Below are 144,179 nucleotides of genomic sequence, written 5' to 3' on the forward strand. Positions count from 1 at the left end.
CTGAATGATACCCAATTCTGGATATCATCAGGCTGTGTTTCTGAAAGAACTGCATGCTTAGTTGCTGTTATTGTTCCCAGCTGGAGCTCTCACACCAACTTCTTTTGAAATCTGACCATTAGAGCTTATTTTGATCCATCCTTGACTGCGAACATAAAAGCTGAAGTAAATTGTTTCATCAATACTAGCTTATAATTTTAGCCCAAAGATGTCTAGGGTGCTGGCACACAGGGAGTAGCTCTGAATAGAAGGTAATTGTGTCTCTCATTCAATGCATCTATCTGGTATATGCTGGTTAGAACTGATATTTGGGGAAGGAACAGCAAATGGAGAGGATGTTGTGTGGAAGCCTTACCTGCTTTAAAAAAATTGGTTATATTTTAACTTGGTTCATTTGGACTGAGTTAAAATGGGACAGATAGGTTTATTCTCACTTTACTGTGATTAAAACAGACCTTGATTCAGGTGTCACTTTCTGTGCTAATCTGCTGCCTTTACCTTTGTTCTTGGTTTGCAGCAAAGAGAATCAGTGTTTGTGTCAGCTGGGAACATGGGCTTATAGCCAAAAAATCCTTTTACTGGTCAGCCAAAGCATTTGTCAATAAATTGTCAAATGCACAGTTCTTTTGAACCTGAAACTAGTTATTCACCTGCTGCAGGAAGAGCTATGGAGCAATGAAAGAGCAAAATGTTCTTTCCTTTTGCTACCCTATATGATTAAGCAAAAAATAACTGGTTTCTGCTTTGAGCACATCATAGGAAATAATAAACTGAAACTGAAATAAAACTCCCCAGTAGGGCTAAGGATACAGCACCAATGTGATAATAAAAATACACTAACCATGTTAAACAAAAGCAAGCTCTGCTTTGGCAGGAGCCCTAGAAAGTAGTGAACTGTGCTAGATCAGCCTTGGCTAAAAGACCAAACGGAGTAAGCAACATTTAGCATAAATAAACTTCAGCCTTGGAGCTTTTAAAACTCTGCCTGTCCTTTGAGCATCTTCCTGCTCACAGGATGAATTTCAGCAGGAAACATGAAGCTTTTAAAACAAAGAACAGAAAGGCAAATAAAGCCCAGTGCATTAAAAGCATTTTAACCTGGTGAATTTTAGTTGAATATAAGTGGAGGGAAATGAAGGAGGGAACCACTGGCATTCTCAAATGGCAGTGTTGTGCATAAAAGGAAAATAAGTCACAATAAAGAGGCAATCTTCATTATAGTTCTACATGTAGTCCCTTGTATAACACTAAGCATAAGAGGCTGAAGCTCAGACTGGCATCCTTAGGACAAGCTGTTTGGATAGGCTGAATCCCAGTGTTTCATTCATTAAAGATAACCCAGAAATAGAAGTGCAGCTCTGTGTGCAAATGTGCATGATTTGCACTAATGCCTTCATGGCTGCAGAGTACTAAGGAAGGGGCCAGGCAACACACCAGCTGACTTTCCAGGTAACACAGCCCAGGCATTTCAGAGCAGCTCCTTGGAAGTTTCCATCACTTCCACAGAGCCATTGGTGATGCATAAGGAAACTCCAGGATGGTGTGATTTTGTTCTCTAACAGTTTTGCCCTTGGCAGAGGATGAAGAGATAAGGATTGCTAGTGGGAAGGGATGACTTTTTCTCAGTGATGTGTGAATTGGTCACCAAGGCTGGCAGGGTATGGAGGGGAGCCTTGTGCATGTCTGATTGTGCTTGGTGGAATGGGATTGGTGCCCACAGAAAAGAAATTGGAAATATGCTGAATTGAGTAGAACCTTGATTGAGGAGAAATAACAGCTGGATTTGTGAAAGAGCACTATGGAAGTAAAGGGGTTTGTGTGTAGAGCTACATAACTGGTAATATTTTATATCTGAAAGTGTGTACAGTTGGCTTTGAAAACAGAGAAGAAATGTTAGTGAAGTCAAAGCTACTCTTTGGGCTGCAATAGCTGCAAGGGTGAGATGGGGTCCTATGAGTGGGACAAGTGAAGAAAGAATTAGCAGACCAGCCAGAAACAATTTAGGCTGCTGTCTCATCCCTTCCTCTGCAGTAAGTCATGCAGGGACTATTGCTTCCCTTATTTTCAACTGCAAAATCTCAATAGGCAGCAAAATTTCACTGAAGAAATGATGACAGCTCAAGAAACAGAGTTCATAATGGAACCAACAAAGCAACCTTATATTCAGCATATATTTGTGCTCCCATTATATATATCTCTGCTACTTTATTCACCTACATTAGAGAAAAATAGTGTCTCAAATTTATTTTTAAGCTAGTTTCTGAAAGAAACAATAGATATGTGATTGTTGGGTCTTTTTCCTCTCCAATTACCATCTGGAAACTTTTGAAATAGAAAGTAAATTATATTCGTGCTACTTATTTTTAAAATTGGCATCAAATTGAGGAGAGACCCACATTAGACCCCAAGCAAAGGCAGGCTTTGTGCTGGAAGGGACCTTAAAGAGTATCTCATTCTGCCCCACCTCCCATGGGCAGGGACATATTTCACTAGACCAGGTTGCTCAGGGCCCTATCCAGCCTGGCTCTGAACACTTCCAAGGATGAGGCATCCATAACTTCTCTGGGTGTCTTGGTTTGAGATAAGCAACTGCCAACCCCCCCAAGCACAGAGAGAAAAGCCTCTCTCCTAACACCAGGGAAAGGGAGGAAAAGAGAGGGGAAAGAAAAAAACACTTCAAACCGCGTTTATACTAAAACTACATATATTTTTACAGAAAGGAAGAGACAATTAGAAGAGAGTACAAATATACACTCACACAAGTCTGCAACACACAACAAATTCCTCACTTCTTAACGAACACACAAACTTTAATGTCTTAACTACACATTACTTAAGAAGCTTATTCCCCAGGGAGACAAACTCAAGCAGAAAGGAGAGACCCAGAACAACACATTTTACTTTCCTGAGGTACCCTGTGAGCCAGTGGTGGGCCTGGTCCTCTCCATCCCCCCTGGGACAGCATCGTGCTTCCTCCCAAGAGGAGGGCTGAGAAGCGACTGCCTTAACCACTCCCACACTGGTTCCTACTTCCCTGGAGATGATGTCATAATGTGGTATGGAATACAAAATTACTGGCTAGAAGAGGTCAGCTGTTAGCTCAGCCCAGCTCAAGTCAGCTGACAGCTTCGGCCTAGTCCAAACTCCAGAGCCCAAATCTAGGCCCACCTAGGTGAACCCATAACACTGGGCAACAAGTGCCACTGCCTCACCAAGTCACTAATTCCACCCACCTCAATGGAGATGGTCAACATATTTGAGAAGTGGATCCCCTTTGGAATGGAACAGCTTTGTTAGGCCAGTCTGATGATGACAGTGGAATTTAGAACATTCACTATGTGCTCTTCTTCTTGGGCCTCATGCTGGGATTTTCCACTTCCCACAGCTGTGCTCTGCCATGGCACTGCAAAGGACAGACACTGGTTCCTCTTTTAGCCCTTGCCCTGCAGCTGAATTAGGGCTGAACCTGCAGGATTTCAGGGTGGTGAATGCAGAGCTCCCCTTGTGCTTTCTACTGAAGCATTTGCTGGGTGCTGCTGAAAACCCCCAGACCTGCCTTTTTTGGTCACAGGAGAAGGTGGAATTCTGTCACATTAGTCTCCGTGTCTAGAGTGGATCCTGCTCCCCAGCTGAGTGATGCCTCTTTCATCCCCCTTTGATGTGCCCAGCCAGAGCTGCAGCCCATGGGCTTGGACCTCCAAAACCAGGGAAGGCAGGAGAGAAAAGTCAGATAAGAGCATAAGGAAACAAATGGGAAAATAGCACATCACAAATAGTGGTTTTGGTATAGTCCCCGTTTTCCCAACAGTTGTGTTTGTCTTAAGGCTTTTAGAAAATACTGGGTGTTTAAAAGCAGGATTGGCAAGTTTTTAATCAAATCCCTACTAACATGTCCTTTTGATGTAGCGTAACATAATTTTCTCTAATATTTTTCTTCCAGCATATCTCTCTCATCTAGTTTTGAACTGCAATAAATTGAATTTTATGTAGTTCCATCACGAGGCTATTTTAGAGTCCAATATCTAAGACAGAAACTCTCCCCTTTTTGGCACCTCTATACCTAAATTTGACCAAATAATTATCTAAGTTTCCCCTGTAACTCTGTGGCCACATTAAGTTATACATTTTTGTAATTCTCTCTGCACTAAAAAAAAACTTCCTCTGCTGTGGAAAAACATTATTTCTATTTTCTTTTAATTATTCTTTATACAAATGCTTCATTTCCATGAAAACACACATGAGTTTTACTAAAAAAAGCTATTTGTTTTCTTTTGCTAGAACTTATGGAGACAGGTAAGTGTCTCACACCAGCCCTTTCCTGGTAATTCTGGAGTGTGGAAGTAGATTCCTACTGAAAAACAACTCCCTCTATCCTCAGCCTGTAAATGGCGGGGAATGAAAATGTTTATATGCTTGTTATTGACATCACTTATACAAACTAATTCTGCAGTGCTGGGACCACCACTGTATAAATTTCAACTACACTGTTAGCAATAATTCTTTAGTGCAGTAATTGGTACACTCACTTTATCTAATGGAGTATTTTCCCTCTAATTGACTTCAAATTTATCTTATCAATGTCAAAGCCAAATTTTGCTATAATAATCTATTATCTCTGCTGTTCTAGTTCACTACACTCACAAAAAGCAGAGAAATAATCATCTTTTGGGATAATGAAGGACAGCAGCTTAATTCACAAAGTGCTGAAAAGAATGACAGCTGCCTCTTACCTGCCCAAACCAGAAACTTTTGATATATCCATTTAATTGGACTACAGGTCCCATTCACGTAATATTTTTCCTCTCACTATAATAAAAGAATGAATCCAACTTTTGCGAGAAAATGAGAATATCTAGTATTTAGATGGTGGACTTTCTAGGAACATGTTTTTAGACAAGTATTCTCATTATCAGAGGCTTTCAACTTTCTCTCCTTACTCTATAGTGTAATCAATTGCAGCATAAGAAACAGGCTGTTAAACCATGACACAGAAGTGGCAAAGGCACAAAGAAAAAGGCTTTTTAATGTGTAAATTCATTTTTGAGAATAAATGGTGGAAGGGGATTGTGAAAGGGAATGATGCAAATACTCCTCAATCCCATAGATGTTACAGAGGATCAGCTAAAACTGAATTGCCATATTCAGTTCCAGAATAGAGATTTATAGTTAATTATTTATGGAAGTATAGGCTGCTGTATAGAAAGCCATAATAGTGAACCTGAGATGAATAACAGAATGATAAACTTGAACTTCTATATTTTTAAATGTCTTATCTGTTTGATGACTTTTGGGGACATTTTCTGTAAGACATGTGGATTTGGTTCTTCTTGTTCCATCCTGAGGAAGAAGGAATATAGTTGGTGGTCAGAAGAAGGACTTTACACATGAGAACTTAAAAAAAAATAATCACAAAAGGAGAGGATAGGCATAGAAGTTTCACTTTGGATTCCAACCAAAATATGATGATAGTTTAAGTATACATGAAGTATAGAAAGCATCTATGCTTTTCTCTTCCTAGGCACAGAAATAATGGGGTTTAGTAGTAGGCCCCAAAATAATTTAGCACTGTGCTGCAGTTTTTACCTGTTCACGTGTTTGTAGCTTCACATACATCCAAAGCAAGATGGAAATTGTATGCCTAAGTCCTGCATGCAGCTTTGGAAATATCAGTTTTCTCTTAGTTTGCCAGACGGCCAAGGGACTTTCAGCATCAGAAAAACGACAGTTCCTCAGTTGGTGTGGGTTGAAAAGACAAATCAAATGGACATCTACTTCCTTGAAAGCTTCAGTTATGTTAAATAATTGTCCCTTTATGGAAAAAATCCAGGCTCAAACAAGACAGAAATGGGAACCCCAACTTTGCACATTACAAAAGCAAACAAAGCCAAAGAAAAAAACTCCAATCAACAAAACAAAAAATGCCCTTCCAGAGAATAAATATTGCAGCTGAGCCATTATGATTTAGAAAAACTTAGTGTTAGTGGTGTAGTCAAGAGCATCACTGCTCTTAAATATAAAAGAGAAGCAGCCTTTTCAGACTGGTTCAATAACTCCAGCCTGAATAGTCTGCAATGTGTATCTAATATGTGATCACCAAATATCAAGGTATCATCTATCTTTTTGTGTCAGCTTTCTGCAAATTGAAGAGACTTTCTTATACTTCACTAAACCACACACACAAACGGGAGAGAATGAAAAATTCTTGATTTCCATGTGCTGAAGAGGCTGAATTAAGTCAAGAAAATGAAAAAAAAAAAGAGAGAATTCATTAACCCATTTCTTGTAATTCTGCTTCTGTATGAGTTATTAAATGGCAAATATAGTTTTAGAAAGGATGGCTTACAGATATCTCTTTATTGCAGACCTTTATGAAGAGTAAAATAGGGAAACATTTCTCTGGAAGCAGTGCCACAGAGGGTTTTTAACTGCCTTCTTTTTACAGTGCTGAAATGAAGGAAGATCAGAGAAGAAATTACATTTTCCTATGGAAAAATGGGAAATATACTCAATCAGATGTCAAAAAACTAGGCACTACACACATGGAATATTATCTAATTTGTGAAAAGGCGCATGAGCAGAGCTTTCTGAAGAGCTTTAGATGCTTTGCATTGTTTAAAAAATTTTACCAACTTTTAGGAGAGAGGTAAAACTGAAAGGGGCACGTGATTGAGATAGATCCTACAGCTTACATCAGAAAAGGGCTTTTACTCCTTCCTGTTACCTTCCATCTTCATGCACAGATGTTTCAATAGCCTAATTTTCTGTCAGCAGTGCTCAGTCAGATTCCTGGGTCCACTGGATATTGGCAGTGCCAGGTTGATGTCCCTAACTCCTGGTACTGAGCATTCCTGAATGGTTTTGGTTCCAGCTGCCACCACCGTGATAAACTTCCATCCTCTCTGTGTTTTGGCAGCAGATTCAATACACTCTGAAGCCCCCTTGGGGACACTGAAAAGACTTTCTCCTTCTCCTTCATCCTCATACCTCTCTTGGGTCCCCTACTATGCAGTTGTGTACCTATGAATACATTTATGTATATAAGTATTTTTCTTTAGCAGTGTGAAGAAAATACACTCTTGTGTAAGTATTTGCCAGATTGAGTCTTAAATCTGCAGTGTAGTGTTTCCCTGTGCTGCTGAATATTTATCATGCTTTACCCCAGAGATGGTTGTATTTCAGGGAAGAGCTGAGTTGGTATATCAAGGCTACAAGTCTTGCCACCATTTCACTGTATATGTACTATACTGAATATAACAGGGCAGTAGCTGGCTGAACTTGCTCACTGGTGTAAGTATAGACAGACTCAACCTCTGCTTCTGCAAATGTTCAAGGAGGGGAAGAGTAGTGTTGATTTGTAGAAAGAGTTGCTGAAGGGAAAAAAACATGAAGTATATTAAAATACTTGCAAAAATTACTTTCTGACTGAATGCTACAGTGGTGCCTGAGAACTTTTTGCAACTGAAATAGTGCTCACTACCAAACTCATTTCTCAGGAGATGTGCCAGTGCCACAAAAATAGCATTGGCATTGGACCATTTCTTCATCTATGATGTTTATCGTGGAGCAATATTCAGAATCTTCACTGTGAGTTCATGCTGTGGAATACAATGACTGTAATATCAGGGAAGCAGGAGAGCAGATGTAGTTGGGTTCTATAATCCAGTGTAACTTCTATCACATTGTGAAAAGAATAACTGCTGATCTTGAAAGACAGCAATATATGGAGCAGAAATGTTCCAAATTTTTTGCTGAATTGAAAAGAAGTGCATACTTTCACAACCTGTGAAAAATCATGATGAAGTAGGTTATACTTTTATTTACTCTTAACAGACACAGGAGGCTGTTGCCATATGCGATAAAACTTGTCCTATGTCTTTTGAAGTGTCTAATTCTTCTCCAGTTGTTTCTTAATGACAAATGATATGAGATGGTATTAAATATTTTATGAAAATACTTTATTTAAAAAGTTACTTTTATATTCTGTAATTTGAAGAGAGAAAACAAACGTGAGTGTCTTTATACAAGAGTAAACCATAAACCCCTGCTTTATGTTATTTGTATTGACTAAACGGGATTCTTTTAATCATTTAAATCAGTGCAAATAATACTCAGATTTAAAAAGAAAGAAAATTGTTATGAGAGGTGTAGGCCAGCACTTTCCTTCAGTAAAATTGTTGGATTATACTCATGTTGTTTTCCACAGAAATACAAATAGATGTTGCAAAGAAGCAGAAAGAACCACATCACCTCTTTATACTCAGCTTTATGCATAGCTCTGTATGTTCCATAACTGCCTGTGCAAATGAGTGATACTTTCACAGTCAGTAATCCAGTCAGATGCAAATTCATTAAAAAGCATGATTGTACAAGAATGTTATCAGTTCCATGTGTGTAGATATGTAAACATATTATGACCTCTAGCTCAGATAAGAATTTGACTGCAATCCTACAGTTCTGGTTTAGATTTTAGTTTTTGCTTCTGAAGACAAATAAGTATGAGATATTCATAGTAATGTTTGCATCTACAGTCAAGGATATATTTTCCTTGGGGTGGAGGAAAATGGAACACTTGGATCTCAAGCTGGGTAGAAGAGGAAGGCTTTGGGCAGTCCCTTTTCAGGGTTATTTGTATTTTGTTAATGCAATTAATATACAATGAATTCTGTACTCTCTTGATCCAGGGCGCCATTTCCCAGCATGAACAGATGGAAAGGTGCACTGAACCTTGCTGGTTCCCCAGGCATCTGCTGCAGGTTGCTGTAAGACCTGAGGTGAGAGATGAACCTTCAATCTTGTTCTCCCCTTGAAACTCTTTGGTGTTTGTTTTTCTGAGTGTGACCAGGCACCAACAGTGAGGGGGTTTTCTCCTCACTGGATCTCATCTCCCTAATGAAAATACTTTGAGGAGTGAGCTCTTGAACTCATTAGAAATCAGTGACAAGGTGCCAATGATGTTAGTAGTGTGGAATCAAGTCTCACGTGGACATGGTAGTGGTATTACAGACAAACCCCCTCATTTTTGGCTGCCCACCGTATGAAAAATGCTCAATATTCTCTTCTCCCATTGATTCCTCAAGTTCTTTATGGGCAATTCCCGATAATGAAAAGCAGGTTACAGATATATATTTGAAATGTGTATGCTATAGAGTATTTATTTAAAGTTTTTTACCGATTGCATAAAATCCAGGGAAAAGTCTCCAGATGTTGAATATGCTGCACAAATTCAGTGAAGTACTGATGTATATTAGCATCATTGTCAATTGTTATGAGCACTAACCAATTCAATCTTTCATTGCCCATTGTGCTTGAGTACTTTGACTTAATGATCCCCATCCTAGAGAGAACTCTATTAGTGCTTGCAGATGTCTCTATAAATGTAGGGGTGAGAAAAGCTTTAGGATGTGAAATAATCAGGCTATATACTGCTAGTCTCTTGCTGTTAGTGGAGTATTTGAAATTCTCAAATTGGTTTCTTTTGAATGAATACTGAATTTTAAGCTCCTGTTTGCAATTCTTTGTCACTCAGTTAATCGGGAATGCTTGAGGGTGGCTAAATTTCATCTTCAAGAAACTTACATGTTTTAGAGATTCTAATTTACATCCCATAATTAGAGTATCATAAGAGCTCTGAAAGAGAGCTAAACTTCTTACAGTGCTTGATCAATAATGTATTGCATCTTAACTGTTGTGTAGAAAAGATTGCCCTTTGTTAGTCTGGGTGTTTTATGAACAGATTGTTCCTTTTAGGATCTGTGGAAGTCACTGATTTTTTTTTCCTATTTGAGTACAAAAATCTGTTATACATTTTCATTGACCTCTTAACTATCTATCTGTTCCACTGAATGGACTGTATTAATGCAACTGTGATGTTCAAGGTCAAACTGCTGTAAATAGTAATTCAGCACTGTGCAGAGTCCCAGATGATGTCTCTGTGTAATAAGGCACAAGAAAGCTCAAATGATGACATTTTGCCCAAACAATCTGCTCAATTCTGTTGCTGTATCAGGGACTTTTGATGTCTCTGCAATGTCATCTAAAGTTTCGCACATTGTTTTAGAGGATGGGTTTTTTGTGCATTTCAATTACAGCTTTTATTCAGCAATACCATTTACTTCCTGACAGTTACTCCAGTCTGACAATCTCTGATTTAGCTGTTATCTATTTTGCAGCAATGTCAAGAGCAACATGATAAAGTGGGTGACTTTGATTGAATAGAAACAGGTTCTGGACAGTTCAATAAAAGTTCCTTGCATGTTTAATTCCTACCTGTCAATGTATCAGCTAAAGCACATAAGAAGATTTATGATGGTCTTGGTTCACTTCCTTGAACTCACCTAAATGCAGTCCATTAATGGGTTTATGTTATATGCATAATAATTGTGTTGGATGCTATTTTCGTATGGCAGGACAAATTAGAATTGGATTGAAAATATTTTTAGATGGATTTTGGTATTATAAGGAAGTTTTCCCTGAGTAGAGGACCCAGATGAACTCTGAATGTAAATAAAATATTAACTAAACTCTTGAAAACTAGGTCAGCTTGCTGAGATCCTGATTGTACCATTTCATGTATATGTGTAGCATGTAAAATTAACTAGCTCTCTGTTTTTATATCAAACTATTTAAATATATGGCCTTGAAGTTGTGAACCTTGTGAGTCTAAAGTTCCCATCTCCCTTTATGCAGTTTAAATTTACTTTTCACTAATATAAGTAAAAAGAATATCAAGTCAATATTCCAGACAGTTACTCATGGATGGTTGTTTGTTTTGTTTCGGGGTTTTTTTTTGAGTTGATGTGCACAAAATATGCAAAATGGGTACTTTAAACATCTCCATTTGAGAGCCACAGCTCTAGAGTTTCTTTGAAGACATAGCCTGTGCTATTACCATTGTGTATTTTGTTTTGAACTTTGACATTGGTTTTGAGTTACTTCTAAACAATGGCTGGCATCTTCTAGACCTTTGCATGGCTGTTGCTTTATCCATATCAGGAGCTGGACTTGTTTCTGCTAAAATTCTCTATTTACTGACAGTGAGGAATCCTGGGATCAGTCAGCAAATTCAGAAGCTCTCAAGTAACATGGACACTGCAATGACTCCAAACTTATCCAGTCTGTTTGAGGCTGCTGCTTCATGAGAGGTCACAGCTGCAGGGAGAGGGGTTGGGTTAAATGACCATGTTATTTTCATTTCCCTGTGCTATGCACAGACCATGCCCTGTGCTTTACTTGTTATCTGGACACCATGGAATGACACAGACACAAATAATGGTCCAGTGGACAGCAGTGAGTGAAACACTGGCAAGTAGTCTTAGAACATGTCTGGACCCTCAAACCAAAGAAACAAACACCTATGTACTCTTACATTTCTTTTAGTTGCACATCTGTCTCTCTAAGCTGTTCCTCTAAGTGGGGAATATGTTATCACCGAGGAGAAATGTCCAAGGTACAGGTATATAAAATTTCTGCATCCTATTCTCGTTTGAGTTCACCCTCAGTAACAGTAAAAGGTGAACACTTGGAAATCCAACTCTGTGTTTATAGACTTGGATTTAATCTGATAGACTGACTCTTTGTAAATGCTACACCCTACACCATCAGGGCTTAATTATAAAATAATTGGAGTAGGTCCATTTTTATCTGCCATGCATTCTGTTTTCACTTTTTTATGTCCTTTTGAGAGTTTGAGTACTTTAGTCTTATGAAAATCAACAAAAGCAATAAGACTTGAAATCCCTTTTTAATTTTTTTTTAATTTACCTCTTCTTTATTTTTTTTCAATGTGACAACAAGTTGATTAGAAGCAAATTTGAAGTCAGTTTAAAGATAAATACCCTTTTCTTCTTACTTTTGATTTTGGCTGAAACTAGCAGATAATCTGGCTGGAAAAACACTGATTTTATTTTTTTGTGGTTTGTTTTTTTATTTGAATTATTGTCCATGAACTTTCCCAATCCATTTGTAAGCCTGCTATTGCTTTCTGCTTTGATAAGCTCGAGTCAACAAATTACAGCTGTGTAAAAAAGTCCCTGCTTTTATCTGCATATCTCATGTTAGTTTGAGTGTTTCTCGCTCCACTGAAGGGGACTTGCTGAATAAAGATTCTGCATTCACCTTGTCAGTGGTGTCCATGACTTTGTAAACCTCAGTCATATTCTACCTCAGTGCAGTGAGGAGTGAATTTTTTTAAATTTATTTATTTGGTGTTACAGGCTGTGATATCATGGTTCAATAGGTGATAGATGTTGAGCTTTTCAGCAACTCTTATTTTAATGCATTATTTGGAAGTGAAAGTCTGGCAGAGCTGGGCAGCAGGATCGAAAGCTAAAAACTGGCATTGCTAAAGCACTTGTTTGTTAGAGAAATGTTCCTTAAGAAAGAGCCTCATCAGGGAAAATTCAGCCTGGGCAGGGAAAACTGGCTTGTGAAAATCATTCCCAAATTTATGTTGTAAAATTTTCTGAGTTGGTGTCTTATTAAGCTGCTCCTTCATTCACACCTAAAAGGAGGTTGTAGCAAGGTAGAGGTCAGCCTCTTCTCCCAGGCAACAGGACAAGAGAACAGAACTTCCAGCTGCACCAGGAGAGGTTCAGGTTTGACATCAGGGATAATTTCTTCAGTGAAAGGGTGGTCAAGCACTGGAATACGCTGCCCAGGGAAGTGGTGGAGTACCCACCCTTGGAAGTGTTCAAAAAGTGACTTGGTGTGGCACTCACTGCTATGGTTTAGTTGAGAAGGTAGTGATCAGTCAAAACTTGGACTTGGTTTTGGAGGTCTTTTCCAGCCTTAATGATTCCCTGATTCTGTACCCTTTCCCTGTCTTTACTGCTCTGTACTTGGCAAACTCCGTTTCTCTCCACAGAAGCCCCTCTGGGGTACTGTTTGGGGTGCGTGGATATTGCCAGCCAAGGATCAAGTTTCTGTGCAACAGCACAAAGGAGAACAGAAAAGGATGAAAGTTAATGAAATAGTTTGGTAGCAGTCAAAATAAGAGAGCTTATTATTCTTTAAAACCTTTAAAACAATTTTGTGGTGTTCAGAAAAACAGAGAATGTGAGGAAGTGCTGAAAATCAACTGTAATGAGAGGACAAATAAGGCTGGATGATTTTTTTTTAAAGTTTCTCACACAGTTCTCCATCTGCAGCTCACAAACCACCTGTGAAATGTAGGAGGTTTCTGCTGGGTTGCAGCCAGAAGCTCTTATGTGCTTATGATGTACAATACGCCCACTCCTAAAATTGTCTCAAAATCAGTGTCACAAAAAATTCAAGAAAAATAGGAAAGCAGTGAAACTTCCTGGGCTGCATTTACCCAGTGACAAAATACAAACCAAATGGGATTCTTCTCCCTGCATCCCACAGGACAGGCAGTGTGGGAAGGAGTCATCACACTGAAATTCAAAGGGATGGAGCAGGGGCTGAGAAAGAGGGAGCAGGGAAGCTCTGGGCAGAAGCGGGTACAGAGATGATCTGATGCCAGAGTGAAGGGAGAGGGAGAAGTGGGAAGCCAATTCTTTGAAGTGGCACTGAGATCAGATGAGAGATTAAGGGGAAAAGAGAGAAAATGAGGGGGGAAAAGGTAGAACAGGTACTGATCTGATACAGGCTTAGGTGCAGCTGAGGGAATCTGGAATTGGCTGAACCAAAGATGGAAACAAGGACTAGGTTGGGGCTGTGGGTAAAAAGTGAGTTTAGATAACAGTCTGGGTCAATGGGTGGGATGTGGAGGCAGAGTGGAGGACTAGATCTAACTAGGGTGTGAATTTGGGAATTAATGTTATTTGATAATGGCATATGAAATAGGCTTTAAAATCCTAAGGAGAGGAAATGAGGACCAAAAAGAGGCAAAGACATGAAAAGTGGTGCTCAAAAGGGTCTTTCAAAGCTGTGAGGGAGCTCAAGGGAACCAATTTCATTGTTTCTTTCGTCTGCAAGTATATGTGAAATATAAAAGCAAAGTTAGTCTCTCATCCCCTTTTGACAGTTACTTTCAAAGAATTAAAAAAGATGAATAATTGTAGTAAACAGTATTAGATGACCATTGAAACTGCAGACATTATAGAATGCCAAATTAATGCCCATCTTCCTATGGATATTAAGATACTATTATGAGCAAAATTATGCTATTTCTTCCCCTTGTAATTTTTTTTCCCTTTTTCTAACACTCCTTTAAAACTGCAGGTGACAGGCTATATTTTATCCAAGGTCTCATCCCTTAAAACTTGATTTCTGTTGAAACAAATTAGAAGATGGCCATTCTATCACTCTGTCACCTTGCACAGTCATCTGTATCATCATATATGGATATAGTTGTGAGGAGAGTACATCCCATCTTCTGGAGCTCATACAACTGGATCTGCAGTAGGAAATGATCTCTCAATGGGATTTAACAACTGCAGGTATGGAAGGGAAACTGTTGGTTATTTTTATGTCTTGTGCATAATGTCTTTAATAATTGCAGAAGATACTTTTTTGCTGCCAGCTCCTACTTATGTATACTTGTGTATACTTATTTATAAAATCAAGTTACTGTTGTCCCATCAGCCTCCTTACTGCAGAAATAAATGTGTTGCCTTATGCAAAAAATTAGGTGAGGAAACACATCAAAAGAAATGGAAACTATCGAGTCCTTTAAAATGGATGCCTGTCTTTTTTTTTTCTTACAGCCTTTAGATACTTGTGAGCTAATGAAAGTGTTCATGGCTGAAGAAGGGATGGCACAAAGAAAGCAGGTAAATCTGTCACCCAGGCAGACTCCCTGGGATTTACCTGCTTTCTCCTCCAAGAACATCACACACAAAATAATAAGGGAAAATGCTCATTAAACTCCGCAGTTTCTCTTGAACTTTGGAAATGAAATGGAGGTAGGTTCAGAGAGGGAAAATATCAAGAGTGTTTAGTCATTCTATGATTCTATTTTTTCTAACTGTATTAAGCCTCTTTTTTAAATTTTATTTTTAATAGAATAATCATCTTCTGTGGATTTCATAGCTTAACCCTCCATGAAACCTCAAAGGGATCCCCCCCTGCCCATGATAAAATTTTAAAGTGGAATATTTTCAGAAACCATGGAGAATAGGGATGGGGGAAAGTGATACGAAATTTCTTTTGACAAGATGATGACAAGAGATGAGTCTGAAGAGATTTATGCACACTTTGGGATTAAAAACATAAACTGATAGCTGTCTTGGGATGAGGCATTCACTCTTTATTTGCAGTGAAAAGCTACTTTAATGACTTTAACATTTGCCTACTAAATTTTTCTCATTGATCAATAATTCAAAATGCTCTTTCAGCTCCTCAAAGTTTAGGACATGTGCTCATTTTCATGTGGAACTGGATCACCAGGTTATTGCATCACTGCTAATCTCAGTGCTGGTGGAAGGTTTTAGTCAGGACCAACCTTCTGTGGTAAAAAGGTTTGTGCCAAGTCAGTTCTGGTGGAAGATATTTAAAATAATGATTTCTGATGCTGAGTCACAGTGTTGTCACAGCCCTATTAATAATAAACTGGGAGAACATTTGTCTTACCATATGGGATGAGACTAAATAGTCCAACGTCTGTGTCTGGGATTGGATGGCATTATATAATGTTACAGCATGAGGCATATACATTTCCTCTTCCCCCCTGTCTCTCCTGAAATGCACTAGACAGATTTCAACTGTCTGAAGGAATGAAGTGTTGTTAGAGACAGTTGCCCTGATTTCTTCTGGGAGCTGTGACAATTGTCAAGGATTCCTTTTCTGCCTCCGTCCCTTGTAAGGAGATTTAGTTAAACTGTGTTAAATTCTGTGCCCACATTCATAGTCAGAAATAAAATGTCTTCAACTTGATTTTAACTTAAATCGCTTAGGAAGGCAAAGAAAATTTAATCAAGGCATTTTTAACTCTTAATACAAAAGTCTGAATAACAATTTAATGCAATTTAGCTAAGCCATTTCAGAAATCCATTGGAATTAACCCTTTTGCTCCCAGGCTGACAAGCTTAGAAAATGCTCTATGGACACTCCTCATATGGCATTATTAACAGGCTGAAGTATTGGGTTTCTGGGGCCAGGTTTGGGCAGCAGGGAGAGGGTAAAGGGGTGGCTCCTGGGAGAAGCTGCTGGAAGCTTCCCACGTGTCTGATGGAGCCGCTGCCAGCTGCTGGAGGATGGACCTGCTGCTGCCCATGATCAAGCCCATTAGGGATGACAGGGAGGCCTCTGTGATAAGATATTTATGAAGGGAAAAAAAAGCTGTTGGGCAGAGTGAGAACATGTGAACAACTGTACAGACACCAAGGGCAGTGCTCAAGGAGGGGCAGGAGGTGCTGTAGGTACCGGAGCTGATGTTCCCTGCAGCCCATGGTGCAGCCCATGGAGAGGCAGCTGTGCCCCTGCAGCCCAGGGAGGTCCAGCCAGTCAACCCACTACAGCTGGTAATCAGAATTCTGAAGAATTTCAGCACTAATTATGAATTCTGTACAGGTATTCAGGTGAAAGTGTCTCTCTACACCTCTGTATTAAGAGGCTGGGAAAGAGCAAGAAGCTGACCTTGCTAGGCTGGGCTTTGGGAGGCAGCTAGAAGAAAGTCCTGGTTTCACTGAGCCCCACAAGACCAGCCCAAGCAACCCTGTGCAGTGATCACTGGCTCTTGACAACATGTAGCACAGGTCTCCTGGGGTTTCAATTAGGTTTTGGTTTCCCCCAGAAGTTCAGGAGTGCTTCAATTTGGCCATTTAAGCTAAGCTGTCTTTCCTGAGTATTGCCTCTGCAGTAGCAACACCTTTCTATAGAAGAAAACACAACTCCCATATTGTTTAAAGTCTTCAAATTTGTCATCCTCATCCTCTGATAGGTGTCATTACTTTACCTTTCACCTCCTTACATGTCTCTCTCCTTTGTGTCACATTCTTCAACGTGTCACCTTTCCCTGGAGGAATAGTTAGTCTTTTCCTTTGTTACTAAAATTTCTGACATTGTCCTCCTTGGTAGTAAATTGGTGCCAAATACATTTCATAACATTCCCATCCCAAAGTCATTTGGCAGCTATTTTAAAAATAAGATTGTACAAGGATTAACAAAGTCAAATATCTATAAATATTGAAGATGACTTAACTAAGGGGAAAGATGTAAGGCAATACAGTGACTAAAGCAAATATTTAAAATAGAAAAGCAGTGGAATAGAGTATCTTTCAGTCTCAATCACAGAAAATTCTTAGACTGGAATCTGGGTAAATTTTAAAAACCTGCTTTATTCTTATGTTGGGATAAAATGCAGGAGATAGATTTTAAGATGGGAGATTTTCTATCATACATTAAACTGTAACCCTTTTTGTTAATATTGCAGATATCTTTGCACAGTACAGTTCAGACACTGCATGTTTAGTTGAGGTCTATAGCATCATGTTATTGCCAGACACTGATAAATTTAGCCTCCATGTCTGCTTGAAAACTGTACTGGGAAAGCCATTAAAATAAGGAAAACTGAATTAGGATTTTATGATGTTTGAGAAAGCTGCAAACCTGAGATAAAGAATTTTTTTTCCCCCTTTTTGGAATAGGCACAACATGCATCTCAGGACAAGCCTGTGTTTACTTCAGTGAAATGTGGATTTAAATGAACGTGGATGGGAAATGGAAAACATCTCCATTTCTAATCATGCTGCTGTTTCATTAAGGATAGACAACATCCTGATTCTAACTGAGAAATTATTCTTTTTTTGTTGCAGAAGAACCTCAGGCTGGCTGAGCAAAATGTTCCTTATAAGAGTACTTCAGTGCTAATGACAATAACAATAAGGAAACCAGCAATTCAATGCTGGAGGATGCTGCTGAGGAAACACTGACATGAGGGCAGGTAATTAGTGCTGCTGCTTCTATTAAAATTAGGGGAAGGAAAAAACCAAAATGGAGTCATTGGAGCAAGGTTATTAAATTGAAAAAAGGTTATTAAATTTAAAAAAATTTCTTATTTACATTGTGAATCCAGCTGAACTAAGTAAGCTAATCAATATGATGGGCAAATTGTATTAACAGTAGAAAAAAACCTGAATGAATAATTAAAGAAAAATAAATACTTGGAGGACTAGGACAAAGTTGACAGAGCCTGAGTTGGTCAGTGTGGTGGAGTTGTTGCTCTTTGGCCTTTTCTGACTCTTTAAAATAATCAAAGATATAATACTGTATATTATCATTTTCAGCAGTATAGAACATTTCATTATTGCCCAGATGAGATGGGTCATATGTGTGGGAAGTGAGAAGAGAAAAAAGAATCTGTTTGAACACTAAATAGAATATGATTCAGCCACAGTTGGGAAAAAACTTCCTGTCAGACTTTTGCAGATCCTTGATGAATAATTCTAATAGAAGGCAGACCTCTGTGGCCTGGGTTTCTTTTTGCTATAGCATCAGTGAAGCCCAGCGAGTTAGAACAATTATGAGTTTGGTACAGACTCCTCAGTGAATATATATGGAATTAGCCAACTGGTAATTATTTTTGAAAATTCCAAGTAGCCTTTTAGCAACAGAATAGTGTTTCATTTTTTCCCTAGCTTTACTAGCAATAGAATTTTTTCTTCTAACTTTGAATGATGTTATTGGATTTAATGGAAAATTTTGAACTTCTTTCAGGTCAGGGATGGGCTATTTCTCTTTCTATATAGTTCCTAGAATAATGGCTTCTTGATCTTGATTGGAGCCTTTCAGGGCTTCAAATAAATGGAACCATTTTTCTTGCTTATGCCTTTGCCCTTGTGTCTGGGGAATTGGGAGAGGGGCTGGGACTGGTTTGGGCATACTGACCTGCATGTTGCACAGTAGAAGAATGAATGAATGAGAACTCACATGTTTGGTAAAAATCAGGGATTTTTCTTTAGAGCATTATCTGTTGCAGAAAAAAAATCTATTTCATTCAGTCTGCCTTTTTTTCCTCCCTTGCTGCAATCAAATAAAATGCAGGGTTTAGTTCTGTGTCAATGAAAATTAATTAGCATAAATTGTAAACCCACTCTCTTTCTGAGAGCACTAAGTTTTCTTGTTATTTCCTTTTAAATGGAATCCTAAAGGGGAAAAAATCAGATACCATGGCATAAATATTGCATTATACTTAACTGATTTATATTTATAAAGCTAATTCAGCTTCTTAATGGAATTCAAACAGGGAAAAGGCTTCTCTGTTCAGGCTGGTTTAGAAGTTGAATTGAGAATGCTGATGCAGACAAAATGAACTGGAGTTCTGGCCTGATTGTCTCATTTTTTACATGACCTCTTCCCATTTTCTCATGCTACTTTCCTCAGTTTAGTAACGTGCTCTAGTGAATTTCTTTGCTAAGAAAATAACTGTGCAAAATACACATCTGAGGTGACAGCTTGCTTCTGACCTTCATGCATATTATATTATAGAGTGCTGGTCAACTTGTGGCTCTGGCTTATTGGAAATTTAGCCTTTGACATTGTCCCTGTGTTGAGATCAGGATACATGGAAATTGAAGGGCTTTTCACAGTGTAACATAAATGGCTGGCACGATGCTAATCCTTCAGAGGTGCTGGGTGAAGTCATAGCAGGTCAGGTGTATTTCCTGATTTTATGTGAAGTGCATCAAGTTACAGCAAGGATTAATGAGGCCCTCTAAAAGCTCAGTTTTTATGGTCCCTTTTATTCAAAAAAGGGAGTGTGTTGTTGGTTGTCAGAGATTAAAATATGAGAATCTTTAACTGAGATATCTGCTCCATGCAGCTGTTGCTGCATATAAGTTACCAGTATCACAGCATTAGGACCTTTCATGAGCCAGAGATTTGAAACTCTCTCCAAATAGGAGGGAGGTTGGAGCTGGTTAGACAGACTTTTTCTTAACTGGCTCACAGGCACTACAGGAAATTGTAAATATGAAATATGAACTCACAATAATCTCCGATTGCAATTCTGCAGCAGAGCAAGAGAATACAGGTGGGGTCTGACTTCTGGCAAGGGACATGTGACTCTGGGCTATTTGTTCCATGGGATGAATTCAAATCACAGTTCCAGGTACCCAGACAGGTCACTCAGATGATTAGTTCTGTAAATGTAGATCTGCTGTGTGGTGAAGGAGATAGATTGGAGTGAGAATTCTGGAAATTTTCTTTACAAGACTTGCCTAAGGCTGAACATTGTTCTTCCTGTCTGGCACACAGAAAGAATGGCTCTTTTTTGTCTCTGCAAACACACTTCCTGCTCTTAAAACTGTGAAATCACCCACCTTGAAGGCTGCTCAGGGGACTAACATTCTAGAGAACTGACATTGATTAGACAGAAAACTGTACCGTTGTGCAATGCATCACTATCAAAGAAAAATGAATAAGCCCAAACCTTCTGAAAAAAAGACAGTGCAATCTTTTAGACAGTAGTACATGAGGCCTTGCTGTAGCCTCTTCCTTCCACCCATAGTCACACAACTAAAAGAGTAGGTTTAGACAAGATATTAGGAAGAAATCCTTACCTGTGAGGGTGGGGAGGCCCTGGCACAGGTTGCCCAGAGAAGTTGTGGATGCCCCATTCCTGGAAGTGTTCAAGGTCAGTTTGGATGTGGCTTGGAGCAACCTGGTCTAGTGGAAGGTGTCACAGCTATGGGTTTGGAACTAGATAATCTTGATGGTCTCTTCTAATCCAAGTCATTCTATGATGCTTTGACACTACACTGTCCCATTTGCTGCTTTAGCCTGTGATAGAACTTCCTCTCGTTCATTCATGATAAGGCATGTCCATGTAGCAGCTGTGAATATGCAAACAGCCTGCATGAGAACTAGTTGCCATTACTTTTATCAAATTGTAATGTCTCTGAATGGATGTAAATGAAATGTTTTAACCACACCAGGATGGGCTCTCATGTGCTGTCTACAAAAATGTACCAAGACATCTGTGTGGCTGAACCTTTATTCTGATGAAGCTGTTTGTGTGTGGTGGTGCTGGGGTTCTCAGGTAGAGAATAAAGGAAAGTTGAGCACAAACATGCCTCAGATTAGTACTGCTAAAGACACTAAAAGGAAGACAGGGACCATCTATTACAGAGCAGGTTCTGCTCCCCATAGGCACTAAAATATAGGTTCCCTTTGGCTCACTGCTTTTAGGCTCCCTAGGGTTTCTATTTAGGGCTGCCCTTTTGCTTATCATCTGAGAATGTCTTTGATCCCAGTAAGAGCAATCAAGTTTAAAATATTTGTTGGTTTTTTTTTTCTTTTCCCCTCTTTAATTAGCCTGTCTCATTTGAAAAATAAAGTTAGATAGTACATAATTTCCCTAGACCAGTTATTACGTCCCTTATTTTATTTAACAATTCTGTGATATGGCCAATACAACATTTCATGTTGGATAATTTATTTTCTCTCTGGCATAGAAAGCCATTAGCCTTAACTATTTATTCAGTAACATTTTTGTTCTATTTAATGGAGTCCAATCCATCTCTGGGATTAGCAGTGTGAATGCCAACCAGGCTTTTGCAAGTGTTTCCCAAAGGCCCAGCAGAAGTTCATATTTTATGTAAACTATAAATTGTAAAATATCATCTATTGTACAATTGTAATGCAGAGTTATTCATTGCCTATTCAAGAATAGGCATTTATCACAGCCTTGACTACTGTAATTTTCCTATACTCCAGTCTAACTGCCCAAGGTTACGGTGGTCAGAGCATCATTATTCTGCTTCCTCATCGTGACTTACAAGCACTTGAATTGGGATCAGGGAAGAGGCAGCAACAGATTGGCAAGGACATTTCACTGTCTCTAACTCAGTGGAATTGTGTGAGCTCCATGGACTTTACCAGATCCAGTCTACATTAAATAATGGCAGTAGGGCTCAGGACAGATACTTTCAATGATAAGCTTGGTATATCTGCACGGTAGATAACAAAGTAATGGTCAGAGAAGACAGATTTGGGTAAATATTTGCATACCTTTACTTGCTGGATTGAACTGGTAACAAGTACCTGGTGCTTAGAACACTGCATAACAGAGATTTAGTAAAATAAATCCAACACACCTACAAAGAGAGGCAGCAGGAGGCTGGAGTCACCTTTGCTATAAGCTGAGCCCCAGAAAGTGGGCAGGGCGGTGGAGATGCCACAGTGCAGCAGGAATCCAACTGGCACAGTGAGCAGTGCACACACGGCACAGTCCACACAGGGATCAGCCTCGTTTCTCCAGGCACCTCCTCAGTGGATGCTGGCCTTGCTGCCCTGGTGCATGGCATTAAAAACATGCAGCAAATGTGTGCTCCTGCCTAAGCCCTGAAATGTTGCATCCAACCTCTCTTCCTCATCTCCTTTTCCAGGCTCATGTCAGCAAGTCATCCCTAACCTCACAGACCTGTCCCCTCTCCTGGGGGACCCCTCACTGCCTGTGACCTCTGGTTATGTTTCCAGCTCATGAGCTTCCTTAGGGAGCTGAAGGTGTGAATACCTTTGCTGCCTTTCTTTTCCATAGCTCTAAATTACCTCTCCCCATTCTGTATTATATCCATTGACTTTGTAACTCTTTAACTTCTGGGAAGCATTTCAGCCCCTAGAATGTGTAAATGTGTGGTCCTTTAATAGCACTTTAAAAAATAAAATCGGAAAATTTTCTAAAGACCATAAAAGAGGGAAGGTAGCTTGGGGAATGTTCAGACAGACTTCTGGACAAGTCCTGGGCATTGTTGTAGACACTGGTGTGATATGGAGCATGTCCCTCTGAGCACCTCTCCAGCTTTGAATGTCCATCCCACATAAGGGCACGGTGAGAATTATCTCTTTCAGGTGGGAGATTTTAATGAGGTTGGAAAGGTGGCTGTCTGTCTCTGAGTTTGCATTTTTAAGTTCTTACAACAGTGCAAACCAGAGCCTAGAGGCTTTTATCTTCTCTTTAATATATTAGTACTTCTATAGCATAAGGAGAAGTGTTGTGAAAATGAAACAATGCCATACAATGACAAATTTAATAATCTTTATATTGTTTTTCTTCTCCATATAATTTCAAAATTCTGATATATCATCTGTGAGAAATATACTCTGAGATGTAAGTTCATGCACAAATAATTTTTAGGCAACTGGTGATTCTTAAAGAGTATGTAAATTGTAATTATTGTAATCAAAATAAACCTGGAATGAAATTGAGTTTTCTATCAACATTCTTAGTAATAAGAGCTTGATATTTTATACAGGACAATAAAATGATCCTGAAAAGACTTAATGAGCATTCTCTAGACATTCATTTATTATTATTATCTTTTTCTACGATTAATTTAGGAACAGCAGAGTGTCACCAAGGGAAAAGGACGCTGCCACCTCTGTATTCTCTACCTGCCATGACCTAGAAGACCACCATGGCTGCCTGAAGATTAGTGTCTAGGTAGTCACTCCCTTCTTTCTGTGTCAGTAGTAAGGTAGTTACTGTCACTATCCTGGTCAAAGCAGCTGGAGTGACCAACCTCATCACTGCTGTAGCTCCCAGGACTCCACATTCAAAGGGATGCTCTCCAAACATGCCTGTTAATTACTGACAGTAGGAGAGAGAGCTTCTTCTGCATCATTCCCTGAAACCTGAAGTGTTATAGCAGCTGCTTGCAACTATATAGTCCGATGGGGCAAGCTAAGTGGCAGGTCAATATAAATGTGTGTCCTCCTCAACATCCTCAGCCTTGTTCCAGATGCTGTTTGGTCACAGCTCCTCTGCTGGCTTTAGGTATTAACCAACTTCAGCTCAGTGTGGAAACTCAGATAATGATCTTAATGCTGACAGCAAACCACCCCCCCCCCCCCCAACAGACTTATTACCATGGTTGAGTATTGGGAGACTGATAGTTCTGAAATAGCAGCAAATGAGCTTTTTATGTCATCTGTTTATCTCAATTAGGCCAGTGTGAAGTTGCCACAAAGGAAACCTGAAACCAGAGTGTGACTCTGCATGCAGCAAAATTACCTCTTCCCCGTTCTGCTCCAGAAATGCTTCTCCTGGACTAAGAGTGTCTAGATAGAGTTGTGAACATAATTGATTTTCTAGTTTGGCCACTGAACTGAGAAATGAAAATATGTTCAGCTAGGGTCAATTTGATTTTTTCTTTATTTTTTTTTTTTTTGCAACTGGCTATGAGTTTTTTCTTAGGTATAAATTAAGGAGGCAAAATCCATTTAGTGATTCCCAGCTAGGGAGCCACCCTAATGCAGGAATGTACAAGTTTATTTGTGTACATGGAGTGTGTCCATCTTAAATTTGAGATCTCAGTCTGTTTGCTGCTGCCGGTGCTTTTCCCCTCTGATGTACTTTTTGCTTCGATTCTCAAAAATGAAAATGTCTTGCAGCATTCTCTCTTCCTTGAATTAAAGTCAATACCCTCTTTTTCTGACATCAAAGATCACACTTTCAATCAGATTATTTCATTCAAGTTGCCTTCTATGACCTCACCAGCTTTCCCCCAGTGCTTATTGATCACTGCTTAATTCTGTTTTTCTTCCCTGTCTCACTAGGAGATTTCAGTGAAGTGGCCCTAATTCACCATTCCTACATAAAATATCACCCTGTCTGTGGTGTTTCATGGGGTATTTGGTCAACTAATACAGCATTTGAATCCCAAACATTTCTTTATTTAGAACAACATTAGATTGCTTTGAAACCATCTTCAGAGTTTGTTCTAGAAGACTCAGATCTCTAAATGAATCAATGCCTTATTGAAAGCCACAAATATTATATCTTTAAGACACAGATTAAATGGTGAGGTTAAAATTAAGCAGCTGCCTAAAATTAAGTTCTTGTATATGTGGTTTTTGGCACTCGGGGCAGTCTATTTAGTTCCTGTGAAGGGATATCCAGTGTCTAGTGTAGTGAATAATAATTTAAATCCTTTTACACTAAGCTGAGAAGACAGACAGGTGATGAGAAATACTTCTCTGAATCATCTATGGAACAGAAAACGATGAGATTTTTTATGACAATATGAAAACGTAACATGTCACCTAATGATGAGTAACTAAATCAGAAGTTACTTGTCCTTAATAAGTGTTACTTTTCATCCTAATGCATAATTCAACTAGATTAATGGAAATCCCTCAGTTTAATAACTTGCTAGTAGTTTAATATACTACTTTTGTTGCTGAACCATACATACTGTTACTGGATAATTTTTAAAATAGTAGTTTGTCAGGCTGATCAAACAGGGCTAATTTTGAATATTTACCTTTTCCTCTCCAGTGGTTTCTATTCCTTGATTGTAAAATTAGTCTCCAAGTAAGGGAGAATTTCCTGTAGATGGCAATGTTACACTGGGATAAAAGCTAGTGGAAACCCTACATGCCAATAGCTTTGCTTTATTAATCAGTGAGGAAAGGCATTAATAGCAATTCGAGATACAGCTGCTGAAACTGCTGCAGAGGTAAATATCTATAAACACATCATTAGTAGTAAAATGTAAGCCCGATTGGATCACTGCCATTTGTTCTTATATGGACTTATTGAGGAATCTTGCTTGCTAGAGTTTTTACAGCAATTCTATGTGTGGTTCAACAGCAGCCAGTTTGCCCAAATTCTTACCTGGTTTAAACAAATGGCATTCATTTGATGGCCTCATCATCATTTTCTAGAAAACTGACATTGTTCCAGTTAAAACTTGGCAGTCTGTTGGGCCAGCTCTGACCCTCTCCTGGCAACAACAGTAAAATCTTTGTGATTTGCTTAGTCCATGGTCGTCTTTTAATCCATTTATTTACTTTGTGTAAGTGTTTTGATGAGCCTACTTTTGCTTAGTATATATTTTCACCAATCCTTTTGTATACAGGTTTCAATCCCAGCAAATGCTTAAGTATCTGTGTGTAAATATCTGAATTTTCATAGCTCTGGGTAGACGGTTCAGAAGTTGAAAGCTGCTTGTGTCTTTAAGGAACTTTGTTTTAAACCAGACACTTTCCTCTCACTTTCTTGAAGATATTATGAATTGGGAATATATTTAATTATTTGACAGATAAAACAAGTGAATTAAGAATCTACCCCACGTGCTACATGAGTTAAAAATCCAGTCACAGAGCCTATATAGCAAGTATTCAAAGCACTATCCAGGATAGAGTTTATGAGCAATCATTATGCAGAAATATATGTGAAAAACCCATCTGTTCTGCAACTTCAAATAACGAACAAAGTGGCCAAAGAAATCAGCACAAAGAAATTTCTTTAAACCAGTGATGACCTTAAATTAATCAAGTAAATTATTCACTGTGAAAAGCTCATCTAGATCAAGAAGCATAGAACTGAAAATACATTTTTTGAGGCCAGGTCTTAGAAAACTTCATGCAAACAGACAACTACTGTTCTGCACCATCATGTTATAACTTTCTTTGCCATTGTAAGTAATACCTTTGTGAAATAAAGTGTTTTATTTGGAGGTCTGGGTAACAGTTGCCAAGTCACGTAGTTGGCTGTGACTGTTTCACTTACTGAGTATAAGGATGATTGTGCACAGAAAATTATAAGCATTAATTTTCACCATGAATTAAAGTTTTTCTCTGATTTTGCAGCCCACAGAATATACACAGTAATGAAACCTGTACTTCAGCTGGGAATCCCTTTTGTCTGAAGTGACCTTTTGCAAGTATCTCTTGGGTCTTCATTGCAATTTTGTTTGACCTTTTGTTAAAAACCAAGCTTTTCCACAACTGATATTTGGCAGTGATTACTTGAGCAGAGATTCACTGGAAAAGAATTCCAAAGACACAGATGGGAACAGGGCACTGGATAACCATCAGTAGGACACAGAACTGCTCTACGTCCTGACTCAACACACAGGCTGTATGGTAATAAGGTTTTTCCTTAACGGACCAAATAGTGCTCAGGAAGAGAAATGCAGCCCCCAGCTGAGGTGGATGGATTAGAGACACACACTGTCCCAGACAGCCAAATGAATCTGCACTAAGAAACTCAGCAGCTGTGCACATGACAAGGGTACACACTGTGTCTTCCTTGGGGCAATGTGGATGGGATGCTCTGATGGAGAAAATGGCAGCAGACGCAAGAGATCAACATGGAGACAAAAGGGAAGGAAGAGATTCATCTTCTGCTCCCCTGCTTTACTACCTGGCATCACAAGGTGTATAGATGGGAATCACATGAACGTGCATTTGGGAGAACAAAATGTGGAGAAGAAACTGTAAATCAGGTCAGAGCTGGTGAGACTTGTTTTGGAGACTGGTAATTTTAAACAATTTTTAATTTTTTTTTTAAACCATCAGAGCGAATTCCTTTCTAATAGTACTGACAAAAATGCTTCTAAGACTTCTGGCCAAGCTTGTGCTTTTGTGACTACAAATCACACACCTGACACAATCACAGTTCTATTTTTTCACTGGGTATTTCCTTACAACATCCACCAAACAGTCAGGGTTTCTTCCAGTTTGTCAGACCAATTCTCCTACAACAGTGTCAAATTTTACATGTTTATACCTCCAGTTCATAAATGACTTTGCCTGAACAGCAACATGAAGAAAATCAGTTCTTTCTTTTTTTTTTTTGTTTGTTTTTTTTTGTTTGTTTGTTTGTTTGAACGGTTTCTTGTGTTCCTGGAATATAATTACAAACATGAGAAAACTATAAAGTGGTATTTATGCTCAGTATAATTCTAGTTGCTTTCTCTTTCTTGACTCTAGTCTCCTACAGATCAGTTAGATATGAAGCTCTGCCAAACTCCATTTTTCTATAAAACTGTTTCCCAGCTACGACCTGCAGAAGGCAAAACCCACCACAGTGAAGAGAGGAGATTGACCTTACCTAGTGAGGACAGAGGATATTTCCTGGAAAAAGGGATGGTGTAAGACATTTTTATTTCAAGCTCAAGTAAAGTTGAGATTGTGGTTTGCCATGTTCTGATGAAAGAGTAAAAATCAAATTTTTTTCAAAATTATAATTTCATTTTGTCTATGTACTTAAACCTCGAAATTTTTGATGAGTGTCATAGCACTAGTGAGTCTTTAAATGAATTTTTGGCCTAATCAGCAAATGTTTGTCTTCCTTTTGGCTTTAGGTGCTGGGTTTAGAATTGAGCCCCTGACACCAGCCAACTGAGCACCTGTTTTATATGACTTGAATACCATTAGTGCCAGTGATGTACGAAGATATGAAGGAAATGAGAAGGTAACTGGTCATGATATTAGATATTATGTGTTTATAATATGTCTCAAGGCTAATTTAAATAAGAGAAAGTCTTTCCTTTATCCTCGATGCATTTTAACTCAGGAAATTACTGTGAAACCAGGTAAAAACAAGAAATCCATAACTAATGGCCTCTTGAGCCTTTGTCTGAATTTTGAAATGAATCTCCCTTTTTTTTTCTAGAATAATTTGATTAATTTATCTCTTGGAGCTGAGCCACTAATTCAGGGAACAAGTGATGAAGGACTATTTATGGACAGTCCTTTGAGACGAGATAATGGTTTCACACAGCTTATCAGTTGTTTTTAGAGTGTTGTTTTTTTTTTTTTCCATTTATTTCACTCTTGCTGAATGGCTTGTTGTGATTATTTGGTAGTCAATATTTAACATGCAAGTCTTGTGGGTTCCTTGTGATAAGTAACACAATGCTGCAACTGTCTATGTGTTGAATAAACAGCATAGGAGAAGAGTCTGATGCTGTCCCCAGGACTGTGAAAGTCTCAAGGAGAAACAGTAATTTAGAAAAGAGAAAGGAACAGTTAGAAAATGTTAAAACTATTGTCTTGGCTTCACCAGACAGGCCTTGCTTAAAGCATAATTCCATGGAACTTCCTGCTGTAAGGTTTGATGGGAGGGTGCAGAGCTCATCTGTAATATTTGTTGTCATTTCTATGCAGTCATTGCTTTGGGAGTGAGATCCTCATGAAGGAACTGCAGTCAAGTAAAGTTCTGGACCATTTCAGGTACGAAGTTTTTGGAACAGTATAACTACAACCCTTTCCTGAGGCTCCATGTGCATGGATAAAATGGTCCAGCCAACCCTGAAGAAAAAACAGAAGGTCAGAATAGATGCTCTACTAAGATGCTCCCACTTGTGTGACCTGGTCTTTTCTGGACCATTAAAAGAAAGAGTGAGAAAGGAATAAATTTGGGTTTGTATGAAGATACCGTTGACACTTAACAAAACTAATATAAGTCACGTTCCTAAATGATTCTGGAAAATCATACCTTTCTCCCGTGAATGAATACTGTTGCAATGAGCATTATTCCAAATGCAAGCCATTAGACTGTTTTGTGATTTGTGAAGCTGGGATGGCTTGAATATTGTTATTATCCTTTCAAGGAGAACAATATTACAGCAGAAAAACTAAACAAAATGTCATTCCTGATTTGCTAGAAATGATTGAAGGATCCCTGTTCTGAAAGAATAACTGTATTTCCTTCTCCATTCTCATCCTCCCCAGAAATTAAGAAATGATCACTGAGAGGGTTTTCAGTAATGGGCCAATTTGTAGGTATTCAAATAGGAGTTCATAAAGACTCCCTGACAAACCAGGGAAACCTTTTCAGAACACAGGGTGGCTTGAAAGTAGCAAACTGATACAATAAAATTAAGAATACTGGGCCAGTTTTGTTGTATGTCCTTTATGACAAGTTGAAAAATAGCAAATACCTGTTTGCAATCACAGGCAGTATCCAAGTGTATTTCCAAAGCAGTGGATATTAGAGGCATCCAGATTTAATTACAGCCTGTTTAAGAAAAAGCTGCAGCTTAATTGCAGTGTCATTGTCAGATGGTGGGGAAAGTTCCACTGTGGCAGGACTGGTATGGCTGTAAGTACAGAATATTTTTTCCCCCACTTTCATGAATGTTAAGTGTCTAATACAGGGAAAATAGGTGAGGAAATATCTTCAGTGAATCACCTACTCATTTCCAATCTTTCTGAATTACCATTTCTTTTAAAACACAGCAGCACCCTACAGGGACAGACTTCTTTACATGAATGCTAAATAGAACTAAGAAAAAAGATGTAATATTTTAAGACAACCTACCATGCTATCCCCAATGTGATGTGATTTGTGGCAGTGGAATAGAGGAATTATAAAGACGGTAATTTTTAATTTGGTCAAAACCAATAATCTTGGTGCTTTGTTAGATGGGGCAAAAATGTTTGTTTTAAGACAGCCCTTTGTGTTTACATGGCATGTAAAAGTACAATGACAACTGTGATAATAATACAAATGTGTAGAAGACTCCACTTTATTGTGTGATACAGTTGACTGAATACTCATTATATTCAAACACATTCTCTGGCCTGATGCTAAGCATTAGGCCTGTTTAGGACCAGCATTACTTTTCTTTAAAAAAACACATTACGTTTCTCATACTACCATAAAACACCCTCTTCCATAAACCTTTAAATGCCAGTCATGTTTGTATGTCTCACTGCCCCGTAGGTTGGATAGCATCTTCTTCCCTTTGTCTATTCAGATTACAATGTCTCTAAGGGCTTATTTTTCATCTTCTGTGTGAAACACCCACCCCCACCCCCCAAACATTCCCCTCCCACATTTACTACAATACAGAAACATAAATATATAATGGTGCTCCTCTTTAGAAGACACAGAAGAACAGCTCTGTACCAGAATTGCTCTCACAGGTTTAGGACACAGACTGCCCTTTTACAAGCTTGAGGGTAGGTCTGAGACCCAAGGCCACAGGTAGCTCTCTATTACTATGTGTATGCATATATTGACAAATGTATATTTATATTTTTATGTATATATATATATAATGTTAAAAATGACAAGGGAATGACAACATCTGGAATGACATGTGAACAGTGCATGGGATTAACACTTCTCAGGTCACCTTGGGTTACTTCATGTTGCAACTTTTGAATGCCTAACTTCATAACTTTTTTTGACTGACATTTTCTGTCCCAAACTCAGCTGACTGTTTAGGAAAGAATATGTCCAATTTCATTTTAGATTTAGTTTTTTTATTTTTCTTTCCAAAAGGATGGGAGTAGGGAATTTGAAAGCAGTTAGCATTGGTTATAGTCTCCAAAGGAAATGCATTTTTGTGTCATTTTAATTTTAGCAAATTATGCTAAATCATATATTTTGGGACTGAATCTCATCTCTTTGCTTTCTTCCCATCCTTTTGAACACACTGAGTTTCTTTTGAGTATTTGAATTTTTGATCAAGTTTACAGTGCTGTGTAAGCTATTAATTTTACTTAAGCCTTTCAAAACTTATGCATCTATCCAAATCCACACTTTTATCAACAACTAATTGAATTTTCAGGGTAAGATTACAGTAATTTGAGATGTACAGATCAGGAGGGCCATAGATGGCTTTATTGCAGGCTGTGTGGTAGGCTTGATGTGGAACACCTGATGTTCCTGCTGCTCCTTTGATCTGCATTTCTGCCTAGTAATACACCAGTAGGCCTTTTCAGGGGAAAAGTGGGAACTAATTGTTTGTATGGACAAGTGGATTTCAATAATACTACTGGATTTGTTTTCCTAGCTACAATTTGGACTAAAGAATTTGAAGAGCACAGCACATTCAGTCCCTTGGGGCATTTGTGCAAGGAGATTTGGGCAACTCTGAAATAAATTCTGTGGATCTGAGCCTTCATGGACAAAAACAGTGTATGTTTTAAGAAGTGTTTTCAAATAATTAGAGTAGCCCCTACATTAAAAGCATGTTTTGTCTCAAATAATAAGACAAAAGTGTTTAATATTCTCCCAGTAACCCGGGCAGAGCCCACTTTGTGTGAGACTGCTGAGGATTCAGAGTCACTTCTCACCTGCTTCTGCCTTTTTCATTCTGAACAAGCTGTGTGAATATTTAATATGCTGTAGACTCAAGGTCATAAATGGTTTGTAACAAATAATTCATGCAACAAACTTAGACTCTTTTTAGCTTCCTGAATCTCTGCGAAGGGGTGACCATTTACTCATGTAGAAATTCACTGAATCTTTTACATGTTTTTTTAATTGTTAATATTGGTAGCACAGTTAATCTCATAGGGCAAGGTGGACAAATTATCATTCTGATGCGAATACCCATAAATTCTCTCATTGAATTGACACAGTGACAGAATCATTAACAACAGTTAACTTGATTTCAGCAGTTTACTAAGAGTAGTTTTTGTAGTTTTGTCATGTGTGACATGTGAATAATATACAGAATCACTTTGCATGCTTAATAATATTTCAATCCATTTTGGTAATGGCTGTTGCTAAAATTCATGTATTGGCAACTTCGACTGGTACCTACTCTATTCTGATCTCCCCAAAATAAAGTGCTTTATTTATTTGCAACACCTGGAGAGCTATGAGAAGGATATTGTAAAAGCCCATCTGGGCAAGGGAGCAGTAGTAAAATAAATTATAGTGCTCAAAGGCCATATGCATGAAGTAAAAGTGGAGGAGCTTTTGGGTATCTGGCCATATATTTTCTAAAGATGCCTGCCTTGAAACAGTAATGTTGCTGGGTTGGTTATAAATGATATGTGGTTCAGATACACAGCTCCTGAGAGTTTTCATTTGTTGTTTCACTCAAATGTTTTTTTCTGCTGATGCTTGCTGTTAGCAAGAGACAAGTACTGATTCTTAAATTTTTATCAATGAATTTGGATACCATTAGTAAAAATCTACCTTGCCTGTAAACAGCCATATAACATTTCTTCAGTCTCTCTCCTGCTGTAAGCTCAGATCCATGCTGGTGTAGTAACTGGCAGCCCTTCCAAATGTTTTGGTGGCAGCAGTGTATTCTTGTCCCTTTCTTCCTGGCTCCTCATTTCTCAGGGTCTTCTCATCCCCTGCTTGTCTGTCAACAGAACCAATTGTGGTCTTTGGCCCTGAACTCAGTGATAACACTTCTTTTTCCCTGAGAATTCTGGTCTGAATCCAAACTGAGTAGTTGGGTTTTATCCCCTAAATCCACATGGTACCATCAAACCAATTTTTATTTCATTTTTGCCCGAGTTTTAGGATTTTTGCTGGGATTTGAGGATGCTCTCTGGGTAATACTGGCAAATCTTTCTTATAAAGTGTTTGGGTTTTTTCCATCCATTTCCACTCCTGTCTTTTCCTGTTTTCCAGCTGGCAAACTTTCTAAATCCTGGGTGAATACTGAAGGCAGGCATGATGATCGTGTTTACTTGATTTTTCAAACATGCAGCAATCTCAGAAATTACATTGTCAAGCTCTCTGTTCCTGTGTAGAAAATGTTGCACTTCAAAAAAGGTCTGTGAGGGGAAATCAGAGTAAGAAATGGAGGGCACTTGAAAGCAGTCAAAGCTTTGTCAATACTTGAGTCCAAATAGCAACAGGAGTAATTATCCATATAACCAACACAGCACTTAAAAGTATGATAACCCAGGGAATAATAAACTCCAGAAGAATGAAATTGGCAAAGAAACCTACTGTAAGAAGGAAAGAGAAAATTCCTTAAATGAAAAAAACTCAAAATCCCGTCTGAATTCTGAGATATTCTTAACTTTCTGCTTTTAACTACAGCTGTATCTTTTTGCTACACAGAAGAGAGGGTAATATTTTTTCCTTTGGAAAAAAAAACTTTAAAAAGATCTCCCACATGGGCTCTTTAATTTTATAATCTGCCTAAGAATATCTTGCTTCCCTCTGTAGTTTTTCAGCTGATTAGAAGGTAACCCATGTGTTCTTACCAGTACCCAGGATTTGTATTAGTGGAAGCAGCAGCAGATCCTGTTGTAATGAAGGCACTTAGAGGTGTGGAAATATTTTTGGGGTCATTTATTGGCTTAGAGACTCAGATACATAAAAATTGCAGCCAAGGCCAACCACCACAAAACTACCACAGCCCATAAAATGCCACATAAACACACAGTTTCTTTAAGTACATAATGCCCCAAATTTCTGTGCCAAGAGAAACAATGTCTTCACGTTTCTGTCCTCCAGACAGTTTTATCTCCAGTGCTCCATCCTTGCCAGCACTTCACCAGAAACTGAATGTAGACCTGCTGCTTTCAGTATGTTTAAATAAGAATGTACCTACACTTCTACTTTGAGAATATTTCAGATTTCCTGACGATACAGTAATTTTTCCTTTGTGTACTTTTTTGTTGTTACTTTTGCAGTTGCCCATTCTTTGGTGTACCTTATGTCAAGGCTGTTGTGTTTCTTTTAGTTTCCTCAGCACCTGCATCTTAAAAAATAATAGTGTGAAGAATTAGAAGCAGCTTGGTTTCTACACTCTGTCTTTTGGAGGTCTTTAGAACCAAATAGCTGCTGAAAGCCGAGAGTAGTGGTTTTAGAAGGTGTATTCCTGATGTGACTGTCCTAAACTAAGGACTTTTTAATCACCTGGACAGTAATTCTTTCTTTTTTACTACTTTGTGTATTGCTAAGGGTCCCACCTGTATGTCTTTTACTCAGGAGCATGCCCCAAATCACAGGCAGTTGTTGAATGTTCAAACAGATGATCACTAAACAAAGTAGAAAAAGGATTTGTGAAATGTCACTTGCAAGGGCCTATTTTAAGAATTGCTGATTTTAGCAAATTATTTAGTTAGTAATTTTGATTAGTTTGGGGTCTTCTACTTTTATATCATTAACTGCTTGGTTGGGTTTCTAGAGCTTTAACAGAAAATAGAAGTAGTTTTACTCTCTCTATGTTTGATGCCATTAAAGAGGTAAGGTCCTGTGCTTCCTGACTGTGCTGACTGGATACATCTTCACTCAGCAAATTGGCACAGATTTCTTTACACTTTTTTGCATCCCCTCTCTCCGAGTGAGATCTGCAGTCACTACATTTCTGGGTATGTCAAGACCAATGGTACAGGAAGGATATTGCCAAGAGCTTTCAGCGTGTGATCACATGGCCTTGGCACTCTCAGCCACAGCAGCGCTGATTTCAGTGCGAGGCAGCAATCTAAATATTTGCTCTGCTTTTCAGAGGGTTTTGCAGTTCAGACTGAGACTGTTTTTTATTTTTTTCCTTCAGCTATACTGCTGAACTATTCAACTACTTAGGTGCAGGCTGGGACAGGGATGCCTAGCCAGGCTCTAGTCTCAGCAGAGACTGTAATGGGAGCAAGACAGAGTTTCCACTTATGAATCACACAGAATCACAGACTATTCTGAGTTGGAAAGGACCCACAAGGATCATTGAGGCCAACTCTTAAGTCAATGAAAGAATCTTCTGAATTTGCACTTATGTCATTTGACCACCTTTAGGATTAAATGCAAAACCAGTTACTTCTTTAGTTCATCAAAGTCCAAATGCAACAAATTCTAAACACCTGTATTATTTAGAAGAAGATAGTGTTGAAAAATTTTTGGTGTCATTTGAGAGCCTTTTCCAACTTGTTTACTTATACTGCTCTTGAGAGATGTTTCTGGTAGATAACAAAAACAAGATGACATTTGTCATCATAGTTTTCCCTGGAGTACATGCCTATATGTTTCTTCACTGCAGTGTCTTAGAACTTCTACCTTGCTCTGCTGCTTTCTGCAAAACCAGGGAAGTGTCTGTGTGAGTGCCCAGCCTGAGCAAGGCATTTGCCAGCAACAAAACAGGGGACTGAGCAGATAGGGTGTCACATTTGCAAAGTATTTGCCAAATAGAGAAGGACAAGAGGCAGGAATGGTAAAAAAAATACAGATCTTCATTCTTTTTGTTAGCTTCTGGGTATGTCTGAGGTAATCAGAAGGAAATGAATTTTCAAGTTGACAGTTTTCCCTTTAAAATGTCCTGTGCATTAGTGCTGAATGTGAATAGCATTATTTTTCTTTCTTTTTTTTTTCCCTTTCTTTTTTAAGAGAAATATCTATGAATAGATCTCTGCAACAACAATTGCTTACTGGTTTATGCTTATGGCTTATCACAAATCTATTCAGGAGGACTTGTGGTAAAAACTGTGAAGTTTATGTAATTGCAACCAGAGGCAAAGCTTTGCTTCAGGGTGTGCTACACTATCAAACTCTGCAAGAGCAAAAAATAATGATGTAATTCCAATGACTTGTTCTAAGGGGCTGGGTGAGCTTATTTGACCCAACAAGACACTCGCTTTGCCAAGCAGAATAGCTTTGAATCAGAGCTCCTTCTGATTAATACAGAGCTCTCAGTGGTCTATATTGTAATTATCTTTTGATCTTAGTCATGTATTTTCAGTGAGATGTGATAATTACATTAAAATTAAATATTTTATCTCTTTGTTTCTCTGTGTTATCTGCTGTTATATTTGTGCAAGTGTTCCAAAGTAATATCATGGAAAATTACTACAGTGACAGAACAGCAAACATCCCATATTATTACCTTGTGCCATGGGATTTCAAGTAAACTACAACTCTTTACAGTTTAGGAGAGCTGCCAGTCCCCCTGAAATTACCATTTTAATTGAATTGATCATAAACACTTTGCTCTGCCTGTAATACTAGACAGATGATTAAATCTATTTAGCCATAGTTTGGGGAAAGGGTGACCTTTCAGCCAGTTTTGTTATAACAGAAAGGTTACTAATTTTTCTGACTGGAGCTGGATGCAAGGAAATGTGATGTAAAAATGTATATTAGAAATGGTTCTTTTGTTTAAATATGTAGTCAGTAAAAAATACATTTTTCTATTTTTCTCACTTATATAATTTTTATACTTATCTGAAATTATAATTTATTTTAAATGTATGGGCTTTGGAATTTTTTGATTATGAATATTGAGGAAATACAAATGGCTTACACAAATACCCACAAAATCAACTTACTCGTAAAGGAATAAAGTACCATGTCTTAAAATAGCAAGTGTCTTCTGGCCTCAAAATTTCCAGAGTCAATTCTTTTTTCTCTGAATTCTTTTGTCTTAAAATTGCCAGCAGCCTAAACATTATGTAAGCCCCTTTTGTCCTGCTGGAGTGCCCACCTCCTTTTGCTGTGCTCTTTGCTGCCTGTGGTCTTCATCAGCCCAAGCACATTGGAGAGCCCAAGCTGTTCCCTTCAATCCAATTAACCCCAGACCATTACAGCCAAGTTTGGTGTCATCCTTGCAACTTTTTATTCTTTTGCTATTTAAATGAGCAACTTGATTTCAGCATTTTCCTCATGTTGGTTCTCTCAAATAACTCAGATAACAACTTGCTTTCAAATCTCTCCCCTTTTGAGTCTGACCTATTGCAGAAAAGTAATTTTTGCCTGCCATTTTAATAAATTGAATCTAATAATCTTTTGCTTGAGTGGAAAGACAGTCATAGTTAAAATGCAGAATGTGATTCTAATGTCTCTTTTCAGCATCCTCCTAAGGACAAACATACTGAAGGTTTAAGCAATTGTAAACAGGAAAAAAAAATGCTTTGCTACCTCAACAGCTTTCTCAGGGTTGCTGATTTCACCGGTATGCCTGCAAATAGAAGATGCAGTGATATGACAGTTCCAGACTAGTTCTCTCTTTGCTCCTTTTAATGGAAATCCTGTACTCTGTGTACTGTGTGACTACTTTTTTTTCTTTTTTCTTCATTTAAAAACATTGGTGGTGGAAAATACAGCTCTTCAAAGATTTCTAGTATTGACAGAATATTAACAGGAGCAAAGCCTGCTCAAAAATATCTGAGTTCTTCAAATTCAAGTACTGTGCTCCCCTTCTTTTAAAATTTTTTCTTTCTTCTGAAACACAATGCAAGTCAGCAATTCTTCATTGACATTGGAGCTCAGACTGTAACTTGGACTGTATGGGCATCATAATTGTGATTGATCATGTACTGCAGCAAGCTCTCTTCTTGGACTGGAGTTCAGACAAAGAGTAAATAAAACCCTGTCTATTCAACAAAATATAGTGTAGTGATCTAAGGAAGAATGGAGAGTATCAGGCATGTCAGTCCTATCACTCCTCAAATATTTCTTCTGATCTGAAGACTTCTGAAACCAGAAAGAGGTTTCAGAACTGTTGGTGACTTTATGGATGCACATGAAGGAAAAACTCCTTCTGGAAAACAGTCCTTCTGGGTACCAAGCTGTCAAAATGGATTTTCATCAAGACATCAAGCCTGTGCAGGACTAAGAGTTGGACTTGATGATATTCTGTGATTCTGTGAAGTAATTAAGTCTCAAATGAACAGATTGTAGCTGAGAGGGTTAACTGTGTCTTCCAAAAACTTGAACAATATCTGGAAAAAATTATTGAATGAGTTCCCTCTCATTGCTAATTGAATGCTCTATTAAATCATTTTCTTTCCTTTGCTCTGTGCTTCGAGGTAAAAAATGGAACATGGGATTATGACAAATTCTCTTCTGGGATCTATATAGTGGGGCTTGTCTTTGATCTTCTTTTTCTTCAGCCCTTGGAGACATCGTATTTTTGCACATGGCAAATGCACAGAATTGTGGGACTCAGAACTGCTGTGCTGATCAGGAAGAATTTCCCTAAAAGGTCTGTGTTTTGCATTTTTGAAGCATTAAAAAGTTTGGGTCTCGTAGCAGGTGTGTGTTTGTGTCCTGTCCTGGAGGCTGAATCTGGCATATGTTGAAAGGTCAGGTGGCCTCAAGTTTGGAAGTGACTTGTGCTGTTGAGCCATATGAGACAGGGTTTCCCCCCAACTTTTTTTGTGTTTGCTGTCATGAACTGGTGGTTAATATGGGAGTTCCAGGTAATTTTTGAAAACTGTGCTTTCCTAGTATCTGTTCACAATGGCTGCTAGGGGATTAAGGCTATAGTGGCCATATATTTCAAACAGATTTCTGTTAGAGAAGCCATTCCTGTCAATCAAGAAGCTGATACTGGATATTGAGCACTCCAGCTTACAGATATGGGGTCTCCCTAAAGCAAAGTCTGTATCAGGCTGAGCTGGGTCAATGGCACAAAAAAGCAGTTCTGAGCTATGTGCAGTAGAGATAAAATGAAAAAAGGGCTCTTCTGCAGTACCTTTAGCTGACTGAACCTGCTGTGTGCTGGGAGCCTTGGAGCTGCCAAAGTTATCATATTTTGTCTCAAGAGTCCCTGAGAGCTGGGATGTCATGGAAGAGCCCAGCAGGATGGGGGTGGGTGAAACACAGAAATGAGTGAGAAATGTGGGAGGTAACTAGGGGAGGACACCTTCTATGGCTGTGGACAACGTAGGGCTTGTTCCACTAGAAAGTGACCTGAAGATGTACTCGTTGTTTAACTCAGACTCTTCTGGTGTAATTGAATGAATAAGGGTATATTTGGGAAAGACAGTGCTTCGCTTTCAGCTGCAAACTTGCCCTGTGGGATGTTCTTCCTTTTGCTGAGCCAGTGTTCTTCCAGAACTGAGGCTTTTTATTAGACTTGTATTAAACGTATTATATCTAAGCATTGAGACCTTATATTCACTGAAACCTATGGGTACATGCTGAAAATAAATCCTATAGTCTCATTTGTAATAGCCAACAAATAGATGGCACTTTAAGTTTTTCAGTTTGCTTCTGAAGAAGGCCAAATAATTGAATAGGGTTTGTTGTACAGAAAGCAACTACCGATACCTCTTTTGATTGATTTCTTTTGCATTTCATCTTTTTCGCACCACAGACTTCTTATTTTTTTCATTTCTGTTACCTTCATTTGAGGCTTGGAGTGGTAATGTTTTTCCAAAAGGAGTGGCTCTTGTAATCATGAATAACATCTTTCAATACAGTTTGGACAGATCCTCAAATGTAAAAGCTTTTTCTTTTGAGAGAGTGGAAAAAAAACAAGCTGTTGAAAATAGTCTATATTTTGTCTAAAAAAAGGACATGTACTCATGAACTAACCTGCCTTTCCTCTCCCAAAAATCATATTCATACATTGAGAAACTGCTCAGGCCAAAGCTTCACAGGGATGCATTTGCTTTTCAATGCATGTGTCATTCCCTGATCCAATTACTACTGAAAGTTTCAGAGGCAAAATTAATTAGCAGTTTGCCACAGTACTCCTGACTCCTGGAGTTCCAGTAATGACTTGATTTTTGTAGAATTGAGTTTATTAAACACAATAGACAAGTCTGGACAAAACAACTTACTTGGTCCAGCTCCTGAAAACTTATTACTTATTACAACACCCTCTCTACAGCTGCAGAGCTGACAGATTTTAGGATTTAAGGACAGGATGCAGAATTCAGGTTATATCTTATTGTTTGGAAAAATGTCTTACATTTTTCACCCATCTCCAGCAATTATCATACTACCAAAAAGCATGATGGATATATTTCAGGTCAGAGAAAAATTAGTAAGGAGAAGTCCACACTTGAAGGACAGGTAGTGTCAAAATTTAATTTTCAGTCTGTCAGCTTAGTTCTGCAGAGAAGTGTTCAGCTCTTAATATGTTAAGAGAAATACCATTAGGATTTTTTCTCTGTAGTTACACAATAGTCTTGTGTATGGGTTTAGCAATGCTCTAGATAGCTAAATAATGGAGATTTTAATCCTTTCCAGTACGTATCAGTATCTGATATTTTCCCTGAGGTAAAAGTATAATTTGACCAGTACTTCTATATTCCAGAATTTTTTGCTGCCTTTGCAGCAAAGCTAAAATTTCCACATCTGTGGACTTCAGCTCTCTTCCAACTCTCTTCACTTTCAAAGAGGTTCTTACCTCTTCAAAATACATTTTTCCAAAGACATGAGGACTTTGGGGAGCTCCATGATGTCTGATCCATCAATAACTACTTGCCTTGTCCTGCATATTGCACCACCCTGGAAGTTCTGGAGACAGACTCTTTGTCTGAGGTGTAGCAGTGATCAAACCTCTGAGCAGAAGCTGTAAGGGCAGTATGAAATTAAGAGCAAAGATGACAAATCTCAAGGAAGAGGCAAATATTCTTCATTCACTTCCCCTCACTAAGGGTTCCCTGTTCCATTTCCTACAACCAGGCAGCTTTCTAGGCAACCATCTAACTAATATCATCAAACTAATATCATCTAACACCTTTGGGAATCGAATACCTTTGATGTTCAGCTGGGAATTGAATCCTTTGTAGAAGTGATACATAGAGAATAATTTATGCAAGTCATTTCACTTTCCTGATTTTGTGATTTTGACCTTGTTTTTCTAGGTTTTCAGTCATAATAAGGAGTTTTCCTTTCCAAATTGTGATTATTTGCCAAGTACTGAAGTTGGGTAAATTGTAGGTAAATATTTTCAAAGGAAAAGACAAAAGTGGTACAGCATAAGGATGATTTTGTCACAAAGGTAAGAACTGTTTCTCACACATCTATTTGGAATATATAGCAGAAAGGATCATTTGAAAAACAAGGAATTTCTTAGAAAACCTTGGGGGAAATACTTTTAGTCATTAGTCATCTTAATATCAAATATAGGCTATTTTGGTCATTTTATACCAGACATGCAGATCCCATTGTACTGACTGTTACAATATCTATCCACATTTGCTGACATTCTAATTCAATTTTCTGAACAGGCATGATGCTTAAAAGGACCTCTTTCCAAAGAATATTCACTTATGCTTCTCTGAGGAGTCTTTGTTTTGCTGTTGGCCATGCTGAGCCCTGACACTGATCCATAGCAGGAACTGGATCTTTATTTCAAAGAATTGCTCTTTAGTCTTTGGTAACATACAGTATGTGCTGCATAAAAGTATTGCAGCATGTTTGTAGCCCCACAAAACATCCAGACACATTCAGTACATACAAATAAATGAAAAAAAAAAGGAAGAAATAAAAATTATAAGCACTTTTACTTTGGCTAAATCTTTAGAGCCTAGGTATAGCAAGTTGTTAAGTGCTTAAGTCTTATTTTTTAAGACTCTCTACAAGTCAGGACTACAATAAGTTATTTTTTCAGTAAGAAATAACAATGCACCATAGAAGTATAATGATGGCTGTACATTATTCCTTCTTACATGGTGTTAATTACATTCATCAAAAGTGGTTATCATGAGTCCACCACCTTACATGATCAGCATCGTGAATTTAGAATGGCAAATGGATCTGTGGTTTACAAATGGAATCAATATAGTCATATCCTGGGAAAACTCAATCTGTTATGCCTCAGCTAATGCAAACTGTTGTGTACTTTGTGTTCATCCCTTACCTGGAACACAGCATTTCATTTTCACATCAGTTTAGTGGTGCATGGGTGTGTTTCAGCTAAAGCAGGACAACAGATGGCTGTGCTGTGTAGGTGTGGGATTACAATTCTCTCCATGGTAATACTTTGAACTTTTACTGCCCAAATACTTTTCTCAGTGCTAAATATAGTGACACTCACCTGTGATTTAGTCACTTAAAGATAATCCTCTAGTGCCTTTTTTTATGCTGCACTGAATCCCATAAGATCTTCTGCTGATGATCCAGAAGGGCAGAGGTCTGCTTGCAGACATCACAGTTGCTGGCTATGTTCAGATGTCTCAGATGCCCCAAAGCTCCTAAAATCAGACCAGATCCCCTCTACTCAGACAATTTGAGTCCCGTCCTAGAAGCACACACACACACACAGAGGCATATAGATGCTTGTTCTCACAATCTAGAGGTTGAGAGCATACACTTAATTTTGAAAAGTGCAGATTCAAATATTTTATTATTATTTGCTCTTTAGTATCTGGAAGTATGAACTATTTTAATTAGAATTACTAATTACAAGAAACCACCTTTATTGCATACAAGCTTTAACATTGGTTTCTAGTTTATTAACCCTGGTCTGCTGCTCTTGTGCACATGAGCTTTGCACAACAGCACCTCCTGGGGAAGGATAAAGGAAACCTTATAATCTTTTTCTGCTGTTACCTTAACAAGCTTGTCAGAAGCTCTTTGCAGAGTAAAATCCACTTGTACATGTTCTGACACCTTTTAGGGATTCTTATTTCAGCATCCTGTCTTGGGCATATGAACCTAATTTTCCAGTTCAACTACCTTAAGCTAAATTTTTTGAGGATGATGATAAAATATAGAGGGGGATATCCTCAGACTCACTTAGGAGATTAGCTATCCTTCATGTTTTGTTTCTGTGACACTGCTGTAATTCTTAAGGATTCTTTGGGTCCTGGTCTGTCAGGGTATTGCAACTTTAATAGACTTGAATAGCCTTTCCAGCACCCAAGCATGGGGTCCCAAATACTACTTTTAGTCTTTACAATAGTAACCAGTCTTCAATTTTCACATCCTCTTGTGACTTTTGTCACTCATTTTCTCACTGAATTTGTAACTCTGGTAGTGGCAATATTCCTAACAATTATGATTAAAAAAAATAGACTTTTTTGTCTTTGACCTCCGCTATCTAATTCTTGCAGGATCTTTTTTATTTTCTGGCTTTATTCTGAGTAGTGCAAGGTAGATTATGAGCTGTGTGAGATATGTTCTGACATGTGCTGCCATCTTACAGGGCTGTCCTCTGTATAATGTGTGTTAGACAGAATTCTTTGCCAATTGGTTATTTAATCTTAAAGCAGATATTAATGTATATTTTGTCTGCACTTAGTTTTGTAAGACATCCCTATAAACAGCTATGGTAATGCCAGATTTGTAGTGGGAAAGGCCTCTGTTGCAGTGCCTCTGTCCTAGAGGCAGTGACTGATACAAAACATCAACTTCCACTGACATATCTCCAGTGATGCTAAACCCTATTGTTTACTTTTCCATGCCTCATGCTTTTACTTGTCTTTTATGTTTGACAGGAGTTTGCACTAGCCATACATGCATTCCTCGTTTATTCTCATCCTTCATGGGAATGTTCGTTCTTTTTTTTTTCAAAGAGAACTTGACTATTGAACTTTTCAGTTTTGAAATAAAAAATAGATCACTAGCATGATCAGACATATCTAATATAAGTTTAAAAAAAACATGGGAAAGTTGGCATAAAAAAATAATTATTAACTTTCTGGATTATAATGTGAGATCATTGGGAAGTGGCTACCTAATAATTTTTTGGAGTGGTGCTAGAGTCAAAGAAAATCATCATAGCTATGGAGAGCAGATAGCAGTAACAGCAGCTCTTGCTTACATTGTGGAAGGAGGCATTCCACACATCGAGTTGTATCTAACCCCCTCCAGCCCTTGTCAAAAGTAATATTCATCACTCTTCCATAAAAGGCCTAAAGTGACTTAATCAGCCAAAGTTTCTCTCTGTTTTAACTGCCTGTTCCTATTTGAGGCAAGGAGAGCCTGTCTATTGCTGCACAGAGGCATTGTATGTCTTCGTTAAAGAGATACTCAGCTTTCCTGTTCACTGCATCCCCTTTTTACATCCTCTCATCCTCTTGCTCCCTTCTGACTCTCAATAAATAAAATAAGTCCAGACCAGACAAAACTGATAAGCTCCAGCCAGGCAGGGAGAGATGGAAGCCGTCTTTGGAGTCATGAACTGGGCTTCCCACTGATGTGACAGCACTGAAGGCAGTCAGACAGAAGAAGAGATCAAATACTGAGCTTTTGAGGCCTCTTCTTGCTTCACAAATTCACAAAACGAAAGTGCTGATATATTACCTGGAGTAAAACACAAGTCAACAATAAAGACATAAAGTAAGTAATAAGGGGAGGAGGGATTGATGGACATTGCAGTAGTTCATCTTACATGTATATTTAATACTGGTTTAAAGTGTGGATGGGAACTAATGAATTGCAGGCATAAGTGTGTTGTGGGCCCAGTAAAAGGAATGGCGTAAATTATGCAGGACATGTCAGCCTGTTGCCAAATATTTAACACCATTCCTACACAAAAGAGACAGCCCGGGGATCCTTATTTAAACATTAGTAATCAAACCCTTTTCTCATCATGGCAATCTCTTTTGCATAATTTGTGCCTGCCACATCTAGAACTTGCACAGAAACTAATTCACAAAGAGGTAGCCTGGTGCTGGTTGACAAAACTTAGTGCTTCAATGACAATTTGTGCTGTACCATAATTGTGTGAGTAAAAATAAGTCTGTCTGGATCCCTGCTTGCTGATTATAATTGTTGTCTGTATCTGTATATTTTACAGTGACTTATGATTATTTCTTGTCCTGAGATTAAGAAAAAAGTCTTAGCCTCAGAAAATTACCCATTCTGAATCAAAAAGAAAAATGTTGGAAATGCAAATATTTTCTACAAATTGAAAGTCACCCAGAGCTTCCCATATCTCTTCTGAAAGTAATGCTTTCGGCAGAAACTGGCTGATCTGCCTAATGGGTACAAATTGTTCCTGCCTGAAATGAATTTTATTTAAAATTCAGTATCTTTCAAAATTTATGGTTACTAGTCTGTAGGGGTTTCTTTGCTTCTGCAAAATGCACAAAGAGAACTAACCCAGTGCAATGTGTCCTCATAAGAAGAGTTATTATTTCATGATGGAATCATAGAATAGTTTGAATTGGAAAGGACTTTAAAGACCATAGGTTTCCAACACCCCATCAGAAGCAGGGACACCTTCCAGTAGATCAGTTTGCTCCAATCTGTCTAACCTGGTCTTGAACACTTCCAGGATTGGGGCAACCACAGTTTCTATGGGTAACCTGTTCGAGGGCCTCACCACCCTCCCAGTGAAGAATTTCTTCTTCACATCCAATCTAAGTCTGCCCACTCTCACTTTAAAGCCATTACCCCTTGTCGCTTCTTTCCATATTCTTGTAAAAAGCCCCTCTGCATCTCTTTGCCCCTTTAGGTAATGGAAGGTGCCATAAGGTCTCCTCAGAGCCTTCTCTTCTCCAGGTGCAACAACCCCAGATCTCCCAGCCTGTCTCCATAGCAGAAGTGCTCCAACCCTCGAGCATCTTTGTGGCCTCCTCTGGACTTGCTCCAACAGGGCCATGTCATTATTTTGGAGATCCCAGAACTGGACTCCAGGTGGGGTCTCAAAAAGCATAATAGAAAGGGAGAACCATCTTCCTCAACCTGCTGGTCATGGGGTTTTTGTTTGTTTGGTTGGTTTTGGTTTTGTTTTGGTTTTTTTTTTTGGTGCAGCCCAGGACACGTTTGGCTTTCCAGGATGCAAGAGCATATTGCTGGGTCATGTTGAAGCTTCTTGTCAATCAACACCCCCAAGTCCTTCTCCTCAGGGCTGCTCTCAATCATTCTCCACCCAGCCTGTATTTATACTTATTAGCTCTCAGTTCTCTCTGACCTGATCCCATTTTGATTTCCTAAGAGGTTGTGCTGTGATGACCTCCCCGTGTTTTGCCCGAGTGCATTTGGGTGCTGATAACTTAATAAACATGGAAAAAGAAAAAAAGAATAAAGAATAGCAGTGAAAACCTTAGGCAGCCAGCAGCTTTGATAGAAGTAGATGAAGTTTCAGTGGGAATTACAAATGAGGAGACTGAGCAGAATTTGTAATAAAGATCCACAACACAGTGCAAGTAACTGAACTTCCACCTACATATTTCAAACTTCTATCCACAGTGCTTGAAATTCCATACTGTTAATGCTGACCTTTAGCATGCAGGAACATTAGGGGAAGGAAGATGTGTTTTGCTATATTGTGAGAGCACAAAATGAAAAAAAGTTTGAGAGTATGATTAGGAACTAATTATTCTTCTCCATAAAGTCTACTGTGTGTTTGAAATATGACTTATCTGATTGCATTCCAAAGTTAAACTACTATAAACTTTTAATGTGTTATGCCTTTTTGTTAAAATTTGGAGTAGAAATAACTGACTTTACAATGGGAATGTATTGTTAAAGAGTATTACAGCAGTATTATGTATCTTGAAGATTATTTTAAACTACAAGTTCTGGAGAGGAGAAAAATAACATACACAAAAAAGAAACTAAAGGTCTGAAAATATTGCTGGAGGCAAAAGAGGTAGTTAAATCTATATTCTTATAGCTGACTTTGTTTTAGTAGAGGATTTCTAGCTACTCAAAAAGCAGAGGCTCTCAGTGGATTTTGTGTTGGTTGCTAATACAGAGCTTTATAGGGAATATATTGCTGTGGATTTTACTGAGCATTGTCCAGTGTTTAGAGAGTATATACTATTAGGATAAATGCAGAGCAATCTTTTTCTAGGATATAGCCTTCTGACCATTCTGCTTCAAGGACTGTCTAAGCCAATGGTTTCAACATCAAATTGATTATGACTATCAGTCTTTCTTTAATTTGAATAATTTTTTTGTTCTTTTCAAGTTTTTTACCTTCTAATTACTATTAACTCATTGGCATTTTAAAATTTGAAAATTATTCCAATTATCTTTTTCATTTTCACTTTCAGGCCTCAGATCACTTTGCTTTCTTTCCCTGTCCTATATTTCTGTCCTTGGCTAGATATTTCACTAGTTTTGTTTTCCGAAGTACAGGTGTATACCTATAAATGAAATGCTCTTTTTCAGCTTTGAAGAAATTGGCTTTGGATCAGTGACTAGACCTCTTCTCTCCCTTTCTGTCACTTCTTCCATCTTCTCCTTCCTACACTATGACTGACATATTGCCCCTTGTCTGCTTTCTGCACCTCATTCTTCATGGCTGTTTATCCTTGCTCTCATTATTTCCCATTCTTTGCTTTTGTTGTTCATGTTTTCCTTTTCATTCTATTCATTTTGACAACTTTACTCTTGCCTTGCCATAATTCTGCAATTACTTAGATAATTTTGTGTTTGATAAAGGGGAATCAAGCCTGTTAAATCTCATTTGCCAATACATTGCCTCTAATTTGCTGCAGAAGAAGTGACTGCTGCTGTTTCCCCCAGAACTGTTCTTTTATCCACCTCCTTTGCCCTATCTCCTAACCCATGTATTAAGGTTTGTGTTTGCACAAAAGCCTGGTGAGTGAGGTAGAAGCTTGTCCCCTTGATACCCTGACTCTTGGTACCTTGAGGATGAAGACAGATAACCAACTTTTACTGAATTACCAGCTGTGTGAAAATATGAAAAACCGTGGTTTAAGTAGCCCTTCCTACCATTAGACATTTCAGGTTTACTTGAGTTTTATTCAAATTCTAGCTGTAAAGTACCATCTATGACAAAGCTGCATTGAAAGCAAGCCAGGCAAATGAGGGGAGGTGTCTGACATCAAGCAGAAGGGCTTAGAAAACAAGAAATATGCACCTTTTAAAGGACTTTCTTTAGCTCTGCATTCAGTTGAAAATTTAATCCAGTCAAATGGGATCATTTTGGATCTGCAGCTTGCAGTGCCAATACAATGGAAGTGACTGTTCTCCCGTGGCAATGACAATACAGCACCAGTGGCTGCCCTCCAGTGGCACAAGCAGAGATAAAGCCTCTGACGATTTCCACATTATTTCTTAATCTAACCGGAATATGTCCAGTGGTCTCTGGAATACTTTATCATTCTTTCTTCAGGGACAGAAAGTATGACATGATGAAGCCTGAGCTCCAACTGTGCAATAAAATAGCTTTGGCTTACTGGTAATGAGAGTTAAATTAAGTCCATTCCGTCTAGTGGGTGTGAAATTAACTCATTTGGTGTGACACCACTGCATTTTCTAGAGAGTGTTAAGATAAGATCATGTTGAGAGGAACTATAAAGATAGAAGAGATCAATAGATGGTTTCTTGAAACAAATAAACTTGATTTCTATGTGAGAAATGGCCAGGATATCATAATACCAACTGAAGTACAACTTGTATTGGTCCTTGGCTTGCAACTAAATTGATAATTAGTTATAATGTGATATTGATAGAGCTTTGAATGCTGAAAGTGAATGGAGAGTTCTCATTTTAATCACTGCACATTTTCCTTCAGCTCTTATCTTTAATATTGAAGCTTTAGCACTTTCAATACTTCCTAGCATCTCTCCTTTCATTTTTTGTTTCAATACTTACATGTGGAATTGGATAAAATAATTTAATCAGTTATATGTTGGCCACTAAATTCACATGGCAAGTGAATGAGGGTGATATTGAACCTACCTGAAAAAAACATACAAAAAAGTAGATTGTAAGGAATCTCAGTTTTTATAAAGAGATTTAGCCATACTGAGTTATAAATTTAATCATGTTTCCAGTCCATTTTCTCTAAAATATTACATTTTCCCATATCTATACCCTGCTGCAGTGACAAAAATCATGTTAAGAACAAACAGCATATTGTCTTTGTATGAGATTTGTTTGCTAACACAAGAACAAGAGATGTCAAATCAAGAAAAATCTTTGCAGGAATCTTGACCAGTGTGTAAATTAACCCCCATATGAATACAGTATTATAGAAGCTCTGGAAATGAGCTGCTGATGCTGTCAAGGTTGCCTAAACACAAGGAGATTTCTTATCAGAAGGGGAGCAGATAAGATTTATATTTGCAGAACTCTTGCATGGCCAAATAGTGCTTCCCTCAAATGGTACAAGACCTTCTTCTGCTCTGGTATCATCTGTCCATGTGATAACACTGTGCAGTTGGCTTTCAAAATCATTATGTGTGTGTTTAAATCTCTGCTATTTTAATTTATCTTCTGAATTCTGCCCTTTTTGGTTACAGTCAGGTCATTTTCAATCTTTTCCTCTCCTTTGCAGAGTATAAAAATACTGAGTTTTTCCTAATGGAAGTTGAGATTTCTTACTATGAATCTACTTAGCAGATAAACCATTAAAAGAAATAGAAGTATTAGTGGGCTGATGATGAAGATTTCAGCTCTTTTCAGCATTGCTTACCCCCACAAAATCAATCCCTTTTTTAGATTCAGTTCAGGATCAATTTACATGTTAATGTGCAAGTTAACTTTGTTTTTTCCTCACATACACTGTGGAGGAATGAAAGTTCTTATGATAAAAAAAAAAAGAAAAAAGAGAGAGAATAAAAAGATACATGTTTTCTAGAAAGTCTTCTTCCCTGCCTTCCCTTTCTTCTGTCACCAAATGCTGCTATAATCAATAATGAGAAATAAGAATAACCTCAGGACTGAAGTGCATTGCTAATTTAAGGGGTTATTTGTGGGTGGTTCTCTTTCTGTTCATCCTTGTGGTCTCTGGTGAGGAAGACACACACTCTGGAACTTCAGCTGGCTGTGCTTTCAGTGCTGATGGTTGTAGGTTTACCCACAGATGCTCATCTGTAACAGGAGACCATCAACAACTCCCCTTAAGATGTGATGCATCAAGATAGAAAGGATTTGCAAAATATGAGGGAACTGGAAATCACCTCTCTTTTCTAAACAATTCATAATTTGTCATGCCTGGCAAATGCTCTACTGTCTTCCCAAATGCTGCAAAATTTTCTAAACAGGGCATTGGTACGTGGTTTAATGGACCAATCTTATATGTAAGTGCAGGAAAATCACCTGCACTTGAAGAGAACTGTAAGTCATTGGAGTAAGATTGGTCATCACCTCCCCACAACAACTCTGTTGAAGTGAAAAACAGAAAGTGTGCAAGTGGATTGGTATCCATGTACTTTTTGTTGAGTTCTGAGGACAGTAATGACTCAAATAATTTTCTGAAGTGTTATTTCTACCCTTTGGACAAATAAGTATCTATTCCTCAACCTGTCATACTTAGTTTTGAAATTATGTATTATTGCTGACTTGCCTGGGAGTATGAGCAGCAGAAGTATTAAATTGTATTTAATTATGTGCATACATACATATTGCACATTTCAACCCAAGCCTGGGCATGTATCAGCCATCAGAAAAGGCAAGAGTATCTGTTTATCACAGGCAGCACTGAGGCAAAAGTGCCTGTTAAATTCAGTGAGTCACTGATTTTAAGGAGTCTGCTGTGGCCCTGCCTTTCTTTGAACTCAGATACATTTTTATCCTGGTTGTATTTCCTCAGTACACAGGTGGTCTCAGTTACCTTGGCTTTCTGAACAGTGCTTAATGCAGTCAGATTTCTTGGAACTGGGACCCTAACTTGCACTCTGCAATCACTTTTTCAGCAGAAAGATATCAGAAATTGTGCTGAATTTCTTTTGAGCAGATACTGCACATTTAGCTAATAAACCAATTATTTTGCATTTAGAAAATAATCCCAAAAACTGCAGCTCATAAAGTACTGCCAAATAGAAGGGTCAGGGGTGTTTGATGGCCTGTGTACTTCCACATTAGGAAGATGCTCTACCAAGGACATATGGAGTGAAGGACTCATGGATGTTTTTGGGGCATGTTGCTAAGGAAACCTGTGCTTTTGATAAAATGTGCTGGGAACAGCTGGCTGTGGAGAGTTTGTCTCTTCACAGTCAGTGCTGTCAAAAGGGAAGCAGAAGCCTTAGATCACTGTTTTAAAAATTTTACCTAATCACATATGTGTGTGTCAGGGACCCCTGGTGCCTGGAGGACCAGCCACTCACACTTGCTCTTTTGGTGGCCAAGGCTGTAGCTCAAATCCTCACTGCATGTGTGCAAAATCAGTTCTGAATTTACAAAGAGTAAAAAGACATGTTGAATTTTGAGATAAAAATGGTTGTAGGATTTAATCTGACCTTTCACTTAAATCAGATTAAATCATGGAACTGTAGAATGATCTGGATTGGAAGGGACCTCAAAGGTCATCTAATTCCAAACCCCCTGCCATGGGCAGGGACACCTTCCACTAGGCCAGGTTACTCCAAGCCTCATACAACCTGGTCTTGAGCACTTCCAGAGATGAGACAACCACAGCTTCTCTGGGCAACCTGTTCCAGTGCCTCACCACTCTCCCAGCTTGCCTCAGATTCAAATGTTTGTCTCACACTTAATTTTTTGAGAATAGTTCCCTCCACTCATTTTCTCACAGTGAAAGTGCTGCTCACAGTGTGTGTATAAACACTGAAGCTCAATGAACTCCAACACTGTGTTCTTAGTGAAGATTAGAAATGTAAAGGATCTACAAAAAATTCTCTAAGGTCTCTGAGGGCCATGAATAGAAAATGTGCAAAAATGGACCTCGAAAATGGATGCACACAGAATCTCGTAGCTCTTATCATCATATTATGTTTTATATTTGGCTGCCAAAGTCTGGGCTTGTATATTTGTGGTTGAAATTCTTCCTCTAAAATTACACAGGTAAAGTGCAAAAATGAGTCATGGTAAGGTGTGTGCAGCAGTTGGATTCTTTCTCTAAAACTTGTATGTTTTTTTGAGGGAGCATAACTTCAAATCACAGCAAAGACCTTTTATTATGGTACATCTGTGAACAGGATGTTAAATGTTTGACATGTTTATTAAAAAAAACTAACACAGCACATTATCCATCTGCTGTGATTACTGTATAGGTAGGCAGTTGGGACTTTGAATGTAAAAATCTATGGGCTTCAGTGCAGCCCATCACTGCTGCTGCCAAAAGCTCTCAATAATATATCTTCACAGTGAGGCTTCTACTGTACTTCAAGGTGTTGTTGGCATTTCCCTCCTTCCTAATTAAAAGAAACCATTTGACATCTTGGCCTGAACCAGTCTGGTAAAGTTTCCTGTGTCTATCAAATTTGCTGTGTGTTTTGGAATATAAATTATTGTGAAGACTCACAGCTTATGAGTGTATTTGTGCTGGAAAACTGGACCTGACTTTCAGGATTCGGAGTGGATTTTAGCTGATGACTTTGGCTGCAGGTTCAGCCATGTGTTTTAATTTGATGATTTTTGAGACTGAGCTCTCTTAATCTCGAGAATTAATAAATTTCAGAATAAAAGTGCTCACCAGAAGTATTAATTGCCTTGTCCTGCCCAGTGTTGGTTCCACAGAATGTGGGTAGGGGCTGCACTCCATCACTCACCCTGCCCAGTTTCTTGCTTTATTGTCACACCAGATGTTTTCTCTTGGTTCTCTGTCTTTAGAATTTTATTATAAACCACAACCCAGAACTGGAAATGTTCCATCTCAAGGGTATTTCCTATTGTTTAGGTTTTGTTTGCATCAAGTACTATGTTGTTACATTCTCACTGTGCACTGAAGCTGCTTGTTGAAGTAGCAAAGTAACATTGTACAGACCCTTTGCAATTGTCTTAACTCCCATTGCATCCACCTGGAGTTATGCAATACTGAAGGTTCAAGGAAAAAACATCCAAAATTCTCAGGTTTCATGTAGCTACAGCAGAATTAAAAGGCAAAAGCTGCAAGAAGATTAATGAGATTACTTATTTAGTAGTCCAGAACGCAAAGAGTATTCCTCAGACTACTATCCATCATTTCTGTTGCCTCAGGCAAAGAGGATGCTTCAAGCTTGCTTCTAATTTTACTGAGTGTATTCAGTTTCCTGTGTAGCTTAAGATCATTACTTGTTTCATTAATTCATTGTGACTAAAAAGTAAAAATCATAAAAAATTCAAACTTTGTTTTCAGCTGCAGGGTTGTATCTCATAACAGTTAAACTGTCACTCAAATAATTTTACTGGGCTTTTTTGGTCTTGTTCATATGCAGCTATGAAGAAAGTTGTTATTTTCTCCTCATTTGTATCTGCAAGTTTTTCATTATCTTCAAATACTGTTACTTTTTCTTTGATCTTTCCTAGAGAAAAATGTTCTCCTATGATTTTTTTTTTAATCAATGTTTATCTTCATTCTTTCTCTTTCCTGTAATTAAATTCTGTAAATGGTGAAAATGTTGACAACAAAGTGAGGCCAAATTATAGCATCCCCATGCTGGTGTTCTGTAGCTGCCTTAACTTCATATTTCTTTTGGTTACACGGCAGAAAATTAGATAGATGCTCTTTGTCTCAACAAACTTTGCAGGGGAGATCCCATGATAGTCACACAGTGTTGAGTATTTGTAGTCAGAGAGGTGGGAAAATGCACTGGGAGAATCAAGTGGAGAGCAGAGTGTGAGTCAGACTTACAAGTTCTTCATTTCAAACCTAGAGCACAGCATTGTTATAGCAGAGTATTAAATCAAATAGTGAAATATTTGTGCTGGGTTGATTTTATTTGCTGTTGGAGTTTTTTTCCTCTTACACAAAAGGAATTCTGCACACAAACAGACTCACAGCTTAATGATTTTCTCCCTTAGCTGCTACAATACTAGCCTATACAAAACTTATTAGAATGCTACATCATACTCCAGAGTCCTTTATTAAAGCAGAGTTTTAATTTTTCAGAGATTCTTATAAAGTTGTCTCTCTTCCCTCTGAAAATATCAAAGTAAGTTCATGACATTGCTCTAATCCAAGAACAATTATTATGGGCTCAAATGGAAAAACTAATGTGTCTTTATAAGTAAACTAACATGAGCCATTTGTAGATTCTACAAGTCAATTTGAGCTGAGAATTATATTGGTAAGGAGTTATGTTAGGAAACATGAAGCAATTAAACTACAGTCCTATCTACTGAGCTGCCTAAATATTTACTTACTGTACTTCAAAGAAATCTTTTGTTAGAAATTATGATGGACTGCTTTCACTATAATCTCCCAAGGGTCTTAACATTAAAAGTAGAGTCTTTGTCTCTCAGATGAATTAGAGAAAGTGGTCCATTTTGCCTGGGGAATTCTAATGCCTGTTTCTGTAAAAGCAAATGAATATAGGGATGTAATAAAAATAGGGATGTGATGAAAATAAGGTGGTTGACAGTATCAAAGAGGGAAAAGATGGGTTGGGAAACCTCCTTTTAGATATTCAACCAAACCAGTTGCTGGTTCTAACGTGGTTGTTCAGAATTTATTTCTCTCTGCATAATTTTTAAGACGTTCACCTACTGCTCTGGGTATCTTTTCATAAAAATAGTAATACAATGAATTCATAGGAGAATTAAAATATCAGTTTGATGGATACTTATCTTCCTACAAACCTTCCTTTTTGCTCCTTCAGTATGTGGAATGAAACATTTAATAGCTAATATCATTGACTCCAATGAGAGGACTTAGACTGTATTTAAAATTCATTCAATCCTCACACAATTAAAAGCTATCTAGAATATTTGGGAAATTGCTTTTGTGACATATCTGAAAGATTTGGTGGATTAGCATGTCATAAAACAGTCTGGCTTCAGAAAGCACCCACTTCTAATTGATGCATTCCCAAATAATTTGCATCTTTTGGGCTTGAAAAATTCCCATGTTATGGTGTATAAATTAGCATATGTGTTTATATAGGCTTATACATTTACATGGATGATTGTTGAATTTTCAAAGGCTGTTGCAGCTGTGATTTATCCTCTCACTGTCTTAGGTGGACATTCTGTGGAACTAGTACATTCTTTCAAATTGGTGCCTGAATTTAATTCTAGATGACAATATAATTTTTTTCATTATGTTGTCTCTCCCCACAAATGGGTCCCTATAACTGATTTGAAAATAAAGTCTCATTTCCCGGACACTGCAGCTCAGGACCTGTAAAAGGGTGGTGAGAGATCCCAGAATGTGTGGGTGGCACAGTTGGCATCTGTCACGCTCTTGGTACACATTACTCCGTTCCACCCATTAGATGTACTCTTTTTAAAAACTTACCATGCTGACAGGAAAGAAATAGTGTTATGTCACTAAAAGTTAATGCCTTAGGTGGAGGAGGATGCTTTTATAACTAAAATAATGTAGACTCTGCATATGTGATGTGTTATTAATAGTCCTCAGTACAATTTAACTTCTCCTTTAGCAATGACAATTTTTTTTTCAGCTTTTCACTAGTTCTGTATAACAATAATTCTGAGGCTATAATATGTGGCACTGAGATTATTTAAAATGGTATATCAATGTGAGACCAAAGCCCAACCTTAAGTTAACTGATGTTACACACTATCTTCACACTACTCCAGATAACCTAGTCTGATTCTGATATTTTCTTCAGGGGGATCATTATCATAGAATCTCTGAATCATAGAAAGGCTTGAATTGGAAGGGACCTTAAAGATAATCTAGTTCCAATCCCCCTGCCATGGGCAGAATGCTACGCACTATATCATTTTGCTCAGAGCGCCTTTCAGCCTGTCCCTGAACTCTTCCAGGGATTAGATGTTATATCTACTATTCCTTGTCCTTCCAGCTTAATCGTTGCAACTTCCTTATGGTGGTTTGCTTTTTTTTTGTTTGGTTGGTTTTTGGGTTTTTTTTTGCTTTTTGTCCGCCCCCTTCTCCCCCCCAATTTGATGAATAGACAATTAGTGATTAGTGGAAATAGTTAAAACCAACCTTCAACTGTTTTAGGAAGCATCTCCCCTATCCTGTTTAGATGAAAACCCCAAATAAAAATCCGTGTATGGGAAATATTAAGGTTGATTTCCTATATTGCATTTACCAAATATGTGAGAAAGGCATATGAAAAAGCTTTCAAGTTTTACTGTGCTGACAGCAGCTCACAGCGGAGGTCAGAGCCTTTCAGGGGTCTGCCACTCTCCAATAACTGTTCAAAGCACCACAGAGGCTGCCAGTTGAACATCCATTTAGCAGTAAGTGTTAGTCTTCCCCTTGCTCCACTGAACTCAGTAAAAAAACATTCTTTAATGGAATAGGAGCAGGCTATGACCTCAATACCCAAATCAAAAATTGATCTTTTGGTGCATTTTTCGCAGTCTGTTGCTTTAGATGATATCTATATATATACCTTAATAAAATCTCTATCTTAGCACACAATTCAGACCTGACTGAAGAACTGAATAAGAATTGGAACTCGGTGTGCTTTAAGATTCTGGTGGCTTGGAATACTTGTTTCTTGTGTGTGCAGGCTTCCACAGCGTGTTTCTGTAGTGAGAAAATCCAAGTGCATTATTCCTTTTATGTGTCTGACCCTTTGCTCTGCGTTGTGTCAAGCAGTAAGGCATAGGGTGAGACAGCCTGGTGCAGTGTAGAAACATCAAGCAATCTCATTCAGCAATTCAGGCCAAGAAGTTCTGTGGTATTTATAGCAGATGTTAACCCCCTGACCTCCTGGCCTCTCCTCACCATGCAGTTGCATGGAATTGGTTGTGCTGTCTGGAACTCTTCACGCCAGCTGAGGGAGCTGACTCTTCAGACAAGCAATGGGACAAAAGGAACAGCATTCAGACTGTGCTCTGTGTAGTGCAGATCCTCACTGTGTATGTCACTGACTTAAATTGCCTAACTGCATTCAGGTATGGAAAGGCATAAAGTGATACCAGGCGTTTGAGGGAGAGCAATGCAAAGGATTAGCTCTCAGAAACCTTTGGGACTGTATTTGACTCCTTTGGCTTGGCTTTTGTGATTTGGCTTTTAAATCTTAATTGTGCAAGGGTGATTAGTCCAGATAAGTCCAGGTGATAATCGTAGTTTTAAAAAACCAACTTTGACATGGCTTGTATGACAGCCTAATCCAAAATACTGCATTAGTTCTTTGTAGTCTTAGTGGTAAATGTTGACTTTATACAAGTGCACAATTACAAACCCTCATTTAGACTTAACAGAAGATTGCTAGAAAGGAAAAGCTAGTGACCTTAAAGTGTTATATGCTGAGCATATAAATGGCTGCCTCTATTTTGGTGTGATTTCTGTATATGAAAACAATGACAGTCTCTTTTGTAGCATTTAGTAAATGATGACTGATAGCCCTCACACATATTATGTGGCATTTCTCACACAAATTGCCTCAACTTTTTTTGTGCGATCATTGATTTTTGACTGCGCCCTTGTTAAACACTGCTGAGGGCAATCTGTCAAGGACTTGCATGATAGTGATGAGACTTTATAGAGGTGAACTGACATAACTCTTCTAAGATTCTGCCAGCTAAATATCTGTCTAGTGTTTTTTATCACAGAAAGATCATTTCAGAGAACCTATTTTCAGCTGAGTGTGGAATTCATACTATTTAGGGAGGACTAAACTCAAAGCACAATCAAGTTCAGCAACTACCTGTTCTTTGCACTATTGCCTGTCCTTAAGCTTTTCCTAGAGAAGGGTGAAATCAAGGTATTTGGGTTCTTGAAGAGGGGGCAGTGAGCAGTGGTGTTCCGAGAGTCCACATAAAGAAAAGACTGGCTTTAAATGAATTAGAATATGAATATTCAGATGTAAATTTAGGGCCCGTTTCTCTTTGAAAAAAAAAAAAAGAGCAACATTTCTGCAGATGAGACTCAAATCCTGCTCCATAAGGTTTTGGAAGGTCTTCCCTGGAAATGTAGTCAGAGTTATGCTATCCTGTTTCCTCTGAATGCTTGAGCCTCATGTTGTTAATTTGTTTGTTCCTAAAGTAACCAGGCTCTTTAGATATCTGAAAATACAGGCCAGAATTCTCCTTGTTTCAGTGTAGAAAACATTGAAAGATTTCAACCTTCATTAGAAGCAGAAACACTTTCACTGCAGGAATTGCTGACATCTTGAAATTAGTTCTCTTAAAGACGAGTTTTTAAATATTAAAAAAAAAATAGAAAAATAATCCTTGGTAATATCAGAAAAAAAATTCAATGGGAGTGTACCTGATATCTAAAGCTGGCATGTCTACTTTGAATTAGCATTTTGAAAAAATGGATTTAATTTCAAACTTTCTAATTAAAAAATTTTAACATCATTTACATAGTGGCTCGCAGATATTTTTTATGCAGAAGATTTTCACACAAAGCATTTCAAGTTGCTTTACTGGAGACTGCAAAGCAACAGGATACAAGCCCTGGTTCCATTTAAGCACGAAGCCTGGAGTGTTTGAACGTGTATAATTTTGGGCATATAAATAGATATGTGTGGAGAGGCACTGTGGTAGAGCCTTCCTTCATCTCCTAGTGGGAAGGACATACAGCTCTGGAACTTTATTCCACAAATATGCACTCACTTCAAAGAAAATCATTTGAGTACTTTTCCTTAAATTAAATACTAATGAGCAAGTCTGGAGCCTGTGCAATTCATTATTCACACACAAGCCAGGCTACACCTAGGAAAAAGAGAGAATAATTAAAAAAGATTATTACAGTAAGTTAATAACCTCATGTATTAATAGACTGTTTTGTAACGGGAAGAATATGAAATTTTATAATTCTTTGACAAATTATATCTGGAGCAAAGAGTTAAATGAAGACAGACAGTGACACAAATGTACCACATTTTTATGGCAGCATTTATATCAGGGTTATCTTTTTTTCTTTGACTTCTAAACCAAATAATTTCTGCTTTATTCTGGTGAGAGTTTATGAGAATTATCTTTTGCAACAGAAGTATAAGACTATCCATAGGTCATTCATTTTATTTCAAAATTATGAACAGCTTCCTTCTTCTGTGCTTTTCTTCTGGACAATGAAAAAAAAATTACTTGTGTTTTATTGTTTTGTAAATCAAGGCAATCCAGGCAACAAATTCCCATTTAAAAGTGGCTATTGCAAACAGAGAGGTAATAATTATTTTTCATGACTTCTTGACCTATTTAATCAAGTCACTACTGCTGGAGAAAAGATTTCATTTTTTGGCTTAGGCTTTATTTATCTCTTATGTCTTTATCAGGTGATTAATGTTAAATATGCAGCTTATTTCTCCTCAGAGAAATGCAATATTGATTTTTTTCACAGGATAATTTAATTTCCATCAGTATTTTAACTTCAATAGAATCAGAATTTTTCCTGAGGAATAGAAAGAAAGGCTACTTAAAGGAAATTAAGTTTTGCTCTTGATGAATCGGGAAGCACCACACATTAATTCATGGCAAATTTAACTGAAATGTCATAATTGCTATGGATCAGACTTTAAATTCATGCCAGAATCTAGAAGAAGGTATGGTAATGAATGTATTGCAACTAAATGTCTTCTAATAATTGTATTTTTTGGTAGATGAGTGGGAAAAAGCCTCAGCTAATCTTAAAATGAAAGAAACAGGTTGTAGAGAAATAATGTTCTAAGTGGTTATGGTTAATGGTTACTTCTTTTTATAAAAAAGTCAAATTTTTTAATTTCTAACCTCCAAAAGTAATTATTTCACTTAGAATATGATTTTTTGCATGGATTCTTGTAGATATTTAATTAACAGGCTATTAAAAGGCTGAGAGCATAACACAGGTGAGGTAATGGACAGTATTAACTGTTGGCATTGATGCTACAGGTTCCACAGGCAGTGAGATATTGAATAATGGTCAATGCAGACTAATAAATTTTGACCATCTGGTGGTATTAGAAATGGAGTTCCTGACCACAGAAGAGGAAACACGTGGCATGAAAGACTTGCTCAGGAATTATAGTTTTGCTATGTTCCATAAACCATTTTTTATTTCCCTTTTGTAGCACAAAAAAGATTTAATTTCCTGGTCAAATCTCTCTACATTTTAAATGCCCAGTGTGGAATTTATATATATATTTTTGATAAGAACCATCTGATCTGGATAGAAAATTATAAGCAATACTAAACACAACTGGTGTTCTGCTGCCAGGTAACTCATCATTCTGTCTCAGTGTGTGTAGTCACAGAATTCTGAAAAAGGGAAATCTTTCAAAGGAAAAAGTTGCATAATTTTGTAAAAAGGGAAAAAACCTGCTTATTTTGTAAAAACTTTTTAAAATCTCTGGTTGTATGTTGTGCAAATTAAGTGGCCTTCTGCAAGACAGAGGGAAGGGAACTAATTTGTTCTTTTATACTCCAAAGATTCTGTGCCTGTAGATTAAAATGTGATTGATTTCTTTAATATTTCATTTGCCAGGATATTTGACAGACATGCCCAGATTCACATGTCTCCTTGAAAGCCTTATTGCATGAGCACTTATCAGCAATTGCCCTCAGTAAAATGTATTAGGTATGCCTGTTAATACTCTGACAGTTAATAAGTTCTCAGTTGATTCAGAGACTAGAAGTGTTTGTTCATGTTTGAAGATTAATAATAGGTTAAGTCTGTCGTTTAAAGAAAAAGGAATCCTCTTCCCCCCAGTTTATTTTAACCTGCAAACCTTATTCACTCTCAGGTGCATGATGGTTTTGAAGTTTTACTTTAAAGTGTGATTGCAAAGGGTGTTTAGACGAGCAACTCCAGGCTTTGGAAATTGCTGCAAAGGTTTAATAATGGAATCAATTTAACCTAAATTTAGCAAGTGGTTGTGATTCAGATCACAGCTGCACACTCTGCTGCAGCACAGTGTTTGGAGAGGCAACAGCTCTATGTTGGTCAGTTGTGGTCTGAGGCTCAGGCACAGGGGAACACGAACACCACTCCATCCTGTGTGGAATTCCTGGCAAGCTTTGCACATACATGTTTGCTTGTGGCACAGAGCTGGAGGACTGTGACCTTGTTACAATTCATTATTGCTTGTTAAAGGAGACTCATGACCTGTGAAGGTCAATATTAAGGCTACTTGTAAAATTAGTTATCAACCTGAGCAAGAGGGGTTTTCCTCTGTTTCAGGAGCTGTTGTATGAGGAAAACTATTACCAGACTTGTGTTCATCCCTTTCCAAAAGATACAGGGTTTTATACAATTCAGTGTGTTTTCAGCAAAAGTTGTGAAGACAGCTGGGGAAGAGTGACCTTCTAAAGCAGTGGCCTTCCTAGCCTGTTAACATCAGATCTGTAGAAGTTTAGGTCTTCCTCCTCCTGACAGTTTTTTGTACCAAACAGCTTCCATCACCCTACTTATGTCAAGGAATATCAATATACAGCTTTCAAAAGTGTTACCTGCCTATTTGTGTATTTAATTAATCTTTTAACTTCATAGAAGCACTCTGCAAATATAGAGATAAATGGAAAAGAAGTAACAGTTTGATCTGACCCAACATCTGTGCCCATGACCTCCTTGCCACACAGAGTATCAGCACTACTTGAGCTAAGGTGGAGGTCTCTTCCCTGTTCAAAGGTGGCTTCACACTCGACAGGTCTTTCCAGGATTACACTGAATCTAGCGGATGAAAATTTGTCATTTCACAATGGTAGCATAAAAGAGAGGATGTGAGAGAAGCCTTCTTCGAAACAGCAACTTTCTGGTCTTTCCTTTCTCAGTTTTTGTTAAAGTTGGAGCCCTCTTCCTTATTTACTTCTTTACCGCCGCAAAGCTGATCTACATTACCCCCAGAAAGGGTGACCCCACTACAGTGTGACAGATAATTTTGGATACTGCCAGACCCATATTTTGTTCTCCTAGAAGTAAATGGAGGTCATTGGGGTTAATCACCTCAGACCTTAAGAGATCCACACACACACTGTCATCTCCATAACACTGTGCACAATGCAGTTTACTGGAATTAGAATTACCACCAATAAACTTTCAAATATATTGGGTTCTTCAGGTGAGCTTTTTTCCTGAAAGAATTTTTTTTGGTGTATAGAAAAAGGATATGAGTAAGGCTCCTGAATTGTGCAGTTATACAAATGATAGCAGTGGCCTTTGTGACTCATAACAAAATGAGTTATGACTTCAGGAACTGACTAAAGCTGTGGCTCAGTCCCAAAGGGTGAATTTTTCCCATGGCTGCATATCCTCACATCAAGACATCTTTAATCTTTTGGTATAACTGACAGAAGAGTAAATTGTGTAATTCCATGGTTTCAGACTGAACTATCCTTAATGATATCATGACCTGTGATCTCTGGGATGGAAGAAAGAGTAGGTTTATGTGGGTTTTTTTCCTTGAGAAGTGACAGAAAAGCCCTCTTTAAGTAGTTTGAATTATTTGCTTTTGGTCATACAGTCAGTGTTAAATAATTTGACCAACTAGCTTTTAATTTCTGATCAAAAGCAAATGTAAGTGTGGATTGATTTTGATTTAATTAAGGAAAGTGCAGCATTCAGATACTTAGCTTCTCTGATTTGCTTTTTTTCATGCGAGATTGAAGAACTATTACAATTTATTTTTATATTTAACATAGAATTTTACATACAACTGATTTTATTTTCAACTTTACAAATATATTTTGCAGCTTTATTTTTCTACTCTGAAAGAGAATCAGATCTCATTTTCAAACAGGTAAAGCAGGCCTACTTCCAGCTTTTTATTGAGAGATTATAGAAGTCTGTCAAAGCACAAACTTTGCATCCTTTTACAAATATTTCATTTTACTCCCTTCCTGTAAGCAAAATAGGCAAAACAAAATAAAAGCAGTCATCAAAGTGAAATGTATGTTAATATGAGTCATAACTGTCAACCAAGCAGTTCTTTCCTCTGGATGATTGAAATAATTGACTTTGCTAAAAGAATGTTCACAGATAAGTGGTGGTTTCTACTGGATGCCGTTCAATTACGACCCTAAAGCAGGACACTAAGACATAAAATGATGTGTGTTTAATAGCTGTTCCTCCATCCTTCCTTCACCTCGTCATGAGCACAAGATATCAGAGAACTGGGTCAATATCTAATAAATGGTTTTTTAATTTAAGACTTGTGTTTGGAAATTTTGAGACACTCCTTTCTGCAAGGTCAGAGCTCCAATCAACACAGTGAGCTCAGACCAGAACTGAAACCTGTGCCTGTACCTGTTGCAGATCTATCTAAGATGTGATTTTTATAGGCTTTGATTCCTTTCTCAGAGCCAGGTTTCACCTGTTATGGTGTTTGTCTCCTATTTAATTGAAAAGTGTTGAAGACAGGAAAATGTAGCCTTGTGTTAACAGTCATTTCCTGAGGTCACCACTTTGTCCCAGTGGAAAGACACGCATTCTCCAGAGCTGAGGGCTGTTTGGGTTGGAGTTTTGGCACCCAGAATTATCTAAGTTGAACAGATCAAAGAAACTGAGCAGAGAGGTCCTGCTATTGGGCAACTGATGGATGACTTCGTTTGCCTACAAAAAAGCAGCTCTTCGGAGAGCACGGCAGGGAAGTCATTCCAGTGCAGTGTGAAAATCCGACAGCACTACGGAATGAATGGCCCTTTTACAGTCGGGGGACCTAAAATAAAACCTACAGCTGTGCAGCCAGGAACTTCTCTGTAGAGCTGCAAGAAACACAGGACAATTCAGGGCACTGTTCCGCACCAGGCGTAATCCTGTCTGACTGTGGACTCTCACACGTATATCCCCCTCCAAATAAATGACTTTCCCTTCGGATCCGTGAGTCATATTCCAGCAGCACAGTGAATGACTAAATCTAATATTAGGAAAGGGTGAAGAACATGTCAAAACAGTTAAGGGGGGAAAGGAGATGGAATCAAACCATCATTTTTGGCAGCAACGCAGTTTGATGAAATTAAGCACAACATGAAACTGAGCCTCCAGAGAGCTGAGGTGAATTGGAGATATTTTAGGAAAAAAATAATTGAAAGCCTCTTGCTATAAGGACTAAGTAGTACAGCATGGTTCTGAGACATTTCTATCAAAACGAGAAATATTTTATGTTTGGGATTTTGGGTTGGTTTTGGTTTTATTTTTTTGTTTTTTTTTCTGTTAGGAATAAAGTATCTGGAAAAATAAGAATTTACCTGTATCAGGCTAGAGATTTTATTTTTCCAGTGGTATTTTTATGAACACCTGACCTATGTTCAAGCAGTTTAGCTCTCATTTCCTATCAGTTTAGGCTGACCCTGGCTGCTTACATCTGCAGCAGCTGTTTCTGAATTTTGTCAAACTGAGTTTGCTAATGGTGAATGTGAACTCATTTCGATTGTAAATAGGCTGAAGCACCAGCTCATACAATATTTAATGTCCTGTCTGCAGTCCTTTTCTTCATCTTCCTCATTCATTGTTTTTTCTTGCAATTTGTGCTCTCCGAAAGACCTTCACTGTTTAATTTTTGTGCCATCCTTTTTTTCTTTTTTTTCCTGTTTTTTTTTCTCTTCATGGCACTGTAGAGTAGCAAGATTGTTTTTTTTGTAACTCAGGCCTTTTTCCTACGGGGGGACAACGTGATCCATTCCAGGCTTCCATCCATCTGGTGTCCACAGACAGTAGCTGACATTGGGGCAGGTTTATAAGTAGAGCACTGAGAGCAATTAGCATTTGAATTAAAGCTACCTGTGGATAACAACAGGTGATTACCCTATTTAGCAGCTGTTAAGTGGTGTTATTTGCCAGCTATAGACCACAGACTGAGTGAATTGTATGCATACAAATGGGAGTTACAGTGCATACAAACGAAGGATGTTAATTAAATAATATTTTTTAAATTGCAATTATGAAATCTATAGAGGTCGACTCAAAACAGGCAATCGGTGGCAAAGGCTTTTGGAAGTGTTTTATAATGTAGGACAATAACTTTGTAGTGGTTAAAAACCTCTGTTTGGGCAGTCAGCATTTTGCTGTAGAAGCAGAAAAGCAAAGCTTGCTATTACACATATTCAGCTTCTGGCAAAAAAAAAAAAAAGAAAATAGTGAGAAATTAAGGCACATAAGATTATTTTCTCCTTCTGTTTTATCTCTGCATTTCCAACAAGGCTTAATCAACTTCAGTGTTCTTTGGAAAGTACAACACTGTTCCCCCTCTGTACGTGCCTACTTGCCCCTGTGCATATGTGGGAGAAGCTCCTCCACTAACTCACTCCCTTCTGTGCTGGGGGCGGATGGATGTCTTTTTTGAACATTTGTGTAGCATATGGCTGTGCAACGTCCTCTTAAATCCATGTGGGGTCTGCACCACGGTTCTGCTTCGCATATTGCTGCAGAATATCTTACTGAGTCTGGCTGCAGCGTTTCACTTGACATTCTCGTTGGCTCAAAAGTTTTTTCTGTGAACCTGTCCTCCAAGGACATGGATCTTCAATGACCTTGTTTTAAGACCTCCCAAGGCATATGAAGGGAATCTATCTACTGAGGAAGTCTGATTAAATTTCTGCTTTAAGTATTTGCTTGCACTCTCCAAACAGAATTACTTTATCAGTGGTGATTGGTTTCATTGCTGCTCCAGAACTGAGTTTTGTGTAAGTGCAACTGTCACAAATTGCAAGATGAACTTACCTTCTTCCCTGTGGCATAATTATCCATTCAGCTAAAAAGCTCCTGTGATTTGTGCATGTGTACATTTTCACTGTATTATTATGAATAGAGATGTCCAATTCTTCTACATACTGATGTGGGCATTCAGTGCTCACTTCTAGAGCACTGGAATGCAGCATAAATATTGCAGCTTAGAAAGGATACCTGGCTTTCATTAGAGACCTGCCTGATTAAAGCATTTACTTTGCTAGGTAACTGAACTGAAATTAAATGCACATTAACCATCTGATATTGGTCAATTGTATGCTGCATCCAGCTAGAAAATTATCATACTGACAACCTTATTTAACTGGAATTTGATGTGGGTCGGAACAGAATCTGTCTGCTATTAAAAGGCTTGTAATGACTTTCAGAAGTTCAAGTTAAAGCATTATTCCCCTCAGTCATAATTACACTGCAGAAGGCTAGGGCTGTTTACAAATAAGCCCTATGGAATCACAGCAGTTATTTGAATAATGTTCAGTAAGGTTTGGCTATATAAACACCTTCAAGTATGTTTTTTCCATAGGGTTATCCAGGCATCATTATCTCGATGATGCCCACCCATTCTTCTCCCCACTGTAGGCCAGAAAAAACCTCTGTATTTGAAAGCAGGCTCTCTTTATACATAAAATATACATTGCTCATCTTTTCTTTATTCTTTTGATGTCAAGCAGTAAATGATATGTTTTTTGTCTTCCTGTCACAAGAATCTTGAAAAGTTGGAAAAATTTGCTGCCAACCAACTAGTGCTTTCTAAAGCCATCAGTCCTAAAATAATGCCAAATACCACACTGGTACAGGTCACAATTCAGAATGTCCTGAGATTTTGTGTTTGCCAAGCTTTTTAACTTGATTTTACAGCTGCAGGGTACTTACCACTGTGTGCAGCGTCCCTGCTATCAGCACCTGGGCATCTTCACTTGTTTCAAGATTAATATGATAAACACCATTTATCTTTTCTCTTTTGCATCCTGTGTTGGGTGATGGGTATCTTGGATGAACAGGAGGTCTCCTGGTCTAGGGAGAGCAGTTGTATAATGAACAAAATGTGAGTATTCAGCACAGAAAGTACAACTGAATGAGGGAGAGTGCAAGACATGCTGGTGCCATACTTGAAAAAGAAAAGCCCCAGGAAAGCCTTGCTAAAGCAGCTCTCCATGTGGCACTTGGCAGTGCTTCCCCACACCACAGTGAGACCAATTCAATCCACCTTGCCTTTTTGATACCTTCTTCCTGCTAATCTATATCTGAGATGATTATTTCACACAATACAAATCCAAATGTGTCTATTTAAAGATAACCAGATAATATATCTAGAGACAGCTCTGGATTTTTTTTTATTAAAAAGGAATAGTTTAAAGTGCGGAGAGGGTAACTGTGTGTTCTTGAGCAGTGACAGGCTTTAGCTTCAAGATCTGATGAATCAGTGTCTGAAGTGAGAATTTGGTGGTTTGGTGTTCTTTATCCAGCACAAAAAGTCATTTGTCTCTAAAAAGTCAAATTACTTTGTTATATAGAAAAATTATTATGTGAACTATCTTTAGGAATATAGTATTTCAGCACTGTAACTGATAAAGGCTCTTGAAAAGATGGTCATTTATATCAGCCACAAATCCACATGACCTGCAAATGTGCTAAACTGATTAATAAACTTACTTGTTACATAATTATGACATTAAGCTGCAAAGGAAATTATAGCATGTTGTAAATATTTTGATTTGTTCCCTGTTTTTTGTGTTTGACACATCTATCAAGAGCAAAATATAGAAAATGCAAATGCATACTAACAAATTACTAATATATGAAAGAAATATGGCAATTTTTGTACCTTATTGGAGTCACAAATCTTTTTTTTTTATTATTATCATTGTGGCTTGAAAACCTAGTAAATAAAAGATGAAAGAAACTTCATCTAATTAAGGTACTGCATTGTAATGTCAGCACTATTGATAGAACAGCTATTTAACAACATTGTAATGAAAGTTCAATTGTCACAGCTTTGGAAGGTGTTACACAGTCATTTAATATGTTATTTCTTTTTTCATAATTTCTTTAAGCAGTGCTTAATATCAGCCATGTTTGTGTTCAGCTGTTTCCAACCTTTCACAGCAAAAAAGAATGCTACAATGTAGGTTTTCATTATTTAAAATTTACCATCCCAATCAGTTTGAAAAGTGAGAAAAGTAAACCTTATTAAGCCACCGTTTTTTTCACAATGCTTAAAATAAACAATTCTTGCAGTAAATAAACTAAATTTTATTAGTAAATAATACAGGAAATGCATCAGGCTGGGGAGGATTAAGTGTTCCTTTCAGAGCAGAGACACATTCTTCAATGTCCAGATGCCCAGGGGTAATGTTTAATTAACCCACTGAGTTATAAATTCATGCAGACTTTTCTTCATCATTATAAAACCCATAGTAGAAAATGCTTCAGAAATTATCCTCTCTCAGACAACAGCTTATAATAATGTGCCAATGGTTTAATCAGAAAATCATTGCAAATAGAAATGATTAAGGGGTCAAGACATCCTTGGAAATATTTAAGTTCATTTGCTGCTGCTCTGTGTTTTCAGACACTTGTCAAGCAAGTCATCTTCTCATCCAGACTTAAAGATTGGTTGTAGACAGACATTATTGCTCAAGTCACATCCCTGCTACAAGTCCTTCCTTCCCCTTTTCTCAGCATGCATGTGGTGCCCTACACTTGCTGTGCCCAAATGTCGCCATCAGGGAGATATTTGCTATGGATGCTTTTACTAGATATGGTCATCAGGGCACATCTTTCCCAAAAGAGCACAGGTTGGGGACATAAACCAGCTATAAGATACATATGGCTTGGCCATTCTGTATATTTCTGACCTTCAAGACTACACCAAAGTCATTGCCATCATTTATAATTACCCTTTGGATAGTGTGAGCTAGTCATATTCACATCTTATGTAACTGTTGACTTATTAAAGTAGATTTATATGGAATTGAGGCAGACAAAAAGAGAGGATCTCTCTCATGTCCAGGTATTGCTTTCCTGAACTACTCAGTCTCCAATTTAAATACAATCTAATCCAAACTAGGCAAAGTGCATTTAATACTCTCTTTTGAAACCTTCCATAATCCTTAAACTATCAGCTCTTGTGGTTCACTGCCTACCTGAATGAAATATTTTCAACTGATTTGGCAGATCTTCAAAGGAGCAGATGGTTTCATCTTTACTGCAAAAACAATAACTGCAGCAACAACATAATAATATTTGGTTCTGTCTGGAACCCCTTTAAATATAAGGGACAGCTTGTTGTCCATCTTAGATTCCCGATAATTACCTCAAGGAAGGAATATATTTCCCAAGAAAATCCCATTATAATTTTCTAAGCAAACTATCATATCAATGACTGAGACTGAGAGAGACTGAACTGTTATGGATGAATTTCTAATAGGACCTCTTCAGCCATAGAGCAGCTGGAAGGAGAGACAGGTTATGAAAATGTGATGTTGAGAGACATCTTACCAAAGCTAAAAATAAAATATGTTACAAAGAAAAACATAGAAGAAGAAAATAGGAACTAAACTCAGAGAAGCACAAATGATGTGATTGGAAGTATGCAGAAGAAGCAGAAGAGATTTCAAATAGCCAGAAATTGTACAGATTGCTACCCAGGTTCTTTTAGAGAATGCTTTTAATTGTCATGGCCTAGAAGGGTTTGTTATAAACCAGTACAGAGTATATTTTTGGCATTGGATTCTCCTGAACTTGCCTTTTAGTTTCTAGTATTTCAGAACAGGAAAAGCAATATAATTGACAAAGTAATTTTCTTCTATTATTGAAAAAGAAGCAATCAAATATACAAGATTAACATTAGAGATGAAACAATAAATAGTGCTTATTGTATTGAATGCATACTGATTTGCAAGTTTTAAGGGTAATATATATAAAAAAGTGACATTCATTAAAAAGAAAACTGTTCCCTGTACAGACTAGCTGTCAAATATTAATAGGAAACCTGATTTTTCCTGTACACTTCTATTTTTAAATCCCAAGTAAATTCTCCAGAATACTAATGTATATTACAGAAGAAATACTCTTTTGCATACAAGATGTATGCCAGTGTCAGTTTTCTGTCTTTTATAGGCAACTTTAATTGTTTGGAACATACTCCAGAAGAAATATTTGGGGAGTTACTTTAGCTGAGGCAGAGCTTAAGCATTTAGTTGCTGTGCCTTTGGCTTTTCAGCTGCTCTCAGCCTGTGCTGTCCCTTCTGTTCAGATGGTGAATAGGGTGGGAAGAGAGAGGATCCTATGCTGAGGTCTTCTGGTCATTTTTCAGCTAGATTTGATTCCTGATCCAGTTCATTGCATGGATGTGATGATGAGACTGCTGCAGGTAGGGAGAATAACTCCTAATGAGCACAGAGTCCTCAATTTAGCTCTGCTATGGAGTAAATGCAGGTCAGGCTATGGCTGGCATGAACAAATGTGTTTCTCTGCTCCTGAGTCAGGGACAGCCACGTTCCATGACGGAAATCCCTGCTGGAGACCAAGAGATGTGCATTTGCATTGACGGGAGGGCTTTGGGAAGTGCTCTGGGTGTCCAGGGTGGTTCTCTGAGGTAGATTAGTGCTACAAGCAGGCTGGCAGGGCAGGCAATTCCTGCAACCTGGAAATGAATGTGGACTATTCCCTCACTAAGGTACAGCTGGTATTTAACTGAGAGGTTCAAGAGCCCTGAACATCTGTCAGAGAGGGCGAACAAGTGGAACACAGCTGTGGCCACAGTTGCTCTTACAATTCATGGATTATACTAAATCCTATGAGATGCTCCTTAGATTCCTTATGAAAAGCACACTATTGAAGAATAACATATTGCTCTCAGTTTGTAGCCTGGGTACCTGCTCAGGGAGGGTTTCATTTTCTCTGTACACAATTGAAGCAATAACAAGGAGACATGGAAGCACCCTTAGGTTCTAAATAACTATATTTGCTAAGCATACACAAGGAGCTTGACTGCATTCTCACCACTGAGCTGACGGATTTCTGACAGCTGCTTTACCCTGATGCATTGAGATAATACTTAGAGTGCTCACAGGATACTTACAGGGGTATTTCTTTTTCCTGTGTGATGAAAATGATGGTAACAATTAGCAATCAGCAAACAGCCTATGGCATGACTACAGAGGTAGGTAGTTTTTTGAAATATTTTGTGTGTTGAACAGAGCAATTTTATTCTGCTTAAATGCTACTTAAATATTCCTTACATTCAAACATTCCTGGGGGAAAAAACCTGTTATATAAGAAAAAGGTTCAGGCTGTTCTTAGTGAGATCAATACAGCTCATCTGTTTACATGATTCTAAGGAGGATATGTTGGGTAAATACTCTGGGGAAAAGTTCTCTCAGTGAATATTGAATGATAGAACTACTTTTTTATAATTAGTCATATTTAATTGCTATGTCACGAGGCCTAGATTTAAGCTTACTTTAAGAATCTGTTTTAGTATGGATTACTGAAGAAAGACCAAAGATATCATTTGAGCAAAAAGGTTATTCCAGGACATAAAAAGGTGATGCAAAGTAAAATGTCAGTTTTTTACTTCTTATATATTCAGTGGTTGACAGTTCTTAGTTTTTTTCATTTTGTAGCTTCTATTTTTTGTCATTTCCCTTGTGTTTCTAAATGAGTTGTAACTTTCAACCACTTTGTTGTCCATCAAAATCAGAAAACAGAGAAATCTTACCAAGTGAAAATTTTTGATTTTAAGTGCTGCCTGTTGTTCTTAGTTCAGCCTTAAATTTAGGATCTCTCAGTGGGAGAAGATGGATCTTTGGTGAAGACTGACTTTATCACAGCTTGACAGCACTTTATTATCTGCTTTAGTTTTATCAGCTTTGACGTTTTGTGTTTATTTAGCTGAAAATTGAAAATAAGTTGAAAATTCAAACCAAGTTGCAATCAGAGCTATAGGACAGCTTTGTTGTGAAGTGCTTGCATATTTTAAACACTTTTTGCTAAATAAATCTCTTTCTTAAAAAAAAAAAAAAAGAAAGGAACTTTCAACATTTGACCCCAGTTTCTAAGCACGATGGTGGACTTGAGTCTGTAAGTGCTTTACTGAGAACACAGGGAAAATACACATGGACAGCCAAATTGAATGGCAAAATGACTCTGAAGTCACTCTGTCTATGAGATTTTGTTGAATCTCCACGGAATGTCTATCTCTGACTGTGCTGAAGGTTGTCTTCGTGGTTGTGTTCTTTGTGTTGATGTTGCCTCCCTGAGAAGGGAGGGAATGAAGCACCTCAGAGGCAGGGCCTGGCAGAAGAAGCTGCTGGGAATCAGCTGTATGGGCACAAGGGTTGTCCATTTTCATAGAACCATAGAATGGTTTGGGTTGGAAGGGACCTTAGAGATCACCTAGTTCCAAACCCCTGCCATGGGCAGGGACACCTTCCACCAGCCCAGTTTGCTCCAAGCCCCATCCAGCCTGGTCTTGGACACTTCCAGGGATGGGGCATCCACAGGTTCTCTGGGCAACCTGTGCCAGGCTCTCATTATATTGTTTTGTAATATAATCCAGTCTCCCTGAAAAACTGTCCAGTACAATTCATAGCAAAAGAGTGTGGAAGAAGAAATGATTTTTACCTAAAATGTCTTTGCATCAGTGCTGATTTATTTCCTAGGGTTGGGATAGCTCATCTGTACTGGTGTGAAAAGTCCTGCTGTGTCTTTGGATGATGCTGATAGAGAACAGCTCTGCCTTTTGGTGGGATGCACTGACTCTTCGCTTACCCTCAGTCTAGAGGGCTCTTCCCAAGGGCTGGTAGAAACTCAGGTTAAGCTGCATTTTCTGCAGCCAGAATCTGTGGGGCAGCTTTAATGGAAGTGAACATCAGTCACTTAATGAGGGTGAATCAATCAAGCAGAGAAAGGTTCAAGAAGAAAAACATGTAGATTTCTGAAATCATATAAAAATGTAATTTTTAAAAAATAATCTTATTCCTTTTTTCTATTTAATAGTGATAAAAAATGCTGTTGTTTTGATCACTGGCATCTCAGCTTTAATAGAAAGGTCTGAGAATTTTCTTCCTCTTTCTCTTAGCTATTCCACAGCTCACAGTTCAAGTTGTACAGGCTTTTCAAGGTCGAGTGTGCTTTCATGTCTTCAGCATGTTTCTGTTAGAGTGCTGTAATGTAGGATTGTGTTTAGCTGATAATCTTGGACAACTCAATTTGTTTGGTATTTTTCAGAGATATGAAATGGGACAAAGACATGGCAGGTACATGGCAGGTGCATTCTCAAGATTTGCCACTAATTATCTGCAAGAAGCTGTGGGAAAATCATACGAAGTTTATGTTTAACTTTTAATGTGTTGTAGATTGCTGAAGGAAATAGAGGGGACTAGACAGAAGGGGAAGAAGGTGGGAATTCCTGTGATGGATACTGCTGGTATCACTTGTCTCTGCCTGCTTTGTGTCTTGCCTAATTAGCTCATGTTTAATCTCTTGGAGCAAAGAGTTCCCAACTACATGTTTGTCCATGACAAGCACAGTGAGATCCTGCTAGAGGACTGTTCCAACAGTGATAACTATTTTCTGTGTCCCATGTCTTTCTGGTTTTTTTCCTAGTTAAAACGAGCAAATTAAAGACCATAACCAGGATGTTTACAGCTGCAACATGGGGAACAAACAGATAAGGTAATTTTACCCCTTCTGTTAGTTACCAAAGCAACACTAGAAAAATGCTTTTAATTTAGTTTAGTGCTGTGAAGATTAAAGCCCAATTAAAATAATGATATTAAAAAAAATTAAAACTTGAAACAGCACAGGAAAGACAGAAATACATAATTATGGTCTAGTGAATGCTTATCACTCATTATGAAGCTTCATAGAAGAGACATTTTTTCTCTGCATTGAGAGTAAATTTTATTCTGATTATTAGATTTGACTGACCAGAACAACCTAGGATCATAGCTGTTTATAAATTAATAAGGATGGTTAAAAGGAATGTGTTATTCTACTCATAAAATAGGGGTTGGTAAGTTTTCTTTTGCTGGTCCATTTCCTCAAAAAATTCTCTTTCATATTCATCAGGGGAAAGACTTTATGAAGGAAAAAAAAATACTGTGTACCAGTATTTCACATGGCTTTCATAAAAAGTCAGCTATTTAATAGTAAAAGACCTTTTACTTTCAAATTATTTAATAAACACACCCTATTGTGAATTTGAAAGGTGTCAGATTTTCAAGTGATGCTAAATGGCAGAATTTCTTTTTATCAACAGAGTGACACTAATTTTTACTGGGTGAAAAGGGCAAGACTCAGTGTGATATAATTATTAGAAATTCCTCCAGGAATGTGGCTTTTGTTGGCTAGTTAAACATTTGTTGCTTTGCCAGATTTAAACTAAAATGTTTAAAATCATTCTGGGGAAACCATGTTTGCCCAGTAGAAGGCAAACCAAGACATGAGACAATATTCTTTCACTGCAAAATTCAAAGTAGTAATCTCTGTCCATGACAAAGCTGGAGCACTAAAGAAAGAGCAGCTTTAGCTTGTTAGCTTTGTTGGTAACTATCTTTCTAGTTTCTTCAAGAAGTGAGCTGGCAAGATGCAATAGCTCCAAATACCACAGGACTAAAAATGCCTTTTCACTAAGTCCCTCTGTTCATCTTGCTTGAGCATCTTAAAACTATCTTTAACCATGTAGCACATTTTGCTTCTGTGCACAGAGCCATTAGTAAAATTAGAGTTTTAGCCTTCCATCAAAGCAGCATTACATTTATTGCAATATGGTTATTACTACTCTTGATACAACTCAGCCTGGTATCTTAACTCTGAATTTTTGCCCCAGGGTGCTGTGGAAACCAAAAGGTCTCTGGACTTCAAGGACAAACTCATGGAAATTAATCTATTGAGATTGTTGAACCTGTGTCTGGCTCAGGATGTCTGTGAACTGCAAAAGATTGGAGAATCAGGGAGCACCCAGGTGATGTATTTCATCAGTTCTTTGGATTTTTCCAGATAGCATGTTTTGCCCTTTGCTGGGGAAAGGCTAATACAATTACCTGCAGTTTTGGTCAGGTTCTGTACAACACTTCTGCTACCAAACAATTCTGGCAACACAAGAATTTTAGCTTTAAAAATATTGCCTTTCTATTTCTAATCAAAATACAAATTTCCTGGCTTCCAGGCTGACATATATATATGAGTTCTCCACAGGTCTGCAGCTCAGTTAGTTATTCCAGGATATATTTCTGATTTTCTTAGCTAAGCTGTTAAGAAACCTCATGGTATAAATCTCTCTGGTGGTGTTTCTGCAAAACTTAAAAATCTTTAACCAGGCAGAACTGCAGGAAACTCTCCCACACCTACCAGCTTGAATCACTGTCTTTGAGGAGCCATAGATTATGGGCACATGAAGGGCTATAGAATTTAATATCATGCCAGATCAAGTACAGTTGCATATTATAATTGAATACACTTGCAGTGTTAAGAAAAGTGAAATATTTTTCCTCACAAAGAATTATTAGTTTCTAATATTGGTTTTCAGGAAAAAAAAAAACCATGTAAATTTATTCTAGAATGCCATTGTACAATTTACCCTGCCAGGGGCTCAGGCTATTTGTTTTTGACTGCACTGTCTTCAACTTAAAAACAATATATGAATTTCCATGGTAACCATTGCATTACACAACAAAGACGTGTATACACCACTTAGATCTTCAAAAAGGCAGTCTGGAATGAAATTATAGTCTGCATTTCTTAGCAAAATATTATTCTTCTTAGTAAATACTTGTGGCTTTTTGTTTTATCAATAAATTCTTCTTTTACCTTTAAAAGCAGAATGTAAAATAGTGCATCTAAAATAGTTCTGACTTTAAAATATTAACTTTATGACAACCACTTGTATAGGTGAGATCACTGAGCTGTAAGAGAAGAGAGGGAATGGATGTGAGATGCTGATACTCTTTAATTCTGTCTCTCTGCTAATTCTCCTAGACAATATTTTTCCATTTTACAGTTTTTATTGCAATGCAATGTGCATGCCACAGGAAGGGCACAGTGGTCACAATATATAGTTGTATATGTTTACCATGTATATGTGGCTACATTTTCAAACTGATTTCTACAGGTACTAACCTGGGGGGTGGGGAGAAAAGAAAACGTAGAGGCCATTCCATCTGTCTGAACTTTATTAACAAAACTCCATACATTCATATGAGAACATATTGCCCTTAAATAATGCTTCTTGTATTCATCTCTCAGTTCCTGTGCAGCACCCCAGACCCCAGAGCTGCAGTGTGTGAGGGCAGGCAGTGCTGCAGAGAGCTGACACAGGAAAGCTTGGAGGCTGAGCCCTTCTTGGATTGCCTGGTTGCCTTTGGGCTGCAGGTCCTACCAGGGCTAGTAAACAACACCAGGATGTCAGAGCTGAATATTCATGCCTGTCTGTACAGCAGCATCAAACAGCTGGGGGTCTGTGCTGAGTTATAAAAGTGTTTGTGTTGTTCAAAATAGATCTAAGGCAAAAAGCAGGGACTAAATGTGACATCTGGGTAGAAGGTTGGCATTTTGATTTCATCTCATCGATTCCACCAAAGTGCCACGTACTGTGGCTGTGGCTGTGGCTTTAGTGTGTGGCTACTTGGCCTTCTGGTGTATTATGAAAAGTTTCTGGCAGGGAGTCCATGTTGGTATAGCCTTGGTCATGTTGGAATCACTTTCCCACTGGAATAAACAGCGACTGAGACTCTCTCCCTCTCTCTGCACTCTGGAAACTCTTCAATTTTTTTGGTAAGCAGAGCTGCTTTCTAATATTTAGCCCTCAGCAACTTTTTTTATGATTGAATTATAAAACCTGGAAATACGAGCTTATAATGAAAATGCCAGCACCACATTAAAAATAGCAGGAGCAGTGGGCACTGCTGTAATGATGTTCTTGCTTTGGTTTAATCCCTCCTCCAAAACAGCTCTGCTTCCTGCAGCACTCGAGGTAAGGGATCTCAGCATCTGATGCTCTGACCACATCATGTGTGGGGGTGTGCTGTGCAGACTCCCTGATGGGCTGCCTCACACACAGCTGAATTTTGAGCTTTGCTGCAGCATTTCAAGACAGAGGGAAGAGGCAAGAAACAAAGGGATGGGATACAGTTGTCATGGTTGCTTTCTATTTTATCTTTAGGAATTTCCAATAGTTTGACTTGTTTACACCCATATAACCAACAAGTAGGGGAAAAATAGACTCCCATTTTATTGGAAAAGAGAATGATCTTTACCCTAGAGCTTGCAGCCTTCAGATTATCCCACATTTCTCTGCAGTGCCATTTGCCTGTTTGGATAATCTGTGTCTCAGTTTCCACCTACTGAAGAACCATCTCAGACCTTACAGACAGACATAGTATAATCTCCCACAGTTTGAAATACTTCCAGCTCAAATTTTCTGACTTACAGTAGTGATTGCTGGCTAAAGTTCAGCAGCCTGGGACAGTGTGGAAGGCAGAGCAGCCACCAGCAATGGTGCTTTTAAGGGAGGACACTTCGAAAGGGCAGAAAGATTCACTTTTCAGCTTTGCTTCCCATTTCCCATTCCCTCATCCTGTGCCTACCTTCTGTCAGGAGCTTATCTGACTGAATGCTGGAGTGGAAGATTAGGAAATTCATAAATTAATGTTATTTGAATGTCTGTTATAATAGTGTCACATATCCAAACACAGAGTTGGGATTTCATTGCACCAGCCACTGATTCTGAATGTGCAGCAGATTTCTATGTCCATCAAGGCAATCCTCTACAATTAGTCATTCTTGACTGAAAGTTATTTTTATAAGAGCTGCTAATGATTTACTTTTTGAAAGTCATTATGGTGTCACGGTGCTGGGGGCTGTGAAAGTAAAGAGAAAGTTTACCTAATGAAATGGGAAGAGAATAGTGGAGTCAAGGGAAATAAAATACCCATGGATTAAGCTGGATGACAAGAGGTAGTAAAAGAAAAATGAAGATGAAACATTACAAATTGAAGGGAGTGTACAAATTTTGAGACATAAACAGAGATATGCTGTAGGGAGAGGAAAGACAGGTGGTTTCATTTCTGCAGGAAACTTCCTAAAAACTTCAAAGGGCAGTGGGAATGGAAGGACCTGTTTGCACAATCTGCTGCAGCTTAGAGCCTTGGCTATGTAATTTCTCCCAGCATGAGAAAAGTATTTTAAATAACAGTTTACCTTACTATGGTTGACCATGTAGACTGGCCATTTTCTTTCTGTACTCCAAAAAAAAGGGGGCATAAAATCCCAGAACAATTTTCTGCATCTCACTTACCCCTATAACCCCTCTGAGAATTAGCTTATGGGGGTTACAATTAAGAGTTTGCCTCATTGGCCCTTGCCACTTGTCTATACTACTTTTGTTTCTTTTCACCTGAAATATGGCCCTCAGAGGCAGGATCTCATTAATCACTGTCTCTCCCAGTAGTATAACTCCACTGATTTTCAGAGATTACCTGTAAACTGTAAGCAACACATTGACGAATGAGCCTTTGAAATTCCATGTTTAATCTCTGTGATAAAATAGTATTTCCTTTAATATTGCAGTTCCTTCACTTTAGATAATTGCACCTTTCTTGATTGTCAGATATTCAGTGAAGTAAGTGGGAAGAGAAGAATGACTGTAACTGAATCATTAGTGAAATGATTTTTCTCCTCCTCCTCCCCAATTACACCTTCTTTATGACACAACATAGAGAAAAGGATTCTGTCCTGTCCAGGAGAGATGAGCAAGTTAATTGGCATAAGGTTGACATTCACAGCTCCAGTATCTGAATGCTGAGCACATCAGACAGAACAATCCCTGCACGAGATAGTTTTTCAAATATTTTCAAAATAAATAAGAAAATAATGAATGAAGCCTTTAAACATGTATCAAAAAGCAGTAGTTTTGGAACCAGCCTGTTTTCTTTTGCTCAGGACCATATTTCCTCTGGCCAGCCCATGCCCACAGTAGTGACTGGTGAAGCTGAAACAGATTTTTTGTTGTTGATATTATAATTTATGACTAGTGTTACATCTCCATAATTTTAAAAGATGAACCCCTTTCTAAAAATGATGTATTTACACAGCTACTGAATCTTTTATATCCAATTTCTGTGAAAACCATGTCTCCCTGACTGCTTGCCTGTCAGCTCCTATTGTGAGCAATTAGAAAAGGGCAGTGCAAGCAAGTAAAAGCACTCTGGGTCTTTGAGACCTAATCTTTGTAAGAGAAGGAATTTGAGCTGTGGGCAGTAATGCATCATGGTACAGCAGTGCATAAGCAGTACCTTTTTAAAATTTTGTTCTTGTTCTGACTAATTGGTTCAGTGTTAAGTGAGGTAACAATTTAAAGAACTAGCTCATTATATGGAATTACTCTGTCTGCTGCGATACTTAAAGTCATCTTGTGACACTCTGGAGCTCAATGCATAAAATATTACCTTGGTAAGTAACTCTCCCGCTGGATAGAGCCTTTTCTTTCAGAAGTTAACCTATGGATATGAGAAATCTGTCCTTGCACATGGTGTCTGATCCTGTGCCAATGCCTAAGGATGTTCTTGGAATGATTCCCGCCTTTAAATACCGGATTGGGGTCTATGGTGCAGTAACTAAAGTGCTGAGGCTTTGACTTGCAGCAATAAAATATGGCATTACTGTTTTAAAGTAGGAAAAAGGCTAAAAGAACATAAGTTGACAGTGAAATACTGACAAGAAAACGCAAGAGCTGTGTGAAGGCAAAAAATATAAAAACCCCTTGGAAATCATGAAAATTAAAATAATAGGTGCCCTCCCAGTTTTTTTCTCATCTGTTACAGCATACATGCAAGGGAAGAACAAAGTGTTTTTCTTCACTCAGACAGTTAAATGATATACCAGTTTCAAAGATATGAAGGATAGGACACACACACAGTGAAGTCAAGGGGATTATTGTGGGGTTAAGTATTGAGATGCCCTGCACTGGCTCCCCAGGCTGGCATAATTAGATGACTGCAAGATTAGATATTTTTTGGCCAGAATTACAGATTATGGTGGGAACTGGCAAAACAGCACATAATCTTGAAGTTACACTCAGTAGGGAAGTAGATGCAGGCAACTGTAGGGGGTTTTCTAAGTTTTTTGTCATATTTACCAGCCTGAAGACAACAGAATTGTCTCTAACACCAGGGATGCAGTAATCAAAACTTGGGGCAGAGATTCAAGTGATAAGCTCAAGATCATGTGTACCATTTGGTTAATCCATTAGGTAAAAAGGCTTTTTGCTTGTTTATTTGTACAATGTTTTGTGCAGTGAGTTTTTCATCCATGCATCCTCATCTCTTTGTGATTGTATTGCAAGTGTGAGTTATTAAAGCTGACATCAGACTTTATAAGTTCCAGGTGCCCACTCATGTACTTTGAAGAATAAAGGATGCATAAGCAAATTAACCAGTCCAGTAACCTCTCTGGACATGCAAGAATTTTGGTATTTTGCATTGTGTTGTAGCAATGCTAGAAGCCAACAAAGGGACTGGTTTCTCTCCTGGAGCTATAGTGAATTTGATGGCATTGCACAGACTTGGACATATATTAAACAGAGCCATGTTTACTGGTGCTGCATAAGAATCACAGGGGAAGCAAAATCAATGTGTTCCAAATGGAATAGAAAGAAGCCGAGAGGAAAAGAAATGGTATTTTCAAGCTTCTTTGAAAGGTAGCACAAACAATGCACAGAGCTAAAAAAAAGCTTTGAAGAATAAGCACTTTCCAATGTCTTCTTCACTCTCTATTTAACTTGCTTTGGAGGATTAAGGCATGGTAGATCCTTAGCATTATTTAAAAGGGGAGTGAGGGGGACTGTGTGTGAATAAGTAGACATTGAAATTGCTGTTTTGAATTGGAAGCTGCACAAGGCATCTGTACATCTTGACAGAAACAGAAGGCACTCAGATTTTAGAGGGGCACTGAGATGACACTGAGAGTGCATGATGCAGTGGTGTAATGAAAGAGAGATCAATGTTAAAATGAATGTAACACCACTGAGGAGTACACACAGATCAATACTCTTGTAAGCCATAGAGTATAATCCTGCTATGTAGGTCTTGGTAGATAGTACACTCAATTCTATGAACACACATTTTTCTGCATTTCTCAAATGTACCTCTGACTTTTCTGCCCTAAAAAAGTCTTTCTTTTGGAGTGTAAAAGCTTGAATCTTTGTCTTTCTGTGCATGCATGCTAAGGAAAATATGCAGTACTAATAGTAAACTCCCATTCCTGAAAAATGTAGCATAGGAGAATAAGATCAACAATGATCTGTGTTTCATTAAGTCTGCAAAATATTGTTTTATTCCAGTCCCCTTCTATTTCCTCCTCCTTTTTATTAAGGAAAGTATTTCAAGCACAATTACTGAAAATGCAGTCTCAAGAGAAAGAGGGAGATCAGTCTTGTAGCCCTCACTTACTTTGTGCAAAGAACTCGTCTAGTATTTGCTTCTACCTCCTGATTTTTAGAGCTTAAACCCATTAAAAAAAAAGATCGGAGACTTTGTCTCCTTTCTTGATGCATGGGTAGCCTTGGAAATAGAATGTGGTTACTCGTGTAAACTGAGGTGCTCTCTCAGGTATATATATATCTGTGTGTATGTATGTATGTATATTCCCTAAAGATTACAGGCTATCCACAATACTTCATGTGCCACTGCAGACTTACAGGGAAGTTCCAAGTCTACCATATGTTTAGAGCAACCTTGGATACAAAAATACTCATATAGGGTCAAGCTGACCCTGCACAATTCCCTTCACAAGGAAATCTGGCCTTAAAACAAGATAGAACAAAATGAGAAAGGAGTGCAACTCTATTGCTCTCTCAATGATTAGCGACCAAGTTTCCATAAGACACATGACAGAACATGCTTCTGTTGCCTCTCATGACCTTGCAGGATCCAAAGATGAAAGTCAGTGTGAAGGCACAAACTCTTCTGAGCCCTTTAGAATGAGCAGGTTTCAGTTCATCTGCATGTCTGACTGCCACTGTCCATAGAAAGGGAATTGTATTTCAGCTTCTAATTTCCATCCGTCTTCTCCTTTCCCTAATGTGGTTATTCATTTTTTCCCAAGTAAATTCCAAAGGAAGATAGCCAGTTCTACTATTTTTAACCCTCTGTTGTTGGAGCTCAGATGTTTTAACCCATTTCCTCAATGAGACAACGTTATTTTGAATTTCTTTGCAATTAAAAGTATGCATATTTTTAAGGTTAGAAAAGCAAACCAAATAAAAATAAATTAATGAATACATAATTATAGTGTTGTTTCAGGGAAACGTTTCTAGGCATAATCTAATAACAATGACTGGAGATACTATTAGTATTGTGTGTTGATTTCAGACCCCTTGGGATAGTCTAATAATTAAGCTTGTGTTTTCCAGTCCCTTTTGGCTTTAATAGCTATTGCAATCATTAAGTGTAACCTGTCATAGACTCTGGTTTCTAAATGCCTTTGTGAATCCAAGCCCAAGTCTGTGTCCCCTCATGAGGGAACGAGGTTGATGAGGAACAAAATTCCCTCAAGATGCTGTTCTCACTTTAGTTCCAAAGCTCTTCTTTCTTCTCAGCCATCCAGAGCCAGCAACTTTTCAGTTTTTTCTGAGCTTCAGTTAATCTTTACTCCTTCTGACACTATAGCAGCTCTAAAATGCCATTGCAATTGCCCACATTTTTCTTCCCCTTTTCCAGGGTTTGTGACTGACCCCATGCACTACAGTCTTGACTGTGTGGCTGCTGAAGATTCAAACTGAATTGTCACCACTGTGAATGCTGCTCATAAGTAGATGCTGTTCATGATGCAGCTCTGGCTTCAGAAAGTCCGGTGTTATCAGAAAGTTTCTTCCAGAATATTACAAACACTTCACCTGCTTCCATGGGAAAAGGCAAACACTTGTTGCAAGGGTTGTTCTCTGTCACATTAATTGGTGATGCCAGCAGCAGACACACAGCTGCAAGTGAAGAAACTCTTTCCCCGATGCAGGAAGAAGCATTGCAAAAGCAATACACAAACAGAGCCAGGCACAGGCTTTTGACTGATCTGTCACTCCTTGCTGAACTTGCCTGAAATTTATTGCCAGTTAGACAGCATTTCCCTGTTTACTGATTTGATTGAAAGGATGATTTATCAAGGCTCAACATCTCATTGAATGCTGCTGTTTGCTCCGAAGGGTAATGAGTTGTAGACACATCTCATTCTCCTTCCCCACATGGCTGTGAGGGTGCTGGGGAAGGTGAATGTTTGCTGGATTTGGTGTAACACACAGACAGTTCTGCTGAGAGTGGGCTGTTCCTGCTGGGTTCAGGATCTGCCTGCTCCTTCCCCCTTCATGCAGGAGGGGACAGACCATGTTTGTCAGGAGGTTTCAGGTAGCTGCTCAAAGACAAAAAGGGAGCATCTGTGAGAGAGTGAGTGGAATAAGAAATGACAGTGGGAAAGACAATGAAAGTGATAAGAAAATAAAAGGATTAGATATACCAGGAAGTAAAAAGACAGCGTAGTGTTGTCACTGCTGTTATCCCTACTGTCAGTTCGTAGCATGGCTTGGCAGCGTTTGACATTGTCTTGGCTAACTACTGTGGCACAGCCCCATCACATTACAGTGGGAACTAATGCCTTCTCTCTGAATGTGTATTTGTTTTGGTTATGGTGAGTTTTCCTTAAGCAGCCTTGGCATTTGTTTCAATCACAACAAAACCCATCATCTCACCTTAATTTACAGAGTCATAACTAGCAGTATTTCTTTTCAGCATAAAGAGTGCATTGGAACAAATGCCACTATTTATCAACTTTAATGCAGTTCTTTACAAAGGTCTTATGTGAGCAAAGAATAAAAATGCAATGATAGTCTCACAATAAATACCCCAAATCCTTTATTGCCTATTTATGGTGTAATCTCTCTACAGTTGTACAATATATGACTGTTTAGAAAAAGCTCTAGAATACAGTTATATGGTTTATTTACCAGGAGATGGCAATGGTGATCTACTGCAGTATTAACTTACATACAAGGCCCACATAATTCTTCCACAACATCACAAACTTCAGTATGAATGAGACCAAAGTATTCCAATACTGGTTTTGCTTTCCTTATTTCTAACTTGTTTCAGTTGCTGCTATTCATTGTAAAGAAAGTATTTTTTCCCCCTCTCATTTTTTGATTGAAATTGCTGTCACTACATTTTTAATGGTGTCTAAATACAATCATACTGGTATTCCAGAAAACAGAATGCTATTAAAAAACAGAGCAGCCAATACCATTGAATAAGATATGCCATGTGTCAGAAAAAAAAAGATTGATGAAAGTAAAAGCTTAAAAAATGCATTTAATTTTACAGTATAAAAATTGAACTCTAGTAGTTAATGAAAAATAAATGATAGGTTATGCTATTAAAAAGCATGTTATAATTTTCTATTAAGCTGCTTGAAGTATGGTCCTGAAATATATAGGTGCCAATCATGTCACAGAACTTCAAATTAACTGTAGTCTGCAATGGTGTTGGAGTTGTTTACTTTAACCTATAGTAAGACAGGCATCATTCTTACAGGAATTAGTGCAGCATTGATGTTCACATTTAGATCACTGCCATAAACACTGTAAGTAAAAGCTTGGCTTCTGATGAGATTGCTTTATGTTACTTTATCTCTTTCTCTGCGTGATTGCCTAATTTTCACTCTTCATCCTGGAGCTTGCACAAGTGGACCAGTTGGTTTTTGCATGTTTATTAGATATTTGGCAGTTTTCAAACTGAAGCAGTAGCTGGTGAGTCTCACTGCTCTCCTCTCCCCAGCTACATCCCTGTCTGTATGGAGTGACCCAGGGACACTGTGGGCTGGTGAAATCTGCTCTGAAGCAGATCTGGACCCAGGTACAGCAGTGACCATCTTTGACCAGGGAACTACTCCCATGGCTGACTTTTCCTCTTGTATTCTGAGATGCAGAGTCCATATCTCACAATAGTCACTTTGTGGCTCTCAGGGAGAGGGTTATCCACTTTCAAGTCAAATAAGTGCTTTGACTGCATCTGGTCTTTATAACATCAAATACCAGCATTATTGTCTTTCCACTGCTACTATTTCAGGGTTACTAAAAATGCAAGTGAGGACCTTAGAAGTCTGAGGTTGTGAGAGGAGCATGGAATAGGCCATAACCACAGATGATAAGAAGGGAAAAGCATTGTTTAACTCACATAAAGGCCTCAATTTTCTACTGTTTCAATTGCACTTAGTTTTTCTAAAGCTCTTCTTCACCACAATGTCTATGTTCCTACCACTACAACATATTTCCTTCCTTTGGTCTGCCTTAAGTGGTACTCCATCAAACCTTTTCTCTACAAGAAAAAAAAAAGCAAGTTTAGAGCATACAGAGATTATTTCTCTCCATTCTGCTCCCTCCACACCTTCATATCATATAGCTTCTGTGTTGGGTTCTGCCTGCTCAGCACTCATGGTGCACTTTCTAGGGGAACAGCTGGTTCCACCTCATCAGTAACTATGCAGACAACAGCAATCACACAGTTCACATCTGCAATATCATTCCACTCACAGACCCTGCAGGATACAACAGAAAGACAGAGGTAAGAAAGACTTTTGTCAGTCTTTTTTCCAATAAGGAAATCGATCCAAGGAGCAAAATGAACTGACCAAGTGCAAGCAGTAGAAGAAATAGAGAGTAGTTAGGGTTTGTTGGCTGCTGGTGCCTTACTGTATCAGGCAAACAAACTATCTTTCTTTCCCTCTCACATTTTCTTACCTCTTTACATTCGTCTACAAAACAGCACAAAGTTAATCAATACACTCAGTGCTGCTGCTTTCCCTGTGCACCAGGGCAGCCACATGTTCCACCTTATGGCGAGGTTCTCCAGCAGCTCTGACATCTAACAGGGCTGTGAATCAATTTGGTGGCGTTCATGTCTCTTCAAAGGACAATTTTTCAGAAAGGACAAAATGATGTTCAGACTGACAGTTGCTCACACGAAATACCTTGTCTTCTCTGCTGGATCTCTTGCTGTGAATACCATGTTCATGTCAGCAGTGTGGAGAGAGGAATTACGAGTTTCTCTTTTCCTATAACTTATTTAGCACCGTCTCCCTTGTCTTCCCAACTTAGATCTTGCTTACGCTCCAGTTCAGAGTAGGGATATGAATGTTAGCTTGAAATTAATTAGCTGAGCCATCTCCTTACTTTGCTAAAGTCTGTCCTGTAAACAAACCAGACTTCAGGCTCTTGAGAGTGGGACTGTTTACAGCCTTGTTTTACATTGTTTAGTACAACAGGGCCAAAACAGAGAGGCTCAGGGTGCCACCGTAGCACAGATAATTTCCACAGTGACCCAGAGGGAAAAGTAAGGCCAGACTCAGAGGTGAGCAGTTCATAATGGGTCAAGAGAAGTTTAAATTTCTGAATTATAAAGTTGTAAAAAAGATTCAAAGGGAGGTAAGGGCACACTCAGCCCACTCTTTGATAGTACAATACATAAAAACCAGATTTTGTAGGAGTATAATAAAAGATTGTATAGGAGTATAATAAAACCCAGACACAAGTCTGAAAAATTCATTAGTTTCTGCCATGACTAAAATAAGCACTGTCGAGGAAAACTACTTTGCAATGGTAATGAAAAGCGAGTGGAAAAGCAAGTGTTAGCACCAGTGCTGCAATGTGAAATAATTTCTGTATACTCAGATCTGTCATTGTGAACAATGTTGTTGATTATAAACCACATCAAATTTCCAGTCCCCCAAGACATGTATTTTATTTTGCAGTTTTTCTAGCAATTATGAAATCAACAAAATACTATCAAGTTTTACCACAATTAAGTTAAATATATACTTAAATGATATAACATACTTGGTGAATGCAATATCTCTCTCACTTCTTTCTGAGGAACAGCCAGCAATGTTTCTTGACCATTTTCAGGAGTGGCTTCTATTGATAATGATGATGCTCAGCTCTCTCATAATTTTATAATTTCAAAGCTACTCAAATCCAATTTAGAATCAAAATTTGACCTGCAGAGTTTCATTTCTTGTGGGTTGATAACACAAATCTCCTAGATTTAAATGGAGTTTATGGCCTGTTCAGGGTGTTTGATGGAAGAGGTGATAACACAGATTTACAGCAGTGTGAGCAGTTCTCTGAGAACAGGTCCATATCCAGTCACTTTTGAGATAGTGTTCACTTGTAGAGCTATTATCATGTCATGTTGCTGAAGACCTTTTGGCTCAAGGCAATAAAAATGCTTGTCTTAGGTCTCCATTAAGGGAACGGCCATGTGGTGCAGTGCTTCAAGCAATTGCCACTTGCTCAGGGTAGGAGCTCTGGCCAGAATGTTGTGTCAGTGAGGGGCTTGTGAGGCAGGAGGTTTGTTCTGGTACTTTTCTCAAATCTTTTCAGATGCATAAGTGGCTCAAGAGACTACTTAACATTCTCCACCAAACTGTGGATCTCTCTGCTTTGGCAGCTCTGTCTTCTCAGAGCTGGACGCTGTGATTCTGGCCACCAGAACTGAGTGTGTGCTCCCAATTTATGTTTACAGATATTGAACTGCAGTTTGTAAGAAAAGACAAGATAAGCTCATTTGTACTGGTACCACTAACTTAACATATATTTATACTTATTTGTTCTGAAAAAAAACCCCACCTCAATTGACTGGATGACGTTGGAGGTCTTTTCCAACTTTAATGATTCTTATTACCCAGTTTTAAACATCCTGTTTTTGTCTGACCTTGCTTTCCATATGAGACCATTTGTCTGAGAGGTAGTTTTCTGTCTAATTGAATCCTAACTTTTTAATAATTTGACTCTATAATTGACTTTTTTTCAAGTCACTGAAAGCAAAGGTCAGACAAAGCAAAGAAAGATCACATCTATTTCAAATACCATTTGCCTGACTATAGTTAGAAATTGTGATTAGTATTGCATAAAGAAACTATTATGACCATATATTAAATGGTGATTCTTTATTGAAATAGATAGAATTGACAAGTAAATGAGTTTATATAAAAGTATGTAAAGTTTTAAAAATTTCTAGTTTTATGAATGTAATGAGGCAGATTTTATTTAATTTTAAGTAATATGGAAGTTAATATATTTTGGAATGCATGATAACATGTTCAAATTCATTCTAGAATAGGAAATTGTCACCAGGATTTTAAAAGCAGCTCTCACAGGCCCAAAACCTTTGGAAAATAAAACTTGGTAAAATTGCACTAAAAGAAAAAGATGTGTTTCCTCTAAATCTTTTAAAATCCTTTTAAAGGAAAGCAAAAGCATTCAATATTTCCCCTTTTTTAAAAATTTGGTCTGAAAGCACAAAATCCTTCTATCTACCTCCCAGTTTGTGGATATAAAGAGAATATTTACCTTTTGCCTTTTTCCTGCTAAAGTCAGCCAGTGCAGTTGTGTGGTGGGTGTAATCCCCTGGGTGTAGGGTATGGTGAATATAGCACTAAGAAACCTTTTGTTTTCTCTTTTCTTTAGAAAATAGTGAGATCTCTGTTCTCAAGATTTTCTTCATGAAACTGTCCATTGGATGACTGTGTTAAAGAAACAAGGAGAATGAACAGGGAGAAAAGGTAATTACAAGAAAAAGTGAATTACCAGCCACATGCAGTCTGTCATAGTGGATGTGTATTTTTCATTACCTACATGAGATGAAGATTTCTCAGCTCAACTGCATGAAGGGGATTGTTTTATGTCTGCTGAAAGAGAACTATTTCCATTGGACTTCCTGATTAGCCTGTTATGTTCCCTGGGTGGCTAATCCCTAATGCTTTTCTCTATCGAGAACTCATCAGTCATACTCTGTGCATGTCCCAGCACCACTCCCTTGATCAAGGATAGACAGCCCTTTTTTTGCCAATTACTGACACACACAGTCAAAGCTGAGACTGAGTTTTTTTGTGTCTCCACTACTACAAAACTTCAGGGCAAACACAGTCTAGGTTTTAAACCAGCTCGAGCAACGCTGAGTTCAGCATAGGTTAACCTCCTTGTTTTTTCAGCTTTCTGAATGAATTTTGCAGCTTGAACTTATGTGCTCTGTGCTTCTGGAGACATTGCCCAGTGAGACTGTTTTTCCATACTGTTTGTCTACATCCCTGTTGAACTGCAGGCACCTGCTGCTGTACAAGGACAGACTAAGAAATTGCACACTGAGAAAAAAGATACTCCTCATTATGATTAACAGCCTTTTTGAAGACTTAATGATCCATTTTGGTGGCTGCCTTACATGGACCTTTCTAAAACTATTTTTATGCTATACTTTCAAAAAATCTCCACCCAGATCAAGTTCTTCCTGTCTATTTATCTCATTTTCCATTGTCATGAAATGAGAACAGAGGCCTAGGCACTATTTCACACATCTTAATAGGCTTGATAGATAATATTGTTCAAGAATAATCTTAACATGTTGCATCTGTAGTAGAAACCATTGAGGTAATCAGAGCCTAGGACTTTGCAATCCTTCTGTGTTGAACATAAGTAAAGATTAACAATTCTGCTTGTGCAACAAAATGTGCATACGCTGCTGTAAGCTCTAATTTCTTTGCCAGGATGTGTGTAAGACAGAAGACTGCAGTTTGTTTTGTGTGGAAAACCCAACCAGTGTGAGCTGGGAGTGCTCAAGGCAAACCCACAAGTTTGTGCTGTGCTTTACCTCACTGGAATGTTTCTCTCATGAACCAAATTGTCTTTACTCTTTTAACCAGTTCCTTTACAATAGACCTTACTCTGAATAAGTAGCAAGTAAGAAAAGTGAGCCTCTCCCTTCACTGTCCTGCATGATAAACAGGTTCCAATATATCTGCAAAGTTAAGTGATATCAAGGAAACAGAAAGTGTTTTTTTACATTTTCTAGGCACAGAGACAAGTAGCTGACAATTTCTGGTGATTTTATTTTCATCTTCCTTGGGAACAGTAAGCTACCCAGAGAATCTTAAGAAACACTGAGATACTCACTCGGAGGTGGTTTCTGCCTGTTACCTTCTGTATTAAGATATCGATTTGGGTTTCAAGAGCCTCCACACCATTTTCTGCTCTGCATTCCTCAGAGCAGGATCTTTCAATCCAAGGAGTGACCCTCTAGTCAGAGCAGAGACTAGGCTTGTCATAGCCAATGCAATAGTTTTGATTGCACCACATGTATAGCTCCTATCTTCCTCACAAAAGTTTTCCAGAAACAGCAAAATAAAAGAAAATTTTGAGGAAGGAGAATCTCGATGGGAACAGTCCAGCTCCTTCAGTTTTACTGACAGCTTAAACAAATGCAGCTGTCAATATGTGGGGAAAGTCAGGGAAAAGTCAAGCTGTTAAGTCAGCTGGGAGAAGTCAAGTGTAGGTCTTGAAAAAGAAAAAGGACAAGATGGGTCCAATAGATTTGCATTTAGCATGGCCATGTAAAACAAAGGGAATTCTTAAATGGAACATTTTTTGTCACATAAGCACTGAGCCACTGCAAACAAACCTGGCAAGGCTGAGGATCCGTCCCCGGGCTGAGCATCAGAATACCATGAATAATGTCAAGAGGCAGCAATGGGGCTGTCAGATACTGCTACTGTCATTACCCTATTACTGCAAATATCCATGAGTTTCACTAGTTTACAGAAACTGTCAATGGATATTTTAATCCATAATCACAGTAAACACGACTGTTTTACCATATAATCATTGAAGCTAATCTCTGACAAGGTCATTACTTATACCTCTTCCCTTGTAATCTCCCCACATGCACATACAGAATAAGGCTCTGAGGCCTAATCTTTCCAATGCTGAAAATGTGACTTTTATGCAAACTGATAAAAGTTCTTTGTTTGATTTATCTGTAAACCAAAATAGTCTGGTAGTTTGCCTTGAAGTTAAAAGGAAAAAACATACTCTGTCAAATCCTGTGTATTCCTTTTTATGTATTTTGTCATTTCCCCTCTATTAACTCTGTCCTAAGGTTGAAAAGAAGAGTGCACTCTAGCTTCCATTTACATACTGTACTTTAGCTTTGACTTTTTTGGTTGCAGCCTGTTAAATTTATTGACTATAAACCCCTTGAGCTATTGAAGAGTATGCGGCTTACAATGTATATCTTTTGAAAGATGCTACTGGTAGCCTGTTTTAATGTGTTTGCTCTCTCCAGATACAATTTGTCTTACATATTCATTGGTTTTTAGTGCCAGGACCAGTTTCTTGGTTGTAGCTATTGTTTGGAAGTCTCACAGAGATATTAAGGCTTAGTAATTTTTCAGTTCTGCTCAAGGGATCAGAGTGTCAAATGAAATAATAAGTAGGAATTTGGGCATTGAAAACCCCTAAGCAGCTGGCTTTGGAGAGCTCAATTTAAAAAAAAAAAAAAAGGAAAATAAAAAATAATTTGAGATGGATGAAAGACACTTTGGGACATCTAGGATGTTTTATATGTACAAGTAGAGCTGGCCAAAAAATAGTACTTTCCATTCATTGACAATTTCATTTTAATTTCAAGATTTCATACAGCCTGAAAGTCACAGAAAATTTCATTTGCGAAACACTAGCACATGGAGCTGGGAAAACGGAGTATGTTCCCCTGCACTCTGCAGCTGCTTTTTCTCATGGTGGAGCTGACCAGAATACTGATTTCATTAGGCAAGGGTTCTGGATGGAACTTTGCTCTTTTTTTCTCTTTTCACATCAAAGTCAGGGCTTTCAGGTGCTCAGTTTCATGGGAGAGAGTCTGAGAGCCTCGAGAGAGATGGTTGCTTATGGATCTTGAGGTTCCCAGACCTCCCATAAGGCTGGTCCAAAGTGTGGAATTGTGATGCTGTGAATTCTGTAGTTCTGGCTCTCACTAGCAGGAATCCCAGTCCTTCCCAAGCCCTGATGTAGAGGTGCACTTTGGAATATCATGTGTTCCTTAGCATAGGTGTTTGCATGTTGGCCATTTGTGCTAACTTGGAATCTAACCAGGTAGGACACTCCAGAGCAGCACAGATTTAACAGTGCAAAGTACAGACAGCTGTGGACTGGGAATTCAGATTTGTGCCACCCTGTCCTGCCTAGTCAGCTTAAAAGTTATCTGGAATATACCTACATCAGTAGCCAACATGCCAAAATCTGTTGTGCATCTGTGACTTGGTCTTTCCTTCAGATCATCTGCATCCTGCTCCAGATGCAAGCACTTGATGTTTGATCCTGAGACAGAAATCTGCTGTGGCATATTTTTATTTCTAGAGAATCCATACCAAAGGTCAAACTCCCTTCTTGCTGGAAAAGCCACAAGAGCAGCCCTGAGACTCCAGGCATTAATCTGTGCCCTCAGTGAGGTCCAGCTGAGATCTCTGTGTCCTGCAGCCCATGCCCCATTCTCCATTCTCTTACCAGCTCAGTGCCAGGCTTCCACCTATTCTACTCACGTGTTAGTACCTTCAGAATCTATTTTTGTGAGGAACATCTGTGGTCCCAAAAAGTACAGAAAGAGAAAGATAATTCAGTCAATTTTTTATATGTCAAGCACTCATTGTGTTTTGACTTTCAGTGAAAAAAAGGTGGGGAGGTCATGGTGTCCCCAGCCCCACTTGCTGGTTTAGCCCTTCTGTGGCCATATCAGCATGGGATTGAACTTTCCTTACAGGGTAACCAGGAGAGCCTAAAATACTTCCATGTCATTGTTTTATAGCACCTAAAAGATTTCACAGGCAGAGATGTTCCAACAGTTAATGAAATAAATATGGGTTAATTCACATTTACTCTATAGCGGGAGTATTTGTTGTGGAAAAGGAGTATATTTTGGCTTATAGTGTATATGTCAAATAAATGCAATTGTCTATTTCTGAATCTTTATAGCCCCCATCATCATAATTAGCTCAAGTGAAGCTATATTTATCTTGCATATAGCTTCAATTTGCTGCAAAGTAAATTACTAAATAAATCAATAATTTACAACCTAGCAAACAGTGCAGACTTTTCCAAAAGGAAAAAGGCTAACAAGCCATTATGCCTGGACTTTCTGAATGCAGCAATGCTCACTGCTTGGCTTCTCTGAGAGAGATGTGACAATTTTCAACACCAGACATTTTCATTCGAGCACGCAGGAATCATGTAAAACCAAACAAATAATGACACGAAACAGAGCTTTGAGCCTGTGAATAATGATTCTTTTCACATATTCAGTGTCAAGGATATTTAACATGTTTTACATGTAGAATATATCAAGCAAGTGCTGATGATTAGATTTTGGTATCAAGAGAAACACACTTTATTAGAGAGGGAGCGTGTCAGGGCTTGGTGCCAATCGGCTGTAAGTAGTTATGTTGCAAACACATCCAACACCCACATTTGGAGAAGTGCAAGAGAGAACATGTTTCTTATTTTCCTCTTCCCTGCTTTGTTTTCCTAAAAATTCATAAGAGGTAAGTGCTGGTTCTACCTCGGTTCATCCACAGACAAAAAAAAATAAAAAAGAAAAAAGGAAAAAATTTTTCCCTGGCATGACTAAATTAAATGTTTATGTTGTTGCAAATTATTATTGGATTTGGAGGCTTTTGTAAAAGTTATTGCTATGGAGACTGTATTAATTGGCTGCATTTCTCATGTGGTGGTGGGCAATAGTGAACTCAAAAGGTGGAAAAAATAATCTTGGTATATGTTAAATTAGTTGGTATTTTTATTGCCAGGAATGTACGAGGGATGAAAAGCATAACAAAGGTCTGAAACTTAGGGATATTTGAAATAAAGAGAACATCCACAGGTGAATTATTTAGCATGAGTTCAGGACTGGGGCTGTTAATCCCAATTTCAGAAAGGAATAAAAAACGCTCCGTCGTGTTTCACTGCACAAGCTAAATATTTTCCTAGTGAGTACTGGAAAGGTGTTTTAATTGTAGCCATCTAATTCCACATTTTTCATGTGGATTTTTCACCTTGTTCTAGAAATTCTAGTTCTGGCTAGCAATGGAGGATGATTATTGGAAGAGATGAACCACTGCCCTGAGATGTTTGTTCCTTTGTAGGAAGGGTGTTACACGACTTCTGCACGTTACTGGTTGGTATCCTTTGGGTAACCCTCAATATAATTGCTGCAATCAATTAACCCTACATCTGTGATACTGTTACATTGATCTTGAAGTCACATGTGGTACTACAGCAATTATTGTGTTTTAGCATATAAATATTTTACAGAGTATTAATGTAAAAATATATTGATATGTACATGATATGTCTGTAAGGAATAAAGAAATATTTTTTAGAATATGACACATTTTAATTAATTGCTTTTTGCACATTTGATTAACATGCAGAAAAATGGTAGCTGCATGTAACCTCCTGAAGACAGAAGTAGGAATAAATTTATATATCAGAAGCTGAAAATTCTGTTCTAAGATTAAAATTACACTGTATTTCTATAGATAGAGATATTTGTATTTCATTAAATAAAAAGGCTTTCTTGTTTCTCCACACTTCAGGAAAGAAATTACTTTTGCATTTGGTTAGGGATGAATGAATATAATACCAAATCTTTTGTTTGCATCAGTGTGCAATGTGTCATTTTCTCAAACGAGAGCTGGGTGTATGTGCAGAGCAGATGCAGAAGTGTGCCTGATTACCTCACCGTTTCTTTGTACCCAGCATAGATGGGGGCAAATTAGAACTCATCAGCAGGAGGGAGGGTTGTTTTCTTCCCAATCAAGCCAACAAAGAATCCCAAAATACAGTTTAAACTATTCAGTCTGAAAATAGACTGGATTTTGACTGCCTAATTTCAGTACATACTTGTGTATTCTTTATAGTGAGATTCTTTCAGGAGAGACATTGGAAGCTGTAAACACCCATGCTGAAGATAATGCTCAGAAACCAGACTCAGGCCTTTCATGCTTTGCTGTGAGAAAATAGCTGTGTTGACAAAAGCCCAGGTATAGATAGAGTTATACAGGCAGAAGAATCTATTTGCTAAAATGTCTTCCTCCTGTTTAGAGACCTACAAAAAATTCTCAGTGTGTGCCAGTGCAGCCCTACCTGCAGACAAAACACTTTAAATATGAACAAGATGAACCATGGCTGATTACTTAGACTATATGTCTTGCAGCATTAAAGTTGGGTGTTCCTTACCCGTGTTGGGATGGAGGTTACTGATACTGAAAGACTTGGTTCCTGACTCTGCAATTTTAATTCCCATTGCTTATGTGACACTAAGCCACATCATTGATGTCTGTTGGATTACACTGTGTAAGGCTGAGCAGAGCAAAGAGAGCTTGAAGTGAAAGGAAACAGCCAGAGCCACCTTAGTGCTGTCATCAGGCAATGAAGGGCAAACTGCTCCAAATGCTCAATAAACTGAGATTTAGGTACACACAGGATTTGGCATTACACCTGCCAGGCACCAGCCCCTCACTAATGAGGACCCAGGACCCTGGAGTGGCACTGCCTGCATAGGAGGTGGGCAGGAATGGCAGCAGAATATTATTCCTAGTTTCTGCTGATGGTTATGATCAGCTTGATACTTTTCAGCATTTTATGTCAGAAATCTGTTACTTAGAAAAATTGCAGGCAGGTCAAATAAAAAGCGACAGCTTAACACTTCCCAAGACCTTGTTTGCTATTGCAATAGTTGTTATAGTCTGCTGAAAACCTCATTTTCAGTGGAAACACATTGGTCCAGGCAAAACTTTTGCAGAAAATATTCCTTTCCTTTGGGATGGAATGCAAGGGGTGGAGAAAGAAAGACAAGGATGGGAAATTAATTGAGAGCTCAGCAGCTAGGGTTACTCTTCTAGAAAGCCAAGATGTGTTGCAGGTCTATGGTGTGACTTGAACAGAGCAGGGATGGTAGGATGATAGAATGGTTTGGGTTTGAAGGAACTTATGAAGGTCATCTAGTCCAACCCCTGCAATGAACAGGGGCACCTTCCACTAGACCAGACTGCTCATAGCCCTGTCTCAACTGGCCTTCAATGTTTCTAGGGATGGAGCACCCATCACCTTTCTGAGCAACCTGTTCTGCAGTTTCCACCACCCTTATTGTGAGGTGAGGATGTCAGACTCCAGCTCCTGCTGCCTTCTGGTCGTCTTTCTCTCCACTGGATCTTGACTACACTATGTTGGGTAATATCTCATGTTACTGTTTTTTTGATGGGTTGGTTGACTGATTTTAGGTAAGATTTTTTTTTTTTTTTTACTTATTGGCAGCTACCTGATACAGCAGGAAATTCTGCTGCCTCACTGTGGCAGCCTCACTCCTCAGAAATCTGCCTGTTCTCTGTGTCACTTCTGAAATGTAATGGGTATTTCCATGTGACACATACAAAATTTGTTACTACTTTTTTGCAGCTGTGTGAAGCTCCTGTTTGACATATGTTTCTATGGAATTAGCTAAATTGTGCAGGGAACATATCTGTTTCTGCTCAGTGTAGCAGGGAAGGTAAAGGTTATCCCCACCATAGGGCTTGGGGAGGAGTGGTCACTCCTCCGAGCTGCTTCTGTAGCTGCACTGATGGTGCTTGGTGAAGCAAATCTGCTGCAAATTACAGCATGTGGTTATAGATCAATTTATTCTCCTGCCTGCTGCCAACAATGTGCTGTGCACGAATGGAGCTAACTTGGTAAACACGCACTCTAGTAACAGAAAATAACCGAGTGTTGTCGAAAGGAATAATTAATTAATGTTTGTAAAGTACTTAGGAACTGAAAAGCACCTTATTAGTGCTAAGTGTTCAGGGGCCTGGCTTTCTTATCAGAAGTTAAAGTCCTCATCTTTGTTAGTCTTTGATGAAACGAAACATTAAGGGTATAAAGCCTTTGTGTCTAATGTCCTCAGTCAGGTGTTTTTGAGCCTGGAAGTCATTAGGATGCAGTAAGTAAACAAGAAGAAACTATAAATGGCCTGAATCAGCTCGTTTCCACTGATGCCAGCAGAATTAAGTTGACTTACATTAGCTGAACATCAGCAATGGAGAATCCAAAGCACAGCTTCTCTTCTTTCTGTTGGGCTCAGTCAGGGCCAGCGACTGGTTTATTCACTATAGCTCTCACCTTTTTGAGCCCAGCTGCCAGGAATGAACACAAAACTACATTAGGGCACAGGGTTCTCTGTGCAGTGAGGTGGACAAATTGGATGGCTCAGATTTGCTGCCTGGGGCAGGCAGCACGAAAAAGAACAGCCTCTTGGTGCCAGAGAGAAGGAATCCTATTTATCAGGTGTGCCACACAGGGCTGAAAGGTGACACCTATGGCTGACCCCAGTTCCAGAGCTCAGGAACATGGAGAATAAGAATCTGTGCCTTTACTTCCAAAGAGCCTTGGCTCCCTCAAAACAACCCCAAGTCTTCGTGATGCAGGGGTCACTGACTGAAGGGTGGATTTACTTGTAAGGCTAAGAGAGCTATGAGCCACCCACAACAGAACCATCTGGGGAGATGTGGATGATCCCTGGAATGAAATGTACAGTCCACTCTCAATGTTCCTATGTGCCTAAGAGGATATTTCATCCTCTGTAAAAGTGCTTAAATCTTAGATGTTGTGAGCACAGGAGAAGGGGGAGGAGAGGGGAGACAATATTGTGGAAAATAGGGTGCTGCAGAAAACAGTTTAAGACTAATTGGCCAGAGAGCACAGGAAGAAGCACTGGCCTGTCCATCAGTGCACACAGTTTTAAGATTATCATATGCCTTTACCAGACAAGCTCCCTTTCTTCAGCCAGAAATTTTGTCAGGCTAAATTTGATTATATTGGGCATCTGTTCCATATTTATGAATATCCAGGCTCTCAGTAGCTCACACTGAGCTTCCAGATTAATGAAAAACCTGATGATGTGCCCACTTCAGCTGTATGGTGCATGAGAAGTATGCCCACATATGCATCACACATAATCACTGGCAGGAGTGCTGGGAGAGGAAATCCAGTCTTTGATCACTGGAATGTTTCTTCTCACAGGAGATCAGTAGCTTTTATTTTCTTCTGGATTAATTGGCAGAGTAAGAAAGGTTACCTGCCAAGAAAATCCAATTATTCAGCCCTTGCTGGTCTTGAATAAAGCTCCATAGCTGATAAAGGGTCACAGTTAGAGAGAATCAAAATAAGGCACCAGGACACCAGATATTCTGGTTTTTCAATTTCTGCACCAGCCTAGGGCAGACTATGTTTGGCTCAATTCAGTTGCAGTGCTGGAACACAGTGTGCCAGAATACCCTGTCATGGCATTTTTGGAAGACCAAAGCATTACTAGGATTGGTTAATAGTTATCTTTGTAATTAGCCATCTGTTACAGATCCATTTATTGAATCTGAGAGGGGCCAGTGCCCTTGTTTGTCCTTCTTGGTCCTAACTTTGCTTGAGTTCATTATAGGGAGTTTTATGCAAAACCAGTAAAGAACCAAAGAATGCTTCTTTGAAAGAGAAAAAAATTGATTGTCCTACGAATAGTAAAAGTCATACTAATTTGTCTTTTCTTCATCAAGAGCACAGGCTTAGGAGCCCTGGATAATCTTTCTGGAAGTTGAGGTAGGAAACTGAGAGGTCTCTCAGAAGTCCAGATAAAACTCTGTGGAGCTGCTCACTTGGTCCCAGTGACCTCCTGTCCCACATATCCATAGCTATGAAAGGGAAAAGTTGGCATCAAATCCTTGGATACCCTGTGTCTGTTGTCAGCAAAATTAGCCAAGTTAAGAAAGTTGAGAGCCAAAGGCTTTGTTTCTGAAGGTTTCTGAATTCAGAGCTGAAGTGATTTGGGTGAAATACTTAGAGAATCCAGCACAGGCAAATGGCCCAACAGAAAGTTCCACAGATGTCAAGGCAGAAGGTGAATATATGATAATTAATTCTTTCTCCTGGAATATGTGCCGCTAATTGACTTGGCAGCAGCTCCATTACCGTGATTCATTGGCTCACAGATTTTAGGCCAGAAGCAACAACTATGATCGTCTGGCCCTACTGTCTGCATAGCAAAGACCACAGAACCTCACCCAGTGGTTGCTGCACCAGTCCTATAATCTCTCCCTGAATTACCATGTTTTTACTGAAAACCATCCAATGCTTATTAAAAGACTATGCAGTAGAAAAACCAGCAGGTACTTGGGTAAGTAGTTCTAAAGGTAATATTTTTTTTAAATTCACAGCTTATTTTGGTATCATATTTACATTGATATTTTCATAAGATTTTTGTCTTTTTTTGTTTTGCTTTGTTTTTCTAAATGAATCCCAGAAACATAAAAAAACCCTCGCAGACAAAAGTTTTGAGGTGTTTTGGGTTTGTTTTTTTTTTTCTGGACTTAATGCTGTTTATAAAGTTTATGGTAATCTTCCTACTGTATTAGTAATACAGTAATTGATCATTTAAACATTTTCCTTCTTTCTATCATCCCCCTCGTGTTTTCATTCATTTCCTCCTCCACCAAAAACCCAGAGAAAACAAAACAAAACAAAAAGGACAGAAAATAAAAAAAGGGGGAGAGTTGGCAGACAAAATTTGTAATTAAACTGAAAATTTTTTATTTATGCAGGATATTCCTGGACACAACTAATGACAAGCAGATAATGACATTCCTATAGTCCTGGAAATATATAAGCTTTTTTTTTTTTTTGGTTTATGATCCCACCTGTTCCCTCCAACACTTGTCTCTCCTCCTCTTGTTCCCTAATATTCCCTCTGAGTCCAATTTATCTGATTTGTAGACCTTGTGAGATTTTCTTAGGTAGCTCACATCAATGACAACACAGTGACACAAAATAGATAGGCTGTAACCCTGCTGGCTTGGAAGAGGGGAATTTGCCCATTTTACAGAAAATATCAACAAGTCAGCAGTGCTAAAGGACCCGTACCCCCTTCCCACACCTTAACCCACGTCGAGTATTCAGAGACAAACACTTGCCATTCTTTGCTCCTTTGGGTATCTTTTCATCCCACAGAATAATTTCATTGATTTAAGCAGGGACTGAAGTATATGAAAGTGAGGCACAATCTGGCACACCTTTTGGCATTGACCAAATCCTCCTTCTGTGAAAGCAGTATCAAAACATGCACTGTTTGTACCCAATAAACATCTTGTTAAAGTAAGTGATGCTGTCTGTGAAATTGCTATGAGTTACTTGTGATATATTTATGGCACTTATAAGAAAAATCCATCCAAACATGACACTTTTAAAATTAATTGGACGTAGACTCAGTGCATGAAGTGGAATTATTTAGCTCTCAAGTACAGTTATGATACAGGTATCCAGGTGAGCCAGTAGTCATAAAGATGTTATTTTCCTGTTATCTTATGATCATGTCATGTATCTGCCTCATCTGTAAATAGAGTATTAACTGCCAGAAGTTGAGAGAAAACATGGTGAGTTCCCAAAGGTGCAAATGGACTTGCTTGTGTTTATAAGTAAGTCAACAACAAGATGATGTGATTAAACAGTTACTCCATCGGTGTCTTGGCCCTTCTTTTCTCCATCTGGTAGGTAGGCAGGCAGATTAAACATATGCCATGTGTTTGTTTCTCCTGTACAAAATGAGCTATGTTAGTATTTCTAGGCACTATGAGGATGTACCAACCTTACAAAATACATTGATTTACATTAAAAAATCAGGAGTTACCAGGGACACAGTGACATGACACTCAATGCACAGTATTTTATTAAAGAAAATGGCAGTACACCATATTTTTGTTTAAAAAAAAGCTCAATTACTGACTTTAAAGAAAATTAAATTTATCTTTGAGCCTCAGTGTTTTGAAGCTACCAGTTGTTTCCTGGAAGTGACTTTGAAATGAGTTTTGGGAAATCATTTTAGTATTGACCTGGGCCATAATGGTTGGCTGTTGGGTTTTTGTATAAGATTGATTAAATTACCCTGAACAAGCTCCAAGTCCATGTCCTTCACTGAGGCCAATTGTGAATATGAGCATAAATAGACTCTCCAAAAAATATTTCAGAAAGTAAATACTCTCTAAATGTGGAAGCACATCATTGTCCTCTTCCAAGAATAAGTAAATGAACTTGGTTCCTTATCTTGACATACATCACTTATGTTTTTTTACACCTCACAATTCCTGTGGTTTTAAAAGGCTGGGGTTATTTGCAAGATTTTCTCTATACAATAGGAGAAATTTTGACTATGTCTTAAAGAAAGAACTAGCTAAAAAATAAGTGTATTGGCAGTAATAAGAACTAATTTCTACTGATTTCAGTCTTTATCTACCCTATGAAATAGGACCCCTCTAGTTATTTCTTCACACTTCAGTAAACTCAAGTTAAATCAGGGTCACTTTATAGTGGGCTCTATATGAGTACTTGAGTATAAATGATCTTAATCTAAAAAAGCTTTGAAAATTACTGTCAAATACGTAAAGACTTCACAAACAGAGAGGTGAAAGCTGCTGAGTGTGCCTGGTTTGGAACATAACTCAGGTCTTTGAAGACCCAAACGAATGCCCTCCCCAGTGAGCTCTGCTGCTTCTTGCTTACCTGCATTGAGATAGCTTCCAAAACACAGGCTGGTCTGAATTCTTATTAAAATTAAGTTATGTATTTCAAAAGAAAAAATTAAATGACAATAAGCCATATCCCCAGGAAATCTCCAGGAATACAAGTGATTAGTGCATGTTTCCTAGAAAGTCAGAAACAAGACAGACAGCAAGTAACAGCAAAAGAATCAGAGTAGGAGGAAGAAAGTTGATGTTTTGAGAGTATTTGAGCATGAGCAGCTTCCCAGCGAGATTATTGAAGGACGATGATTCAAGAAAAAACAACAGTCTGTGGGGTTCAACCCTCCAAAGAACAGCCTGCTGCACCTCCCAAATATCCTCATCCACGATGAAGCAGGGAAGCTGGGAAGCAAAACTCCCCCAAGGAATACTGGTTTCGTAAAGGTAAAGATTTCTCAGGAGCATGGCCCTCAGATACCACTCGGAAGGATTTCTATTTCCATCGTATTAGTTTCCATGCTAGGAAGTCCTGCACTGAATTTTTAGGTCATAAGGTCTAGGCAAGTCATGGTTTGACAGACAGAAGAGGTTGGCCTGCCTAGGTTGTGATTTTCTGTTCTTCCTGTTCTTAAGTGTCTTTAACTCCTGCTGACAAGAGTAATCTGACTCCTCAGAGGTCTTAAGGAAATAGGAATCCTGCAGGGCGCAGGTTAAACTGGCATTGGGAGAGCGAGTAGCTGCAGTGTTCTGTAATTACTTCCATCAATTCTCTCTTTCCAGTACTTTGTTGTTCAAGGCAAAAATATTTGGGTACCAACTCATGGGAGGAATTGCCAAACATCTCAAACATTCCCTACTCTGCAGGAGATCAGCTTTAGATCTTTAGGTTAGAAAGAGAACTAGTTTGCCCTTAAGTCAATCAAAGCACAAGGGATGGTTTAGTAGAGTGAATGTGTAAAGCAGTGGCAGCCTGTGTCAGATTTTCTTGTTGATATTTATTTATTTGTGTTGAGGTTCTGCTTTGAGTAGAGAGAAGAATCTCTCTCTCTCACACACACACACACACACACACACATACATACACACACACTCTCCCCCTTTGTTTTCTGTTTTCTTTGAGCTTCAGAAAAGAAATTTTCTTCTGCTAAATGTAGTGGTTAATTTTGTACTCATTTGAATACCTTACTGATAAGCTGAATTTACTGCTGCCCCACAAACAAAGTAATTATGAATGATACCTCTTGCACTTGCTTTCCTGATGAATTTTTAATATAGCGTGCTATAAATGAAATCTCAGCTAAAGCAATAATTAGTATTTCAGTCTATTTAAAATAACATTTTCATTATCTGAAGTAACTATAAGAATTGAAAAATACCCCTTTAGGTTATTTTAGATGCGCTACTTAAATACCTAAATTCATGTTATTTGCTAATATTCCTTCCTCAGTCAGGTGACATTTAAGCTCTGGATGATGTTTATATTTTTAATCACAAAGATGGAGAAGAAACAAAATAAGGGAAAAAACAGTCACCTTAACTCTTAATTTATGAGCCCTTATCTCACTTCACATAATTTGAATGGTCTTACAGTTAGTAGTAGTGCGGACTTAAAAAAAGAGAGCACTTTGTCTGAAAAGCTGATGTCCCACATGGTTGGGGTGGAAGCAGGTGAACATAAGGGGAGAATCCTGAACATAAGACACTGAAGCTCCAGTTGAGCCTGGGGAAGAAAATAAACACCATACAAACACTGGGGCAAATGCCACCATATGGATTTAAGTGACGCCTACTCATGAGGTTGGGCAGAGCTGAGAATTTGCTCTCGCCACCATGTTTTTCTCCATCTTTTCACAGGACAGAGGTGGTAATGGCAAGCAGAACAGACCAGGGTCAAGAAGGCAGTTTGAAAACAATTCATAGTGAGTGAACATGCATTAAAAAACCCCAAACCTATCACTGTTCACTTCAGGTGAGGCAGAGACAGCTGCATTCCAGTGCTGAGGGGGATTTTTGTTCACCAAATAGCCTCGTTTGCTTTGCCTGGTGTCCTCTGCAGAAGCTGTCGCTGCCCATGCCCTGTGAATTGCACTGCTGGGGGCGGGTTGCCAACTGTGGGCACCTCTGACAGCCCAGGAACATTTTTGCTTTCTCTAGTTCAACATCAGCTCTCTTTTTCAGTATGTGGTGTGAAAGAAATTCTTGGCCTTACTTTCTTTCTGCAGATTCTGAATTAAACCTATTGACAAGACTAAGTGATGTGTTTTCTGTAGGAATAGCTTTGAAATGACTCAGGATGCTTATACCTTGTTCAAAACCTCCTTCCAGGAGAAACTGGACCAACACAGGGAGGCTTCCAAGAAGCAGTTTGTTCCCCAAGCTATTTTTGGAAAGGTTTTCTATTTGATTGGTTGGGGGTTTTAATATTTATTGTGTTTTTATTAAAAAAAAATCTGTTTTTCTTTTTAATATTTACTTTGCACACAGATATTCCTGTGAAAAACCCCTGTATTATGGTCAAGTTTATGGTGACCCATATAGAAAAGACAGATGCTTCAAAGACATTCTTTAGGTGTATTTTTTGGTTACTAGGAGTCATTTCAATAAAGACAGTGCAATATACAGCGTGCTTTGCTCAGAGCCTGTGCCTGCCATGGGAGATCACCCAGCTCTGTTACTGTGAGACAACAGAAAAGCAAAGGGAATAGAAATAAGAGGAAAGAGAATAAATGTAGGCAAGAAATGCTCAGGAGAGGCATTTCTAGTTCTTTAAGGGATTTCTAGTCCTTTAAGAAATTTCCAATACACTCTGTAGAGAATTTTCATCCACATCCAAGCTGGGCAGCAACTCCCTTCAGGAACTGCCATCACTAACCCACAGCAGCCAAAATCAGCAGCACTGGCCAGGCTGCACCAGGGACTGGGATCAGACATTAAATAACACACAAGCCCTTACTCTGAGGAGGGACCCACAGAAAGCTCACAGGTAACAGGCCAGAGACCTTGTATTTTAGTGCCTCTGGAAGTGCCCTGCTAATGAACTGTATGCAACATACACAGGATAAAATATCAGCATCTGCAGCATAAATACTGCTTGGACATCTCTCTCTTGATGCAAGAGGCATATGAATGATAACAGCTTAATTTCTGGTTAAACTGTAGCCTTTTCCTGGGCAGAAGAAGCAAGAAAGTGTATTTCAGATGGCAGCTGCAAATGTATCCTTTGCCTTTATTCTCTTTTGCCATGTAGTCATTCATTTTTTGACCTTTCCCCACAACATCCTATTATTTTATTTCCCTAGGAAAAATCTGTGATTCTAGCCAGAGTCATTCCCTGGCATTCTTTTTCCTCTTCAGAATTTTCTTTTTTTTTAATTTCTTCTCTTATACCAACTGTGTGCCACTTGCTTGGAATTAGAGCTTGGCAAAACCAAGGCCACAAATACTCATTTCATGTTTAAATGATGTGTTTGAAAAGATTAATTAACAAAGACCTTGAAGTTGTCAGTCCAAACAGCCACTGGATAAAATAGAGACACCCAGGAGAGGTTTTTCGAAACTTCTACCAAAAGATGGGGAGTTTTCCAGATAAAAGGAAGATAGGTTGTAAACCTCTATTTTTCATTAAGACCAAAATACCTAAATACTGTTTGTATCCTTTGAATGCTTTCGGCCTTAACACTCATTGGTTATGACAACTACTAAAGCAGATCTGTCCTTAATGTTTTGCTCCAAAATCCACCCTAAGTATCCAATTATGAGGTCCCATAGGAATTACACTCTTTATTTTGCTTAGAGCTAAAGATGGATACCATTTACTTTTCCACCACTGAGGATATAGGTTTTCCAGTGTTTAGTCAATGCCACTATTAAATATACAAATCAGACATTTTTGAAAAATGAAAAAAAAGCAACGACCACCACCTTGAAATGTTAGCTCAAACAGTTTTTTTAAACCTAATGCCAACTGCTTGGCTTTATTAACTGTGACTGAAAATGTCTTAAAATATGTCAGCGGAGATACTTAGTTACTGTGGTTAACAGCATTACACAGGATTCAGCATCTAAATCTCTTAGCCTATATTGTGTGTCAGAAGTGTGGGAAAGAATGGCTGGAAAGAATTGCGTGGAGCTTGCCATTGTGAGAGGGTGGATAATCATAACTCAGGTGTCTTGTCCTTAGCAGTAATGAGAAAGGTTTTGTAGGTTAAGTCATGAAAAAGAAAGGATAGTTTCTGTTTGACTATTATGGCAAGTGTCAAACCTGGTGAATAATATAGATAATTTTTGGACATTTGAAGTGAAGACTAATGTATGATTAATGTCAGTTCCACTGTGTCACTTCCTTGTTGCTCTGTAGAAGTGCCATGGTGTTTCTCAGAACTGAAAAATGGTACAGAACTATGTCTTGAGCAAGGATTGAGTTACACTGTTTATTGTGCATTTGTTGCTGTTTGATTTTAAACCCATTTTATGTACTTTCTAAGCATAATAAATATATCACAATCTTCAGTCTTTTGGGGTTAGTCTGTCCTCAGTTTCATCTTTAGAACTTAATGGAGTATAAATTAAAAACATACAGATGATAAATTCTCACTATCAAAAGTTTCATTGTTCCCTAGAAATGTCTGTTGGCTTTGCCTCAGGATGATTATATTATGATTTTCACTTCAGGTTATATGTTGCAAGTATCCTTCATATATATGATCCCAGAGTAATTCAAAAAGACTCAATAAGAGTTATTCCAATCATCTTGTCTTAAGAAAGGACTCAGAATACTTTGATTAACCTCAACAGCTGTTTGTTTAACTCTGTGCTTACCTCAAGCTAAAGAAACTGCACCCAGCACATATTATCCTGGTGAGCAGTGAGGAGCTGGGGTCTCGAAGCATCCATAGCTCCACTGGGTGCCCTCATCTGCTGCTGTGGCAGCACAGACATCTTTCATCTTCCCAGCACAGTCTCACCTGGGAAATGCTGCTGGTACCAATGTTAAGGGGATCGGGAGCTGGAAAGACCAAAGCCTCTTCTCTTTTTTCATTTGTTCTTCTCGGTGTTATTTGCAGGAATTATTTAAAATATCTTCCAAAATAAATCAATGTGATCTCATCACATTACTATATTAAAAAATTCACGATTAAAAATAGCTCTCCATGTCTGAGTTCTGTTCTCTTGCTTTGTTCTGGTCTGATATGGACACAGGAGTCATCCCGTCACTGTCGCGTGCCTTCCCTGGACACAGGAGCCCTCTAATCCATCATTCACACTTTGTATTTTAGGAACCATAAAATGTTTGCTAATTTCCAACCATAAACTTTTCAAAAAGCACAGCAATACTGCCTTTTCTCTCCTTCAGTGCACTTAGTGGACAATAGAAAACAGTGACTTATTTTAACAACTTCTCGTGCCTGTCCCCACTGTGAGACCTTGCCTGTCTGCCTGGCTCTGTCAGGAAAAGAAAAAAAAAAGAAAAAAAAAGAAAAAAAGAAAGAAAAATAAAAAAGCTCCAATTTATTCTGTCTTTATGCAGGGATGTTATAACTCCTGTTGTTCTTGATATTTATCAACTCTTGACAATTTACACATATGTGGGCTTTTTTGGTCAAAATGCTTTAGTCCTGAATGATGTTCTTGGCATGAGACCTTATCAGTGCCAAGTACCAAAGAATAATTTCCTCCCATGTTTTATATATGTCATTACTGCTACACTATAGCCAGATGAGATTTGCACTTCTCTCACAGCACTGCACTGTTGACAGACACTTTAGCTTTGTTCTCGTGTGGTATTGAATAGTGCATTGCCACTTGTCCACTTTGAATGCCATCTCATTGAATCTTCACCATCTCTCCAATTTATCAAGATAATTTTGAATCTTAATTCTGGCTCCAAGAATGTTGTTACCCTTGATGGCTTAATGTACACTTCAAATTTTACAGAACAGTCTTCCATCATTTAAGTTAATGAAAGCACTGACAGACCTCTGTCTGAAATACTTTCCTACCTTTAGAGCAAGGTATTAAATCTTCTAGGAAAGTGTATTTTCAGCCACTTTGGTAGTATTGTTGATTAGTGCTAGTAGATATCTTCTCACGTTGCTTTTATGGATGCTATATTGCTTTACCAGGGTACATATAGATGCTCCCTTCTGCATCCCTTATCTGCCAAAAAATTATTTGGTCAAAGAATGTATTGAGTCTTTTGTGGATTTTTTTACTTCAGGAGCTCAGGAATAAAATATTTTAACAAAATCTCAGAGTATTTTTTTTGTTTTGAAGTTTTTTGTCTAATTTCTGTGCCATAGTTGCAGGAAACACAATGGAGGGCTTGAGGGTGTTACTGTAGGTGACTGCAGATATGAACAGAGAATTTTCAAAATGTCTGTATAACCACCCATGGAATGGGTTTAATGCATTCATTCAGGCTGGTTTTCTGGGAATTAATTTACATTTCATATATTTAAGACTCTCACATGAAAAGATATTTTTGTCATGATTTTTAATACAGTAATTTGATGAGATCATAAGGATTCCCTTTCATTTATAATTAGTTTCTGCATATACAGATGGTACCCTTCCACAAGCATGAAATTTGTATTTATTTGTTCTCTATAATGTTTCATGAAGGAGTGAGAAAAATATGTGCAATCATAGAGCCAAAAGATCTCCTGGTCTCTTGTGTCTTTGCTTTGTGACTGCTAACAAAAATGTTTCAGTGGAAGATCCGGGAAGAAGGGAGAAGAGTCCATGTCCCTTTAAGAAGTATGAATTTAATTATTAACAAATTCTGAGTTCCATACACTATGTTAAACTTCCTCTTATCCTTTCCATGTTAATTTATATTCTACCCTGTCCTAGATACAAGATCTGTTCCCCAAACTGCCTTCAATAATACAGAGCATTGTTCAAGGGAAGCTCTTTTCTCTTTTCTTTTAGTTGAATGTATGATGAAAAAGTTGTATAACCCTCAAGCAAATGCATTTTAAGAACAATCTTGTGGGTGTGGGAGGAACAAGCAGTGAAAGAACTGCTGAGTCACTTCCTCCTGCCATGTAAGGTGTCCTCAGGAACTCAGAAAGCTTGTTGAAGTCAAAACCATGCTTCACTGGTATAGCACATCTATCTGGGCCATCATCAGAACAATTCCTGACAAATCTTTGGGGGAAAGGCAAGATAATTAAGGGACTGACTCTGGAATGTGAGCTGTTAACTTGTGCGCTGAGCTCAGTGGAGCAGGAGACTTGTAAATGTCACCGTCAAACCACATATTTATTAGTTTGAACTGACACACTCTAACTTCCCAGTAAGTGGTGAGAAAATATTCCCTATCACTTGAGACATTTAAAACTGCAGCAGATTGAATTCAGCCTGAAAAAAAAAATGTTCTCCTGCGCTGAATGCTCTTATAGCAGTGAGGGAAGTGATAAGATGAGCAGTTTTGTTCTTCCCTCCCGTTTCTGCCCTGCTACTTTCCTGCCTCCACCTCCAAGATGCTCTTGGTTGTTTCTACAGTTAAAATTGTTTTCAGAGGGCTACAGAGTAAGTGGGCAACTTGACTTATACAGTAATGAGTAGTGGCCAGAGAACAAAATAATGGGAACACTTTGAAAAAAATAATATTGACTTTCTGCCCCTCCTTGCTTACCAGCTGTGCCGTGAGAGAAACCAATCACAGACTCATTCCCAAACTGTCCAGATGAAAAAGACCTGTAGGCTACTTTGCTTATTGCCATAACTCTCTGGAATTGCTTCCTGCCATATATTCAAGTACTATATTCAGGCTAATTTGCCATAACTTTCCACTAGAAACTATCCCACACCCTGATAAATTTCATCTCTAGCTCTTTCTGCAACTCCCATCCTGAAAAACTCAGTTCATATTTTCCCTTGTCCATTTTCATTCTGAATCAGAGATGCTGCCTGAAATATTTAAAGGCTAAGGACCTCAGCAGGCACTGGAGAATGCTGTCAAGACTTTCCCTGTCATTTTCCTTGCTCTGTGGAAGATCTGGCATTGTAACAAAAATTCCAGACAGGCAAGAAAAATAATCCATATTACTGGAAAATCTCCACTCTTATCTCCTGGAGACAGGATTTTTTTTTTGCCTTCAACTTGGGAAAGTATTGTTTAAGAAATATGAAAGGAGAAGTGCTTTATAACACACTTGGCTCTACCATACCCAATTAAAAGAATACCTTTATAGAATATAGAGGAAAAAGAGAATTTTAAAATAGCCTTTCAGACACATAGACCTTCTGTTGGGCCAAGAGGATATTGAAATGGTTCAGGCTTCATTCTGCAATGCAGAACCCAGCAGAGACTCGTGTACCCCAGTTCTTGGGTGTTGTGCTTTTGTGGTGCCACTGCACAGTGCATTGTCTTGATACAGGGTAGTTTGTGTAAGGCTGATGTGACTGTAAATATACAATACACAGTGATGGCCTCAGAGGAGACAGTCCCAGCTGTAAAGCAGGACATATCCTGATGAAAACCATGGTCCAGGTCCTCAGCATTCCCATAGGGTGCTACATATTACCCCATCATGCATTTGTGACATGTGAGTGCTCATACCTGATCCTGTAAATGCTCACTCACCTGTGTTACCTTGTCCATGACACTTCACTTTGCCACCACTGAAACTAATGAAAAGTTTTCTGTCCTTTACAGGGGAACCAAATCAGACTCAGCTAGAAGAATAAATGAAATTCAAATTCAAAGTTATTGAGGAAAGGAGCATAAAAATCCTAGTTTTGAAGATAATTTGAAATTTCTTTTTTTTTATTTCAGCATTAATTGTGTATTGAAATAAAAATATTTTGCCATTCTCATCTAGATCTTTGAGATTTTTATCAGCTTATTAGTCTTAATATAGATACTGAATCCTGCTTTTATGTTTTTAGCAGGAATCCTTGTAACTGTCACTAAAGTATAAAGAAAGCACTATTTCTCTGAGCAACTGGTGATGAAGGTGTGCTGTGCTGGAAAAAGAATGGCACTTTTTGTGTGGATATTATCACTTTCAAGCCCTCTCTCAGTTATCTCTTTTTGTTCCACACAAGGATGGTATTAATAGCCTGGAGCAATCTCTCTGTGCCCTTTCAATCAGAAAAAAAGTCTTGATTTGTATAGTTATATGGCACAGGCCAAGCTGAAGAGAGAATTTGTTTCTTGAAGAAAACAGATTTAATGTGAAAGGTGATCCTCAAAAGTTTCACAGTTCCAGTTGCCTTGGATAAGCATCAGGAAAGGCAGCTGCTTATCCAAGTGAGTCTAGTACATCAGAGAGCTGTACAGTCACAGATGAGTTGGGGGAACATTCTGTACACAGGGCCCTTTCTTCAAGGCCAGTGTATATATTAAAAGTACTAAAGTAGGATTAATATGATAATCATCAAATCCACACTTTTGGTACCTCATTCTTCATTGTACTGTGGTCCAGAATTCTACCCAGCTCAGAGCCTTCAGCTCCTGCCCCTCATTAATTTTATTCTCCCTCCACCTACCTTAGACTTTGCAATCCTCTCTCATAACCCCAGACCCTTCTAAACTTTTTTGTGTTCATTAAAAAAACCAAACCAACCAAACAAAAAAACACAACAAAAAAACTGTTAGCAAAATACTCACCATTTTTAGAGCATTAAACAAACTATGGCAATAAAAATGAGTATTCGAAATTTAAGTCATCTTCAGTTTTCCTGGTTATACATTTGTTCTTAAGCTTAATGAGAGCCAAAACAGAGGACAAAGTAGCTTATTGTTTGGAGTGCTGAGAGCTGCCTGTAAGGATGTTCTGAGAATACTCTCCAAGATGAAAAAGAGACCCACAGGAAAACAGCTATTATCTCAAGTAATCTCCAGCAGAGAGGACGTGCCTATGAAATAACTTTTGGAGACCCTGGGTAATGCGATACCTCAACCTCTGCTCACCAAGATACTAGATCAGAAAAGAAATGTTCATAGCCCTTTTGAAATGCCATTCTTCCATGAAAGGAGTGCACTAAAATGTGTGGTATATGGCAAATGAAGGATGGATTAGTATGTGATCTAATGATTAGATGAACAAAAGAGGGGAAAAACATTGCACCACCTTTCTGTAAGTTCCATTTATCCATGAAATAACAATTGCATTCATATTTGCATTTCCATTACACAGAACAGCTACCTTCTGACTTACCGGTACAATGCTATTGTTTTATTTATTTAAGCTGAATGGTTTCTTTTTCACAGTATGGCCAGCTGGTAGAAAAATAGGATTCAATAATGTGAACATTTCACAGTAAATAAATTGCATTAATACAACAATGCAAAAGCTGTGCTCAGCAGTTTCTCTAGGACAAAGTCTGTTCTAGAACTGTGCATCCAGGTTTCTAAACACTTGGAGAACTACGAGGGTTACATTTTTTGTATAAAATAATACAAAACTGATGAATTTCTTCTTAGGATTCTGTTTATGCACTTCTACCCATTTAAAAAGTTACGTTTAATTGGCTGCTTTCAAGGAGAATATTTATGTGTCTGTATTTCTTGCTCATATTCACTATCTCAGGCTTCTGTGTAAAATCTTGCTGTGACTAAGGACTACTCAAGGAATAGGAAAGCATAGCCATTAGCTCAGTTTCAAAGTCACTTGATTCAGAGATCGCTCAACACCCAGAAAGAAAAACAAAGAAACAACAACAACAACAAAAGACAGAGAAAGAATTCAGAAAGGTTCTTTAGGTGTTAGATGTGTTGATGTGATTGCCTGGCAGATTTAGTGTGCTCTGTGCAGAATTCTGTCTCCTCTGTGGGTTGGACTGTAGGGCAAATGCTCTTTGCTCCATTTCTTTGAGCTGTCAAAGGGGCTCCCCTCCTTTTCCTTTGCTCTTCTCTGGTTATTGGATACCCACAGGGTCTCTTTAAACCTGTTAGTACTTTGCTATGGAAGCAATTAGTGAAATCTCTGCTTCTACCTCCTAAACAGGTCCTGTTCAAAGAATGCACACTAAATCTATTCCATAGCCCTTTCCCACCGATGAACTGTTTACAAAGTTCTGAAAATAAATGAGAAGACACTCAACTGGTGTCACGGCTGTTGTTCCTTATGAACATTAATACAAATCGACACCAACTTGGATCGTGTGGCTGTGGATTTGTTAAAGAGTCGATGGCAATGCCTTGTGGAAAGACAGCCCTTCCATAATGTGTTCCCTTGACTCCTTATCTTTGTTTCTCATGCAGTGTTTCCAATCCACAGCCCAGTTTGACACCAGCCAGTCATTTCTTATATTTTGCTGGCAATAAATACCATCTGTGCAACCCCCATGCTATTCAGCAGCAATACTGTCCATCAAAGAGAGGCAGTGCATTATTTTGCTGGCACTCAAACTTCTTTGGCCTTCATGAGACAATGAATGCTTTATATTGCTTAAAGAATTATCTTAGTATTTTGTTTAAGTTTCATAGGAACCCTGGATTCTCTCAGTATGAATGGAAAATCATTACTGAAGGAAAGAACACAGTGAGGTCATGTCTTAGTTTGAAGGGTAACAAAACCAAAATGAAAATAAAAACACTTGCCTGCTTTTAATGCTCCCAGTTGTCCTCTTTCCCCTTGTCTACTTTGTAGCAACTGCAATCTTTTTATTTCTGATCCAGCATGAAGGAAAAAGAAGTGCCTCTTGAAAATGTAGTGCTTGAATATGGATAACCACGCATTTTTCTTCAGAAATTGCTGAACTATTCAAAAGTTTGTAAAAGCATCTCCAACATTTAAATTAGAAAAAAAAAAGTGTTTTTAATTTTTTATATTATTCATTGCAGTGGGCTATTTTAGGATGATGAAATGAAACGGTCCAAGCACTCTGGATCCGTTGGCATATTCTTGGTTTGATGTTTCTGGCTCCTGCAGCTGGGGAGCATCTGAGCAGGAATAGTGGGCATCAGACCTGTGACTTGGAAGAAGCCCCTCCACTGCAAGACCAATCACCCTGTGCTCACACAGCCCTGAGGTCCTGACGTGCCTGTGGCTGACCACATTCCATCTGCATTCTGCAACCTGTGGCTCATTAGGAATATAATTAAAGAAGGTAAAATAATTTACTAGACCTTTATGGCCTCTGATAGGGTCAGAAGTACCATGAAAATATGTTTAGAGTCATGGTTTTTGTCCTATTTTCTCTAGAAACACCTCAATAGGTTTTTTTCTTATATGTTCCCAAATTTCATGTCTAAACTCCTTATGCATTTATGTACATAAAATTCTACCTATACTGATATGTAGGTATAACAGTATTTTATTATGAAGCATTCATGCTGACCTCCTTTATTCTTTATATAATAAAATAAAATATAAAGTAATCAAATATAAAGTAATTAATTTTTAAGTCATGCCCTTTCTGACTTTTTAAAGTATACATTTCTGCATGCCTCCATAAGTATCTGGAACATGGAGCCATAACCAAAATCCATAGCAGAAAGGGATGGAAATCACTCTATATTTTGTCTCTCCATAAAAAAAAGCACACATATATTCTATAGCTCCCATTTCTACAGTGCACACACACTGACACACTTCCATTGTTTAGAGATAAGCTTGGCATAGAATACATCTAGGATGAAATAAATGAATAAATATAATGAAAAATACTGTAGCTATATTTGTATTTATTATTAGCAAGACAACTACAGCCTGCATCCTCTGCTGATTACAATTAATATGAAAGAGTAGAAGTTATAACAAACAAAAAACTTCTCACACATCATGCATGACCATTAAGCTGATTTCACTCTAATGTTCCATGACATCCACAGAGCAGTCAGAAAGCTTGAAACAAGCATAATAAAGATCTAAATATGTAATTTTTATTTTTATGCCACTGCTAACTGATAACCTTAAAACATTGGAATTTCGTTGGTGCCACTACATGTTGTTCATAGAGAAGCTGAGGAACATGATCTTTAATTCTATTCTTCTGTATATTCATCACCTCCTCTGCAAGAGTGAAATGCAGAGTTTCCTCATGGTATTGTCTTTAAACACTATTTGAGTCAAAGCAGAATGGGTGCTCAAGGAGAGCCTTCAGCTGGGTAAGGGACTTCACCTCAGATCAGCACTCTCTGGGCTGGCCTGGCTCTGCCTCCTTTAAGATACTGCAATTCTGAAAAGAATTCTCACATTTGGATCTGGCCTCCAACTTTTTAGCAAGAAGTAACTACAATGCAGCAAAAGTTGTAAAGCATTCACTTTGAAAATGTGAGACTTCTGCAACAAACACTTTTTTCCCCTGTCGCAGTGTCCTCCTGTCTGATGACTCTTCTGCTGACAGTAAACGAAATATTGAACACCCCTTCAAGGGATTTGCCTTTTTACTTCTGAGCTTTTCAAAGAAACTGATAAAATGTCTAATTATTTGAATAATCAAGGCAATGAATATTTGATCACTAACATCAAAGATGAAGCCATAATTCAAGAGCTGAGGTGTGTGCTTAATATTGCATTACTCATAACACAAAGAAAATTATAATTTCCTTGAAAATGTGTTTGTTAAAGGTATTTTTTCTCTGTCTTTTGGAACAGTGGAATGAAGAATTTTTAGGATTTCATTTACATATGTTTATTTAATTATCCAAAACTTGCCATTGTGCCACTTGTCAAGATGTTGGATGAAAGAAATCAGTGGTCAGTGAAGGAGAATAACCTCCAACTTGGACACACTTCACAATAATTTATAATTTATAAATAAATCAGGCATGGAGAGTGGATTATTAATTTAATGTCAATGAAGTAATTTTGGTTTTGAACAAGATACACTGACAAGTGACTTTGGAACATTATCACTGCTGCTTCCTGGGAGTTCCTGCTGACTTTTCCCAACATCCTGAAGAGAAGCTATCTGAGTCCTAATTCCCCTTTCCCTTATCATTCCTCAAGGCTCCATGTCACAGCACTAGTCATTAAAAATGCACTTTGACTTTGATGTGACCTTGAATGCTCAAAAACAAAGCAACCATTTTCCTGTTTTAATATTTTAAACATATCTTAAGCCATTCAGGGACCTTCCATCAAGAGCAGTTGCCACCTAGAGAGCTACTGTCAACTTTATGAAGCCCATTGTATTTACCTGCCTTGACAATTGTTCATATCAAGATATTTTGGTTGTGGATAATTAAACTTATTGACTACTATCCATTGAGATTTAGGGAATTACAAAGGCATAGAGGCCATTTAATGGAGCCTGGTCTGACTGAGGAATGTGGGCTTGGACCTTTTGTTCTCCTCTCCTCTACAGTCCCTGGAACAAATCGTCATTGTGAAAGCCCAAACACAGCCTGGCTCATCCAGGTATCTCCCAGGACAGTGTTTCAGGTCTGGGTTTGCCATCCAGACCCCTTTACTGAGGCAGAACAGTGCACAGGAAGTGCAACGCTGCACAGAGAGAGCCAAGCAGCATCCATGGGGTCAAAATCCAGTCCATAATCCCCCTTTTTACACATTTAATCAGTTTCTTATTAATTTTGCTCTGCGTGTCCCCACTGATTAGATCTTGAGTCATGCATCTCCCACTCACTTTTAATCTCCTTTGTTAATTAGTTTATGAATACACTGAGCATGACTCCAAGCTTAATTTATTCATAGAAATGTTATGTATTTTCAGCATTATATCTGAATTTTTTCTGGTCTGAATATCCTTGCTGTGCAGCAGCTCAGGTGTCTAAGTGATCACTGATGGTCTTTAGTGGACTGCAGACACCCTGCTTATTAATCCGAGTAACTACTCACAGTTGTATTCTCAAGTACCCCTTCACTTCTGCTGCATGGCAACAGTATTTGGGCTTTCTGCTTTCTTAAAGCAACATAGCAATATTTCACACCTTGTACTAACCCAGTCTCTCAGACAGGAAATAGATCTAGTAAGCTGCAGTCATGTAAAGGTATTTATGGGGGGATGTTATCACAATACTCCATTATTTAGTAGAGTTGGTTGTAAAATAAAAAATATATAAATATTGTACATTTTAAGCTCTGCCTCCAGCACTCTTTTTTAATAGTTACACCTTTTCTAGACCTCATTGTTTGTTGGCAAACATGATTTCTTTATTTTTTTAAAGGACAGAGTGAAGATTTTTTTTTTTCTAAAACTCCTCCAAATAATAAAACAACATTGTGTTTAAAAGTGACTTGTGTTCTCTTTGTTTGAATAAATTTTAATGGAAATGGAAATTCTGGTAAGACAGATCTCCCCAAACCTTCTACAAATGTGCAGCTAGACAAAGAAAGTGAGGTCATTGCCTCATTGCCCTTAGGGATATTAGTGGTCTGTGGCAGTGTCCTTTGGACACCACACCCACTCACCAACCCTACCTCAAAATGAATGCTAAAGAAGGAAAAAGGCCACCTGTATTAGGTTGACCTCATTGCCAAGTAAAAAAAAATAAATATAGGTTTCATCTCAAATATTAGATTTATAGTGAATAAATGATCCAAGAGAGAGTATAAATAGACTAAAGGAGGTTTATTTATCCAAAGAACTCTCCAATTCCTTGATAGGAGAATTCTTCATTAGATAACCCCCCTCAAACATCTGGGGAAGAATAGCTCAAATTGCAGATATTCACTAGTAGAGACAAAACTTGCTTTAAAAAAGGCAATACAACTACTGGTGCAATTTCTGTTGTCAACAAATAATTGCAAATTGTGTGGCTGGACCTCCACTTGGAGATCAAAGACAAACTGTAATAAGAAACTATCTCTTATAAAGAGTCCCTGTTCTATGGAATGCCTAAAATCGAAATGGGCTTCCAGACAAAATGTGTGTGTACAGTCAATTCTCACAGGAGAGCAAGAGCCACCCTGTAGCTTCTCACAGTGTGCTGCTGTGGCTGCCCTCTTTAATCTTAGCATGCCTTAAAAGCAGCTTTTCCTCCTGTCTATGCCAACTCATCCACAACAGGAGCTCAGCAGGTGTCCTCCAGCTGTCTTTGGACACCCCAGTGCTGTAAGTCCACTGATGATGGGAGACACAGGAGTAGCAAACCACAGCATTAACAAACCCCACTAAAACCCTAACCAAAGAATTGGAAGCATTCACATAAAAAATGTATTCAAGTTAATTTAGATTCAGCTTGGCTAAAACATAAGGCAGAGAAAGCAGCCACTATATTCTTTAAGGGCATGTTTGCATAGGAAATACTTAGAACTGAAATACAAAGAATTGTGAAGAATTGCATAGATAGGAGAGATCAAATCAAGGGAAAATTAAAAAAATGGATTTGACAGCGAGGCTGTGTGGTTGCTTTGTTATGGTTTCCTGAGGGAAATGGTCAAACCTATTGCACTGGAAACAGTATAACACAACACAAGTTAGGCAAAAACAGAAGACAATGTACTGCAGAGAAAGTGCAGCAGTGAGAGGTAGAGCACGAGAGCATTTCCATCCATTAATTATCTGTTTTCTGGCTGGTGTTTCAGTGTGATTCTGTTTTTCCCCTCTGGAACCACTAACCTCTGAACGTACAGTGATCCAAAGCAATGGTGCAGACTTCCAAGACTGGCTTGGGGGACTGATTCCACCATACCTTACCTGTCTGTGTGTCTTGGTTTGGTTTTGGCTTCCCAGCCCCCAAGCTGCCCCTCCTTCTCCCTTTGCTCCTCAAAGCGGGGGAAAGAAAAGGGAAAAAAACTTGAAAGAAACTGAGCTGAGTCAGAGTATATATGTATTTTCTAAACGCTTACAATTATATATACATGATCTGCACCCAACATAGGAAAACCTCCAGGGAAGAAGGAAAGTGAAAGGGGAAAACAGGAGCAACAAAGGGTCAAAACAGAGCAAACAGGTACTACTAGACACCCCCCACCCACCCTCCAAGCAAACCAGTACAATACAATCCTACCAATGACTCTGAGAAGACCACCAGCTCTTTCTCATGCCCTCTCTCACGTTCTCTCTCTGATCTCCTGCGCAGCTCCGACAAGGGACCAAAAGCAGCAAAACCCCCTGCTCCCAACCCTTGCCAGAACAAGACTGGCCACTTCCTATCTCCCTCCCTAATATCCTCCCTTGTCACGTGGGAGGGGAAAAAGAACAGGTGGGGAATACCTAGGAGATGAGCCTTTCCCTAGTTACACCTGGTTACCAGGGAAGGCCTGGATCAAACTATCACACTGTGCCATTTGGGATGAGTCCTGCCTCTGGAAAGAGTCAGCAACTGGTGTTACCTCCCACAAGAAATAGCCAGGAATTAACTGCTCTATAAAAATATATAAAAACATAATCCAATCTTGAAAGTGTGCAATAATTTCCCTAGTCTAATTTTATAATTGAATGGAAAATCTTCTTTAACATTTCACATAGATTATCAGAGAACACTTAATTTATGCTACTAAGTACTACCTTAAAATACCTTTACTGGAGTCTTCAAAATGACAAACATCTGTCTCATCCTTCACACCAAGAATAGGTTTCCACCAGACCATAATAACAAAATGATAATTTATGACATTGGGAAAGAAGATGGGATCAGTAAAAATCATCATGGAATTGACTTTTTAATATCCCAGAATCACTGTCGCTTAATAAGACTGAAGCTTTGAGAATGAAATTAAAGCATAAATCTCTAAAAGAGACTTCCAGGAGCCTAACATGCAATTATTAAGTTAAAAAAAATTCAGCTTTAAGGTTCCAAATGTGTCTCTGTGAATAGAAATGCAAGAAGAGAATGTAAGCACATGCTATTAGAAACAGGAGCAGCTCAGCACTGGAGATGTCTAGGGAATAGAATTCTCTGATAATGTTCAAGGTCTGAAATTGTTCCATCCTGAATAGCAGTTTTATAGAAAGGCCCCAAATTCGACAATTGCCGGTGCAACCAAATTTTGCTCCATGACAATACAGAAGGAATAAAACACACTTTTAATGTGCTGTGCAAAATCCTGGAAAGTTCAGACAGATGTCCAAAGAACTTTCCATTTATTTCACAGCTCTGCAGACCTGTGACATCTCAGCTGGCACCAGGAGAATTGGGGAGAATTCCACCAAACACAGGAACACACAGGGTCAGGTTTAGAGGGTGGTGGCTCTGTCAGCCACCCTCTGCAGGGGGGACCTGCAGGCAGGGCTGCCCACAGGCTTGGGGAAAACTCCTTGCTGAGATGCCTCAAGGAATAAGCTGCCTTAGAGCCAGAAGTGCTTTGAATCCTTTCCCTGGGCAAACAGATTCCCCCAGGAAGTCTAGATGCTTAATCAGTCCTGGCTCAGACCTGTGTTTCCAGACGCAGGGATGTTTTTCATAAGATGCTTCAATTTCTGGGAGATAGCAGGGTTATTTATCTCAACAGAAGACTGTCTTGTCTGATGAGGTCTGACCAGCCTGTTTGCTGCCCCATTTCTCTATGAGAGAGCATAACAATGGTGATAGAAATTAAATCACTGAAAACAACATGGTGAGTTGTATGAAAAAGGGGAGGAAGTTTCTGATGCTCAGTCAGAAGTCAGTACCATGGCATGGAAAGAGTCTCTTGCTGCAGCTGCTGTGGCTCCAGTGAGGCAAGACAGAGGTCCTGAAACCACAGCATTTTATGTTCTACAGCAAACCCTGGGCAGGAGACACACGGCTGTTTGATGCCTCACTGTGTGCTTTGGCCTGGATGGCAGGCTAATTCAGAGTAACCTGGGTGTTACTGTACTGACTGATCAGTCCAGAGGTGCAAATTGCAGCAAAAGCTACTCAGTTTGTAGAGGTGAAAAGCTATTTTAGCCGAAATCTCTCTTCCTGTGATGGGCCACGAACACCTGCTCAGCAAGTGAACTCCTGCAGAGTTCACTGATATCTCCAGGCTTTGGAGCACATTTATGCAGCTGGTAAGCAGAAATTTGATCTCTAGGCACTTGTCGGTTCAAACTACACAGACACTGCAAGGTGACATGCCATAGTTTCAATTACTTTTCTTCAATTGGGTGTGTGTAAGAGAGAGAGCAAATAAAATAGACAAAACTGCTCTTATTCAGAAGACACCCCAAGAAACAGGGAGACAGAGAAAGATTAAATGTGAGAGAGACTCCCTGGAGGGCTTTGCAGGAGTTAGGGAGGACTTTTTTAACCCCAGCATATCTGAAACTGAGAATCTGAGGCAACAAAGGAATAATGTTTGTTCAATAGCAGATAATTTTATTCTCAATTCATCTGAGAAAGAAACTGGAGAACTATTTAAAGTACAGTGAAACATTATACAAATAATATTTCCTTAGACAACAAAAGGAAAGTAAGGCATGTCTAATGTGAGAGAGGAAATTGCCAGAGAAGCTCAGATAATGCTGCAGCCTTTTGTTGATTTTTTTTTTAATAGTGGCTACAATTGTAGAATGGGTCTACGTGCTATGAATAGATGCTGTGAATAAAATGCAGGCACCCTGCTAGTCAATTTTTCTTACCAGAAAACATTCACCTACATGGCAAGAAGCATTTAATCCATGTACTTTGCACAATTATGGAATTACAATAGGGATTCATTACAGGCTCACTTGTATGTGTATTTGGCATTCCTGACTGCCCTTGGGCACCCAATATCAGATGTCTAACTGTGGGTCAGCCAGAGGAAGGATGAAGCCAAAGCCCTGCTGGAACACAGGTGTGCTGGCACAGAGGTATTAGGAATGTGTGGTCTGAATCCCACAGCTGGACAGACACCTATGCCACAGAGTTCTCCCTCAACCTGGAAAAGTGAATGTGGAGCAGGATCTTACAGGTCTTGGTATTTCCAAAATGACACAAGGGAAACAGATCCTTTTTAACAGGAGAAATAATTTCTAGAGGCTTTCAGTGACATAATGACTATTCATGTATTAATGCCACAGAAGGCTGATTTCAGATGGCATCAGCCACATTTGGGTCAGCCCACAGTCTAAGAAATGCTTCTGCTTAGGTGTTAATGTGCTTGAAGTCCTTCATTTTTCCAAAAAATAATTGGGCAGTTTGGTGTTGCATGGTCCTCAAATGGAAGGGGAAACATACTGTCCTTTCATAACATTACTTGCCTGTGAATTTATTTCATTGTGTTAGATGTAACTATTTTCATGTCCTATCCAGGTGTTATTGCTTAGTCTGAGCTCAAATCTGAGGAAAAAAAAGAAGTGTAAGAGGAGGATTAAAAAAATATTTTGTAGGAATATGATGGAAAGCTTGGTTTAGTTAAGTGACATCTGGAAAACTGTCCTTACCTAAGCTTTGCCAGGAGGCAAGATGGAGCAATTGCTGAATGGTGCTTCTTGGAAAACCACATAATTATTTCAAATAGAATTCCTAACGATGGGTATCTTAAGGTAATCAAAAGACTTTGTAATAATTTCTTCCTTTTATATATATATTTTATTTTATTTTCCTAAGGTCCTTCCTTTTCTATGATAGTCAAAAACATCAAGTCCTCAGTATAAATCTGCTGACTTAATAGGGTTCCTGGCAATTGAAATGAGTTGAATTTCTAACCTTGTGATTCAGAGCATGAGAAGATTCACGTCAGGTCTAGTCTGTGCCATTAGCCACTCTCCAGTAGCATATACCTGGGGAAAAATTATAAGACTTTGCAGCTGAGGCAGAAATTACATCCTCTAAGTCCTCAATGGAGATTTTTTCCATCAGTTTTGCTGCTGGCCTTTAAAGCTTGAATATATTTCAGGCTGATAGCTGTGAATTTGACTAGATGTTTAAGTAACTAATTTAATTAAACCAAACATTTAACTAGATGTTGAAAAATTGTCTCCTGATTGTTTTGAACCTGTTATGCAATCAATCAATCTTCTGTCCCCTTGTTCTTTCACTCTGAGAAACAGTGAACATTTTTTTCTATTAATTTCTTCATTTATGACTGCGCAGACCTGCATCATATCACCCTGAGTTATCTGCTTTCCAGCTCTAGGGTTGCTTGGATGTTTTCCTTGACAAAGAATCTATTCAATAAGTTTGCTCATCCTTCTCCCTGACTGGAGTTCTTTTATTTCCTGTTTCCAGATGAGAACAGATCTAAATAAATACTACCCAGAGACCTCTTACTTTCGTTGAAGACTGCAGTGATCTTTTTAGTAGTGCTGTGTAAAAGTGACATATGTGAAATACAATGAAATTTGTTGAGACTTCCAACACTGAAGATTAAGTAAATATGATTTTACTCTCTATACTAAATCTGCTGATGAAGAAGCTAAATTCTCATCAGCAGCAGCTACAGTAACTTGCTTGCCTGCTTTTCTCATGCTGGGGATAATTCTGCCTTGGAGATGTTATTTGCTGATATCTTTTTGCCATGACAGATGTTTTAACTGATACTTCCTTAGATGACAAGAGTGAAAAGAGTCCAAACATCATTTGATGGAAACCCCCTAAAATCGACAGAACCAGTACAGACCCCAAGCCCTCTGTCTTACCTCTCAGACAGTACTTTGGCAGCCCTATACATGATAATGTAAGAATAATTGCTTATTACATTTCTGCTGTAACATACAAGCATTGTGTAATTCAGCATTAATGTCTGACAACCCAGCTGTCATCTTTCCAAAAATACTTGCTCTCTAACTGCTGTAGCTGCTACTGCTTCCACTTCAAACCAAAGGAAGAGATTCTGCTCCAGGGCATTTTGACAGGGTGTTATCTTTTGAAAAGACAGATGTTTGTACTGGAACTGTCTGGTAGTTTTAAGGCTTATGCACATGTTTCAATAAATAAGTGCTAAATTACTTGCCAGGTTCTGAGTTAAAGTGGAAGACTTCTAGAGAAATATCTCAGTGACACCCACAACTAAGACCAACACGTTCACAAAAAAAATCCAAAACATTTCAAATCACCTTTAAACAACATGACAGGTCTAAAAGCTCTGCCTTAAAGTTTTATGAATATGAAAGGACACTAAGAATGTAAGAAAGAGATGATGTCATTTTCTACCCTTCTCCATTGCATTTCCCAAGGGAAATACTTCAGAGGGAGGGCAAATAATTCCTTACTTGTAAGAGATTTTATTATTTGAAGTAGAATGTTAGTACTTATTGACCCAACCTTGATTTGTAAGCTGATGATGAAATTAATTTGGCCTTTGGTGTAACCACAATTAACTTCTCAGGAAGAGAGGTGATTTGATGTCTTGCAGTAAAAAGGTCTCTTTGGAAGGAGCAGCCCAGGGTTTGTTGTGTTGTTTGAGGCTTCAATAGACTCACGTCAGCTGAAGTGGTTCATGTGCCTCTGGCTGTCCCTCTCTACTGGGTGGAATTTCACCTTGGAGGATAAATTATGGAAATTCTTTCACATCAGAATGACTGACTATTATCTCTTGTGGGAGTTTAATTTCTCGATCAGATTCCAGATAATGGACCAAACAAAGAACTGGAGAATGACACTGATTGAACAGTGTTTAATATCCTTTAGGAAGTCTGGTTAACCTGTCACTGCTAAATGAATATGTGTTGTGTCTGTCTGTATGTTAGACTCTGTCTTGTATTAATAAACGGAAGCAGGAAAAACTACTTGAGCTTTAAAACTACTTACAAGGAAATACATGAAACACTCCCCTGTGTCTGGGGAGGCAATTGTTTACTGAATGAAGGGTGGGGAGGGAGAAAGAGAACAGAAAAGAAAAGTAGGGATCTCATTTACCCTACCAGACACCAATCTGAGGACCAGTTCTGGAAACTTCCTCAGTAGGATTACTTTAAGTCATTCTGGAATTACAGATAAGCAAACATAGGACAAAAGAAAATTCACATAAGATGTTGGGAGGCAGTTGAATGTACAGTAAAATCTGAAGTACAAGGTAAAAAGTACTTTGAAAATACCATGCCATGTATATAAATAAATATGTATATGTATGTACGCACATATATGCAAAATCCTTATGAAACCTCAGGTTTGCAAGCTGTGATGTACAAAGAATCCACATCTATATAAACTAGTTCTTGGGACAAAAAAAGCCACCACTTTGCAAGTTAGAACCTAACTGTATTTCTTATGCCAACTAGTCCATCCTGTTCAGTTAACCACATGCGTAATTTAAAGTATGGACATTGTGAAAATAGAACTAATGGAAAAAAAGCTCAGTTGTCTGGTGCTGGAGCTCTGATTCAGTCTGATCCTGTCCACCCTGTTAGGAGCTGGAGAGGGTCATGGGCACTGGCAGCTGCTCATTAATTCCATAGTGAAATTACATTTTGTTGGAACAGGTCTGATTTTTTATGCCAAAATAAGAATTTTCTGTATGAAAATTACATTTCTTCTTCCCTTTGTCTCCTTTGGATGACACTCCTCCCACTGTACCTCACACACCAGCTGGAAAACCTGAAGCCAAGATTCCTCAGCTGCTGGCTTGGAGACTCCTGCAAACACCACCTCCTATGCACATGCCAGGGGTACCCACTTCTTTCATCCCACTTTAGGGATTTTTTTCTAATAGTTTGTGGCCCATAGTTGCAAATGAGCAAGGCAGAGGCAGCAGATAGGTAGCAGGGCACCAGAGTAGCTATTAGTAGATTAAGTTTTCGCTTCTTCCTTTTCCTCTGACCAGCTGTTCAAAGCAATATGAAAAGCTGCAAGTATTCACTGGGGAGAAAAAAAGAAAAAAAAAAAAGAAAGAAGAAAAAATGGAAGCATTTCAACATTAAACCCCTTTGATTTCTTTGTTAAAAAATCATTTGAAAATGCTCTGTATATTTTTTCTCAGTGCTTAAGCTGGTTTGAAGAAATTAAATAAAAAATATGTATTTGATTTTTTTTTAGCTTGTCACTTTTGAAGCAATTCATACTTGTTTTCCCACTTACTGTGCACAGGTTTGCTTGCAAACATGTCCCTGAGTGTGTGAAGCAGATTCCTTTTGCATGAGTCTGGAGGTCACACACTGTGACCACACACAGCACTCCAGACACTGCGGGGTCTCCAGGGTACAGACCTCAGCATCAACTGTTCTGCTCTGTGGATTCACTGCCTGCAACCCAATCCTTGGCAATGAAGACAGCCTGGTCTAACCTGTGCTGTCCCATGGACAGGAGTTAGCTCCTTAGCACCTCACAGAAGTACAGCTGCTGTACAGACACATCATAGACCTGATGGGGTTTGTCTCTGAAATTCCAACAACAGCACCATTTTGAGAGAACAATGGCTTCAGAATTTCTTTAGGGCAATCTAGTAAAGTATCTGTGTATTCAAGAATTTGCTAACAGCTGGAAAGATTTGAAGTGCTCTCCCTTTTGCCAGGAAAGCACTGGCCTATAGCCTCTTCAGCATTGCAGAGATTTGAAATAATCTTGGAGAAGGTATGTGCTTGCTTCGCACATCCGTTCCAATTTCAGCACAGACTGCAGCAGGTGATGTGCTCTCCAGATCTACTTCCCCCTTTTTTTCTTAGAGTTGGCTTTCTTGGTATCTGAAGGTACACTGAAGTAGAATGTATATCCTAGGAATGGCAAGTACCGGGTGGCTTGTCCCAAGCAACAGCTGTATTCAGGTTATGCATATCATAGAATCATAGAATGGCTTGGATTGGAAGGGATCTTAAAGATCACCCAGCTTTGGGCAGGGACACCTTTCACTAGACCAAGCTCTGTCCAACCTGACCTTGAACACTTCCAGGGATGGGGCATTCACATCTTCTCTGGGCAAGCTGTGCCAGGGCCTTGCCACCCTCACAGTAAAGAATTTCTTCCTGATATCTAATCTAAACCTCCTCTTTCAGTGTGAAGCCATTCCCTCTTGTCCTATCACAACACATGCCAAAAATCTCTTTGCATTTTCTTGTAGGTTCCCTTCAGGTACTGGAGGGCTGCAATGAGGTCACCTCAAAGCCTTCACTTTTTTAGGTTGAACAATCACAGTTCTCAGCCATTCCTTGTAGGAGAGCCAGTGTAAAAATGACACCTCAGGAAGAATCAAGGCCAAGTTGGATAGGGCTCTGAGCAGCTCTGATCTAGTGGGTGGCATCTGACCCACGGCAGAAGGCTTGGAACAAAAGGATCCCCTTCCAACCCAACCCTTCTGTGGTTCTATGAAGACTCAAACACACTGAACACACAATTCAGACTCTTTTGTGGCCCCTCCATTGCAGTGCAGAGGAGGCACAGACTCTCAGTGCTGGTGAGGGAATTTCAGCTGTCCCAGGTGCTCTCAGAGGCAGCTCCTCCTCAGGCAGTTTCCTGTGCCAGCCGCACCTCTGCACCACTTCCCAACCCCTCTCCAGGGAGCCCTACAGATCCTTCAGGGAAGGGGAGTGACAGTGCCCCACCAGTAATTCTTAATTATTTTCCAACTTTGACAATTAATAACTAAGAAATCCTATCTAGTCAAATGGGAGTTCCAGTCCATGGTTTAAACTCTATTTACTGTACTTTCATAACTGTAAAGTTTTTCCTTTCCTTCCCCTGAAGGCACCCTCTTCCTTGGAAGGTAAAAATTAAGCTGACAGATGGTATCAACAGAAGAATGATTATGAGTTTTAAAAACCTTGATATTTTGGCTTAGTACACCATTTTTCATGCAAATACTGACATGGATATTAGCATCCAATTAAGGAAGTATAAAACTATGCCATTCATTTACAGTTTACATTACAATCATTTAATGTTTCATTAAAAATGCTAAGAAAGGCTGCTCGGAAAGGGATAAAAATCAATGATCTATACATCACTTCTGATGCTTTGCTCTCCTGGTACGATATGGCAGTGAAAATGGGCTATGAATCTCCTTAAGTATTCTGTTAATCTGAGTTGCTGCTTCCATTTTTGGGTTTTGTCTTTACTGAAGGATCAGTTTGCATCATGACACACTACCTGTTAAGATAGTGGTAGTAAGGTAAAGCATTAACTCTTCTGTGTGTCTTCATGGAGTACTTCCAAGTGGTAAACCAGACATCTTTTCCTATAGGTTATGTTATATTTAAATATACACCATTTTTTTAGCTGGACAAGAACTGTCAGTGATATGTGCTTGCCTGCATTTAAAACCCAAAACATCTGATGGTCTTTGGGTAAATGGTTCAAAAGGTCCTTTGTTTTCTGTTTAGTTTTAATTTCCCTGAGAAAACAATTTTCTTAGCACTTCCATTGAAAAATAAGACTCTCTCTTAATAGAAGTAATGCTGTGACTTGTTTTAGAATCACCATATTCATATAATTTTTTGAAAAAAAGGAATAAATGAAATGAAATTTGCCAATTTCATGTAAGTTATGAAATAAACTGTTTAATTTATTACAACAACTTTGAAATTGTTCATTTGATATGAGCATTTCTCTCTGTAAATATCATTACCTAGTTAGCTTAAAATTAAATAAAATTCATGCTTTAGAATGTCTTAAAAATTTCTAATGAAATGTCTTGATAATTTTGAAATACTTTCCAGAATGTTTTTGAGTTAAAAAAAAATCATTACACTACTTTTTGATAAATGTCAGGGGGCTAATGTGCTAAATTTTGTTGTTTTTACCAAGAAGGTGTAGTTCAAAAAGGTCTTGACCAACTATACTTACATTAATTATCTCTTTCTCACAGACAGGCAAAAAAGTATAAATCTCCTCCATCTCATCACATCTATTGTCAGTGAACAAAATATAATAATGAAAATTATTCAAATCTAATGAAACACTGCTTTTATGAGAAACTTTAAAAACTTTGGACATGCAGCCACATTATTTAGCAAACTATGTAATTGTTACACGACGGATAACCCAGGGGCAAACTAGTACATGCTGTAAACAGAGACAATAAAATAAAGCAACTTAACCTTCTCATCACAGGCTGCACTAACACATCAGTTTACACCATCCTCAGCCTGGGAGCAATCACTGGGACAAGTGTCAGGGCTCACTTACCAAACTGACTTGATCAGTTCAACAGTGTTCTCAGGCTAAGAGGCCTGTGACACCTCTCCTTGCTTTCTTTTTTCCCCTCTCCATGAAAAGTGGATATTGATCCCATCTCCATGTCTCCTGCAGCTTCTTACCCCTGCAAGGCACAATACAGGAAAGATATCCTGTTGGATACAGGAAGGATGACTAATTAATATGGGTCAGTCTGTAAAAATGGTAATGAGTGCAGAAAAAGCCAGTGTTGCACCATAAAAAGCAATGGCTGGTTGCATGTATTGCTTGCAGGGTGTTTTCTTTATTAGGAGACATCAAAACCTCCAGTGACAATTCATCACCTTCCTAATCCTATTAGCAGTAATGGAAAATGCCAAGACATTTTCCACAAATTTCATCAGCTCTCCTTAAATTCAGATAGCACCCAAGATTAGAGTACAACATCAGTCAAAGAACATCACCTGGCCATCATCCAACCCTGTGCTAGAGAAGCAATATCAAGTCGTTTCAAAGGACAACAGAATATCAGAGTTAAGTTTTTTAGCTGGAGATGTTGAGGCTTATTTCTTTTATTTCATTTGCACATGGTTTTGCCAACAAGGCTGTCCTTTGAGGCCATGTCATGAAGGCAAACTCCGCCATAACTCCTAACAGCCATTGTCTTTGATATCAAAAGTTACTTGTAAATGCTTTAAGATTTGAAACACTGGCATAATAACCTGTAGCCTGGCTGATTTTGCAATCTCCTCTTGTAAAATTTTGAGACTAATGCACATTTTTATGGTTGTTATAAAGGGTAGGAAATGGTCTCATTTCATGTAATGGCTAGAAGCTAATACTAACAATTTCAAATTTAAAGGAGCATATTACAGATAGGTAGCCAGCAGGACAATTTACCTAAGGAAGCAATGGACACTTGTATACCTAAAATCCCTATAGGGATTACTCATTTTATTAGAAGAGCAAATACTTTAAATCTTTTCTTCCAAAAAGTTCAGAATACCATCTAAAAAAGTATGAAAAGTCAGAACAATTTTTCTTAAGTGAAATATTTTGACATCTTTTTACAATATTACTTCAGGCTTTTTACAAGATCCTGCAGTGTACTGTTGGAGCCATTGTGGGACATTCCAGGAGGGGCCGTGTGGGAACATAGTGTGGAGAATGCAAAGAAAAAAAAAAAGGAGCTGTCTACTCTGTAAAAAATAAAGAATTTGGGGATTCGTGCTACAATGTTTAGACCTCCTGTGGTTTCTGTTCTTCAAACACAAGTCGGCAGTTTTACAGTATCACTTAGTACTAAGTGACCTGTTCTTTTCTGTGGGGATTCAGCCGTCCAGGAGACAGACAGTGCTATTCCCCAGTTTGGAGATAAGGATGTAAGTGAATACATCTAGCCTAGTGCCTGCATCAGGCTAGTGCTGAGAGATAGGGGAGAGCAATGAATGAAAACTTCCATCTCTTCACAGATGTGCCTGCCATTTATCTCACACCATATTCTGGTAAACAAAACTCAAGGGATAATACATTAGAGAATAATCAGACTAATGATCTGCAGAGATTCTTGTGTTAATGTTATCTCTTTATACTAAAAGTATGCTTTTAGCTGAATGCCTTTTCAATTCCCTTCCTGGGCACCTAAATGAATAAAAGCGTGATGATGGCACTTTCATTATTTTAGGAACATATTTGCACCTTAATGAAAGAGCTCTTGGGGGGACACAAAAGACAGAGATGTAAATGCTTTAACTAACAGAAAAATGTTTTGTGGATTATGTAAGACATGAAAATATAAACTGCTCACCATGCTATCATCTTCATCCTAAAGAAAAAAGTCCCACCAAAATGGTAAGAAGATTTATAACACAGCAGTCAAACTTTATCCTATCCTTGTACCTACACCCCATTTCTCTAAGTTTTCCAGAAGAAACCTGCGGAAAAGTTTCTTGGACAATCTGAAACTGAGGAATTTGTTTCAATAAGTGAAATCACAGTTTTCTTTCGGGACAAATATCATCTCTTAAAACATTGACTGACTTGTCTTCAAATATATGTAGCCACCATCAACCTTGAGACATCAATCTGTTTAAAATGTTGGGGATATCTCATATTAACAATTTAAAAGGCATACATTTTTAAGGAAAAATGAAATAAAGTTTATCATCTGTGATACATTAAATTTACTTATGAATTATGGAGTGGTCAAGTTCTGGTCTCATATTCTCCCAAACTCTTCTCAGGGCAGTATTCATCAACACACAACTTCTCAAGTCTAACAGAGGTATACAGTAAAATTTTTCCCTTCAGATGGTCCTTCTTAATTTGGTATTTGGTGACAGAAAAAAAGACACACACAAAAAAAAAGGGATGAAATGTGAAGTCAAAATTTAAAGCAATTTGAAACACCGAAATATGCCAGCATTTGATCTAAGGAACCTACAGAATTAGCATAGTGAGCATATGCTCATGTTCAAAGATAACAGACATTTTTGATAACCCTCCCTAAACTTAGCTCATCTCTGATTTACATATTTAAATGTTCTTTCTTTTATTTTTCTTTTATGACTTAAATCGGGGTCACCTTCATCATTTGTACAGAAATATACACACAGCTTTCATTTATATAAATGTTTAACTGCAAATATTGCACCTCAATTTTTATACAGTAAATCTGTATCAAATTGCTCACTTTCTTATCCAGAAATTTTTGTAATGTATAATTATATTTTCTTTGCCTGCATATGTGTCAAAACTGTCTGCAGGAATGATACTTGAATCTCATTTCTCCACATCTGAGTTCACTGTTTGTTGGATCTCTTTTCTCTCTGCTCCATAATTTTGTCTTCTAAACTCCTCAGCAAAATCCTCCTGGACAGCAGCAATATAGCTGGTTTAAAGTTTTTATCAGAACTTCTATATTTTCAGGAAAAAATTGGGAACACACCATTCTAGCACAAGCTGTTTCTGACTAGTTTAGTATTAGCCATGACTAAAGATCATTTGGTGTGGACACACAAAGAGGGTCATATAATAGCATAAGTAACATAATTCCATTAAAAGCCTAAAAATATCCCCTAACAAAATTAAAACATTGTGGAAGTTTCTTAAAAGTGCATATGTTTGGGGTTTTTTTCATGTTATACATGTTACTTGCAGGAGCAGTGGCATTCATGGGAAGCACACAGGAACATTTACAATTTTACCTATAAAGAATAAATTTTAAAAGTCATGCCTTCCACAGAAGCTGATTGTGGTTAGTGATGAATTACCAAGGCAAGTACATATTGCTAAATGTTAACATGAAGCTGAGAACATTTCTGTCTGATTTTTGGCTCTAACACAAAGCTGTATTTGCAAGCTGGCCTTTGCTGTAGACACATTTCTATCCAGAACTAGCTGGTCCTTCTGGCTCACTCACCTCTCCAGCTGCACTACCGACTTGGAGGATAACAGCAGTTTGGAATTGGGGGCTGACAGTGCTGTGTAAGTATCTCAGTGCTTCTTGCAATTAATGTGGAATGCATCTTCTCCTTTTATTTTGTGGGTATCCCCCCCCCCATGTGAGCCCTGATTAGATTATTGAAAGTCTCCATCAAGATATCACAAATACTCTTATTAGGATGGATATATCTCGTGGCATTTGTATGAGAAACAGCTGGATGGATATCTAATCAGGTCAATTTTGGAGCTGCATTTGCGTTCCATATGTAATTACCCTCTGTAGGCCAGAGAAGCTTGCCAAAGGCACTGTAGCTTTTTACAGCAGGTTACATACTTGCATTTTTATATATGAAGCTCTAAAGATACTTCAGGGCAGTGCGGGAGAAACAAACTGCATTACTTGCTGTGCTATTGGATATGCAGCTTCCAGGACTTCAAATGATGTTTTCTCTTTATTGGGAAGTTTCAAAAGTAATGGATCCAGTTTTACTTTGGCCACACTATTAAAAGCAAACAGAATACAGCTCTCAGTGTTTGAGAGTGTACATTAGCTCTGCTATCATTCATGCTCTTGGTTAACGAAATCCCTGAGGTCATTTGTCAGTGTTATGAAGCTCCCACAGTGAGTGCAGCCAACCATGCACTTCAATGTGCAGGGTGTACCTGCGTTCCCAGAAAGGCTTGGGGCAATGGATGAGCTCATTATAGGGTTAGATAAGCATTTTAAGGCTTTTTGCTGTTTTCATACTCAGTTCTTTGCACCGGCTGCTGGAGGCACTTCCATACTGCCAGGAGTGAACAGGGATTAATTTGATTCTTTCCCATTATGGATATTAGAAAGTATACCAAAGCATATCCAAGTACTTTGATACTAACTGCACCTTCTGTACATGGAATAACTGAGTCTTCAAATAAAATGATCCTTCAATGTTTTTCCACTCACTACAGCTCCTGGTCGCTCCATTGGCCATTGAAGTTCTTCACCCTGGTCCTCACTGGCCCTTAACACCTGTTATCTGTTACCCACCTTGTTCCCTCCAGAACGTGGAACTCGCAGAGGTGGCTGTTCTTGCACTGCGAGCAGAGGAGCCATCCAGAGGAGAGCAGCATTGTGGGCCATGCTCTCCTTGACAATTCACCCAGGGAAAGCTGCTTTAGCTGCAAGTAGAAGGAGAAGCAGAAACACAGGGATGAGGGCTGGGCGAGCACAGGGTTTGTGCTCAGTTTCCTGGGAAGGTGCATATCCTGGTCCCAGATTAGAATCATTAAGTTTGGAAAGGACCTCTAAGATTGTAGAGTCCAACTATTAACGTAACACTACCAGGTCCACCACTAAAACATCTCCTAAGCACCACATCTACATCTACACATTTTTTTGGAACACTTAATATGTGGCACAGCCATCAGAGAGGGAAATTTTTAACATCAGGGTGCACTGAACAATGTTATATATTCACCAGCTCTGCAACCCATGGTTTAAGAAGACAACATCAACAAAACAAGAGATCTAGACTGAAATGAATGCTGTGCATTTTAGAAGGGTTCCCAGTGAGAAAGTCTCAAGGACTGCACTGAGAATGGATTAAAATTTAACCACTACAGTAATGGTTAGGACTTCACTGGTATCGTGATTCACAAGCCCGTTCTCCCTGTATATTTATCTTCTCAGTCCTTGAGAAAGGCACTAACAAACATTTGGGCAAAAATGACACAGAAACAATGTTTGGCTTTTACTACTGAAACTGAAGAATGCAAATACCCAAAAAGGAGGAAATAAACTTTTTGAAATGTAATATTTACCTGATTTCTACAAAACAGATTGAACTGTTTATCAAATCAGTGGTTTTAGTGCTAAAGAAACTAGCTTGAGTTTATAAATGTCACCCAGAGGGCTAAAAGACTCCACTGGGCTGGTGGTGTGGATGAAGGCCAGGCATAATTGTTTGATTTTTTTTTAATGCACACATTTGCTTATTAACATTTTTGAGAAATAAAAAGTTGCTACCACAGATCTGTATTTACATGGAAGGTTCATTTTCTTATGATAAGTATTCATTATTCAGAGCAAACAAAGCATCCAATGCTTTATATATAACAAGCTCTGCAAAGAGACATCAAAAATAGTAATCTGAAGTGTTCCCTATTACAAAATCTTCCTTCATGAGCCACATGCAAAAGCGCTGAAGCCATCACCACCAAATTAAAAAATGTCTGAAGTATCAAACTTCAATTCTTAAAATGAGCCAATCCTTTGCAATGGTATTATCCTGGAATTAGTTTTCCATTATTTTGGAAATCAAGCATTTTTTTTCAACAAATTGGGAAGTTGTTTGCTGCAGCAGTATGACTGGAGAAAGTCAGAAAAATATACCTAGAATTGAATGGATATGTCTGGAAGGCATTATTTTAGCAGTGCTTATCAGTTGCCTCTGTTCTTCAAATCAATTTCTTCAAAATTAAAATTGGGAAAATTGAAATTATATCTTCAAGTTAGATTCGATACAAGGTCTCCTATGAAACCTTCCAGAGCTCTAGAACTAAGGTAGCAAATCTAATTGTGGATGCCATAATGCAGTAAGAATTAAAGGAGCCTGGAAACAATGGTACAAAGAATACCTAGTAAAACCTTAGTGAAATGCATTCAGTGATTAAAGAAAACCCAACAACAAAACAAAACCAAATGTGAACATAAAATGCATAACAACTCTACTTACTTGAGCCCTGCATAACGTCCTTCTCCTCTTAATATGGTATATGGCACAGGAATGCAGCACCTAAAGTTATAGATTTCTTTTCTATAATCAAAAACGCAATAAAATGAGATATATCCAAGTTTCCTATGTTGATATAGAAGAAGAATATAATTTTAAAAACAAAGACCAATATTTGAATTCCACTTTTTCAGGAAGGCTTCAAATCTTAGAAGTGTAAAATAACAAAAAATTATCTCACAACATAAAGAACTCCCTTTTATTGTTTCCTTTTTGACTTAAGTCCAAAATCCTTCTGATTTTTCATTCACCTGCATCAAATTAAGTTCAGTTGGGAGGCTGGGTTTATTCTCTTTCTTTTCTCCCAGGAAAGCTGACCTGGTTATTGAACTTGTCTCTGTGGTAAAAAACTAAAATATAACTTCCTTGGTGCTGTTTTTTTTCCCGAGGCATTAACAAATTGCACAGTTCTGCATACCTAGGTTATCAAAATCTGCTTATATGAAAGCCTTAATTGGAAACTTGAAATTAAACAAAAATCTTTCTATCATTCCTGTCTTATGAAGACTAATTTAACTTATTGTTTAATGTGATAAGTAAGCAAATATTTATTAAATAGCATTAAATTGTCAGTTTATTATATATTGGGCTTAACTAGTCCAGGTGCCTCCATTTATCTGCCATTCTTCACTTCTCTGCAAGAGTATACCATAATCTTCATCCTTTATCTTCTAAATATCAGACATTTTGATGTTTGCCTGGTGCCACCCTATGTTCAGTATATAGTTTCATTACAGAAGGATGAAATGGGCCTTGCAAATATAAAATCTCCCAGGTTGCCTTCAGGTAACTATAACATTTAAATGTAAGAGTTATTATAATGGAACTGATAATTATGTGCAAAAGGAAAGGTAGAAGATGGTAGAGGAGTGCACTGCAGCACAGCTGTGTATTATCTCCAATGGGAGGAAAAGCTTAACTCTTGTCTTGATGAATTCAAAGGCAGATTTGCCACAGTAAGTTGATGAACAGGCAGCTTCTTTTCCGACACACTAGTTCCTCTATAAACACTAACAGTTGGACTAACTTCAAAGTTGGCTCTTTTAAGCCTTAAATATGTTTATGCAAGCAGCCACCATTTCCGGCACTAGGTGGGAAATACTGCAAATGTTAGTTGAAAAAATAGCAAAAGCTCTTGCAGTTGCGCCAGCAACAAACACACTTTCCAGCAGGCATTTGATGGAGCTTTCATGTCTCATTGTTGTTGTATTTCCATGTTTTGAGGTTCCAGCAAAGTGATCAAAATATGTATATTACCTTACTTCAAAACAAAACAAAACAAAGGAAAAAAAAGAAAAAGAATAAATACATTGAATATTTTGCATTCACAGCAAATTACGATTCATGATATTCTTCCCTTCGTTTTGTTCATTTTCTGACTTCTGAAAAGTGGGCATGCTGCTGCCTCAGTTATATTTACAGCACATGGTAAAACTGATTTCTCTGTGATCAAAATCCTTCATTTTTTTACTTGCCTGTTTGTTTTTAAGCATTGCTTTTAACACTGCTCTCAGTTATGCTGCATAATAAAAGCTTGTCTAATAACGGCAACATCTTGTTTGTGTTCTTTATATCACTGACATTTAGAGAATTATTTTAAAATAGCATAATGTGTTCAAAGGCTGTTTTCAATAACAGTAAATGGTCACAATTTCACTCCTAGCTAGTATTTCCAGTGCATTTTACATTAATTATGCTTTGATTAGAAAATTACATCAGTTGGTATAACTTGATTGTGTGTGCTGGTTTTGCCTGGGATAGAGCTAATTTTCTTCATAGAGCTATTATGGGGCTGTGCTTTGGATTTGTGCTGGAAGGTGTTGATATCTCGGGGATGCTTTAGCTGTTGCTGAGCAGTGCTTACACAGCCAAGGCCTTTTCTGCTCCTCACCCCACTCCATCAGTGAGGAGGTTGGGGGCCATAAGGACTTGGGTGGGGACACAACTGGGACAGGTGATCCCAGCTGATCCAAGGGATATTCCTTACGGTATTGTGTCATGCTCAAATGGGGCAGAAGAAGGAAGGAGGGGATGTTCAGAGTGATGGTGTTTGTCTCCCCAAGCCACCTTTATGTGGGATGGAGCCTGGGTTTCCTTGGAATGGCTGAACTCCTGCCTACCCATGGGAAGTAGTGAGTGAATTCCTGTTTTGCTTTGCTTGTCTGTGTGAATTTTGCTCTCCCTATTAAACTGGATCTCAGCCCATGGGTTTTCTGTTTTGCTCTTCCTTTTCTCTCCCCTATCCTTCTAGGGAAAGGTGAGGTTGCAGCTGTGTGAGGCTGAAGTTAAACCACCACGCTGTGTAAAAGTGATCATTTCTTAAAGCACAGCATGAGTATTTTCATCATGTGTTAGAGGGGGGAAATCAATAGTTAATTACCTCATGAGACCCACATAAAGGGCTACTGAACAGTTAAGGAGAGAGCAAACTCTGCCCTTATTGAAGATGTGTCAAAACCTCAATACAAAGGTGTTACTTGTGCAGCCAAGCCTGCTAGACACTTTCCCTGGGCAATGGGAACAGGGGTTAAGCAGTGGCACTCTGGTATGGCCTTGCACAGCTTCAGGAAAGGTGTGAGGCACGAGGCACATTCGGAGTGTTAACCCACACTCCAGCCTGCACTGCAGCATCACACTGAGGGAGGTGCCACAAGTTTCTCAATGTTACTTCATTCTGCTGGCAGGACTTACATTTAAATGACTTTTTGGAATTATTCCAGATATATCACAGTGTAATGCATGTAAGAATTGGAAAACAAAGCATTTATTGAACTACATGGCTTATATACTACTTTGTGTCCACAAACTAAATGATTTATTTCTAATGTGCTAAGAATGTTTATATGTCCTGGATGCCATATATATAGCAGAATAAGATATTATTTGAAAAAATGAAGCTTGGGCTTCTAAAATAAAAAAATATATACATCATATTTATATACATTTTGAATTTCTTCTCTTCCTTCTTTGAAATTATGTTTTATGTTTGTAGTTGAATCATACTAAATTCTCCTTGGCACACAAGCTCATATCCTTTTACAAGTCAGTTGGCTACCTTATAGTACATCACTGTATTGGAAAATCACAGCTGCTGGGAACTGGCACATCATGGAAAAATACAGAGTATTTTACAGATATTTTAGGTTCTGAAGTGGGCAGTTGGGCAAAGACAGTGGAGAACCCTTGAAGACAAAAAGTGCATATGCAGAAATTATTCTGTGCCAAGAAATTGTGTAACTCAAGAATGCTGCCTGCAGACAGTGTATTTTAAACCCCCCCCTAATAAAGCAGTCTGAAATACAGTCAGATTTCAAGGAAGGTCTCACCTTGGCATGCAGTGATCATACTCCTGCCCTCTACTGAGCTCTGCTTGGAACAGAGATCTGAAAACAAAACACATGGTAGAATAAAGTAGTAGTGCTGGCTGTCATTCTTCTAGTCCTGTCCTTCCTACAGCCAACACTCCCAACACCAGATGGCAAAAGTCACGACTCTAGCAATGCAGTCTAGAACGACTGGGCTGGTTGCATCCATGTAAGAGGCATTGTAAGACCAAGGGCTTGATTAATAGATCGTTTCTGGACAAGACAGTTTCATTCACACTACACCTGATAGTCACTCCGCAGATCCACACAAGGACAGGCTATCATTGTAATGCCTGGAATTCAACCTCATTCCCCAGCAAACTTAAGATTTGAAGCCACCCAGCATTTATGATGATACCTTAATGAATTTTTGATTGAGTTGATTTTAAAAAGAGCTCTCTGGCATTACTAAGCAGTAAAGCAAATCTTCATTACTGTTAAACTGCTGTGTGCTTAGGTGATCAAGAAGACCAAGTGCCTGCTGGTGTTATCAGCAACAAATTGGTTGGCAATTATTGCCTCTAAACTTTTATCAGCAATAAATGCCCTTGGTTTTGGCCAGCAGGACCTGCGCAGTGACCATCCCTCTTGACACTGGTGAGGCCACACCTCAAATTCTGTGTTCAGTTTTGGGCCTCTCACAACAAGAAAGACATTGAGATGCTGGAGCGTGTCCAGAGAAGGGCAACAGAGCTGGGGAAGGGTCTGTAGCACAATTCTGATGAGAAACAACTGAGGGAGATGTGGGTGTTTAACCTGGCGAAAAGGCTGAGGAGAAATCTACCTGAAAGAAGGCTGTAAATGAGGTGGGGGTCGATCTCTTCTCCAAGTAACAAGTGACAGAAGAGGAAACCACCTCAAGTTGTACCAGATGAAGTTTAGAATGGATATGAAGAAAAAAATCACAGGGAGGGTGGCCAAGCATTGGAACAGGCTGTCTAGGGAAGCAGTTAAGTCATTGCACCAGGAGGCATTGAAAAGATTTGTAAATGTGGCACTTGGGGACATGGTTTAGTGGTGGGTTTGGCAGTGCTGGGTTAATGGTTGGACTCAATAATTCTAAAGGACTTTTTCAACCTAAATAATTCTATGTTCTCATTTAAATTTAGATATTTAGTTTTCTGGGTTCCTATTCTAGTCAACAGAAATCTAGCTGATCCATTCAGTGGGCTCTAGAGTACAGGACATTTGACTAAATACAGGAAGCTACATTCAGATGGCGTGAAGTACGCTTAAAACCAGTGGCTAGATTTTTTCACTTGGTATAAGAAAGAACATCTTGATCACTTGCATATGCCTGTGTCATATTCCTCATATGGTCACCCACATCCCATTCTAAAGTACAATACATTTCAGGCACAGATGAAAACACTTCATGGATGTCCACAGGTAGACAAAATACTATTTTAAGTAACTTCATGCTTTAGGTCATAAGCCAACACCCTTAGGGGCAAGTAATGGCCTCCAAAGACACAAAATCATTAACTGCCTCTGACAGAGCCTTTAACAGCCTTATATAGACACCAGGATAAGAACACCGGTGTCTGTAAGCTGTTTAGATAGTCATGTTCTGTCCTGTTGACTGAACAGAGCATTTTCATATGGAAAACCTTTCCCTCAATGGAAAGGAAACAGAAACTGAAAATAGAAACATTCATGTGGACCATTCATTTTTGGAACAGTTAATCATAATTGTTCCTTATACAATGAATAGTAAATAAGTTATTATTAATAATGAATAATAAGAATGAATTATAATTGTGTGTTTATTAGGCTATCAATAATTAACAGGGATTTGCCATTATTGTAAATACTGTTGCTGTTTCTGTTGCAGTTTTGGACGGCGCAATTTATATGGTAATTTTATATGAAATAGCGCCAATTACAGCCTGGCTATTATAAGAGAGTAGAAGCAAATGATGACTTTATCAGTTTTGTTAACTTTTTCATTTTACTTGTTGTCAGCACAGCCTACAATGTAAACATGATGTAGTGAAAGGAATAAAGAAGTTTTGTGCAAATCTAATAACTTTGGCTAGTAATCTCACTTCCCCAAGCAACCATGTGACAGAAATAAATATAGCACGACAGAACTAAAGGCAGCCAGGTCAGCACTGGGATGGAAACTTAGGATGGGGTTTTTTAGGTATAATTGCCTGCTGAAAGTGCCACTGAAAGGAAGGAGAGGCACAGTAACATACCAAAGAGGGGAACAGCAGTCATTACAATAAGGGGACGGAGCAGGACAGGATCTTTCCATGTAATGTGATCATTTAGGCAGTGCCAGGGCTGGATTTAACAGCAGCTGGAGATACACATGTATGCCCCTTCTAGAGCACCTGATCCAGCCAGCGTGGCAGTGACAGTGTGTACCTTCTTAGCTTGTTGATTCAGAGCCCAGCTGGGCTTGTGCTATCAAAAGAAATACAAAATTATCAGACTGTTGGGAAAGCCAACCAGGAGGACACACACAATGATTTTCAGGAAAATTCAGGAAAACCACCCTGTTTTGAAGTGTAGCTCCTAGTAAAGTCTAAGTCTGGATTTTTTTTGTGAAATAGTCTACAACATATGATTGCTACTCCTTTGGGAAAACAAATAGTTTTCTTTGTAAGAGCGGAGATCTTGTATTTCAACCATACCTATGAAACCCCCAAATCTTATTGGGCAAACATATACAGGAGCTATAATGACTGGCATATGAAAAATGTACTAAAAGGGTGAAATGGGGTTTCAAAATAAAGGACTTGGAAATATTTCAACTTTCCAGAAGCTGGGAAATTTGCCATGTACAATAGGAATCTCTCTGAATGTTATTGTTACAGACTATGGCTAATTTCAAAGGAAAAGCATTTCCAACACGTGTTTCAAACATAATGATTTGCGAATTAAATTGATGATATATGGTAGAGCTAAGCAGGTAGAATACATGTTATCTAGTTTAAAAAAAAAGAAAAAGAAAAACAAAAAAAGGTTTGGATTTTTAATCATTGTATGGCTTGAAGAGCATCTCCACTAAGCTGTCCACAGCATTTAATAGAATCTTGAAAATTTAAGAAACAAAGCCCATCTTTAAAAATATTTAAAAACAATTCTACAGTCCTGTCAGAATTGACAATTTTGATATTAATAATCAGATATTTCAGAACTACCTCAGATGAACCTGTATGGCACACAGATGGCAAGTCATTTACATGATAAAAATGAGAACTGGCCTATCTCTGGATCCCTAGAGGGTGCCATGACCCATTAGCAGAGGAAAGACGACCTTTACTGAATAATAATTGAGAACTATTACTAAGATAATTACAAAACCAATTGACTGCCAGAAGGCCTAGACCTTGGCTCTCCAATTTATAGAGCAACTGCTGGTGATCTGCACAGAAAATAAAAACACGCTTAGAGATCACAAACACCATAACCTCAACATCTGTCTGCTATCTAAAGATAATGATCTGTTATTAATTAATTTGAACAGTGCAGTCATTGCAGAGGTAAACTGCATCACAAATCAGACACTTAACACAACTTGAAGTTATCATGTTTTTGTCCAGCCTGTATTAACAGGCAGAATGCTACCAGGTAAATTAAACTGTTGCAGGTCACAACATGAAAATGAATTAACTTAATTCTCTTTAACAGGGAGCATGATTGTGACTCTGTGTTGGATGCTGTACCAGTAAACATGATAAAGGTCTTTTTAAAAGTTTTGCAAAATGCTCCTATCGTAACATTTTCGAATGCATACACCAGAACCACTTTTTTCATCTTCAGAGATTGAAGATACTGCCCTTTGAATGAGAACTTTTTTGTGATTTTATGTTTTTGTTTGTTTATTTTCAAAAGAGGAATTTCTGGGAACAAAACCATTAAAAGGTATCTGTTGTGAGATACCACTAATTCTCTGGTGGTGAAATCCTGGACAGCACTGAAAATCCATGAAAGATTTGCCTGAGCATTTCCCATGTCTTCTGCAGGGATATGAGGTATAAGAAATGCCGCCGGCACACCATATGTGTTGTTGATTGGATTTTCAAAATTATCCTTCCTTACATGTGAAGGATATTTCGAAGAAGATTTCATAACTCAGTGCCAAGTTTCACACCTGGGAACTGATATTTAGGAATGTAGAACATCAGAAATACCTGGCATTCTAAAAAAATCATAGCTAGCCTTCCTCCTTAAGATGGAAACAGCTGAAATTACTGTGACAAATGCTTTGGATAAAATGTTCTTTCACCTAAAACCTGCTTCTTGATTTTTAACTCCACTACTGAGTCCCATAGTTGGGATTCTTTGAGGACTCTCTACTAAAAGGAGTGTTATGGGTAGTCATCCTGCAAGGGAGATAATTTAAGTCACAGCATGAAATTTATATAAAATTCAATTCACATTTGAGACCTGTAGTAAAAAAGAGCTGCCAACACTGACAGAATGCTTGTTCTGCATGACAGAAATTCTAATAGAGACAATTTCTTACCCAAGAAGGACCTATATAATTGCAGGTGGTGGAAAGAGGAGATAATGCATTCAATTTACAAAAAGATACATGAGCTAGGAGTCAAATTAGTGAAGAGTTAAAAAAAATTAACTGCACTGTCAGGTGAATTACCTATTCCCAAATTCAAACACACAAGACAACTGGGAGCTGAGGATACTTGCTCTGAACTTCAGGCATCCTGCCAGCTGCAATCCACAAAATGCTTCAGGTTGGGCTGGAAGGTTTAGATCATTCAGGACTGATACATTTTTTCTTTTCTTTTTTTTTTTTTTTTTTTTACAGCTCTCCTTTTCAAGGTGAAGTTTCTTGTGGGAGGTGTTTCTGTGGGAGTTTCCTCATCTTCTGACTATAACAAAATCTAAGTCAGAAGCAACGAGCCCAGGGAGGTAGGTCTGGGAGCAATATTGACCATGGAAAGGTCTTTACAGACAGACAGGGGGTGGGAAAAACCAGCTGTCAGTGATCTATCCAGGTTCAAATTTGGAGTAACCAAAGCATGGCATTCTCAAGACCTGTCATAATATCTTAGACAGGAAAGTTTTATGCTGGTATAATCCATTTGTTTAAAAAGATCACAGCTTAGAAGACAGTATAATTCTCTTAAAATTCTTTGACAATATATTCCTGTGCGCAGTCTGCAGTCACAGTAATTTATCATATTTTTCTCCTGACCTGATATTAATAAAATCTGAAAAAATACTGAATATATGAATAGATGAATAGGTCTTCTAGCAGAAAGGGTTTCACTGGCAACCAGAATAGGAAGAAGATAAATACCCAATGAGACAAAGTGAATAAAACCAAAAAGTGCTTGAAAGAGTGAGATCACATTGTGGTAGTAAGAGCTGATGAAGGTAAATACAGAAAGGCTTAATATGGAAAACCAGCAATTAGGACAGATTAGGTGCACACATTGTTGTATTAAATCAGCAGTGCAACAGTAGCTGAAACTCCTCAGAAAATAATCCTCTAGATTCCTTGATAGGGCATTTTGGGCATGGCTAGTGTATGGTTAACCCCACCCCAACAATTTGTCTGAACACTCATCATCCCACACCTGATAAAACTCAATGCACTTTCTGACTCGTTCAGAGAGACTATGGAAAATTTAATCAATATATACAAGGTGTCCTTGGAATCAAGAAAGCATCTTACTCTGAGATTGGAGTTATTTCAAATGTCTGGTGGCACTTCCTATCCAGTGCTTTGTGGGGAATCCAGCCACAAAGATTGACAGGCACTGAAGACAGTCCATTCTTTGTGGATTACACATTTGTGCTGTAATTCATCCTAGAGAGTTTTGCTTTTTGAAATTTTCTGTCAATCACTCTATTTCCATCAATAATCCCTGTGATACAACATGTTTCCAAGCAGTCCCTCCTCAAGACATTAAGGCTGTAGGATGGCCCTTATGCAGCTTTTGACTGTTGTAATTGTAGTAGGGATCAACAAAATTGGATGCTCTTCCGTCATCCTTGACTGGGCTCCTGCTGCTAATCAGGAGTTGGAAATTGAACATTCAAAATGGATTTAGAGACATATAGTATGTGACAATTCAGCAAGCAGTAAAGAGCATTGTTTTGAATTCTTAAAGGTTAGTGGTGCAAGCTGCAGTGACTAAAGCTTTTTGAGCCCTGAAAGAAAACCAATTAGGTATGGGAAATAAACACATTCTAGTAATGTAATCTGTATTTTCATACATTTAAGGCCAGGGGAAGAGATTAGTTCATCTACACTGAGTTTTTGTTTCAGATACTTGTATTCCATCCAATTATCTCTGATATTGAGCCCCCCATTACTTGTGTTCAGGCAAAAAATAACTTTCAGAAAGTATATAGAGTGTATCTGAAAGTCTCCAGGGATGACGTCTACACTTTTCTATTGCAATGTAGCTGCCCCAAAGTTTAATTACCATCTCTGAGAAACAGGGAGAAAAAAGCAACAGTGTTTGCTTTATTTCTAATTTGATATTGCCTTGCTCTAGCTCCCAGCTACTGGTTCTTGCTATACGTTTCTTTGGTAGATTAAAGAACCCTGTGCTATTTCATGTTTTCTTCACAGTGGTGTTTATACAGGCTTAACTTTTTCTTTTCTATAAACTCAACAGAAATCTCCCAGTGGAATGCATCTTCTCTGCACTCCAAAACCTTCTTGTACCTCTACTTTCTATGTATCCTTTTTTTCCCTTTTTCTGTTTTTGTTTTTTTTTTTTAATTTTTGTTTTTAGAGTGGCACAGATAGCAGGAACATTCCTGATATTCTGCTATTCATCTGTAACAGCCAGAGACTTTAATATCACAATACTACTTTAAGTTCTGTTTTAATCCATAACCTTAAAGGAATTTTTACCATAATGAAAACCGAGCAAATTTTGCCATTGAAATCATGAGGGAAAAGAGATGAGGCATTAAATGCAAGCAAATGTACTGAAGGAAGTAAAAATAATAGGTCAGATTTAGAGCCCAATAGGCCAACCTGCAGAGCGAGCTG

Source organism: Pithys albifrons, chromosome 11 (assembly GCF_047495875.1).
Source record: "Pithys albifrons albifrons isolate INPA30051 chromosome 11, PitAlb_v1, whole genome shotgun sequence".
In the NCBI taxonomy this organism is placed as follows: domain Eukaryota; kingdom Metazoa; phylum Chordata; class Aves; order Passeriformes; family Thamnophilidae; genus Pithys; species Pithys albifrons.